The sequence below is a fragment of the Solanum dulcamara genome, chromosome 7 (genome assembly GCF_947179165.1).
Source record: "Solanum dulcamara chromosome 7, daSolDulc1.2, whole genome shotgun sequence".
Classification (NCBI taxonomy): Eukaryota; Viridiplantae; Streptophyta; class Magnoliopsida; order Solanales; family Solanaceae; genus Solanum; species Solanum dulcamara.
The window spans coordinates 18,598,559-18,720,344 of NC_077243.1; the positions used below are offsets into that span (position 1 = coordinate 18,598,559).

General features: G+C 34.3%; 9 protein-coding genes and 1 long non-coding RNA gene across 19 annotated transcripts; 4 read left to right on the forward strand and 6 right to left on the reverse strand.

Annotated features, from left to right (window-relative positions):
• The first annotated feature begins 4,663 nt into the window (after nucleotides 1-4,663).
• On the forward strand, nucleotides 4,664-7,640 carry LOC129895188 (uncharacterized). Its single transcript, XR_008767725.1, has 2 exons — nucleotides 4,664-5,013; nucleotides 7,260-7,640. It is a non-coding gene; the product is annotated as an uncharacterized LOC129895188 (long non-coding RNA).
• Nucleotides 7,641-15,843: 8,203 nt separating this feature from the next.
• On the forward strand, nucleotides 15,844-17,423 carry LOC129895877 (gibberellin 20-oxidase-like protein). The gene is made up of 2 exons (XM_055971656.1): nucleotides 15,844-16,406; nucleotides 16,776-17,423. Exons 1-2 carry the CDS (start codon nucleotides 16,048-16,050, stop codon nucleotides 17,371-17,373), a joined length of 957 nt encoding a protein of 318 aa, XP_055827631.1. The 5' UTR covers nucleotides 15,844-16,047; the 3' UTR covers nucleotides 17,374-17,423.
• Nucleotides 17,424-18,292: 869 nt separating this feature from the next.
• On the reverse strand, nucleotides 18,293-22,705 carry LOC129896542 (probable prolyl 4-hydroxylase 12). 2 transcript variants are annotated; one of them, XM_055972472.1, is made up of 7 exons: nucleotides 22,571-22,705; nucleotides 21,607-21,726; nucleotides 21,303-21,360; nucleotides 21,126-21,212; nucleotides 19,103-19,160; nucleotides 18,808-18,980; nucleotides 18,293-18,727 (listed from the first exon to the last, which is right to left on the reverse strand). In XM_055972472.1, the coding sequence occupies exons 1-7, from the start codon at nucleotides 22,639-22,641 to the stop codon at nucleotides 18,377-18,379; spliced, it is 918 nt and encodes a 305-aa protein (XP_055828447.1). In that variant the 5' UTR covers nucleotides 22,642-22,705; the 3' UTR covers nucleotides 18,293-18,376. The 2 variants fall into 2 exon arrangements, with proteins under 2 accessions (XP_055828447.1, XP_055828448.1); XM_055972473.1 differs by lacking the exon at nucleotides 22,571-22,705 and having other exon boundaries at nucleotides 21,602-21,726.
• Nucleotides 22,706-28,836: 6,131 nt separating this feature from the next.
• LOC129895022 (uncharacterized) lies at nucleotides 28,837-34,106 on the reverse strand. 3 transcript variants are annotated; one of them, XM_055970647.1, is made up of 6 exons: nucleotides 33,911-34,106; nucleotides 32,396-33,177; nucleotides 31,924-31,982; nucleotides 31,004-31,132; nucleotides 30,383-30,518; nucleotides 28,837-29,345 (listed from the first exon to the last, which is right to left on the reverse strand). In XM_055970647.1, exons 2-6 carry the CDS (start codon nucleotides 33,101-33,103, stop codon nucleotides 29,019-29,021), a joined length of 1,359 nt encoding a protein of 452 aa, XP_055826622.1. In that variant the 5' UTR covers nucleotides 33,104-33,177; nucleotides 33,911-34,106; the 3' UTR covers nucleotides 28,837-29,018. The 3 variants fall into 3 exon arrangements, with proteins under 3 accessions (XP_055826622.1, XP_055826624.1, XP_055826623.1); XM_055970649.1 differs by lacking the exon at nucleotides 33,911-34,106 and adding an exon at nucleotides 33,820-33,904; XM_055970648.1 differs by lacking the exon at nucleotides 33,911-34,106 and adding an exon at nucleotides 33,714-33,813.
• A 15,889-nt stretch (nucleotides 34,107-49,995) lies between these two features.
• LOC129896724 (60S ribosomal protein L36-2-like) lies at nucleotides 49,996-51,863 on the forward strand. 2 transcript variants are annotated; one of them, XM_055972679.1, is made up of 4 exons: nucleotides 49,996-50,103; nucleotides 50,229-50,327; nucleotides 51,368-51,567; nucleotides 51,685-51,863. In XM_055972679.1, the coding sequence occupies exons 2-4, from the start codon at nucleotides 50,232-50,234 to the stop codon at nucleotides 51,713-51,715; spliced, it is 327 nt and encodes a 108-aa protein (XP_055828654.1). In that variant the 5' UTR covers nucleotides 49,996-50,103; nucleotides 50,229-50,231; the 3' UTR covers nucleotides 51,716-51,863. The 2 variants fall into 2 exon arrangements, with proteins under 2 accessions (XP_055828654.1, XP_055828655.1); XM_055972680.1 differs by having other exon boundaries at nucleotides 50,045-50,103; nucleotides 50,226-50,327.
• Nucleotides 51,864-53,090: 1,227 nt separating this feature from the next.
• Nucleotides 53,091-60,070, reverse strand: LOC129893803 (uncharacterized). Of its 3 annotated transcripts, none has more exons than XM_055969203.1 (10): nucleotides 59,609-60,070; nucleotides 59,087-59,173; nucleotides 57,596-58,590; nucleotides 56,327-56,415; nucleotides 56,105-56,208; nucleotides 55,923-56,022; nucleotides 55,437-55,512; nucleotides 55,225-55,330; nucleotides 54,608-55,139; nucleotides 53,091-53,809 (listed from the first exon to the last, which is right to left on the reverse strand). In XM_055969203.1, exons 1-10 carry the CDS (start codon nucleotides 59,892-59,894, stop codon nucleotides 53,320-53,322), a joined length of 2,865 nt encoding a protein of 954 aa, XP_055825178.1. In that variant the 5' UTR covers nucleotides 59,895-60,070; the 3' UTR covers nucleotides 53,091-53,319. The 3 variants fall into 3 exon arrangements, with proteins under 3 accessions (XP_055825178.1, XP_055825177.1, XP_055825179.1); XM_055969202.1 differs by having other exon boundaries at nucleotides 55,225-55,339; XM_055969204.1 differs by having other exon boundaries at nucleotides 55,225-55,339; nucleotides 59,087-59,184; nucleotides 59,609-59,697.
• Nucleotides 60,071-61,516: 1,446 nt separating this feature from the next.
• LOC129894989 (cleavage and polyadenylation specificity factor subunit 2) lies at nucleotides 61,517-91,290 on the reverse strand. Its single transcript, XM_055970597.1, has 18 exons — nucleotides 91,008-91,290; nucleotides 90,619-90,787; nucleotides 89,450-89,546; nucleotides 89,068-89,194; nucleotides 88,865-88,980; nucleotides 77,883-77,977; nucleotides 77,646-77,797; nucleotides 74,500-74,554; nucleotides 74,318-74,425; nucleotides 73,636-73,888; nucleotides 70,621-70,805; nucleotides 68,584-68,676; nucleotides 67,297-67,395; nucleotides 62,915-63,046; nucleotides 62,772-62,816; nucleotides 62,135-62,302; nucleotides 61,954-62,028; nucleotides 61,517-61,848 (listed from the first exon to the last, which is right to left on the reverse strand). Exons 1-18 carry the CDS (start codon nucleotides 91,154-91,156, stop codon nucleotides 61,747-61,749), a joined length of 2,220 nt encoding a protein of 739 aa, XP_055826572.1. The 5' UTR covers nucleotides 91,157-91,290; the 3' UTR covers nucleotides 61,517-61,746.
• Nucleotides 91,291-100,074: 8,784 nt separating this feature from the next.
• Nucleotides 100,075-107,596, reverse strand: LOC129894409 (signal peptide peptidase-like 1). The gene is made up of 4 exons (XM_055970094.1): nucleotides 107,404-107,596; nucleotides 106,047-107,053; nucleotides 103,690-103,908; nucleotides 100,075-100,410 (listed from the first exon to the last, which is right to left on the reverse strand). The coding sequence occupies exons 2-4, from the start codon at nucleotides 106,842-106,844 to the stop codon at nucleotides 100,294-100,296; spliced, it is 1,134 nt and encodes a 377-aa protein (XP_055826069.1). The 5' UTR covers nucleotides 106,845-107,053; nucleotides 107,404-107,596; the 3' UTR covers nucleotides 100,075-100,293.
• Nucleotides 107,597-110,835: 3,239 nt separating this feature from the next.
• Nucleotides 110,836-113,333, forward strand: LOC129896496 (dehydrodolichyl diphosphate synthase CPT3). Of its 2 annotated transcripts, none has more exons than XM_055972418.1 (2): nucleotides 110,836-110,978; nucleotides 112,003-113,333. In XM_055972418.1, the coding sequence occupies exon 2, from the start codon at nucleotides 112,126-112,128 to the stop codon at nucleotides 112,996-112,998; it is 873 nt and encodes a 290-aa protein (XP_055828393.1). In that variant the 5' UTR covers nucleotides 110,836-110,978; nucleotides 112,003-112,125; the 3' UTR covers nucleotides 112,999-113,333. The 2 variants fall into 2 exon arrangements, with proteins under 2 accessions (XP_055828393.1, XP_055828392.1); XM_055972417.1 differs by having other exon boundaries at nucleotides 110,838-110,978; nucleotides 112,084-113,333.
• Nucleotides 113,334-115,984: 2,651 nt separating this feature from the next.
• On the reverse strand, nucleotides 115,985-121,110 carry LOC129896477 (DNA-directed RNA polymerases II and IV subunit 5A-like). 3 transcript variants are annotated; one of them, XM_055972396.1, is made up of 5 exons: nucleotides 121,000-121,110; nucleotides 119,399-119,606; nucleotides 118,873-119,052; nucleotides 117,123-117,236; nucleotides 115,985-116,328 (listed from the first exon to the last, which is right to left on the reverse strand). In XM_055972396.1, exons 2-5 carry the CDS (start codon nucleotides 119,597-119,599, stop codon nucleotides 116,203-116,205), a joined length of 621 nt encoding a protein of 206 aa, XP_055828371.1. In that variant the 5' UTR covers nucleotides 119,600-119,606; nucleotides 121,000-121,110; the 3' UTR covers nucleotides 115,985-116,202. The 3 variants fall into 3 exon arrangements, with proteins under 3 accessions (XP_055828371.1, XP_055828370.1, XP_055828372.1); XM_055972395.1 differs by having other exon boundaries at nucleotides 119,399-119,609; nucleotides 121,000-121,104; XM_055972397.1 differs by lacking the exon at nucleotides 115,985-116,328 and adding an exon at nucleotides 116,381-116,701 and having other exon boundaries at nucleotides 119,399-119,609; nucleotides 121,000-121,104.
• Nucleotides 121,111-121,786: the final 676 nt, after the last annotated feature.

Genomic DNA, 121,786 nt, shown 5'->3' on the forward strand with positions numbered 1-121,786 from the left:
AATTGCGTGTGGACATGGTATCTCATCTAGTTGAAATCTGTCATAATTACATATTTTTCTTTCAAGACACATAATGTATCTTATACCTGACTCATAAACAGAATAAAGATATTCTGATGAAGCAACAACCTGCAGTAAATAATTATCACAGATATGTATCAGAACTGATGTATCAGAACTAGGGGTGCTCACGGTTCGGTTTGGATCGGTTTTTATTTAAAAAATAACCAAACCAATTGAGTCGGTTATTCAAATTGTCAAACCAAACCAAACCAAACTATATCGGTTTTTACTATTCGGTTTTTGTCGGTTTTTATCGGTTTTTTCGGTTTTTGTCGGTTTTTAAATCACCTTGTAGACACTAGTCACTATTTGAATTTAAACTTATTTGAAATAGTATTGCCAAGAATAGTCACTCCTAAAACTAAACTCAGGATCATAATTATTCTTAGCAATGATGATATGAAGTCCACATTTTGTTTACTTTTACTTTGGGTCCAACCATGCAAGATGGACTCATTTCATTAGAAGTCCATCAAAATATTTTGACCCAATCTAGTATAATTCAAAAGCATGGCCAAGATCAAAAATATAAAAATTCAATATAAATTGTATTTTTTTCATAAAAAAATTAAAATACACACACATATATATACAAATTTAATTTTTAAAATATGTATATATAAAGTTGGTTTGGTTCGGTTTTTTCGGTTTTTTTTAGACTTGAAACCAAAACCAAACCAAATATAGTCGGTTTTTAAATTTAAAAATCAAACCAAATCAAACCAAATAAATGTCGGGTTTTTTTTCCGGTTTGGTTTGGTTATCAATTTGGTTCGATTTTTCGATTTTTCGTGTTCAGCCCTAATCAGAACTGATGTATCAATAAATAATGATCACAGAAAATACAGAACTGATGTATCATATAGCTATGTATCAAGCAACTATGTATCAAGTAGATATCTACTTTAAAAAAATAACTGGTGTGTACCTTCATTCTCGAATACTTCATTGAGTTTGATACTAGGATATCTTCAAATTTCCTACCCAAAGTATAATTTGTATAAGCTGTTATTTCCCTATTTTTGTCATTTCAAGCACCAAATAACATTCTCGTTTGCTCCAAAAAGTCAATTATAGGCAGCTTTCGTGCTTCAACAAGACATCCATTGATACATTCTGCGATGTTAGAAGTCATCATTCTCCCCCTGTTGACAGTTGAATAAACTCTCGACCACTTTTCGTACCTCGCATTTTTCAAATATTGTGTCACCTGGTGATCAATTTTTTCAACTTTTGCCATTAATTTTTCGAATTCGTCTTTTCGGTATGCCTTGGCCATCGAGTAGAAGAGGTCACTTAGTACAGCTTTGCTCCTCCTGTAATTAGTACACACATTTTTCCATATATGCCATATGCATGCAAAGTGAGGGACATTGAGAAATACCATGTTTACACTCTTGATTATGCTTTCATTCCTATCTGATACAACACATATATTATCCCTCTCACCAAATGCATTTTTAAAGTTCTAAAAAAACCATGTCCATGATGAATCATTTTCTGTATCAAAAATACCATACGCCAATGGCAATATGCAACCTAAAAAAATATTAACAGCGATAACATATTTATTAGAATTCATCAGATTCACAGCAAATATGTCAAATTAGATGATATAATGGTATTCAATATATAACAGTAACAAAAAATAAGACCTGCCACATCAAGTGTGCTAGCTGATACAAATGTCCCTTTATAAGGTCCATCAAGATGAGCACCGTCAACAACTATAAGTCGACAAAATTGAAACCCCCTCATCAATGGCTTTAACTCTATGAATAGATACATGAGCTCATCAATTGGTGACTTGTGCATACTTATGTACGAATTTGGATATATGATTTTTAGCATATGTATGTATACAGGCAATTGTCCATATCCATCAGCAGGTTTCTCCCTTAACATCTCCAAAGCATGTTCTTTTGCACGCCATGCTTATTGATAGGTAATATCAATTCCATACGCTGCTTTAATATCCTCTCATATATAATTAGGGGTATGAATTCTTTTATGATTAACCAAATTAGGTGTCGTGAATGCACTTAAAAAAGCCTTTGTAGCATGAACTTTGTTGAAAATCTTATCTCTTAATGCACATGAATGTTCACTATTGAAATATCTCACTTTGAATATATCGGATATTTTCCAACAAAATGCTTTCATTCTCCAACAATAGTCATCTGAATAGCATATTAACACATAACTACATAATTTTAGAAAAAAAAAGTTAACATGTATCAGATATACTTACTATGTATTAGTATGTATCGTGAATATAAACAACAAAATTAACTTTACAAAATCAAAAGTACATTTGGGAAAAATATTGAACTGAGTTATATACATAATATTATGATGTATCATGACAGGTAAAATAAAATAAATATTAAAATGTATCAGATGCACAGAGATTCTTATGTATATGATACATTCTTACAACAGTTTTTTTAACTATCGTACTTGATACATAATACTTAGTATGTATCAGTATGTATCGTGAATATTAACAACAAAATTAACTTTACAAAATCAATAGTACATCTGGGAAAAGTATTGAACTGAGTTATACACATAATGTTATGATGTATCATGACAGGTAAAATAAAAAAAATATTAATTTGTATCAGATACACAGAGATTCTTATGTATCTGATACATTCTTACAACAGTTTTTTTAACTGTCGTACTTGATACATAATACTTAGTATGTATCAGTATGTATCGTGAATATAAATAATAAAATTAACTCTACAAAATCAACAGTACATCTGGAAAAAGTATTGAACTGAGTTATATACATAATGTTATGATGTATCATGACAGGTAAAATTAAAAAAATATTAACCTGTATCAGATACACAGAGATTCTTATGTATCTGATACATTCTTACAGTAATTTTTTTAACTGTTGTACTTGATACATAATACTTAGTATGTATCAGTATGTATCATGAATATTAAACAACGAAAATTAACTCTACAAAATCATATTTTCAAATTCAGCAAATGCACATACATTTTACTATCAGATCTTTTAACTTTGAAATTGAATTCATTATCAATTTTGTATTTGACCATTAGATCAACTAGTATTACTTTGTCCTTATACAATTGATTCTCCTTCACTTCCGCACGATTTGTATCAGTTATGTAGTTCGTCACATCAAATTCTGATATATAACAAACTGCAGCATTATCAGATTCCACTAAACCAAAAATTTGTGACTCATTCGTGTTTGGTTCGGCACAAACAATTGCTCCAGATGTAGCGTCGAATGTTTGTAACTCACGTCTCTTTTTATCAGATGTTGTTATGCATAGGGGATACTTTACGAATCCCGACTCGTTCTTTTTCAACTCTATGTAAAGATAAACACCCATATCATTATGAATAATCATTGGAGACACGTTACCTTGGACTATGTATTGAATTTCAATATTTTTACTGATTCATCTATGGTCAATTCAACAGCTATTGCTGCTTTTAGAGACGAGTACGATACATTGTCGCCCACTACGATTCCATCACTTTTGTATAGTTCATAACTCACCTCGGATTGCCAAACTCCAGAATGTCTCAGTAGTATCGCGATATTCATCTTGATTCGCTTGATGAAACTCGAAATTTGGATTGAATTTTTTGTTAGAACTTATGCTCTGTTTTTGAGTTTTCCTTCATAGTCAGAACTGTTTCTTTTTTTAAAAGATTCTTTGCCTTAATTAGCACGGTAATTGATTGAAACAACCAATCATAACTTGAATTACGTTACTACCCATAAATAACCCAACAACATTAATTGTTTTACACTCAAAACCTGATGTATCAGCATAGTAAGTAATGTATCGGAAATTTGAAAAAAAAGGGAAAATCAAATAATTTAAGAAAAATGAGGGATGCATTGTAATTTGGTCTTTTCACTATGGGATTTAGGTAAAGTTTACTTAATCTTAAGTAGCATTTTCCCATAATATTTTGTTTTCCATAGTAATCATTATTCGCATGTTGTGTCCGTTGGGTACATTATAGATACGCAATTATTGTAATGGATTCTAATTTTTTTTTGCAGCTACTTGATTTGTGATCGTATCATATTCGATCATGGAAGATTTATCAGACACTTGACTATGGAAAGAAGTTGTTTCAAATAGGAGCAACAAATTTAGGTTAATCTCAAAGTGAATTCAGGCTGATTGATTGAATGCTAAACATGGGTAAATTATTTAGATTAAACTCAAAGTGAGTTCAAAGTTGGCTGATCGAATGCTCCTTTGACTCTTGGTCAAAATCACCCTAGCTTACTTGGATTTGATCAAACTTGCATTGCCACTTGACATTCTCTAATTCGTCCACATATTAAATTCATATTTAACCAACACATTTCACTTTTAATATTAATTTCGATTAAAGTCCCTTCTAAAGAGCTACAAATACATACCTTATTCTTTATACATAACGAAATCAACCAAAATCTAAACTACGATGATAAATAGTAAACTATTTTTGATATACCAAAATAGATTACGAAATTACATTTTGAAAATGGATATATTTCATAATAAATGATAATATGTCATTTTTTGTATTTCAAAACAATCAAAATATTGTGAAGGTCATTTTGATTAAGTTGATAAATTAATTGATGGAATGGTATATATCCGTAACTTACTATACCCAAACATAGAACACCATTTTGTTATTTTTTGGGCTGGTTCGGGTTCCAGTCCGGTCCAAAGTGTTCATCCTTGTTCTGTGGGTTGTGAGAAAAATGGAGGGGAAAACGGAGAAGGAAAGCAAGAGTGTGAAGAAGACGGCGTGTGATGTTGAGGCTCTGAAGAAGTGTTTGGAAGAAAATAAAGGCGACTATTTGAAATGCCAGTCTCATGTTGAAGCCTTTAGGTCATCTTGCTCTATCAAGAACACTAATTCTTCTTCACCAAAGCTCAAATCCGGTGCGGATTCTGATCCTGTCATCACAAAATCCTGAAACTTTATACTGTCAACTTTGAGTTTTTTTCTTTTTTACTTGCAATAAGGTTGTTATTGTCGTAATCGTTACAGATGCACTATTGGAGGTTATTCTTTGTCATTGATACAGTTTCGAACTTGAATGCTAAAAGATTTGGTTTCTATGAAAATATTGAGCTTTTCTAATTGTATTGGACAACTGGTGAAATGGGTTTTGTTTACTGTGAAAGAAGGGTCTTTCAAGTCAAATTGCTGCTTTGATTAGTATTTGTGCCCATGGATGGAGCTGACGTGAAAGCATCTGTTCTTGTAGACATAACAACAATAGCATACCTAGTATCCCACAAGTTTGGTTTGGGGAGACTAGGTTGCATGCAGACCTTACCCTACCTTTGTGGGGGTCTTTATGGGGGTAGAGACTAGAGAGGCTGTTTATGGTAGACATAATAGTCAGTTTGTTTCGTACAGATCGATGCCTCAGGTTTATACTTGGGGGAAAAAAAAGACTTTTTTTGTGTTTTGTGGATGTTTCGAACCGAGTCTAGTTGTAATCCCTGGCTTTGCCAACAATGGTGCAGCCAGGAATTCTCAAAAGAGGATTCAAAAGAATGCAAACTTGCACATTGGGTGAATGCATTTAGCCTTTTTGGTTGAAATTTATATACTGTATATAACACGAGTATATACAAAAGAATTTGTTTTTACCCTATTTGCTAAGTGTAATCTTTAAAGGGGTTTCAATTGAACCCCCTTCAGCACACTTGTCTATACCATTGTCTGCCAACAGATATTAGTCTATGACTTGAACGATTTTATAAGGCTCTACCGCTCTAGTATGAGTTTCTTTCAAGCCTTTCGGAAAGAAAACAAAAACAAGATTTTCAGAGGGTTGATAAGTATTGCTCAAGGGGTAAAATAACATTGTTGGTAAGTAGGTTCAGCAAAACCTTCTCAGTTGCTGATTAGTCATTAATGATTCATAAATTCTAACTGATTTAGAAATTAGGGATTGTAGTGGAAACAAAAGTGAAGGGATACAATTTATTTGTTTGCTCATAGATACTCTCAAGGACTAGGTGTTACATTACCACGCTGATGTATTGGCTTATCTGAGAACCATTGTGTTCCCAATACCTGGATTCCTGGTTTATAAGCTAAAATTATGGTGGTACAGTGAATGAAAAGCAAGTGAAAAGAATTGTACTGGAAAAGTTAGATTTGAGGGGTGTGAGGTTTACAAAGTAATGCTTGCTCGATCCTTGAACACCATAGGTAATTCGATCAATGTCTTTTGTATGCTCACATTTTATGTGAAGGGAACTTTCACACAAGCTACTACTTAGACTAGTGACTTAGAAATTGAAACCACTTGTTAGTTATCTAATGTCTAGGTATCCAAATAATATTACTTTAACAGATAGTGGTTTAGATGCATTCGTAATTTGCCAACTTGAGTGTGGAGTTCCTAATGGCTGTCAGATAACTTCAATTATTGCTGCAGGTCTGGTCTTTGATGCTTTTCAATTTTGTTCCTTATAAATTATAGTCACTGTTCTGTATCACATGGACTTGGTATGAGATGCATGCATCTTTGTTGGATTTATGGATATTTAATGGCGAATTTGGGGACAGCAAATTTTGCTTACTTTTTAACTTTCAAGTTGAGACATTGCTGAGGACCTGAACAAATAATATCCCTTCGCAACACTTTGAGCTTTTAGATGAAGCGGTTAACGCAAATATGGTGTTGGATCAAAATAACTCCTGAGCTCTAGTCTTACCACCACCCATTCACAAAATACTTCACATGATTGTTTGCTACTTCAGCTCACTTGCTGCTAAAAGTTAATTTTTAGCTAGCTTTGTTATGTCCAGTAGCAATCAATCTTTCTGGACGTTCAGCTGCCAGGGTTTAGTGTTCTCTTTGACGTTGTGGTTTTTCTTTATTTCATTTTGGATTGCTGCCTATGTGTCATTAAAGCTATGATTTAGGAATGTTTGTGTATTTGTATGTGAGTTTCTCAAAATGAGAGTATACTTAAATCTCACTTCACATTGCAACTGATTTGAGTTTATCCCTTATATGCTGAAAAATTGATCATTTACTTGTTAAAAAGATACGCACGCAGAAATACAATAACATGAAATTGACAAGTGACCAAGCATGTTTAAGAAAATGATTTTCATATATTAGAGTACTAGGTAAGTTACTTTAACCTTCGGTTTGCAGTTGTAGAGGACCTCTAGTAAGCAATTTGAACGAAGATTGGAAGACTGAAATCCGTGTCTTTTGCTGCTAGCAGTAATAAAACCACAAAGAAGATTCAAGTATAAGTCACGGCGTTGTTTGTAACATTCCTCAATTAAGGATATAGTTTTCTTATCTTTGCTATTTCTTCAGCTTTAACCTCTTTTCAGATACTCTCAGTGATCCCAGAAATTTGTAGTTTGTGAAAAGTAGCAAGAGGGAACTAATGAAGAAAACAAAGTGTTGGTGGATAGGCAGTTGAAGATTATATTGGCTGCTTTTAGCTTGTACATGCAATTATTTCCTGTCACAATATGAAGAACTGAGTAATTTAAAGTTCCAGTGGCAAATTTAGTGACAAAAGGCTGGCTGGTCATGGCTTGTTTTTTTCCAATGAGAAATCATCTTATATAAAACTGATTCCAAATAAATGAAGAAACTGGAGTTAAAGGGCAATGCCAGAGCAAGAAGACAGTGTTATGCTGCTTATTGGATTTTGGATCAAGCTGCCGACAAATTGTGTTTTTTTTTTGGGGGTGGGGTGGCGGGGTGGGGGGGGGGGGGTAAGCTTCTCAAAAAGAAGCAACTACGTTTCCCCTTCAAATGCCCTAGAAATCGAACTTATGCCTAGCAGGGGATAAGTTCTTTAAAAGCGCAGGACATAACTTGTGGAATATTATGAAGTAAAAATATAAATTTATGCCTTTACAAAAAAAAAAAAGCTAAAAGTGATTTTCGTTCTAGCGTATCTTCTTTCAAAAATGATATAAAGTCATTCATCGATGACAATATTTTCACGTGCTTGACCAAGGAGGGAAATAGGAATAATTTGAGACCTTGATCCTGAAACCTTTGATGTATTTTTCTAACTCTATTTGTATGCGGAATTTGCTGTTGATGAATCTAGCCCAATGTACACCCTCTTTCCCTCGCGGACTAAAATAATTAGTCATTTGTTTATATTTATATGACATCGTTTATCTAGACACAAAGTCTAAAAAAAAGGGAATGAAAACTTTTGGAGCTTATAGTCTAAGCCAAGCCTTAGACATATTTGAACAACTGAGACATAAAGATAGAGTATAAAAGAAAAAAAAACCTATTTACACATATTATAATACCATATTTACTAATATTCCCTACCATATGAAAAAATATCAAAAATCTCTCTTTTTTTTTAACTCTCTCCTATCTCACAGATGCATCACATTTAACTTATATCAAATATCCTAAATTCACGCCTAATCTATAGCTTCGTCCTCGACAGTTTTTTTTTCCAATTTCAGTCCATCTATTACTCAATTTCAAGCTTCTAAGTAAGATATATTCAAGTTTTTCCTTATCTGGAATCTCACTTTATTCTCACCTCCTTCGATTTCCTCTGTTTTCTTCTGTAACTTTTTATTTTTTTTACTTATGTTGTTCACTGATATATATGGAATCCACTCCATCTTTTAGTGTTGATCTCACACAGTTAAATAAAAATCAAAAAATTCTTGTTTCACCAAAAATGATGCAGGGGTAAGAGAAAACTGACATTGGGTACAACAATCTAATCATATTCAATATCATCAATTAGTGGCTGATTCGAAAGGGTCTTATTTCCAGTGTTTGTCATGAACTGCGGTTGTGGGGACGAGCTCGCCGCCATCTTATTAGCCTCAGCAAAAATCCTCTGTTACAAAATACTTTATTCAACAATGGATCGGGTTCTGATTCATCTTGGGAAGGTTACGACGAGGTTAGATCTAAACATCGTAATGATCCAGCAGTGATGGATAAGCTACGTGAGAAATTGAAGTCGAAATCTCTAGTTCAACATGCACCCAAAGAAACAGACAAGAAGATTGAAGGGGTTACAACACGCCCTAATCTCCCAAAGGTATGAGTTCATATAAGATATTTTTTTAAATGTCGTTTTTTCTGAAGATTCACTACTTCTGATACATCTAGTTTATGTATCAGATTCTTATATATCAAGCTTTAATGCTTCTGATACATCGTGTTTTTGTATCGGATTCTCATGTATCAAGCTTTACTGCTTCTGATACATCTTGTTTATGTATCAGATTCTCATGTATCAAGTTTTAATGCTTCTGATACATCCTGTTTATCTTTCAAGTTCAAGTTGTATTTAAATCATTAATATGCCAATTTTATTTTTTTAAAAGTTGTGTATTTCTTTTTTTGCAGGGATTGTGGTGTTTTCCTGGCTATTTTTGCTGAATATCTTAGTGATGAAATTTTTATTCCAACTACTGTACTACATCCGAATTCTTCCATTCAAGATATGCCGCACTATTGTGGAATTCTGGTTGTCGGAAGGCCAAGGATGGTTATGTTAGCGAAAACGACGATCCAAAAAAATCTAAGAGAGATTTCATCTCTCCTAGTCAAGGAGAACCGATGGACGTTGAGTAATTTTTTTTTTGAATTTTGTAGTAGTAGAATGTACAATTATGTTTTTGCACCAATAGTAAATACTTTTTTTGGCTATTCAACAATTTAGCAGATTTTTAAGTTTTTCTCATGTATCAAACTCGAATATAGTATGAAAGTCTATGTATCATATTCTCATATATCAAACTTGACTGCTTCTGATATATCTTGTTTATGTATCAGATTCTCATTTATCAAGCATTACTGCTTCTGATACATCTTGTTTTTGTATCATATTCGCACGTATTAAACTTGTTTGCTTTTGATACATCTTGTTTTATGTATCAGATTCTCATGTATCATTCTTTAATGTTTCTGATACATATTGTTTATGTATCAGAATCTCATGTATCAAGCTTTAGTGCTTCTGATACATCTTTTTTATGTATCAGATTCTCATGTATCAAGCTTTAGTGCTTCTGACACATCTTGTTTATGTATCAGATTCTCATGTATCAAGATGTAATGATTCTGATACATTTTATTTTTGTAACAAATTCTCATGTATCAAGCTTTAATTTTTCTGATACATCTTGTTTATGTATCAGATTCTCATGTATCAAGCTTTTGTGCTTCTGATACATCTTGTTTATGTATCAGATTCTCATATATCAATCTTTACTGCTTTTGACACGTAAACAAGATGTATGTCAAAACAGCACATGAAAAAACAGGAAGTTAGTTATCCAATCAAAATTTCTTCTCAATTAATGATAAGCTAACTCTGCAGCTCAACTGCTAGTGGATCTGTAACACCCCGAAATTTTTTTTCGCTAAGACTCGAACCATTCTTTATGTGTGTGTAGGATCAAACTCGGTGACTTCGAGTTATGTATATGAGTTAGGATCAATTCCTAAGTATTTGAAGAGTATTATATGTGGTTTAGGGTCATAAGGAATCTCTAACACCAAGTCGATTCTAAAAAATTTCTATCGGCTAAGTTTTCCGATGAGTCCGTATAAGAGTCAACTTCAAACGACCATATCTCCTAAATTATATATAATTGGATGGACCATGTCCTATCAAATTAAAGGTGTTTGAGTCTTCTTTCCAACTCCACCAATTTTTCCTCATTTGGAGTTTGGAGTAAAAAGTTATGACTATTTTACTAGAGACGCTCTATCCTGGCAGAAGTCCGCGATGGATCCGCGACGCGGAGAGGACACGAACTCCACTGCCTAAGACGAACGACGCCTCCTTTGTTTTTTAGAGTATTTTTTTCCTATAACCCTTTGGGGAGTTATTCTAATATCCCTAAAGTTGTAGAAAATAGTTTTCTTCATTAAAATCCCTCTCATTCATTCCTAAACATCAACGCTCAAGAATTTTCAAGAAAGCATCAAGTTAGGGTTCTTTTTCAAGATTCTTCAACAAGGAAATTCCTTCATAGATTTCAATATTTCCAAACCAAACTTCTTCATCTATTCATGAATCGCTAAAAGAAATCTGAAATTCTAACCATAGGGTTTTCAAGAAAACAAATCCAAGAATTTCAAGAAAGGGTCTCTTGATTGTTCTTCTTCAAGTTAAGATTTTTCATCAAGACTATGGAGCTTTTAAGGTATGTAAGGCTAACCTAAATTATGGATTGAGTTCTTCCATATGCCCCATAGATGTGTTGGATAGAAATTGTGAAAGACTTAAACCCTCTATGAACGTTTTTTTGAATTTTTCTAAAACCCTAGAATATCTTCACATACTATTAATTGACTGATGATTTTCATGGCTTGAATTCTTGAATAATTTTCTTTCATATTTATTTCACAAACCGTAATTACATATTGACTACAATGATTTTTGTATATAAATTCATATGTATTGATGGTGTTCTCGAGTTGAGTTTTGTTGAGAGTATGGATTCATGTATTCATTCACATGAACCCAAGATGAAACTTCTTTTTGTTATAATTTGTTTTGAGGTTGAGATTGATAGTTTTTATGTAAATATTACTTTTAGAGGAAGATGATGTATTTTTGTTAGTGAGTGTGAATAAAATTGAATATAGAGATAAATGAAAATTTTGGAGCAAGATGTTTGATGATGATGTGAATGATGGTTATCTTTAACATAGGTAGAATGATTGATGAAGAGGTATGTTGATGATGATGTTTGAGATGACATGGATTTGAGTCTAATGTGACTGCATGATATGTGATTTGCATAATTTGATTTGATTGGAGTCATATGAGTATAAATGATTGTTTGAGAAGGAGTTTTAAATAAATGATTTGTGAACATTTTTGCATAAACTATTTATACACTATTTTGAGTTTAAAGAATGATTATTTTCATCTTTGATTTAAAAAGAGTTTAAGCATGAGTTGAGTTTGAGAAGTCTCTAAATTATTATTTTTTTAACATGAGTATTTTGAGTATAAACGAGTTGAGCATTTTTACATAAAAAAAATATCTATTTTGAGTTTGAGTTGAGGAGTTGAAATTATGTTTTAAATGCATCTAATATTTTCTGCATTCATTGAGTTGAGATGCTATCAAATTCAAAAAAGAAGAGTTTGATGATTGAGATGAGTTGATTGTGAATGAAGGTCTAATGAGACCAGATTGATTGAGTTTTGAAAAGGGTCCAATGAGACTAAATGAGTTTATTTGAAACTAAGTCCTAAGAGACTAAATAATTATTTTGAGTATTTTACTCACTTGATAGATATGAGCATGTTGAGTCTTGGGAGGAGTATTGAGCATCGAATTGGGTAGGAGTATAGTCCATACTCGAACCAATAACTACATCGCCAAACGTAGGAGAGGATTGGACCGTTAAAGTTGGATGTTTCCCCAAATTACTGTCCTAACATGATAGGACTTGATTGGTTATGGATCTATGATTGTTGATTCGTTCTTACCCTGGCAAGGTATGAACGGACGTGGCAACAACGTCGGCTTGTTGTACTATCACTGGCTCATAGGTGATAGTTGTCGGTTAGAGAAACTCCCAATTTGAGTGCATTGTGCATGATATGATTGGTTGATTGAGATTGTTAATGATTGAGTTCGATTGTAAAACATTGCTAAATTCTAATTTGCATATCTATTGAGTTGAGTCCTCTGACTTTATTGTTGGTTTGATTGTATATGATTGGATTGGATTGGATTGGATTGAATATGATTGGATTGGATCGGATTGTATATGATTGGATTGGATCGGATGGTATACGATTGGATTGGATCAGATTGTATATGATTGGATTGGATTGTATACGGTTGGATTGGATCAGATTGTATATGATTGGATTGGATCGGATTGTATACGATTGGATTAGATCGGATTGTATATGATTGGATTGGATCGGATTGTATATGATTGGATTGGATTGAATTGTAAATGATTGGATTGGATTGTATATGATTGGATTGGATTGTATATGATTGTTTTCTCTCTAAACTGTGTTCTTACTTTAGACTTATGACACCTTGATTGAGTCTCTCTTATCTTTATGACTAGAGATATTTGAACCAGTATTGTTCTATCTTGACACATGTTTTATTCTGTCATATTACATACTCGTACAATCCATGTACTGACATCCATTTAGACTTGCATCGTTTCATGATGCAGAGACAGGTTTAAGAGATCATCAATAGGCGCACCATTGAGGATCTATTCACACTCAGCTTATTGGTGAGTCCTCCCCTACATTTGGAGGAGACCACTTATGTTATTCTTGCGTCGAGTTTAGCCTTTCCATTCCGATTTGAGGTAGCCATGAACCTGTCATTGGCACCAATTAGATAGTAGTGATAGAGGCTTCATAGACTAGATAGTGATTGGTCGATTGAGTATTTTATATTCTTGAATTATTCTTGTCAGACTATTTTAATGACATAGAGGGAGGTTTGATTTGTTGTCTCTTGGCCTTTATTTATTGAGTTAGATTGATGATTTGAGTTGTCCACTAAATTATTCCTTTATTTTAAGCCTTCCGCTGATTGATTGAATGAACGGATGTGTGATTTGACCAAGTGGTTCGCTTGGGGACCAGCAATGGTCTTCTAGTGCCGGCCACGTCTAGGGTACCCTCCCGGGGCGTGACAGGATCCTGGATGACTTAATCATCAGACCTAAGAACATCCTACATCTATGCTTTTGTGGGATCAGTTACATTTTTTTGCCACTGCAAAATGAATCAATTTCTTCTCAAAACATGTAAAGCTGATGCCATCTAGCCCAACGTCCTAAATGGATCCTTGAAGACTTGACTATGACCTCTGTGCATTTGTGTCTGTCAGATAAGTTACTGATGTTTGAATAGACAATAAGAAAGGCATAATACTTGGTGAGGAAATGGTGTTGTGAGAAAATTTCGATGAATTGTATAGTGTCAGTAGAAGCCTATGTATCTTGTATAGTGTCAGTAGATTCTCATGTATCAATCGATTCGCTTGATAAAAATCGAATTTTGGATTGAATTTTTTGTTCGCATTTATGCTCTATTTTTTGAGTTTTTCTTCCTCTTCATAACTGTTACGATTTTTTTAAGGATTATTTCTCTTAATTAGCACGGTAATTGATTGAAACAACCAATCCTAACTTAAATTACGTTATTATTCATAAATAACTCAACAACATTAATTATTCTACACCCAAAACCTGATGTATCAGCAAAATAAGTAAAGTATCAGAAATATGGAAAAAAAAAGGAAAATCGGATAATTTAAAAAAAATAAGGGATATATTATAATTGAGTTTTTCACTATGGGATTTAGGTAAAGTTTACTAAAATAAATACGTTTTTTTTTACAGTTTTAAATGAGATATTATAATGTCATTTACAAAAGCATATTATCAAGTGCCTCTGTTTCTTGAGAAGTTGGCATAAAAAAATATGTTCTTAATTTTCTTGTAGAAGATACAGAAACTTTGATTTTAATCAAATGAACTCAAACGCAGGTAAATTGATCCTTGTGTAACTTTTTGTGCTATACTGACCCCTTTGGGTCAAGACTGGCCACCGGCCAATCATCCTTGTACTTATGCCTAGTTAATAATATTTATCTTTCTTGATTAAAAAAAAAAGATTGATCCTTGAAAAAATATATCCCCACTCACCATAGTCTATCATGTATTTATGTTTCACTTCTAATTGATTCTTCCTTGCTTAGAGTAAAGTGAAAGAATTTTTTTTTTCTCATTCGGTGTCCGGTATATATATTGGAGTCCGACTAAATTCAAATTTGCGCCGGAAAGTCCCACATTTGAGAAGTAAAGAGCTTCCTAACAAAGGTGATTCTGTATTCGAGAAAACTCAAATCCAAGACTTCTAATTAAGGATAAATAAGTACTTACCACTCCACTATAATTTTTATCGATAAATAGAAGAAAATATAAAATATGCCATCAGGGGTCAATGAGACCAGCTCTTTTGTTTTTTCCTTCTTCTCTTTCACGTCTTTTAAATAAGATAGATTAAAAAAAATGGCACAATGTCCTCGATTGCATATAAAATATATGTGTTTTGCTTAATTGTCGTGTTTGCTCGAAAGAGTAATGAATCACGAGTAAGCCAAGTCAAACTTGACATTAAAAAGAACCAAAAACACCTCACTAATTTTGACTAGCAAAAAATTATATGCACTCGATATTTGATATCAAATAAATAAATACACAACGTTTTTCTTGCTCATAATTTAGCTATAGTTAGGTGATATGTATTGTTTTTCATTTTTAAGTAGTAATTATGATAATTAATTGTTTAGTTCGATGTAAATAATTTTGCTGGCATATTTTCCCGTTTTGACAAGCACTCTTCCATCAATTGTGCTTGTTGCCTCCTATCTGCTTACAACGTCTTAAATTCATTGACCTTATTTTTTTCTTAAAAAAAGGAGAGCTGTGGGGGTGGGGGTGGGGGGTTGAAGAGTCGGCAAGCTCTAAATAAAAATTGTCAAACCTTAATAAATTGCAAAATGTCATAGTATTATACTTACTAGTAGCTTGCAAAATATTATTTTCAAGTACAAGTTACATGTTTTATATTCTGCAATAATGATTTATTCTCATTTCTCTGGAAGGCTACTTGTTTTCACATCTGTCTTGTCCACATCTTGAGATTCTTGTGTGTCATTTATCACATAAGTTATTAAGAGACAAATTCATAGAATTTAGAGTCAATAAGTTCAGAATGAATGCAATCAAGTCTCATAGTTTATTAAGAGACAAATTTATAGGATTTAGAGTTAGTGAGTTAACCAAACCCGCGCATCACCTACGAGTTTATACATAGTTAACTGAAGGATACTCTTTCCAAGATATAGGCTGCCCTTCTATTTAAGTACCTAAACACAACAGAAGAAACTAAGCTTAGCTGCTGAGCATGTCTGAATCTCAGACTTCTGTAAAACTTCCCATTTTCGACATTTCAAGGCCATTGAGTTCATCAAATTCCCTCAAGTCCCTTTCTTTAGCTTGTAAAGATTGGGGCTTTTTTCACATCAGTAACCATGGGATTCCCAGAGATTTATGCAAACAACTACATTTCCTTTCTAATCAGATATTCAATCTCCCTTGTGATGTAAAGCTCAATGCTGGACCTTTATCAAATATTAGAACCTATACTCCCCACTTCATTGCTTCCCCTTTCTTTGAGAGCCTCAGAGTGTCTGGACCTAACTTCTTTGCTTCTGCACAGAGCACTTCCCAAGCCTTGATCAACCAGCCAATTCCAGAATTCAGGTAAAATCAAAAAAACCTTAAACACTACATTCAGCCCGCATGCACCTCAACTATTCATCTAGGTACCTGTTAGTTGTTACCTCCTAGAACGAGCACCATGTTCAGGTAACTTTGTCCATCAAAGCTTTGACAGATGATTTTTGTCTCGGTTGGGATTTGAACCTTGGTTTCGCAAGTTTCATTGATTCCTAGACCACACCTTTGAATGCACTTAACACAACACTTTTTGTTTTTTTGTTTTCATCATTGATGAAATACTCTGCTTTTCTTGCATACATCATAAACATTAGTTTTAAGATTGCTTGATCACATGACTTGTCACTCTGGTAAGAATTTAGCATTTTAATGTTTTTCTTATGTCTCATGTAGTCATGCAATGGAGGTGTATGGGAGCAAAATGGAAGAAGTGTCCAAAAGCATTGTTGAGGTCATACTGATGAGCTTAGGTCCTGAATTTGAGCAAAAATTTGCATCAGAATTCAAGAACTGTCATGGCTATCTCAGAGTAAACAACTATACTCCACCTGAAAGCACGGAAAATGTACAAGAAAAAGTTGAAGGGCTAGGGATGCACACTGATATGAGCTGTATAACAATAGTATATCAAGATGAAGTTGGTGGACTTCAAGTGAGATCCAAAGAAGGCAAGTGGATGGACATTGATCCTTGCCAAGACACACTTGTTGTGAATATTGGAGACCTCTTGCAGGCTTGGAGTAATGGGAAATTGAGGTCATCTGAACACAGAGTAGTCCTGAAAGAGCCTGTGAGTCGATTTTCCATCGCTTTCTTTTGGTGCTTTGAAGATGAGAAACTGATTGTTGCACCACAAGAGATTGTAGGGAAGGAAAATTTGAAGGTCTATAAGCCTTTTGTTTGTGCTGATTATTTGAAGTTTAGAGAAAGCAATGAAAAAGGCAAGTTTGAGAAAGTAGGTTTTACTGTCAAACATTTTGCAGCTAAATAAGAATCTTGGTTACTTGATTTATAGCATTTATTTTTTTTGTACAAGTGAGGTTAAAAGAATTATACTATTTTGGTAATGGAAGTTGTTTGTTCTTCTCTTTCAAAGTCCTAAATTATGAATTCTGTACATAGATACTTCTTTTCTTGAGTTTTAAGTTCTATGTTACTAACCCTGTAAAGTAATTTTATACCATCAGATCAAATTATCTGCAATAACAAGCACAAATGATACATATACAAAAAAATAAAATAATCAACTTGTTGAACATGTTGAGTTGCAAAGCTAGTTCAAATTCCTTGGACAGTTGGTATATTATAACATATAAACCCTTTCTTTTTTTCCCAATTTGACGGCACATGAGTTTGCTTCCACTTAATTGGTGGCAACCCAGTTATGTTTGACCTTTTGCAGCTTCTAGAGGTCACCAGACACATTCTTGAATGAGGTTTAGTTATACAACACCACCATACTCATGAAGAGAGTACGCAGACAACAAATTTTAACTCTACTTCATGGAGGTAGAAAGACTGTTTCCGAAAGACCCTCAACTCAAGTAACGCATATCGAAGCAGAAAATACAAAAGTAGCAGAAAATACAAAAGTAAAGAAGACATAGTAAATGATAAAATAGACCTTCTCAACCTAGCTGGAAATGAAGCATCTAAACCTGGAAGAAGAAAAAACCTACCAGACCACCAAATGTTTGGGAATATAATTAGTCAACCAAGGGAATTTAGGAAAAGTTCTTTAATTGGCAGACAAAGGACTTTGTTTAATCAGTTCACTGGCCGGTAAGGGACTTAATATTAGAAAAGTAATGTCACTGATTATTCCAGGGGAAAGGCCAAGTCTTCAGCAGCTAATAGCCAACAGTCTATTTGTATGCCACACATGCACAATAAGGTTGACAGAAGAAAAAAAAGAATAATTCCTGACTATATTAATCAGAAGATTTTGTCACAAACAATGCCAGTAAAGGTAGATGTAATCGTTACATAAAGAATCAACATGCATTACAACTTTTCCTACATGTACCATAATAATCAGGAGAACCAACCATAAAAACAGGATTCCTTTCACACTCTCCAGTAGCAGCCCATCGAGTACAGTTCTCATCTTCATCGGTACAATTGGTATCATCATCTGATTGTAGTGGATCCTTTTGTACAGTAATACTTCTGAGATAAAAGAATTTGATGGCATACCACATTTCACCATCAACAATAGGGCATCTTGCATGGGAGCTACTCCTGTCAGGGGATGCATCGAGGTGGACATTGAAAAACACAATTGCGTTTCCTTTAGTTGGTCTCAAGGTGTCACTACTCTTCGTACAGTCGGACAAGATCTTATTCTACACCAGGAGTTCGAATTAATTAGAATAAAACCACAAAAAGCAAACGAAATTAAGTACAACAAAGCACTCTCTTTTACCTCCGACTCAGGGAAGAGGATCTGACCACCCTGCGTCACATTTGATAGATACAAAATGACGGTCGCCATTAATGGTTCGTTGGACTTGAGTGCGGAATCCCTCTCAAAATAACTATAATTCCCCTTTAAACTCTCACTCCCAGAATGCAGAACATGCAATGGCTTGCTGTTTCCTGAAGGCAAGGATGATAGCGGTCAGTCATACAACACTGAAAAGGTAGACCCAAAACCTTCAGTTGGGAGGGTACCTAGAAAGAAACAAATGGAACTCAACATATCTGGCAATAAAAACTACCTTTAGGCAGAAAGGTCCAAGCTGAGATCCTTTCTTCGATCCTTGAGGAAGTAGGATCCTAGAATTTAAAGAACAGTACCAAAAAAACATGTATAAGTACTGAGTACGGAGTTTTATCAACATGAACTGCTTTCTCTGCCAGCATATTTAGTGAGCAAGGAATTCACTGTCATGGTAAGTAAAGATAGAGCCTTAATGCACAATTACTAATATGGAAAAGAGCCTAAAATACCCTTAAACTATGGCTTTTGATACAATAATACCCTTCGTTAACCTTTCACGCCAAAAATGCCCCCAACGTCAATCTTTTGGTTCTAAACTACCCTTATTTTTAATGGCCCTCTCCGAAAATACAATTATGGAATTCATTTATTAAGTGGCACAATACTATTGGTTGGTTTTAAAATAAAGTAATTAATTAAATTCCCAACCCACAATCCGAATCCACCTAATAACTCATACCCGCCCCACCTAAAAGCCCCATTAAAAAGAAGAAGAAGAACCTTCACTCTTCAACTGATGCATTTGTTTAAGAGCGCATTACATAGAAAAATAGCATAATTTTTTATTTTGGTGTACTGATTAAGTAATTAATTTCTCAATTACAAATAGACAAACTTTTTCTTTTTCAGAATTCAAAAGTTGTAATCTGGTTTACTACTTTCTTCTTCTTTCCTCCTTCAACAAAAGCTGAATGAGTGAAATTGCTATTAAGCAATTGGATTCTTCTCAGAGCATTCGTTAATGGCAAATGTCCTTCTGGTGTTTCGTCGTTCAATTCCAAATGAACTTTGTAGTTGTTGTGTTGTACTGATAACTTTGGTGATTTAAAGTTTCTTCATCCACACAATTTTGATGAAGAAATTGGTGAAATCTTTGTTCACTTTGCTCCATATCTTCTTCTGAACATTGTACCTGAATTTGTTGTCGCTGTATGTTCTCCATAGATAATCCATTGCTTTGAGGTCGGATTCAAGAATGAATTTAACCTCGGAGAAGAAAATGTATCCTCGATTAATTTCTGCTTCACCGACTAAAACTATGATTAGCCCACGAGTTTAATAGGGCTTTTAGGTGGGGTGGGTATGGATTATTAGGTGGATTTGGGTCGTGGGTTGGGTATTTAATTAATTAGTTTATTTTAAAACCAACTAATAGCATTTTGCCACGTAATAAATGAATTCCGTAATTGTATTTTCGGAGAGGGCCGTTAAAAATAAGGGTCGTTTAGAGCCAAAAGTTTAACGTCGGGGCCATTTTCGGCTTGAAAGGTTCACGAAGGGTATTATTGTACCAAAAGCTATAGTTAAGGGTATTTTAGGTCATTTTCCATTACTAATATGGAAAAAGTATTGGGGAGAGGTGATTAAACAGGACATGGCACAGTTACAGCTTACGGAGGACATGACCTTAGATAGGAGGGTGTGGAGGACCCACATTAGGGTAGAATGCTAGTTCATAGTCTCGTTATTCTTCTCTATTCATAGGCGTAGTAGTGCATTACGATCTCTTGCGCTGTGAATTCTGATTTCTGTTATTTATGTTATTATTTATTACTTTCTATGCTTTGATTACTCTTTTGAACCTGTGACGCTATCATTATTTATTTAATCGTTATTTGTTATTTGTATTTATTTATTTGTATTTATTTGTTATCTATTCGTTATTTGTTTGTTGTTTTTCTCATAAAGCTTTTAATTTCCTATTCTTATCTAACATTTTTTTATGCATTTATGCTTTTACTGAGCCGAGGGTCTCCAGGAAACAGCCATCCTACCTTGGTAGGAGTAAGGTCTGCGTACATTCTACCCTCCCCAGACCCCATGTTGTGGGATTTCACTGGGTTGTTGTTGTTGTTGTTATTTCCATTACTAATATCTTCAATTTACAAGGTTAAACACTATCTACATAAAGTAATGTATTTTAGCTGTTAAAAGATGGTCTAACACAAATGCTTGGTCACATCTATGCTCTGAAGAAGCATTAGCCCATATAAAGCACCATGTAGATAACAAGAACTTACATTTGCATCTAAAGGAATACCCGGGGGAAACTTCACTGCATCCACTGAAGCATTATCAACTGTGGAGCTATTTCTCTTGTCATGCACCTATAAAAATGCATTCATACGAAGACACATTTTAGAAAACTTTCTAAGCCAAATAAGTAGAGCAGTACAAGTAGCGAGACACCGATTTACCAAAGAGATTAAGTGATCAGTCTCTTCTTCTGACAGGAAGTCTCTATACAAGAAAACCCTATTTCAAGAAAAAAATGTTCATTATTCCTCCATACAGAGAATTATTCAAGTAATCTCATCAAGAAAGCCAGGAAGCCAAACAAGCATGCCTTCAATACACCAATGTAACAAAGAAAAAAAAATTCTTCTTTTTTTTTTTTGGGTGAACTCACTTAAACGCAGAATTTTGCGATTTTGAAATTTCTTTGCATGCCACAACATATTGAAGAAGTAACAAGGTTAATGATTGAATAGACTACCTGACCTTGGTCGCCATGAGAGTTGAACGACGTGTGAGGGATCAAATCTATTAGAGCGTACGGGATGGCCCAACTGTATAATGCCATCCCCATTCACCTCCTCAGCCCTCAATTCTTTTCGGCTTCTGAAACAAATTGTTGTAATCATGTAAAGCACCATTTATTCAAATCACTCCAAAATTAATGGTTATCATTGCTCTTCTTACATATAATCATTTGCAGCTTATATCTTGTTGAGTAATACATCTTCTACAGTACAGTCGAAAAATAACTCTCTCAAAAACCACAAGTACAGGCCAACATGATAAATCAGGTTCTTTTCCAAACTACCAATACTAAAAATCAACATTTTTGACAGACTCATAGAAGCTGCAAACTTCTAAGCTCAAAGACGGAAACTTTGAGAGGGGGAATAAAACAGAAAAGGGTAAGTTATACTACTAACTCCATTCCAATTTGTTTGTCTTACTTTTTCTTTAGTTCATTTCAAAAAAAAAAAATATTGAAAACTCTTTAATTCTAGCTTTACACATGAACATGTTTAATACCATAAAATTAAAGGGTATTTTGGTACAATTCGACATATCTTTAATTCATAAGACTACAATATTCAAAAGTTCATTAATTTTCTTATACTCCATGTCAAGTCAAAAGTCAAAATCAGACAAAAAATAGAAACGGAGGGAGTACTAGTTTCTGCATGGCGCAAAAAATCCCCTATTTTTAATTAAGTAAATCTACCTGGATTACAAGAAGATCTTTATGATTACCTCAATCATACTGCTAACTGCTAAGTAACCTTAAAAACTATAAATACCCAAATAAAAATAAATCAAGAGATGTTTGAATTCAAAATTCATGAACAAGGTAGCAATTATTATGGATTATTAGGGAACCAATTACCGAAAGAGCAAGAGAAATCAAAGATTATTAGTATAAGATAATAAAATTGCAGGGAGTTTTACTAACTTTTGGGCGAAAAGAACCTCGGAATAGATCCCCAAAGCCACGAAGATGAAAACCCAAAGAAAGCTCGCCATTGTTGAAACAGAGCAAAATTGGGAAAGTGAGGGATTTCCTTTTCGGGGAAATGCAGAGTTTTACTGACACGGTTGTTCGAATTTCCAAAGGGATCTGTGAGGAGGACCATGGAACTTCATGCTCCTGCAGTACGTGGCACAATAACATGCTGCCATCTGTTTTCACTTTTTGCCCTTTTTGAATAAAAAACAATAATTTCTTCCCTGTTTTCAAATATGGGTTGATATTGATATTTTATCCCTCGTAATAAAAGTCTTATAAAAATAGATTTTATAAGAGGTAGCGTTAATCTTTTGGGTCAGCCAAACAAATTTTGTCCATAAGGTAGATGTTTTAAATTTTACTCGGAAAAAGGCATAAATTTTCTTTTGAAATTGTATCAAAAAGTCAGTTAAATACTTAAACTATCATGGCGAACTATTACATACCTAAATTATCTAAAAGTGAAACTACTACACACCTAAACGCATAACACAACTCTCATAGTATGTGGTGTATTACACTCGCTGTCACGTGGCGCCACGTCAGTGCCACATCATCGCAACGTCAGAAATTATAATTTTTTTTCTTTTCTGTTTTTTTTTATTAATTAACTTTTCTTTTATTAACTATATTTTACACTAAGTAACTCTTAATTAATTATTAACTATCCATTCGATTTTTTATATTCTTTTTTTTATTATTAATTAAATTTTCTTTTATTAACTATATTTTACACTAATTAGCTCATAATTAATCATTAACCACTCATCCGATTTTTTATATTTCTTTTCTTTATTAATTAACTTCTCTTTTATTAATTATATTTTATACTAATTAAATTCTAATTAATTATTAACTACCCATCAATTATTAACCACCCATCTGATTTTTTATATTTTTTTTCTTTTCTTTATTAATTAACTTTTTTTTATTAACTATAGTTTATACTACAACAATAGCAACAACAACAAACCCAATATAATCCCACCATGTGGGGTCTAGGGAGGGTAGAGTGTACGCAGACCTAACCCCCACCTTGGAAGGTAGGGCGGTTGTTTCTGAAAGACCCTCGGCTCAAAAGAGGAAAACAAGATAAAAGGTCAGATAGGGACAAGCATATCGAAAATAAGATGAAAACAAGGAATAACAAAAGTGAGAAAGTCATCATAGAATAGTACGGAAACAAAGAGGCAGTAACTACTATAAATAAATAAGATAATCAAAGTACAACGGCCCCACACCTATAAACAGCAATACAATGTAGAAATCAAATGACAATAAACAATGAGCAGAACTACAACTAGTATGGTGTAAGGATAAGTCACCTAGCCTTTTATCCTAATTTGAGTCCTTCACAAAAATAATTATAGTGCGCTAATGCGCCTACTAATAGGGAAGAATAACGAGACTATGTACTAGCCTTCTACCCTAATATGGGTCCTCCACACCCTCTTATCTAAGGTCATGTCCTCGGTAAGCTGTAACTGCGTCATGTCTTGTCTAATCATCTCTCCTCAATATTTCTTCGGCCTACCCCTACCTCTTCTGAAACCATCCATGGCCAACCTCTCACACCTCCTCACTGGGGCATCTGTGTCTCTTCTCTTCACATATCCAAACCATCTCAGTCGTATTTTTCGTATCTTGTCTTCCACCGAGGCCACTCCTGCCTTGTCCTGAATAGCCTCATTTTTAATCATGTCGCTCCTGGTATACCCACACATCCATCTCAACACTCTCATCTCAGCTACTTTCATCTTTTGAACGTGAGAGACCTTAACTGGCCAACACTCCGCCCCATAAACATAGCTGGTCTAACCACCACTTTGTAGAACTTGCCCTTAAGTTATGGTGGCACCTTCTTGTCACATAGCACACCGGAAACAATCCTCCATTTCATCCACCCTACCCCAATACGATGTGTGACATCATCGTCAGTCTCCCCGCTGCCTTGCATGATAAACCCAAGGTACTTGAAACTACTTTTCTTTTGGATGGCCTGGTCATCAAGCCTAACTTCCGCGCCAACCTCCTGAGGTGTCTCACTAAACTTGCACTCTAGGTACTCTGTCTTGGTCCTACTCAGCTTAAACCCTTTAGACTCCAAGGTATGCCTCCAATCCTCCAGCTTAGCGTTAAATCTGCTACGAGTCTCATCAATCAGGACTATGTCGTCCGCAAAAAGCATACACCATGGCACCTCACCTTGAATTTATCGCGTCAATCCATCCATCACCAAGACAAATAAAAATGAACTAAGGGTTGATCCTTGATGCAACCCCATCACAACTGGAAAGTGCTCTGAGTCCCCTCCTACTGTCCTTACCCTGGTTTTGGCACCCTCATACATATCCTTGATCACCCTAATGTACGCCACATGTACATCTTTAGTCTCCAAACATCTCCATAGTATCTCTCGTGGAACTTTATCGTAAGCCTTTTATAGATCGATGAAGACCATATGCAAATCCCTTTTCCTCTCCCTATACTGCTCTATCAGTCTTCTCATAAGATGGATGACTTCTGTAGTTGAGCGTCCCGGCATAAATCTGAATTGGTTCTCTGAAATAGATCCGTCTCTCCTAATCCTCATCCCCACCGCTCTTTCCCACACTTTCATAGTATGGCTTAGAAGCTTGATACCTCTATAGTTGTTGCAGCTCTGGATATCCCCCTTGGTTTTGTATAGAGGGATTATTATGCTCGACCTTCATTCTTCGGGCATCGTTGTTGTTCTAAAGATGACATTAAATAACCTAGTCAACCACTCCAAACCTACCAAGCTCGCGCTCTTCCAAAATTCTCCAAGAATCTCGTCAGGTCTGGTTGCTCTTTCCCAGCGCATTCTACGCACAACACCCTTAACCTCTTCGATCGAAATACTATTGCAACACCCAAAATCATGAAGCATCCCTGTATGTACCAAATCTCCCAACAGAATCTCTTTGTCCCCTTCTTCGTTCAAAAGTTTATGGAAGTACGATTGTCATCTCTCTTTAATGAGGGTCTCCTCTACCAATACTTTTTCATGCTCATCCTTAATTCACTTGAATTTATCCACATCGCGTGCCCTTCGCTTCAACACCCTGGCTAGCTTGAATAATTTTTTATCCCCGCCTTTCTCTTCTAGTTCAGCATAAAGGCGTTCAAAAGCTGTCATTTTTGCCGTCAAAACCGCTGACTTTGCCTTCTTCCTCGCTATCTTATAAATTTACCTATTCGTCCACTTCTCCACCTCATCCTTTCTTTCTATCAGCTTCGTGTACGCTATCTTCTTTGCTTCCACCTTCCCTTGCACTTCTCCATTCCACCACCAGTCCCCTCGATGTCGGCCACGGCTACCTGTCGAGACTCCCAACACTTCATTTGCTACAACCCTAATACAACTAGTCGTTCTATCTCACATAGTGTTCGCATCCCCACTACTATCCCAGGCCCCCATATCCTTCAATTTCTCTCCCATCTCCAGGGCATTAGCCGTGGTCAAAATCCCCCATCTGATCCTAGGTCGGTCATCTCCGACCCTCTTCTTCCTTGTCATCTTGATCCCTAGATCCATCACCAAGAGCTTATGTCGGATCGTAAGGTTGTCGATCGGGATGACCTTACAGTCTTTGCACAGACCTTTATCATTCTTCCTAAGGAGTAAAAAATTTATCTGAGTCTTAGCCACCGCACTCCGGAAGGTTATCAAGTGGTCCTTCATTTTTGGAAAACTCAAATTCGCTATCACAACCCAAAAGCTCTTGCGAAATCCAAAAGTAAGACTCCTCCTCCATTTCTGTCCCCGAAGCTAAAGCCTCCATGCACATCATCATATCCTCCCGAAATAGATTCGACTTGCCCATTGAAATCCCCTCCCACAAAAAGTTTCTCAGTAGGCGGTATGCCTCCCACTAACTCGTCCAAATCCTCCCAAAAATGCCTTTTATCCTCCTCGCTTAAGCCCGCTTGCGATGCATAAGCATTAATAATGTTTAATGCGATCCCTTTAACGACCACCTTAATCAACATCATCCTATCAGTGACTTTCCTAACCTCCACCACCTGATCCTTTAAATTACTGTCTACTAAAATACCTACCCCATTCCTATACTTCGATCTACTAGAGAACCAGAGCTTATACCCATCTACCTCCTTAGCTTTAGAATCTACCCATTTGGTCTCTTGTACACAACCTATATTAATCTTTTTCTTCTTTAGAATTTTAACTATCTCTATGGATTTTTCCGTCAACGTCTCAATGTTCCAAGAACCTACTCTCAGTCTAGACGCTCATTTAACCCACTTACCCCTCCTAACTCTAGTCCCCGTCCCCTTCCTCGTCATCGTCCCCATCCCGGTCCCTGAGTGAGAACATGACCCTATTCTACCATTACTATCCAAAGCCACGAAAATGCGTATGAACTAATAAATTATTCAAAGGTTTAAAGTCAGCAAAATGTAACTACAATTGTATGAGCAAGGAATAGATAGGGAAAGATATGGAAATCGGAGGTACCAACTCTAGTTGAAATAAACCTGGTTGCCGCCGAAAAATACTATTCACTTTGGAGTTACTGTACACGTCAAAGTTATTGTCCACGTCGGCTTGCCAATGTGCTGTTCACAACGACCTTTGGGTTGTGTGGATAGCAGATCTAAGCAAGATTACGAATCTGAATTACTCACTCAAATCGTCTGATTCCCCTAGTGATCAGTCAACCCCAAGTCACTGCGACTATAGCAACGAAGACTATGAGATCTGAAATGCTTGACTGTCTCCTAATTAACTTCTAATTAAATATTAACTACCCATCCGATTTTTTATATTTTTTTCTTTTCTTTTCTTTATTAATTAACTATATTTTATACTAATTAACTCCTAATTAATTATTAACCACCCATCCGACTCCCCTCCCCCCAAACCCCAATCGTCTTCTCCACCAAAATGGGGAGAAGAATTCTTCTTCTTCTTAATGGGTTTTGAAAGAAAAAAAAATAAGATTCAAAGTGGGGAGTAAATAGAGGTGGGTGTAAAGAAGAAGAGGGTAGGTGGGTGTGAAGAAGAAAGAACGTGGGGTGGGTGATTTTATTTTACTTTAATGGATTTTGAAAGAAAAAAAATTAAGATTTAAAATGAGAGTAAATGGAGGTAGGCGTGAAGAAGAAGAGGGTAGTTGGGTGTGAAGAAGAAAGGATGTAGGGGTGGGTGATTTTGTTTTTTTAATTATTTTTTTTGCTTTAAAGAATCTGACGCCCTGCTTTTTTTTTTTGCCACGTCAGTTGTAGGGAGTAATAGTTTCACTTTTAGATAGTTCAGGTGTGTAATAGGTCGTCATGATAGTTTAAGTGTGTAACTAACTTTCGATACAATTTTAGGAGGGAATTTATGCCTTTTCCCAATTTTACTCATAAGACACGCGTTGAGGACATTTTAAAATAGTGAGTTTGTACAATTGATTAGAAATTATGTGTTTATGGGTAAAGTTAGAACTTAGCTATGTTGTCAAGTTCTAACTTTTTCATTTAAGAGTTTGTTTGGATTGACTTATTTAAAGTGTTTATAAAAAAATAAGTTATAAGCACTTTTAGAGTGTTTGGGTAAATTTTAAAAAAAACTATAAGCACTTAGTTTTAAGTTAAAATGATAAAAATAAATCAAAAGTCATAAGTTAGAATTTCTAACTTTTGACTTATAAGTCAAAAGCCAAAAGTCAATCTAATCAGACTCTAAAAGTTAAGATTTTATAATATAGTGTAAATTATTGCCCTTGAGCCATATGTTATTTTTTTTTAAGCTCATGAGCTACGTTTGCAAAAGTGTAAATTGTTGTCCAAGGCATAAGTTAGTTTTTGAAAGCTCCTCTAATAGTTATAGAGCATCTCATAAGTGAGAATTTCAGTGATAGTAGTTTTAGTGAAGATTGCCTTTATACTTTGGGTTGGAAAATAATACATCTTCATATTTTGAATGGAACAATAAACCTCCTTAGATCTTAAATCAATGGCTAAAAGTTAGTAAGATTATTATATATAATTTTAAAATGTCAAAAAAACACCTTCAATTAATACATATTTGTCTATAACAAGTTTAATAATGAACTGCAACAGTGACATTCATCCTATGGTAAAGAGAAATGTTTTCAGCAGTTAAATAAACATCTTATGCTCTACTACTTAGCAGCTGCCCGTGAAAAGAATCTTCACATATATTAATCTTACAAAAAAAAAAGGACTAATAAATACATCTATTTTAGCATATGTTCTGAAAGTTTCAATAAATATACTGATACAAGCCAATACTGGCTGACACACCAAAAATGAAAATGTCGATCAAAATGAAATTAAAAGAAATATGTTTAAATTAAAGAATAATGCCCCTACATATGATACTTGTTAACAACATTGTGTATCACTGGGATCTTGATCTTTTCAATATCATATGACCTGATTCATCCTTCTCATATAGACGCTCAATCAGTTCATCCCAGTTATCCTTGGTCTTGCTTCTAGTTGACGACCCTGGGGATGAATCCCGGACTGATGTATCAGATTGTTCTTCCTCTTGTTCAGCAAAAGTTCCGTAATGAGAAGGTGAAAAAGCATGCGGAACAGCCAAGGTGACAGCCCTCTGTAGAGCAGCTTTATGCTCCTCGTTGTGCTCTCTAGTTAATGTCTGTTGTCGCTCCATCTTTTGCTTTGCTGGAATTTCCATCACATGATCTCTCTCTTGCATCAACTGGATGCACAAAACAAATATGAATGTGAAGAACTGTCGAAACCAATTTAAGCTTGAACACCTACCGTAGTAACCCAAATACAAACAAGAGCTCTTTTGGAGCACATAATAAAATAGAGTAGGAAAGTCATTTTACAATTCAATTCAAATCACAAGATACTAGCGGTTCATTAAAAGTATATTCAAACCAAATCACTCTCATATTTCGAGTCCTAACTACAACCACAAGTGAATGCGACAATATTTGCGTAAGAAAAATGAATGATTACCAAAGCTTCCCGTAAATATGTAAAGATCTTATAAATCTATTAATAAGCTATGCATCAATACCAAGCCAGTCAAAGCTGGCTATATAAAATCCTCTTTATTATTTCCAAAGAGCTTATAAGTGCTAAAATTCTTCAACGCCTCTACAGTCACAAGTACTACATATTACAAGAACGCAACAATCGACAGGTTAAAGGAACCAATAGATGCAACCATGGTTGCTGCTTTAAGTTTCACAACTTAATGCTGAAACAAATAATAAGGTGAAAGGCATGGAGCCATGGACCACATGTGCGGGAAAAAAAGTTTACCCAATCTTTATCAAGACGCAAGAGAGCTGCAACTTGTATTGAACCACCCTTAAGAGTGATGAGCTTGTGCCAAGAAGGATTGCACTGATAAACTATCTTAACTGATGATGGAAGTAGATCACAAGTTCACTACGAGGGTGGTTTGGGTACAGATAATACCACCGATAAGATAAGGTGGAGAGCACATGATGTGGATTCCTGAACATATTGGTGCTAGTTTGAACTTTGAACCATCTCAATTCAAAGTTAGTGCAGCAGTAAAATTTCTGTTTTGCGTCTATTGAAGAATGCAGCAGGCATACGCAAAACCATGAATTTATGGAATATCTATTCCAGATATCCTACAGCCAAGCTCGCACATCTTTAGAAGTAAAACTAAGGCTATGACCGTGTAAAGTACAAAGACAATTTGTTTGGAATTACAAGCCATCAGTTGTCAAAGAAGTGCAGACAACTTACTTCCAGGGCCCTTCGTGCTTCTCTCTCTATCCAGATAATTGCATGATCAGAAGTAGCATTACAAGAGAGAACTATGTGCTCAAATCTCCCATCCACTGGAACTGCAGTCTTCACAACAGGTGGAAATCGTCCACATCTGTTTTAATGGACAAACATGGTAGTATAGGAATCAGAGGTTGCAATCATGTACCTAATAGTAGCCCACAAAACATTGCAGTGTAAAATGGTGTCATTATTGGTTATATTATACTATGCAAACCATTATGGTGGTCTTTATGCCGAACCTGCTGGAATAGATGATTTTACTCAAAACGGAAACATGATAGTATTGAACTATAAAGTACAATAAATGGTTCCGATTCCCGCGAAGGCAAAAAACACAAGGTGATTTCCATTTATTCAAGCCTTGGTGGGCAGAGTTACCTAGTACCTTGTGTTCGTGGACATAACAGGTACCCGGTAGAATATTCGAAGTATGCAAGCTGGCCCAAACACCACTTCATAAAAAAAGACTATTCTACACACCATCATAGAACTTGTTTTCCACATACATAGGCAGGTCATATTACATAAAAAACTTAAGACAATTTCATGTAGCACATCCTATAAGTCTGATAATACCTAAAAGGTTTCCTCTCAACAATGTGGTAGAGGCGACCTGGGGCGTAAAGTCTGCGTGGATCCTTGAGCATCTTCTCTTCTGAGATGCATGTATCTCTCATGCACCTTAGGCATAAGATGCATGGTAAACTGCAAAAATAAATATGCGAATGAATATAAATGAGGTAACTCATGAAGAGTAAACATTAGCATGTAAAAAGGGATCTAAAATATTGGACCCTCCACTTAATGACTGCTATACTAAGGGCAGTTCAGTGCACTAAAGCTCCCGCTATGTCCAGGGTCCGAGGAAGGGCCGGACCACAAGGGTCTATTGTACACAGCCTTCCCAGCATTTCTGCAAGAGGTTTTTTCCACGGCTGTAGGTACAATCACACTTTACAAAAACCTGGAAGTAGAAACAAAAAGAGGACTCAAGTTTCCAAGTTGATGGGACACCGACCTATCCAGTGCCTCTTAAGATAGTAACTAAATGAGGAATCAGATTCCAAATGAGCGATGTTGTTTTCAAAGGTGCGGTTAAGCCGTGAAGCAAGGTGGCAAAAAACATTTTGAGTGCTTTGCCTCGCTTAGGGGGTGCTTCAGTGTCTTCATCAAGGCTCTAATCCACAATTTTCCTTGACAATGACCATAATCCTGAAGAGGCGACACCAAATAATTGATATTTCCCTTTATCATAATCTTTTTTCAGTTTCTTTGACCATATATTTGTTATTCATGTTTATAATAATAGTCTTGGACTACACATACAAATTAGTATTTATTTTTCTCCATTGTGTCTTTCTTCATTAAACCCCACTTTACTTGCATTTAAAGCCTAGTGGACCTTAGAGGTTTTTTTGTGTTTTTTGCCTTCGATAACACTGTGAGGTAATGGACTCTTGAAAACAAGTACAATATCAAATTCAACTATGTTTTACCAGAATAGTGACTTGAATATATCTTCCAAGGGGGTTGCTGTCCGTGGCAAGAAATCGTCCTATTAAAGAAAGAGAAGATGGAGTTAGATTGAAAAAAAATTGCAGCACGCACAATGGGAGAAAAAATCCAAAGGCAGACTAAACGACTAGTAGACATGGTTAAGACATAAAAATAGAGATCAAAAGATAATGCAAACATTTGCAACCATTATATACATTAAATGAAGCTCCTTGCTTCCTAAGTACAGATTCAAAAGCCAATAAATCGACCTCCCATTGTAAGAAAGACGGAAAGTACACAGGCAGAATAAAGGACACGATCTGCTTATTCATGCAGAGCGGATGAGACTTGAGAGTTAGCTAAATTGACAAGGCCTTGCAACTATAAAATGTAGAAAGCTACATGCTTCCACACCAAGAGTATCCATCTAGAGTGATTAAGAATGTTCAAAGTGATGCATGTAGAACTTGCCTGAAGTACAATGGAGTTGATGACATCTGCATATCTCACTGCCAGATTCAGTGACATACATCTAGCTGGTGCAATAGCAAAGCACCTGATTCTTTTCCTATCAATATTGCCCAGCTTATCAAGATTTTGTGCTACCACCATTGTCAATAACGCTGCTACACCTGACCCAAGTGAATGTCCGGTAATTGTCAAGGTATAGTTTGGATGTTTCTCCAGCAATTGCTTTAAGATCTCACATTCTGCATTTAACACCAATCCAGCTGCTTTTAACAAGCCGTTGTGAACATACCCGCCATCAAATTTCCGTTTGCCCAGCTTATTGTCCAACAAGACTGCATAATCACTCTCCTTCGCCAAATTAAGACCTCTAATAGCAAGAACTATGTCAGCATGATCATGATCCAGATATAAGAGATAAGGGGGTGCTCGACCACCGGTATCTGGATAGTTTTTCTTCACAACTAAACAATCTGGATTAATTCCATATCCTTCAGGTGGTTCCCACTGAGGTTGTCTAATATCATTTTCGTATACAGCCAATATGTATCGGCATAGCCTAGGGACAGGTTCAAATTCTTCAGCCGTGGCAACGCTCCAATTTTCGCTGTCATGTCCTGCACTATGGAGGCACCGCTTCCATGCCCAGCGGGCACATCCTACACAGTATACACATTCAAGGAGAGGGGGTAAACCACAGAGAACCGACATAATTGCCTAAGGGCCTAACTGTTAGACCGTTGATAAAGAATGTCCTTGAGACTAACTAGCAGCATAGTCAAAGTCTGCAAGATCAACATAGCAGATTATAAGTTCAAAGACAAAGATGTCTTGATATAAAAGCCACAATACCCACAACTTAAATGAGTAGTTCCCAATCATTCAAACAAATATCAATGATCAGTCAATCAACTACGCCACAATCCCAAACTAGTTGAGGTTAGCTATATGAATCTTCAATATCCACTCTGATCCAATTGAGCTCATTTCATTCCAAACTTATCAGTTTTTTTCTTAGAAGTAATTAAACAAGGATTTCTTTGAGACTAGAGAATCTCAGCAATCTTACACAAAACTGAAAGTACAAATCTCTAAACAGACAGAAGACATTCATCTGACGAATCATTTAAATACATGAATCTTGAAAATCTCATACTAAGAGAATCTAATTTTGAGCAAGAAAAAAGTTCTAGAGGCATCAAGAAAGAGACTTTCTTCTAACATTTAAAATTTTGATTGATACCCAATAACATAAACTATGATTAGGGGAAAATATCAGAACAAAGATAACACCTTTAGCTCTTCACCATTGAAACATTACCTAAATTGGGTCATTGACCTTAGGGCTACTGAAGAAGAATTAGCATAAAAATTGAGAAACCCAAGTAGCAGATGAGAAATCTGGGGTCAAAGCAGTGGATTCTCACCTCTCAGCAATAGCAACCATAAATTAAAATAATGAAAGAAATCAGGACACCAATTATTGCTGAGTTGTAGTATGTACTGGAATTGAGCTACCTGAAAGTCAACTTGACTCGGCCAAGGGAGTGAGTATTTTAAAGTCCATGATAAATTTGCTCCTTCATTACATGTTCGGTCATTGGTGTTTTTATTGTCCTTTTCTTCTCCCGTTTCTCCTTAATCTCCAACACTCTAGTGGGTTTTAAGGGAGACTCACAAATCTGAAGAGAAATTTGGAAAAGGAGAAAAGGGACAAAATTCCCATGTGTTATATTTTTTTATATAATTTCCACTCCTCATTTTCAATTTACTTCTCAAGTATTTTAGAAGAAGATGAAAACATAAAGGAAAACGTTTCATATATTATGAAATAAATTAACTTAGCAAAATAAGAAGGAAAGCATAAATTAGAAAGAAAGGTACACAGAGATAATTGTATTTTTTTAATTTGTGTTATGAATTGCACACAGACGTTGGCTATTTATAGCCAAACTAAAGTAGGAAAAGTTGAGTAAAATATGTTAGTGGAAAACGATGGAGGTGGGCAAAAAGTTTTATAATGACATCCACTCATTATTCTCACAACACTCCCCCTTAGATGTTCATATAAAGAAAAACAAATATATTGCGTTATTTTCAATACGCATTGATTGTTGACTCATTAAAAACCTTGTTAGGAAAATCAGTAGGACAAATCTAGACTAAGAAAAAAAGAGTGCAGTGCGTATTATACTCTCCCTGATGAAGACATCATTTAATATCTCGAAGATGACGCATTTCAATCTTGTATCTCAATTTCTTAAAGGTTGAAGTTGATAATGCTTTGGTGAACATATCTACTAAATTATCACTTGAACAAACTTGTTGAACATCTATTTCACCTTTCTTTTGAAGATCATGGGTAAAGAGGAATTTTGGTGAAATATATTTTGTTCTGTCTCCTTTGATGTATTCTCCCTTTAATTGAGCTATACATGTAGCATTGTCTTCATACAATATTGTTGGAGCGTCTATTGTCAAAGAAAGGTCACATGTTTCTTGAATGTGTTGAATTATTGATCTTAACCAAACGCATTCTCAACTTGCTTCACGAATGGCTATTATCTCTGCATGATTTGAAGAAGTGGCAATCATAGTTTTCTTTGTTGAACGCCTGATATAGTTGTACCACCACATGTAAATAAGTAGCATGTCTGCGATCGACCTTTATAAGGATCAGACAAATATCCTGCATTTGCATAACTAATCAATTCTGACGTGAATTCATTTGAGTAAAACAATCTCATATCGGTGGTCCCTCGGAGGTATCTGAATATATGCTTAATTCTATTCCAGCGTCTTCGCGTTGAGGAAGAACTAAATCTTGTTAACAAGTTTACAGAAAAAGCTATATCTAGTCTAGAATTATTGGCAAGATACATTAATGCACCAATTGCACCAATTGCACTAAGATATGGTATTTCAGCACCAACAAGCTCTTCATCATTTTCATGAGGTCGAAATGAATCTTTATTAATATCAAGAGATCTTACAACCATTGGGGTACTCAGTGGGTGATCTTTATTCATGTAAAATCTCTTTAAAATATTTTATGTATATGTTGATAGATGGACAAATATCATATTTGCAAAATGTTCAATTTGTAGACCAAGACAAAATTTATCTTTCTGAGGTCTTTCATTTCAAATTCCTTTTTGAGATATTTTACTGTCTTTGAAAGTTCTTCAGGAGTTCCGATAATATTCAAATCATCAACATATACGGCTATTATGACAAATTCAGATTCAAACCTTTTTATAAAGACACAAGGACAAATTAGATTATTTTTATATCCTTCTTTTAGCAAATATTCGCTAAGACGATTATACCACATTCGCCCTAATTGTTTCAACCCAAATAAAGATTTTTGAAGTTTTATTGAATAAGTTTCCAGAGAATCTTTATATATTTCAAGCATTTTAAATCATTCAGAAATTTTCATAAAAATATCACTATCCAGAGAGCCATATAAATAGGCTGTAACGACATCCATCAGATACATCCAAGATTTTCATGAACTGCCAAATTTATAAGATACTTAAAAATGATTGCATCGACCACAGGAGAATATGTTTCCATATAATCAATGTCAGGTTTTTGCGAAAATTTTTGTGCCACAAGTCATGCTTTATATCTTACGACCTCATTTTTCTCATTTCATTTTCGTACAAAGACTCATTTGTACTCCACTGATTTTATACCTTCAGGTGTTTGGACTATCAGTTTGAAAAACTTGGCGTTTTTCAAGCGAAGCTAATTCAACTTGAATTGTATCTTTCCATTTTGGCCAATCATACCTCTGTCTACATTCATCGACAGATTTTGGTTCAAGATCCTCATTTTGTTGCATTATTTCAATTGCAACATTATAAGTAAAACACTTATTTGGGTTGCTTTCGATACTTGCTTTTCCATATTACTTTAAACTTCTTATTCTTCTCTAACTTCTTTTTTGATTTTACTGAGCCGAGGGTCTTTCGGAAATAGTCGTCCTACCTTGGTAGGAGTCAGGTCTGCCTACACTTTACCCTCTCCAGACCTCACGTTGTGGGATTTCACTGGGTCGTTGTTGTTGTTGTTGTAACATTATAAGCAAAACTATTGTCGATAATAACATTATTTCAATTTTATATTTTTCATGATGAGACATAATTTATTGAAATTTCTTCATCATTTTCAAGCACCTTAACCTCTTTCAAGGTTTTATCAATTGTTATGTCTCCTCACTCTTCTTGAGCAGGTTCTTTCATATCATGACCATCTTGATTGTTTGCTTTTTTTCTTTTTCGAGGATTTTTATCTTTGGAACCGATTAGTCTACCACATTTTAAATATGGTTTAGACTCATTTGCATTAATTAATTATCCTACTGGGACTCAACTCAAATTGGAGCATTAGCAGCTGGAATATGAGATTTAGTAACTCTTGATAGGTCAGTGAATGCATCTGGCAGTTGATTTGCAATATTTTGCAAATGAATTATCTTTTGAACTTCCAGTTCACATGTATTTGTACAAAATGAGATAATGATAATGTATTCTAATCTATTTCCTTTTTCAACTGTTTATTTTCTCCCCCTAATGTTGGGTATACTAATTCATCAAAATGACAATCAATAAATCTTACAGTAAATAAATCTCCAGTCATAGGTTCTAAATATTTTATGATAAAAGGAGATTTATACCCAATATATATCCACAATCTTCTTTGGGGTCCCATTTTTGTGCGTTGTGGTGGAGCAATTAGACCATATATTGCACATCTAAATATTCTAAGATGGAAAATGCTCGGCTCCTGACCAAAAGTCAATTGTAATGGGGAGACTTTATGATAATTGTGGGTCTGATCCGCACAAGACTTGTTGCATGCAAAATAACATGACCCCATAATGAAATGAGAAGTTTTGTTCTCATAAATATTGGTCTAGCAATTAATTGGAGACGCTTAATCAATGATTCCGCTAGACCAGTTTAAGTATGAACATGAGCAACCGGATGCTCGACTGTTATCCTAGTAGACAAACAATAATCATTAAATGCCTGAAATTGGTTAGTTTAACTAACAATCAAAATAAATATCATATTTAAACTAACAACACAATATAATAGGTAATTGTATTGGGCAAGAGCAATTTGTGTATGTGGCAGAATAAAGGGTGGATACGTGGCACCAATAAAGGATGCTCAAGGAAATTGGTTAGTTGGAACGACTATTTCAAATAAATGTTCGATGAAAATCAACCTCAATTTGTTACCGAGTTCACAAAATCATCATCACGGCAAAAACGTGAACTCGTAGCCCAAATATAAGTAAGACTCGTGTTTCAATGATCTAGAGAAAAGGACAAATGGACAGATACGCTAGATATGTTCGTATGATATTATGCCTACGATAGAGGATTATTAGCTGACACGGCTAACAATATTTTCACGTGGAAGTTAGCCATTGGTCATGGTACTTTATGGCTCGAATGGAGCTTTCCTATTGGTTGATGTATCATCATTGTAATCTATAAATATAGTTTTAACACAATGATAAGGGATCAAATTCTAAACGATACTAAAGCAATATATTGATATTCTTGTGGTCTAAGTTCTCTACATTTTACATAGTCTTTATTTCACAGTTCTTACTCATTGAAATGGTCCCGGATCTGAGACTAATATCCAGAAACGTCATTAGATTCAGTGCAAATACTCATCCATTGGAGCTCAATTGCTTCATACAACTTTCTTTATTATCTCCTATATTCTCGTTTAAAGATTTCTACTTATTCATGGGCATATTTAATTATTAATAATCGAGCCTACCGAATTAAATCGAGATGTGTATTTTTGACCTCATTACAAAATTAATTGGACCATTTTTTCGATAAATAGTTTGCGCCCATCGTGTGTCACGACCCCCGACCCGCCGTGACTAGCACCCACTTTAACTCTCCGATGGGAGAATCATTCTAATAGCCCAACAACAATAATCACAATGTGTACACAAGCTTAAAAATATGGAAGAAGCTTTTAAATCGAAGATAAGTGCTGAGTTCCCATAAACTCAGAAAACTAACTAATTATAACCTCAAATGTGCAGAATTAAACATCCCTAGGAACTGAAAGTCATTGTACCAAAACTCTAAAACTAACAAGTCTAGAACAGGAGTACAATCCCGAATAGAAACCAATAATAAATAGAAACATTGTCTATACACCTAAGTCATGGAAAAGAAAGGACTAGAACAACGATAGAATCCACGGCAGCCTGAATGAACAGCTCACCCTTGAATTCGAAAACATGATCACTCCTCTAGACGAGGTCTCTCTACTACTAGCTGAATATGTCATGTACTCAATAAAAAGGCAGAGCAAGAGTAGTATTAGTACATAAAACCACGATGTACTGGTAAGATCATGTGGTTAGCTAGTAAGCGGATCATAGACAAGTAAATTTCAACACAATAGGCACATACATATACAAAATAAGTCAACCACATCTCAATATGACAGTTCAAAGTCTTTCACGTGCTATAATCTCACACAGTGGTTCTCTCAAGGGACTTACAAACAATCAATTTTCTGTTGGAATATGACACCCGATCCAAATATGTGTTGGAATATGACACCAGATCCAAGTACGTGTCGGAATGTGACACCCGATCTATGTACGTATCGGAAAGTGACAACCGATCCTAAAATATCACAATTATAAGAACATATAATGTTTACAACATTATACCACCAAAAATGGGGTCATTAATATTACAGGCCAACAAGTGATCATTTCACTTATAGTCTAGCACGTTTCCCTATTCATATACATACATGCATATAATGAAGCAATTTAACAAGTATATGAAACACATACAAAAAATTAGGCCATCACCTACCTCAAATTCAAGCTTTCAGAACTTCACAACGTAATAACCTTCCCTTTCCAGGTTCATTCTTCTCATTCTTGGTCTAGAAATATTAAATATATATCAAGAATCAATATAATGGACTAACTATTAAGAAATATAACACAATTTCATTTTCTAGGCCAAACCCATGATCCTAACCTTACCCTAGGGCTATTTTCCACCTTGGATCAGTCCAAACCCTCCCCCAATAATTATCACCTATACTTCTAGTTCTTAAAAATCAAAATATGAATCTAGGGAGTAAAAACCTTACCTTAAATGTGGAAATCCGTGGAAAATCACTCGAAATCACCTTAGGTCGCCTCTTGGGGTTTTAGAAACTGAACTTGCAGAAAAAGATCATTTTTGGTCTTTTTCACAACTTAAGTCCCGACTGTCCCGCTCTGGCGAGAATAATCCCGCCCTGGTGGGATAGGCGAAAATAGAAAGCTCAGATTTTGTGCTCCAAGCTCCCCTTTCACAACACCCCCCCTTCAAGGATGTATTAAAATATACTCCTTACACAAATTTCAATTTTGGGAGTTTTACTCGCCCAAATGTAATTTTTTGAAGCCGTAAATGCTTCGTATCGCCTTGGCTATTAGCCTGTCTAATCAATTTATAAATCTGACCTCCCATCATTCACATGATCACCCTAGACTTCACCTGACTCAGAATTCGTCCAAGTTTGGCCTAAGCTCAATTTTTCTGAAATTACTACCCGAAGTTTTTTGGTCCGAAATCCTTCCCATTTGCCTAATCCTAACGACGGGAGTAGGTCGTTACACCGTGGGGCCATCACAATTATGTGTTAGTTTAGCTCACTACTGTACCTTTTTAATAGGGTGTATACAATTTGTTTTATGTGAACCATTCATGGCAAAGGTGAACCAAAATAACAAAAATGATGCATGGCTCCTCAGTAGGGTTTCGAGTCTTCAGGAGGGGCATGCTTCCGCTACCAATGGAACTGAGTCTGATCTAGAAAACATGTTTTGCTCACATGAAAACATAGACTTATTGTATAATACTCATTTTTATTTTAATTTGTTTGGTCTATTTTGACTTGGCAATAAGTTTAAGAAAATAAGGAAGACTTTTGAATCTTGTGATCTTAAATTAAAAATATGTCAAATGTACTAAAATATTCTTTAATCTTGGGATCATAATATGTCATGTGGAAAGTTGAAATGAACAATTGACTAAAAAAGAGAAGAGTCATTCTTTTTGAAACAGATTAAAAAGAAAATTAAGCCAAACAAATAAATATGTCAATTAACTACTCATTCATATTCTTTAATGTGAAACTTAGTGGTCTTTATTTTCATTACTCCCACAATTTTTTTATCATCATAACACCTAAAATAATTAATAGTCATATTCGTAACATTATTTGGTATTCTATAAGTAGAGACATTGTAAAACTTTGTAGAAATAATCACATTAGCATTTAAGTTATTATATTTTTGGTGCTTATTATATTCATGTTTAGTTTGACTTGAAGAATAAGATAAAGACTATTGAATGATGACCGGCTTGTAGGAGTGAACGTCAACAAGCAGTGGTGGAGCCAAGATTTTTGTTAAGGGGTTCAAAGTATAAAGAAAAACTCAGGTAGTAGTGCAAGTGCGGAGTACGTGTAGTAGTCCCTCGGCATGCTCTTTGTATAAGCAACCATATGTATTTCATTGGTTCAAAAAAATAAACATCAAACTAATCAAAGATGCTAAGAACAAAGATACACTGATCAAAAGAGTTATAGTGAATCGGTTGTATTACATAAGTTAATTTCTAAATATGTGAAAACTAAAGGATGAAAAAGGAAACAAGACGAGGAAGAAATATACTTATTTTAACCCGTTAATTTAACTTATTTTATCATACCGCATTAAGCATTTCTTCCTACTTTTACCTTGCTTTATCGAGCATTCTTAAATTTTTTTGTGTTTTTTATTATTTTATTTTGTAATATTTTGATTTATTTTGCACTTCTTTAAAATATTAAATTATTATTCATTCAATCATATATTACAATGAATCGTCAAGATTCTCTAAAAATGTATAAGAATAGAGTTACTACTATTATAATACATATTCAGAAGATAAATAAATGACATCGTCAATTTTTTTAATTCATATAGAGTTTAATTTACTAGGTTAATCATCATTTGTGAAAAAAGACATAATGAATAAATCAAATATGTTTAGTTTTCATCTCTCTAAAATAGAATTAAAAAAATCAAAAAGAAATTCCATGAATTCTATTAAATTGATATTGTTAAAAGGATATTGACGATTTTTAAGTTTCATCATTCAATTACATCTAATTTACCTTAATTTTTTGGCGGAATGACCTGGGAGACCCTTGTACTTGGCTCCGTTTGTCACCTGAACCCTTGTACTCACGACTTTGCTAAATGAACACTTAAAGTTATTAAAACTGTTCTTTTAAACTCCTCTGACTATTGACCAAACTTATGTGTCGTTTATTTGCTGAATCGGATGAAATGCATGATTGCACACATTTAAAAGCATGTGAAGACAAAGTTTTAATTAAAAAAATATTAAAATTAAAAAGAAAAATATAATATTTAATAAAAAGAAAAGAGAAAAGTTCCCAATCTTCCCATTCCCATTTACTGTTCCTCTTCTTCTTCTTCCTCATTGCTAGCGCGGCCATTTCCGCCCACCCTCCGCCCTCCCCCACTTCTTCTTCAATTTTTATCTTTCTCCATCCTTTTTTTTATCATCTACTTGTTTCTCTATTTTTCTCTTCTAACAAAAAAGATTTACAAGAGAAAAAAAGGAAAAAGAAACAAAGAAGAGAGAAAACAAGATTTAAATAGCAAATAGATGAAAAGGTTTAGAAGAGAAAAAAAAAAGGAAGTGTGGAAAGGTTAAAATTTATTCTAGTTAATTAAAGAAATCAAGAAAGAAAAGAAAGATAAACTTTTACTTCAATTCAGTTTCAACTAAACAATTTGTCGGCGGTGACTAAGTTTGAATTAAGCAACCGGAGAGACATTTTTCCGGTGAATCAGTTTCAAAAGGTTAATTTTGGAGATGAATTTGAGATTTGTTTTTTAGAAAATAATATTTGTAATGATAAAAATGATGTGGCAATTTTTATCCATGTGACAATTTTTTTCTAATGTGGATAGTGATGTGTTATCCACATCAGCGCGATTGAAAGACATTCATGGTCAGAAGGGTTTGAAAGAACGTATTTTAAAAACTTTAAGTGGTAACTTGGAAAAGTCGTGAGTAGAAGGGTTCAGGTGACAAATGGAGCCAAGTACAAGAGTCTTCCAGGTCATTCCGCTTTTTTATAAAAAAAAATATATTCTATCTCAATTTCAAGTTTAATATAATTTATCATTTTTTAAAGAGTTTATTCAAGTTAGTACATGAAAAAAGAGTTACGTTGAAATAAAATGAATAATAGATATAAGAAGAATAAAAAATGTGTCTAATAAATTAAACAAAGACAAATTAGAAAGAAAAAATATACAAAAGAGAAAAAATAATTAAAAAGGAGAATGAGCCCAACTAAGGCTTCATTTGTTTCTATTAAGATTTAGACGTCTGAATCTCAATAAGCATCTGAATATTAAGATGTGCATTAAGATCTAGATGTCTAGATCTGAATACACATCTGAATATTAAGATATGATTTCTAAATCTGAACAGTGAATGATTAAGATTGTTTGTTTTCTATATCTAAATATATACATATGAAATTAAAGTTAGTCTTTTTAGTTATTGGCAACCAAGCTTGATATAATCATAACGATTCTTTATCTGTGTTTGAGTAACAATAAAGCCATGAGAGGTTTCCAGAACTATTTTTGTAACACCCCAATTTTTTTTCACCAAGACTCGAACCATTCTTCATGTGCGTGTAGGATCGAACTCGGTGACTTCTAGTTGTATATATGAGTTAGGATCAATTCCTAAGTATTTTAAGTGTATTAGATGTGTTTTAGGGTCATAAGGAATCTCTAACACCAAGCCGAGTCCAAAGAATTTCTATCGACTAAGTTTTCATATGAGTTCGTATAAGGGTCAACTTCAAACGACCATATCTCCGAGAATATAATGAATTGGGTGGTATATGACCTATTAAATTAAAAGTCTTTGAGTCTTCTTTCTAACGCAATCAAGATTGTATTTTTTTGGAGTTTAGAGTAAAAAGTTATGCCCAGTCGACCAGAGAGGTGCACGACAAGTCTGCGACGCAGACCTGTCATGGACTTGGCCAGTTTTTCCAATTTTTAGTAAGGACAACTTGGAACATTTCCTATTATATATATACGATCTTGGATGTATTTTTAGGGCTAAATTCTGCCCCCATATCCGTTTCTACGGAGTTTTCTCTCAAAGAACATTGAGAGCAAAAATTGAAGAAGAGAAGAAGAGTTAGGATTCAAGTTCTTCAAGTAAGGACATCAAATCCTTCATTTGTTCTTCAAGTCAGGTATGTAAGGCTAACTTAAAATATGGATTGAGTTCTTCCATATGCCCCATAGATGTGTTAGATGGAAATTGTGAAAGACTTGAACCTTCTATGAATTTTTTCTTGAATTTTTTCTAAACTCTAGAATATTTTTACATACTATTAATTGATTGATGATTTTCATGACTTGAATTCTTGAATAATTACTTTTCATATTTTATTTCATAAATCGTAGCTACATATTGACTGCAAATGATTATGTACATGTATTGATTGGAATGAAAAAAAGGAATTGGGATAGCTATTAATGTGAATGGCATAAATAGGAATGAAACCTTGGTGGAGCTAGAATGTCCTCCGTGTCTCTATAAATTGAACATAGAATTAAATAAGGATTTTGGAGCAAGATGTTTGATGATGATGTAAATGATGTTTAGTTTTAAAAAGGTAAAATGATTGATGAAGAGGTAATGTTGATGATGATGTTTTGAGATGAAATGAATTGAAGTCTAATGTGACTACATGATATGATTTGCATAATTTGATTTGATTGGAGTTATATGAGAATCTTGAGTATAAATGATTGTTTGAGAAGGAGTTTTAAAAATAATTTGTGAACATTTTTGAATAAATTATTTATGCACTATTTTTGAGTTTAAAAAATAATTAATTTCATCATTGATTTAGAAAGACTTTAAGCATAATTTGAGATTGAGAAGTCTCTTAATTATCATTTTGAGCATGAGTATTTTGAATATAAATGAGTTGAGCATTTTTACATTAAAATGTCTATTTTGAATTGAGTTGAGGCGTGAAAATTATGTTTTAAACACATTTAATATTTACTGCATGATTTAGTTGAAAGCGTGTATTAAATGAAAATATTAATGATTGTTGATTTGGAGTCCTGATGAGTCATGAATGAGTTTTGAAAGGATTGTCTAATTGAATGAAGTGACGATTGAAATTGATTGAGTTTTGAAAGAAGGTCCAATGAGACCAGATTGATTGAGTTTTGAAAAGAGTCCAATGAGACCAGATGAGTTGATTTGAAACTAAGTCCAAACAGACTTAATGAGTATTTTGAATATTTTACTAATGATAGATATGAGCATATTGAGTCTTGGGAGGAGTATTGAGCACTGAATTAGGTAAGAGTATAGTCCATATTCGAATCCCATGAACTATGTAGCCAACGTAGGAAGGGATTGGACCATTAAAATCGGATGTTTTCCTAGTTCATTGTCCTGAAATGATAGGACTTGACTGATTGATGGATCCATGATTGGTTGATTCGTTCATACCCTGGCAAAGTATGGACGGACGTGGCAACAACGTCGGCTTGTTGTACATCACTGGCTCATATGTGATGTTTGTCGGTTAGAGAAACTCCCAAATTGAGTGGATTGTGCATGATATGATTGGTTTGGTTTTGATTGTAGATGATTGAGTCGAATTGTAAAACATTGTTAAATTCTAATTTGCATATCTATTGAGTTGAGTCCGTTGACTTTATTGTTGAATTAATTGTATATGATTGGATTAGATTGGATTGGATTGAATCAGATTGTATATGATTGGATTGGATCGGATTGTATATGATTGGATTGCACATGATTGGATTGGATTTTATATAATTGGATTGGATTGGATGGTATGTGATTGGATTGTATACGATTGGATTGGATCGGATTGTATATGATTGGATTGGATCAAATTGTAAATGATTGGATTGAATTGGATTGTACATGATTGGATTGGATTGTATATAATTGGTCTCTGTCTAAACTGTATTCTTACTTTAGACTTATGACACCTTGATTGAGTATCTCTTATCTTTCTGACTTGAGATAATTGAACTGATATTATTCTATCTTGACACATGTTTCATTCTGCCATTTTACATACTCGTACATTCTATGTACTGACGCCATTTGTCCTGCATCATTTCATAATGCAAAGACAGGTTTAAGAGATCATCAATAGGCGCACCATTGAAGATCTGTTCACACTCAGCTTATTGGTGAATCCTCCCCTACATTCGAAGGATACTACTTGTGTTATTCTGGCGATGCGTTTAGTCTTTTCATTCTGATTTGAGGTAGTCATGAACCTGTCATTGGCACCAATTAGATAGTAGTGATAGAGACTTCATAGATTAGATAATGATGGGTCGATTGAGTATTTTATTTTCTTGAATTGTTCTTGTCAAACTATTTAATGACAAAGATTGGAGTTAGACTTGTTGGCCCATGGCTTTTCTTACTCTTTATTTTAATTTTTCCGCTGATTGAATGAATGAACGGATGTGTGATCAGGTCAAGTGGTTCGCTTGGGATCCAGTAATGGTTTCTGAGTGCCGGCTACGTCTAGGGTACCCCCCGGGGCATGACAATATTAACCTTATTTAATGAGTTTGGCTTCAAACTACTTCCAAGTCTCCCGTTTAAGGATATTTCTCGAATATAATTTTCTAAAAAAGTCTTATCTACCTCTAAATTCTTTCAAATCACTCTTGAATTTTCACTAGATTGATCCATATCTAAAATATAAAATATACTAAAAATAACATATGAACAGATACAAAAAATAATAATTAAACAAAGACAATCGAGATGATTAGAAGATAAAAAACGAAGAAAAAATCTTCATATTTAGAATATAGAAACAAAAACTAATTTAGTTGTAGTATATTATGATATTTCTTCTTTTTACTACTCTCGGATTCACAAGTATTGGAAGATTAAAATACAATAATAATAATAATAATAATAATAATAATAATAATAATAATATATCTAGTGTAATCTCACAAGTGAGTTTGATCATACCAGCGAGTTTGAGAGTTTAAGATCAAAGAGTCTCAATAAAATTAGTGGTCTAAAATAAAATTCTAATAAAAGGCCAAGTCTATACATAGTTCAATAATCATAATATATTTAGTGTAATCTCGTAGAGGGTTTGATCATACAAAGTGTCAATAAAATTAGTGGTCTAAAATAAATTTTTAATAAAGCACCTCAAGTATGTACACAATTCAACAACGATAATATATCTAATGTAATCTCACGAGTAAATTTGATGATCAAAGAGTCTCACTAAAATTAATGACCTAAGACCAAATCCTAATAAGAACCTCAAATATGTATATATAGTTATTATTTTTAATCATAGCTAGTATTAATGCAATAAGAGTTTTTGACAAACATCAATATATTTCATAAAAATTGTTAATATTAAAAAAATACTTGTAAAGATTATGAAAACTTACCAGTTCAAGCCAAAAAAATTGGTGTTTGATTGAGAAAAGAGAGGAAGAAAGTTTGTAGCAGTGAGAGCAAAGTCGTGCAAAGAGAGAGAAAGACGAGGCGGTGCGTTATTTTTTTATAGCTGAATGTTGTTAAGACTCTCCTACAGATCTGATTCGTTCAGATCTTTTCAGATCCAATAAGATGCTTTTTTTAAGAGGAAACAAATGGATTTAATGGGCCGAATCGTAATGATTAAGATTCAGACCTCCATTAAGTGCAAACAAATGAGGCCTAAGCCTTTACTATGAGACTTTCCATTTTCCAAAGCATTTAAAAGGGAAAAAACTTGTTGTGTGTGAGACGAGACTTAAACCTATGATCTAGGAGCAATTCTTGAACCCATTATCCAATAAGCTAAGCTTCTCACTTGTTTTCTAGGGGTTTATTTTAATATATATATATATATGTACTCATAAAATCAGAATTTGACGTTGTATATATAGTGTAATTTGGGCTCCACCTAAATCCTGTCGACAAGAGCTCAAAAGATTGTGCATTGATTTCATATTTTTTGCTTCTATTTTGTATGACTAAAGTCGTAAGAACAGTGTTGCATCATTGTTTTTTCAATTGTTCTCACTTTGATTTTTCTTTATTTTTTTAATTTCTATATGAATTTTGATTGTTGTAAGTTATAATTTCTTTTGGTTCAAAATAGTAATTTATGACTATGCTGGTTATAATTATATATTTTTTCCTCCTATTTTTGGCCTTTACTTCCTTAAAAATGTCTAAATATAAATCTTTTTCATGAATTTTCAATAATAAATCCTTCATTGCAAGCTTTAAATAACACTAAAATCTACACAATAATATCTTGAGTCTCTTGAGTTTTCCATTTTTATTATAATTTTTGACTAAGAATTTTATTTATATAATTCTCCTACTTCTCTTTTTTTTTTTTTAAAAAAAAATTATTATAATACTAAGCATGTTAATTAACCACTCATTCATATTCTTTAATGTTGAAAGCAAAATCGATATAACTCCTAAACCGACACATAATGAAACAAAAAAAAACCAAACTCTCACTATGTATTACTCCCTCTGTTCCATATTAGTTGTCATATTTACTAAAAATATTTATCCCAAAATAGTTGTCAATTTAAACAATTAAGAGATAATTAATTATCTTTTTCCAACTTTGCCCTTAATATTAATTATTCTATATTAAGAGACACGTAAGTAGATAATTATTAAAGAATTAATAAGGGATATATTAGTCAAATAACACTCCTAATTAATATTTTCTTAAGAATTGTGTAAAATCTTATCATGACAACTAAAATGAGACGGAGGGGGTATAATTTTTAAACTCTCGCTATTTTAAATAAATACTTGGTATATTTCCTCCGTTCGATAATTTTTTTTAAGATAAATGGCCCATTTACATAAATAATATATTATATTACATTAATTACGAATTATGACATAAGATATACTGTTATCAAAATAGCATTAATTTTGTTACCCGAAATAGCAAAAGATAATGAATACACATTTTTCTTTTATTTCTCTCTCTTTTTTTCCCAATCATTTTCTCTCTCTCCTTCTTCTCTTTCTTCTGTCTGCTCTCTCTCTCTCTCTCTTCCTCTTTCTTTTTTCTCTCTCTCCTTCTTCTCTTTTCCCCCCTTTTTCCTCCTTTTTTTGCTATTCATTTTCTTTCTTTCTCCTTCTCTCTCTTTTAAAAACAATAATTAATTATTCTAATTTAAAACTTAATTTTAAATTAAATATAACAGAAATAATTCTTTTATTATTTTTTAAATTAAATATTTTTTTTATATAAATACATATATAGTGTATTTTTAACACAATAAAAGAAATAAATATAAATGATAAGTGTAATACATTTTGAATTCAATATATTATACATATTATAAGCATGTTTCAATGCACGTGGTGAATATATAATAAAAATATTTTTAATACAAATGTATTATAAGTATTATGTGAATTTCAAACATTCTAGTGCTATTTAAATTAATTTACGCTGCTAGAAATGTATTATATTTGTTGAAATAATAATAATTGAATTCATAACAATGTATAACGTTGAATTGAATTATAATACATTTTGAATTCAGTATATTATACATATTATAGAGATGTTTCAATGCACGGTGAATATATGACTAAAATATTTTTAATAAAATATATATTCCGTTAATAAGAGAAAAAAATATAATAGATTTTGAATTCAATATATTATAGGCATGTTTCAATGCACGTGGTGAATATATAACTAAAATATTTTTAATACAATAATATATTTCGTTAATAAGAGAAAAAAATAAAAAATAATTATAATAGATTTTGAATTCAATATATTATAAGCATGTTTCAATGCATGTGGTGAATATATAACTAAAATATTTATAATACAATAATATATTTTAGCACTATTAATAAGAGAAAAAATAAACAATAATTATAATACATTTGAAAATCAATTTATGATGCATATTATAGGCATCTTTCAATAAATGCGGTGAATATATAATTAAAATATTTTTAATACATATATATTATAAGTATTATATGTGAATTTCAAATATTTTGATACTATTTAAATTAGGATAATTAATTATTATTTAAAAAAAAGGAGAAAGAGAAAGAGAAAAAATAGATAGAAAAAAAAGAAGAAGAAACACGCAGAAGGAGGGAAGTGGGAGGGAGGGGTAATGGAGTAATTTTAGTTATTAATTAAAATAAATATGCTATATATCATAATAAAATAAAAATACCCTAAAAAAATAATTATTAATCAAAAAAAGTTCAAAAAATTCCAAGATAAATATCAGCTCAAAAAACATCCGGTGAGATTTTGGTGAGAACGGCCCTACAACTTATTGGGCTTTATTTCCAATTGCAACAGTGGTGACCAATAAAGGTCGAAGTCCAAACAGCCCAAACCCTAAGTCCACGACAAATCTTTTCAATTACCATTTTACCCTCATAATCTTTGTCTCGTATATAATTCACCCACAAACCCTAGTTTCAGCTTATCACCCGCCTCAAGACTCTTCAGCAGATCGAGCAAACATCAAAGGTGAGTTTTCACTCTTTCTTTGTGCTTAAAGCTGTGATATGATGTGGAAACCAAGAGCAATTTGTTAACCATTTGCAGAAAAAGAAATTTGAAATTGATTTTTTGTTGAATGACTGTTTAAGCAGGGGATGGCGCCGCCGAACACAGGATTAGCCGTGGGATTAAACAAAGGACACATTGTAACCAAGAAGGAGCTAGCTCCACGCCCTTCTGACAGGAAAGGGGTAATTTTTCATTCATTTATGAGCTTATAGCTTGTTGATTACTCTACTGGATTCGGCATATAATGTTTTAGATTTGCATATCTGGTGCACCCTTTTTGAATTTAGGTTTATTGTATTTGAATCACGAATAATAACTCAGCGGCTGTATCAGTATAAATTAATTGTGCAAGTAGACTGGATTAAGCAATATATCGAGGTTTTGTTTTTGTCTGTAACATTAATTTTACGCCAATCATAGATAAAAGATACATATGAAACATCAAACTTTAGAGTTTGTGTATTCAGTTCATTCCAGAGGAGGTTAAGGTGTGGTGTACAATGTGGCACATTCTTGGAAAATTCATTGTTTAGATTTGTCATTTGACAGTATGGGCCTAAATGTTTGTATGCCTAAAACATTATTGTTGTAGAGGTTTGTGTATAGATAGCATTTCTCTAAGTTTTCAGGCAGTAAAAAATTATGATGGTGAAAAGAGAGTACTGTCTGGGATAAACCACAATTTGCTATTTTACTACCCAACACTCTTAACTCTCCTTTTCTATCTGTATACAGATATTACTCATGTGAGAGTAAAATGAGTTTGTAGTATCTGATATTACCTATGTTGCTCAGACTGTTCAAAGATATTGATGGGTGCGTCTCGGATACTCCAAAGATAATGTATTATTGAAGAATCCGCACCCGTGCGGCAATATTTTTGGAGTCCTAGCATTATATGATATTTGCTTGGTAAAAAGTTAAAACAATCACTGGCTTCTATGGCCTATTTTTTTCGGGTTTTGTGTTAGGTTCCTGTTTGCGCTCTTGTATTCATTGCATCTTCTTGATACCAGTAATATAACTTAATTCATTCATAAAAAAAGGTAATTAACCAGTGTCTACAACAACATTGTGTGATTTGTGTAACTAGGCTCTTCCTGTAGCTCTTTTTCCTTTTTTATAGAAAGTTTTCAATTGTGAAATGATGCCATGCTTTTCTTGCATGAATATTTATTGAACTGACATTTGATTCGGTTTCCTTATTGCTATATTAATTCAGAAAACAAGCAAAAGAATCCACTTCGTCAGGAACCTCATCAGAGAAGTCGCTGGATTTGCTCCATATGAGAAGAGGATTACTGAGCTTCTTAAAGTTGGCAAGGACAAGCGTGCATTGAAGGTAGCCAAGAGGAAGTTGGGTACTCACAAGAGGGCAAAGAAGAAGAGAGAGGAGATGTCTAGCGTTCTCCGTAAGATGAGGTGATGTCTTGTGATTATTGGGTTTCTTGGGAGTAAAGTCATATTATTATTCCCCTATCTCTGAAGAAGAATGTTCTATTCCCAGACTAATATTTCTCTCTGTTTCTCCTTGTGCAGGGCCACCGGAGGTGGTGAAAAGAAGAAGTGAAACCTTTATCCTTATTTTGACAATTGAGGAATTGAGTTTATTAGTTATTATACATTATCTTTTTGAATTAGCTATGAAATTCTCTAGACTCTCTGTGACAGCTACTTATGGCTTTGAATTTTCATTAAGATTGTGACATTTTGCTCAACTTCAAGTTTCAATTCTGCATTTTAGTTTTGTATTTATATTTTCGGTAAAACGTGTTACTCCAGGCTCCTTATGGTGGTAGCTTGTACTTTGCTCACTTCCCTGTGAAGTTGACCTAGGTTTTCCCTATACTTGAGAACAAACTCATACCTTGTTTTGTTTTCCTCCATCCAAAGGCCTCAAAAAAGTATGGATCTTTCTAAGTGCAATCTCAAGTGAGTAATAACACACCAATCCTATAATTCTTTACTCATATCGAAAGCTTGAAGACTTTTTAATATTTGTTTAAGCTTGTGTGAGTGGTCAGAATTTTTGAATTTTTCGAAACGGAGTACTATACTTGTGTTAATAATAATACTCCCTTTGTTTCTGCTTACTTTCTAAAAATTTCTAATTTGATTTTTTAATTGTCAAATTTGACAAATCAAGAAAGTATAATTTTTTTTACCTATTATATCCTCAATTTATTGATAGAGTTAATATTTTTGGAATATGTAGAATTTTTTGAAATTCTAAATGATCAATTCATCTGGACGAAGAATACCAAAATATTTTGGATTATGACTTTAGTGATTAATGAGGGTAAAATAGTAAAGTCATTATATCAATCATTGATTTCTTAATAAGTGTCATTTTAATAGATGTGTCAAGTCAAAATTTGACTAGTAAAAGAGAGCAAAGGGAGTAGTAGTGTCGCTGCAAGACATTCTATCAGGCTAAGACTCTAAATTCATAGAAGTTAGTTTTAGTGGTAGGAATAAAACAATCAAGACTAAGCTCTCCTTACATTGGAAAAGAATATGTAAAATCTTTTTTTGTTGATGTAATTTCAAAGGATCTTTGTACTTTGCAAGGAGGACAATTTGAATTATTCTTTTCTTTTTTTTTTTTGAGATTTTGGAAGGATACAACACTTGTATTTTCCGATTACTCGTATTGATACTTGTATTTAGCTCTTTAATTAGGTACACTATTATCCCTTGCAATTATCAAGTATTGCACATTCTCACTATTATAACCAAGTAAACGTATGTAGTTTTTGCTCAAGTTTAGTTACATGTACTCAATATTGATCGAGTTGTTGTGAAATGACTAGACGTAGCACTAGTTAAACTCTCTCCTTTAAAATGAAACATTGAATTCGTTAGCTTTTGTAGTCAATCTCTCTTTTCTTTGCGTGTTGTCCAGATCTTCTTTCATCATTCTTTTGTTAAGAGGACACATACAGTACAATAAGAAGTTTAGTACTAACACATATATATAGTACAATTAAGAAGCTAAAATAATCAATGTGCTAATGGAAGGTATAGATACTTGGCAGAGTTATCTTTTATTCCCCTCTTCTGGTGGAAGTCAATGTCCACCAGCTTATATGGGCCAAAATTGACAGGAAAAATCAGAGAACTTATTGACCAAAATGGCAAAAAAGGATACAAGAGGTCCATATAACACGTTTTTCATGTCTTGAATTTCTGTGAGATTTTCTCAACTCCGCCCCTGCAATCATCGGCGAAGCGCTTAACACCATCCTTGAAAGCCAAGCCAGCTTCAGCTGAGCTTTGCTGCAATCCTTGTACTGAGTTGCCCATCTTCGACAAGGCAGCATCCTTTAACTCCACTGTTTCCCTGCCTGCCTTTAGTGCCCACTCCTTAAGCATAGTGATCAGCAACATTATTTTTTCAATAATCATATGAATTGTCTCTCTTGATTTCCCTCTCACTGTATCAGCCATTTCCTTGAGCTTGTCCACTAATGTTTCAGCTCTATTAACAGTCGACTCAACAGACTGATTTCCAGCATTCTGCCATGTAACTCCAGCATTAGCTTCTTCTTGCAGGTCATTGTCAACTACCACTTTGATGCCTTGTTTCTGCCAGCGGTCTCTAGCCTCTTCCAAGGCTTTTGCTTGCTCTCTAGCTTTTTTAGCCTCATCTTCTGCCCAAGTCCTAGTTGCAATATTGAAATAAATATCAATCAACAGTAGATAAAAAGAACGAAGGGGTAAAAGAAGAAACTATTGCAGCAAATAAAGATTATATGCTAAATGTTTCAACATGTAGTCCTGTACTGATGGAAGTTCCTTAATATTTGTCATTTTGCAATTAGGAGGGCCCTGCGTGACTGGAGCAACAGACCAACAGTTACTGTCAATATCAAAGATGCTAGAGTTACCTATGGTACATACAGTGAAATATGAATGGCGGTAGTTTCACATAAAACCTATTCGTCAGAAAATGCAGCTTTTTATGATACTAAAGCAACCAGAAGTTGAGAAAAAATACCAGACTTACAAGGACAACAAAGGTGACAGTTTAAACACGGGACCAAGAGATATTGTAATCCATCACTTCAACTCCTCTGTCTAATTGGCAATGATGACTAGTGAGTTTGAACAAAATATCAGTGTAGGCCAGACAAGGAACACACGTCAAAATTATCGAAAGAAGAAAACGGGATAGGTTTCCTTAGTCCCTTCACAGAGAAAAGGAATTACTTGAGCCAGAGTAGCACTAGTAACCAACTCTAATGATGCATGATATTGTCACAGCTTCCCCAAAATACTCAAATTTCAATATATTATTGAACTAATCTTCAGCCAGTGATAACAAACGACTAGTGAACTGTGGGATTGTCAGTAATTAGTAGGCAGGTTAAATCCTCCTTGGTGAGCCATTTGAATGTGGGTAATCAACACGGTAATTAAGATCCAACTAGAAAAACATTTAAGATGATACATTTCTTACCTAGCCAAGGATAATGCTTTTCTCTCGACCTCCAGCTCATACTGCAAACGTGCTATCTCTTGGGTTTCAAATTCTGCATCTTTCCTAAGCTTTTCAATCCTCTCTTTATCATAGGAGATCTCTAATTTGTCGCTCATAAGGGTCTGTAATTGCTCCTCTACACCGCGTCTTAATCTGGAAAGAATTTCCATTTCTGAATCAACAGCAGCACGTTCCTTCATTAATGCTAAATTCTCTTCCTCCCGCTGAGCTCTCAAACTCTCCAATTCTCTCCTTGCTTCCTCAGCCAACTTCTCCACTGCATCAATCTTTTCCCTTTCCAATAAGAGTTCCTTCTCAAAACTTGCATTCACATCTTTTTCAACTTCAGCTACCAGAGCATTATGGGCTGAAACAGCTTTTTCAGCCATTGACTCAGCCTCAATGCGCGCAAGTTCCTCACCAACGATGTCAGAAGCTTCACCGGTTGCTAGGGCAATAGCAGCTTGGGCTTTGGTCACAGGTTTATCTGGCTGGAAGAGTCTTGTGTACCCTGTATTGACAGGTTAGTGATAGCATAACTTACCCTTTCCCAGATCCAACATAATTCCTCATCAGACACAATTAATAGTACTCACCGAATGCAAGGGCCACTATTCCCTGTTCACCTGATGATAAGTCAGCTACCAGCGCAGGCCATGCATCTGGATGAATCTTGTCAACATCTATGAACCCAGAGACTCTCTGCATGGACTTTCAAGGAAAAGAGATTGTACCAAATTAGTGAATAGTCACTTACTATGCGTAATAAACAAGATAGAAACCACCCATTCTTCAATTTGTATGCAACCTTTTGGTCAACAATTGGTAGCTGTCTTTTCTCTATGGCCATCTTCCAGCTGACAAGATCTTGACGTGATAAAGGGCTGCAATGCAGAACTTTAATGCATCAAGAAGGAAATGACTAGGAAATGTTAGTTGGCATCATCATACATTAGCAATGTCATTAAATTATTAGTAATAACACTGGGAGTGATATCATTCTTTTATCGCTAGTACATCAGGGGGAACATTGATCAGCAACTTAAACAAATATAAGATCCAAGAAAAATATAAGAAACCATAACCCGTACTAACATACAAAGTCGAAAGGAGATACGTTTTTGAATTCATCAGGGAAAGGGAAGTAGTATATGAGGTAGGCAGAGAATCTATCTGTGGAAATTCAAAACACTCATCAGCTTAGTCTCCACCAGTAAATACTGATGAATTATCGATTCTTGAGAAGTGATCACCTAAAAGAAGTCCAACATTACATTTGTGAGCAGTATTATACCTTTCAGGACAGAAGAAGACAGAACTTTGGTCATCATCCAAAGATGACTGCATGTCACGTCTTGAGAGTTTGCTGGAAAGTAACCCTGCTTCGGCTAAACCTAAAAAGGTTCACATTCAGAAGACTGTAGCTCCAATGTCAAGCAGAACTTAACAAAGAAAATTGATGATTCGAAGTTCTACCTTGTATAGACGGGAAGTCTGGATCCTCAGGAGTAATATCATCGAAGGCAAGATCAGTAACATTCTCAATATACATTGCAGGGTAGACCTTTGAGACGGTGGTTCTGTGGTGATCAAAAGCACCCTTACTTCCTCAATAGGTATGTCACTTAACTTTTCAGTGTTGCAAATGTAAAACAAAAGACTACCAGTTATGTTGGGGAATATACGAGACATGTATACCTTGATAGAGCACTACTAGCAGAGACCAACCAACGAGCATATTCACGCCGAGTGCAAAGATCTCCAGGTTGAACATCAGACTCAATAACCTAAAACTTAAAGATTCAAAACCAGATGCAAAACACATATTGGAACAACTGCGAGTAACACAGGATCGAACACTTTTCCCCTTGACCTTATCTACCATATATATATTTCTTCAACTAAAGGAGGACCGACCAAATATTCTTACCAACACATGTTTGACTTTTCATCTTTAAAGACGTCAAGAGGAGGTATATGAATACTCTTTATGGTGACTGGAAGGCCGGGGAAGGTAGAAGTCGAATTCATAGTCTGCAACATCACCTCTTTTTTATTAACGATGGTGTTCAGGCCAACTTGGGCACAACTTGATTATTCCACCACGTACTTGGTACTTCCCACCAGCACACGTAATGGTAACCTTGCCTACCAAGGCATAGCATATGGGAATAAATCACCTCAGTTCTCTTTTTATCCCAACAACATCATACCCAGTGTAATCTCACAAGTGGGGTCTGGGGAGGGTAGTGTATATGCAGACCATACCCCTACCTTGGGAGGTAGAGAGGCTATTCCATATAGATCCTCAGCTCAAGAAGAACACAACAAAGCAGTTCGGCAAAAGAACTAAGGTGGTTTCTTCCCATTGCCATATTACTGCAATCTGGAACTTGGAGATGCCTAGATATCCAACAAATGTGCAAGGCACTAGCATACTAGATTTAATTTGCTACTTACGGTGCTTCTCAAATTAGAGTTCTAATTACGAGCTCACACAATTGACCAGTCCTCTGATTATATAAGTTCTGATTTCTGCAGTCTCATTTAAGATATACCAGGCAGTCAACTTATTCTCCCTTCTCAGACCTGATCTAAGAGAAAGATAAGAGGGACTATGGACAAAGACTAACATGATGGTAAAGATAGTTGACAGAAACAACAATAACAACCCTGTCGTCAAAGGGAAGAGACATTCTGATGATGAACATTTATAATAGGAAATAATTCAAGAAGGATATTTCCTTATCAATTATTTTTTCTGGTTTTACATAATACTTTTGCTAACATCTCTCATCAGTTTCTCCCAGAGAAACAATTACCATGAAGAAAGGGAAGAGCTTATATACCAGAGTTATCTAAGTGGAAAATATCAACACGAAGTAACTTGAGCAATAAGATTATATACCATGAAACAAAAAACTCTTTCCAGGAAAGACTGAACTCGATGAAGTAATTATCTAATACCTTCAAAGCTTGTAATGCTGAGAGCGCCTGACCTTGGACTTGATCAAAGGAAGCAGGAACCAAAACCCTTCCTGGAGGTGCCTGCAGAGCTGGAGAAATAGTAGATGGAGCAGGAATACCAGCAGAAGTAAAGACATCACCAGGATCCGTTGAGTAAAATGATGATCTGCTTGCATTCATAGCCTTAAAATCGTTTCCAAGATGGTCATAAGCTGTTGTTGAAACCAAAGTTGTACCAGGCACTTCGTCTCTGTTTGACTTATGCACTTCAAAAGGTGACTTATCTCCATCACTTGGAACCTCCAGCATTTCACTCGGGTCAACATTGTTGGTGGAAAATGAGCTTTGAGTCTCTACATACACTTCATGTGTAATCATGGGTTCCAGAAGTGCTGCTGATTGTGGATTAACAGTAGAGTTGAGGTTAGAAGGCTCAGTACGAGGGGAGTCCAATGAAGTTTCGGAGTGTCCTGGTCCTTCCAAAATAGATGCTCCCACCTGATTATCAATTTCATATGTTGAATTTGGATTTATAACTGATGCAGCAGCAACTTCGTCATCATTATAGTTCCTCTGTTCTGGTTCAGTTGTTGGTTCTGGTTTTCCAGCACCAAGACTATCTTCCTCACTTTCATAGCTTGATGTCACAAAGGTTGCTTCAGGGGATTCAGATATGGCTTCACTAGCAACTACTGCATCATCACTAGCTTTCCTGTCATCCAAATCATGCTGACTATGGGTCTCATCAACGAAGACACCAACACTGGATGGATTGCCATCATCAGTATCCCCACTAATTCTACTGTCAATAGCTCCAACATTTTCTGTATATAAAGATGGATCCTTGCTTTTACCTGCCTGGAACTCTTCCCCGCTATTATCTTTGAATTCATTATCATCTAAAACTTTCTCCTCTTGAACTGTGTCATTGTGATTGTCAGAATCGATTGACATTTCTTGCTGTGCTGTTAAGGGCTCCATCTGCTGTTTAATTCCTGTGTACATGAACTTGCAAATTATGAACCTAACTAGCAATAAACTCCCAAAGGAAAATATCACTTCTGAACAGGATATGCATTTTCTAAAGTCACGAACAGCATAATTATGGATCCAAACACACATTATAAATCATATACATATTCTTCAACAGATTAGTTTACTCTATTGATTATTGGGCAGTATCCCAAATATTAAGCTTCAGTGTAACAACCCTCCCCAAACATCCTAGACTAATGATATCAATCTTTCAAAAGCGAAACGGGACTTGAGTGGGTTCCATAACTGCCAGGTCCCACATACTTTGTGCAAGAAACCTCTTAATGTGCACATGTCAAACTTAGGACATCTCAAATTGTTCACATTGTCTACTTATCATACACATGATATTTTACAAATGTAATCAGGTTTCCAGTCATCATTACTTTAAGAAACATTCCAACTTTTGACAGAAATCACTTGGTCATCATAATTAGTAGAAAATACTAAACTCACTTGTTGAACTCCGTCTGCTTATTGACAATGCAGCAAAGGTAAGGCCAGACACAAGGATGATACCAGCTACTCCTGCTCCCACAATCCCTGAAAATAAGCTACTTCAAAAGTGTTATCAGTCTGCAAAAGAACCAAAGAAAAATCTGCTGTTTAAAAATTGTTATACATTCTGCTGTCATCGCACCTACTTCCCAATCTTCGATGCAAAGCTGGAAAACTAAACAGATTCCATTCGAAAATCACTATATGTCATGAGCAATAAAGAATGCTTTCAGATATATGAGCTGTATCATATATGGATTCTCAATATCCATTTTGCAAATTTGAACCCCTTTATTCCAATACTCAATATTTTATCTTAACAACAAATCAGATATCCCCCCAACACTATTTCTACATTTTCTACTGGCATATAAACCCCTAATACAAACTAAAAACCCTGAAATTTTTGTAAATGTGCCATTACCAACTGACTAAGTCTCAATTCAAATTAATTAATATCGCCTAGTATAACGCACTCACCAGCTATGGACTGCTTCCCCTGTGAGTCACTGGGTTTCTCAGCACCATCAGCTCCAGACCATCCAGCGAAATCATCTGCTGAAGAAGTCGAATTTACGCCTCCTGCATTTTTTTTTTCCACTCCACCATTTGACACACTATTCATAGTAATCGAAACCAAACGAACCCCACGATAATCCAGCTTCCCGAAACGCATTCTTGCAAAAACTGCCGAAGGCTTTTTGCTGCTGAATGCTAACCGAAGCTGAAAAGAGTTTGGACACCATGTTGTAGTCAAAGAACTCATCTTTTTTGAAATTTCAACAAAAACCCCAATTGATAATTAGGGTTTATAATAGCGATTAAGCTTTCTCAGTTCAAATGATGCAAAAACTGAATAAGTTACAGTAACAACTTTGGAAGTGAGAAAATCTAGGGTTTTTGTTGTCACTATTATTTTATTTTTATGGAGAAACAAAGTAGAAGATAATACATCCCTTTGTTTTATCTTATCTTATTATACCATGTTTTTTAACTAATATCTTTTTCGTAGGCTAACGGAATTACCCGTTACTGGTTATACGCTTTTTATTGCTTGACCATTTTCTGCGTACATAATTTATTATCATCCCCGAAAATATAAATACTTCCTCTTCCCTCCCAAATTAATACTCAAATATTAAAATAGTGCAAAATAAAAGCTAAAAGTAATTATCTGATATGAAACAAAAGAAATGTAGATAGAGAGAACCTTCTTCCACCAATATTCAAGTGTGTTTCATGTCACATTACATGCCTCTGTTTATATTGTTACATAAAGATAAAATTACAAACATTAATCAATGACATCATGAGGAAAGATGGGTGTGGAAAATTATGAAGGAGGTCATGAAGGTGCGGTATGATTTACGGGATAGTGGATATCTACACTAATTGATAAATTTCATAACATAAAAATACTTATTACTTCATCCATCCTCTTTTACTTATCCACTATATTGAAAGTAAATTTTCATATTTATTTGTCCAGTTTAAAAAGTCAAAAGATAATTTATTCACTTTTATTATGAAGTACTAATTATTTCCAATTCATTTCACAATGATATAATAATTAAGGGCGATATAATAAAATTATCATTTTATTTATTGCTTCTTAAGGATATGCCAAGTCAAACATGAATAAAAAGAGTATTTCACAAAATTAAAATGAAATTAAAGGATTGCATATTAATTAGATTAAGGAAGTTAAGATGAATTGTACTAATTTGGATGGGATAAGTTTGATTCACGAGATAGAGGTCTCAAGGTAACAATTTTGATCAAGATTTTAAAATCTTTTTCGCAGAGTATATCAAGTTAAAGGAATGGTTTGAGAGAGACATGTAGGTCATGACAAAGGTAGGCAACAAAAAATGATTATTTCCTTTGGAAGGGAATGATGCCAACAGATTTGGATTTATAGTACCTGAATGAGTTTTGAGTTATAATCGTGTCAATTTTACATCGTCACGTCACCTTTACATGTTACAAATAATTTAGATAGCAAAAAATTCTTTGCATCAAAGTCTATAGAACTGAAACTCTATATGAAATTAGTATTGGGATAGTCCTTGGGTTGTTAATCAAATTAGGCTTAATCATTTATGCGCTGCCCCATCTTACCTAATGTTTGCTTCAGCCAACGAATACTTTGATTTTTATGTAATAGACCTATTTGATTATAAAATTCCTGTTACATGGAAATTGACCCAAAACTCTGCAGGAAACATGTATACTTGTCCCTATACTCAAAAAATTAAAAGAAACAATAAAGTTCTCAATTAGAGATGTTTTTTTTTTCAGTAGCTTGGTCAAAATTTCGTAATTCAGCTCTGTTTTTCCATTCTGAAATACCTCCAGACTCGCGATTCATCATTTGCAAGCAGTGAGTAATTCTAAGGTTTTGCTAATTGCCATTAGCTTAAATTCAACAGCCTACATTGCCTGCAGGAAATTCTAACAATTGTGACCTTTTCGAAACTAAAGAGGAGATTTACAAACTACTAGGAAAACAGCCAAAGTCGAGACTTGAGAGAAAGAAAAGAGGGACAAGAGGGAAAAAGGAAAACTGCATTATGGGTACTAGACTACTAGTACATAAAGTTAATCTGCTTTTCAGATTAGAGGGAATAAAAATGTGAATATAGGTACTCTCGAATTTTATAGTACTCTTCAGATAATGGACCTTCAAGCACAATCTGCTGAATAGCAGCACCTCCAACCTACAAGAAATTTTCCAACATAGGTTTCAATGAAGTAGGTCAAGAAAAAGGCTTCATTATGCTAGTAATATGAAGAACACTTGAGGTATTATCAAAAGTGGCCACCTTTTGACTAGCATCTCCAACTTTGCGAATGGTCACATACTCCCCGCAACGTAAAGCCCCACCACCAAATTCTACCTGAAAATGAAATTAGTTGGTCTTAACATTTTGCTAACCTAAAGCCAAATCATGATTAGTAGTAGAAAATATAACATAAAGGAAAAGAGAAGAAAAGTGAAAAGACCTGAATGCCCTTGCTGGCAAGAAACTGCTTGAAATCAGACATTTTTATATCTCCGACGAGAACTGTTTTATGGGGTGGAGCAGGTCCGGAAAGAGGAAGTAAAGAGAACATGTCATTTTCCGTCTTCCCCACTTCAGCATCAACCCATGCAATTTCATAGTCTCCAAGCTACAATTACAAATGTAAACACAATTAAGGACAACGGGAAAACACAGACCACAATAATGATAAAGTAAGATTAGTCTTTGTACGCAGCTTCCTGATCACATGGGGCATAACGTCTTACACACCCAAGACTTTAGTACAAACACTTGAAATATCTATACCCATTGTAGTGTATGGAGTGTACAGAGCCCCAGTATTCGAGAACAAAAAGATAGCTACTGAACTGCTAGTGTACAAATCTTTTAAGAAAGAGTACAGTGATAAAAACTCCAGCAATCCATTAATACAACACATGAAAGGTGATAGACACAATTGTGCTTAGGTCACTTTTTGTTTTAATTGGATGTGCATAAATTACTAACTTCAGCTGCTTCTATAAATGCATCAAGATAGTTCTTAGTTCACGTAAAATGGCAGAAAATTTGTAAAGGAATAATTTATTGATGTCGTAACCATAATATATTCAGCTCACCTTCTTAAAAAGCACTTGGCTCATTAACTTCTCAGAAAGTTGGACCTATCATGGAAGCAAACATAGACAAAGGATGTTATACTAGTATTTTCGTTTACAAAGGTACAAACCACAAAAGGCACGTATAAAGAAAGTAGGCTAACCTTATAAGCACACAAATCTGAAGTCACATCAATTGTTTCTTCCAATTGGGGAGCATATACATGTGGACAAACATGTTTCAGACAATGTTGCTTCAAATGTTCAGTGGCTTCAGCTGATCCATGCACCAAGACCTATAAAAAAGAATAGTTATTACAACAAGTCAACTAGTTGAAATTGCAAGAACTAATTGTTTCACTGTTGAAGAAGAAAAGTAGGACATGGATAGAATAATTTATAGGAAAATAGGCAGAAAGTTCAGGTATTGAATATTATATAGGTGTGTCAAAAGCAGAAAGATATAAACATGAGTATCCAAATGACCATTTAACTGCTATTTAAACTACTAATAAAAAATTACCAACTTCAATTAGGAAATATTGAACCAGGAGAAGTTGTGGTCAGCATGAACTAACTGATCCTTGATATTGAAGGATACAAGTCATTACTCTATTGAGCATTGTGAACACTGAACAACATAGCAATCACCAAATATAGACCTCTATCATAATTCGATGCATCACTTTTTTCCAATATTCTTTTTTTTTTCCAAATGGAGGGCGGAATGGATTCAATTAGCCCTTGCAGACGCTATTACCATTGCTTCCACAACTGTAACCTTCATTTCCAGTAAGTTTCAGACTAAGGATACTTAATCAGTCATCAATTCAGCTTTAAAAGTGAAAATAAAAAAACTAAAATCAAAATCTTTGCAGGAAATTTAAATCAATTATGTGGGACTTTCAAAGACTTAGACTCAAATTGTTTGCAATACAACGTTGGTGAAAAAGATATTGCTGGTTTTTTAATAAAGAAATTAAGAAAATAACAGAGAAAGACTTTGAGAGAAAATTACTGCAATGAGGCCAAAGAAAATTATTTTATTTTGCTTTCTTGGACTCTACATTTATAAGAACAAAAACAATAAAAATGTAATGGTAAACTAGCCTAGAATATCTCTGCAAAATATATCTTAATAAACTAATTACTAATAAATAGGAAAAACTTGCTAACCAACTAATAACTTGGATTTATTCAAAAAACTAAGCAGTAAAATAAAGTTACTGCAGTTCAAAAGCATAATTCTAACAGTCCTACTTGCTTGAGGAACTGCAGATTCTAGACTTGACTGAAATTGACCTTATGAACAAATCTGCCAATTCATCTTTTTGTCTTGCAAGGCTTGTGTGCATCTTCTGTTGGATTAAATGAGAAGCTTTTATCTCTCATTTCAACTTGTAAAATCTCTTGCTTAGTGAAATCAAAGATCCGACAATATTTGTCCCCAAATAATAATTTAAATCCTTTTTCCATTAACTGACCAACACTCAACAAACTTTTATCCATATCAGGCACATAAAGAAAATCTTCAATTATTTTTGTACCTGAACTTGAATTGATTGCAACAGACCCTTTTTCCTTTTGCAGGAATATAGTTACCATTTTCAATTCTGACTTTCGTATTTTCCATAGACACAAACTCTTTAAAAAGATTTCTGTCATATGTCATATGGTTTGTACAACCACTATCAATCATCCAAAAATCAGATTTTTTGGTAGAAAAATAGATTGCCACAAATAAGTGGTCTTCATCTTCTTCTTCAGTGGTGACTTGGGAAACTGCTTCATCTTTTTTAAATTTGCTTTTGCAAATTGCAGCTCCATGACCAAGTTGTTTGCAGATCTTGCATTGTGCATCTAGTCTCTTCCAACATTTATATGGAGGATACCCATTTTTGCCACAGTACTGACAAGGAGGGTAATTTTTCAAGAAGTTACCCTTGCTTTGAGTTTTGTGGCTGACTGCTAATGCTTCTTCAATAATGTCATCTTGCCTCATAAACCTCCTTTGTTCCTGTGCCTACAAAGAATTTAACAATTCTGCCAAGGTAATTTTGGATAGATCTTGTGTGTTTTCCAAAGTAGTTATACATGCTTCATATCTTTCGGGCACTATTGCAAGCATTTTTTCAACAATTCTTGAATCTTTAAATTCAGTGCCTAGCAGTCTTACCTTGTTAACAATACCAAGCAATTTGTCAAAGTATTCCTTGACTGTTTCTGACTCTTTCATTCTCACTAATTAGAATTCTCTCATTAAATTTAATACCTTCATTCCTCGTATTCTTTCATCTCCAGCATATCCTTTCTTCACATAGTCCCAAATTTCTTTTGGTGATGCAAGAGTCATGATTCTCGTGAAAATAGTTGTTGAAATAGCAGCAACAAAGTTGCTTTTGCCTTGTACTTTATGATTTTCTTTTCCTTGTGACTCTTGATTTGGGCCACGGTGGGATTATTAGGCAGCGGATTAACTTCAGAATCCTCTTCCACGGCTTCCCAAAGATCAAGAGCCTCCAAGTAGGCTTCCATCCATTCTCACAGCCCATAGTTGATAGTTCTCACCATCAAAAATAGGAGGAGCAATTCGTGAAAAGCTATTTTCGAAATCCATTTTTTCACTCACAGATCCCTTAAGAAAAAAAAGCTCTGATACCAATTGTTGGTTTTTTAATAACGAAATTAAGAAAATAACAGAGAAAGACTTTGAGAGAAAAATATTGCAATGAGCCAAAAAGAATTATTTTATTTTGCTTTCTTGGACTCTACATTTATAAGAACAAAAACAGTAAAAAAGTAATGGTAAATAGGAAAAACTTGCTAACCAACTATTAACTTGGATTTATTCAAAAACTAAGCAGTAAAATAAAGTTACTACAGTTCAAAAGCATAATTCTAACAGATATCCTTTGCTTCTTTAAGTAAAAAGGTGAGTGGCACTGAGGTGGAAATTAATAACAAACAAGCAGTTCTCATTTTACCATAAAAATTACAATTTTTAAGACATGATATAGAACCAGTGAAGCACATCTAGTGTGGGAAAAAGGATAATAGCTTGGTCAATAGCAATGAACACTTAATATATGTGAGCTATAAGTCTTCTTTCTTTTTGCTTCCCACTTCCCTCAGCAGATAGAGAACAAAGGGCAGCAAGGTCAGTTGACTCACTGGGAAAGGTTGGATAGAAATGCTTTTCTTTTTCCTCTTAAGGTGGCAAAGCGGGGGTTGGAGGAAACAAACATAATTTTCTTCTGAAGTAGTTCAATAATGTCCAACAAAATCCTCTGCCAAAGTATAACAGTGTTCCACAAGTCTTTTGGCTAAAAAATAAAAATTTAACTTATTAGGATGAAGCTATACTGCAGAGAACTAGCTGTCCTCCACCTTATGGAAGTGTTAGATCAGAAGAATAGAGTCCCCATTTTACTAAAAACAAGGAATTCTCCAGAGTCCGGTCTCACAGCTATAAAGATGCAATATCCTCTTATTTTTAAGAAAAAACTATAGAATCACCAAAATATTTCGGGAGGAAGATTGGCCATGGAAGATGATCCGGAAATCAAAAGTTCCTTATAAAGTGAACTGTTTTACTTGGCTTCTGGTTAAGGAAGCAGTATTGACACATGAGAACTTGAATAAGAGAGACTTTCAACTATGCTCTATATTTTTTCTCTGTGGGGAACAAGCTCAGACGACAATCAACCATCTGTTTTTACATTGTATGTGGACAGACTATAGTTGTGGAAGATGTACATCTGTCTGAGGAAGATTAGGTGGGTGAAGCCAGGGAACATAAAAGGAGTGCTAAGCTGCTGGAACAAGGATGACAAGGCAGCAAAAAACGAAGAAAGATGAAAAAATTGTCCCTGCATGTATTTGGTGGACAGTATGTTAAAAAAGAACAGTGATGTTTTGAGGACAAGCAGAGCAACTTGCAGAAGTTTAAAATGAATTGTTTAGCTCTGTTTTATTTTTGGTGTAAACAGAAACTATTAGCTCAAACAGAAGATATCTTTAATGTTGTAGACTATTTATAGGAAAACAATAGATAGGTGTTGTAAATTGTAGTAATACTTTTGAAGGGGGACTACATATTTTGATGTAGTATACCTGTGGATATATAGATTAACTGTTACCATTATAGGAAACAAGTATCAGATCACTTTACTGGAGATTCTTCCTTCAGGCTAGAAGAAATCCTATTATCCAACAATGCCAAGAATATATTCAGTGCATGCATGAGGAATCTATTTTTTCCTTTGAATACTTGTTGATTAAGAAAAGACTGAAAGCGTGTGAATATATGTCGTAGATGCAAATTTATTAACTAAATAGTAAATACCACAGAAAAATGAGAGGCACGTCATACAAGAGATGGAACTGTCAAGTGTCAACACCTTGTAAAACACACAAGAATGATTGTGTTATTACTGCTAATAGCTACTTATGAAAAGATGGTATAAGTGCATGAAAGAAAATGTGATTCCCTTTTCTATTAAGTCCACATATTTAGTAATATCAGTTAAGGAAAGAACTTCCATACAAGCTTTAAGGGCGCAACATGAGCAAGAATTGATTTGATTGAACGACCATCAGAACGACCTTCGAAGTCCATGTATAACAAGGAACACTTGACTTGGACCTGTGAAAGGAGAAAAAGGAGCAAGGACATTGAAAGGAAAACATATTATAAGGATGCTAATCAGAATATTCAGTAATTAACATCTTGAATGTTTGCTGATGAGCAAGTGCAATCAGAAAAAAAATATATAAAAAAGAACGAAAAAATAGCAGCACACCATCTGAATTGAAGCTATAGCATGGGTACTATAATCAATGTGATGTTGGTCTAATGCTGAGGGTTAACTAGACAATTAAACCACGAACTGCACCAATTTTTTTGAGATAGGTGGTGACTGGTGAGGCAGTTTGTCTAAATAGGACTTCTTTCTAATATTAATGAATAGTGGGTGTAACTGTATCTTTGTGACACCACAAAGGATGGATCATCAAAACAAGAGCTTCAGAATATATGGAACACAGTCAAAATGACTTCCAGCTAGAACTAATCATATACCCCTGCGTCCCATTACGTCAAAAAGAATGTGAGGGATTGAAGTATGAGTGCCAATCTATCTAAGCTCCAGTGTGAATTAGGATATCGATTTCTCAAAGTCATTGAAATAAAATTATACCCACATAAAAGTACTGTAACTCGCAATTTTCATAGTGATAGAATTTTTAAAACAATTAAAAAATCGTAGTCAGAAAAAACCATGTGATTCTCCAAGCAGTACTAGAGCCCAAACATTTGGGACAAGGAGTAACTAAATGCTCAATAAGATATTCCAGAAATAACATAATTTTTTGCTTCTCATCTCGAAACCATCACAGGCCTGAAGTAATTTCTGGAAAGTGCAATAACAGAGCATCAAGGTCATTAAACTTTGATAAGAAAATAACGGGTGTATTCTAGCACGGCACAGAATTTGGTTGCTCTATTCTATTGTCATTTGTTCATTTTGAAGGGACTATTTAGTCCCTGCATTGGAACTCAGAATTCTACACTCAGATAGAAAGTGGTTTTGACTTTGATAAGAAGGAAATAAAAAAGCAAAATAACAGGCCTGCTCTAGCATAATACCAAAAATTGGATGAATCTATTCTAATGTCGATTGTTTATTTTGAAGAGACTGTTTAGTCACTGCATTGTAATTAAGATTCCACACTCTGTTACGTTAAAGCGGCTTTCAAGTAAATTTCAGCTTCAAGCCTTTAGCTAGAGTCTGATGAGGGTCAAAAATAAATCAAGAAGCAAACTGAGACTTACTGTTAACTCTGAAGATACAACTTTAGAGGGTGTTGTATCAAGGATGAGGTTAGCTGATCCTTCATCAAGTTTTCCATTTAAATCTCCATCAACCTAGCAGAAGATTACAAAGACATCAAATAATTATCCATTAAAGTCAAGGGACTAACAAAACAATTCGCCATAAAACTTTAATTAGTTGGATGGAGGAAAAAGGTAACAGCAAGGTACTCACGATGTGGCAGAGGTGAAAATTTACCAATCTAATAAGGAACATGTCCGTGAATTCTTGAGGTTTCAGCCCATGCTAGTAAGTTTCAATTAACTTTTTTTATCAAGTAATAAAATTTTGTGAACATTGGGGATAAAAAATACCATTATACAAGGAGTATACCAAAAGGTAGAAAACTTCACAAAAAGGATATGGCTTTCTATAAACGACATCCAATCTTCTATACCTATCGGTACCTCATCGGTGCACCAAGGGAAATAAGGGATACGAGATTATTCCTCAAGTGCACAAAATTCTTCTCTATTCCATCAAAAACTCTCTTATTTCTCTCTCTCCATAAGGTACACATAAGTGTTAGTGGAGAAACATCCCGCGCCACGCATCTTCTCCTCCTAGTGGAGCAACACCCCACACCACGCATCTTCTCCTCCCTCTTCTAACAGACCTTCATTCTTCTTTACAAGCCAGAAAGTAATTACTTGGATTTGTTTTTATGCTATTAGCTATTCTATTGATTCTTCTCCAAACAGGAAAACCCGATTATAGATCTGATTCCTAGAGTATGTATTCTATTTCTTCCTAGAACTCTCTACTTATCAACAACAACTACACCTCAGTCCCAAACAAGTAGAGTCGATTGTGTGAATCCTCCTGATCATATTTCCCCATTTAAATTTATCTCAGGCCGACATTCTACAAAATAAAAATAAAATGTACTAGTTCTCTATATTTTCTATTAGCATAAAAACCTCAGATAGGGCAAAGCTCCTATAAGGCATACGAACTAAAATAAATGTACTAACATGACTAAAATATATTCCTGACTAATTGAAATGATAGAGAAAATCCATTGTGTCATATTGTTTGCTAGTAATCTCCACTTATCACATGACATAAATATACACGTGGAGATAGCCAGTGTTATGAATTAAATAGCAGGAAAAAGTTGTAAATCCTGAAATGTGATAGGGATATGGCTCCTTTTTTTGGAATAGGTAGGGACAAGGCTCCTTTTTACCATGGATTTCCAATATCCATCATATATAGTCTTGAAGACGTGTAAACTTTCAAAAGAGTGAGCTTTACAGAAACCATTTGGATGCAAAAGAAAATCTTTTACATGTAAATTACTCTACTACAAGCTTCATGCCCAAGTAGCATAATGATTGACAGGCAAATCACTCTTTCTTCCCATAAGAAACTTAGGGGTGGTTTGGTTCACATGCTATATGCGGGAATTGCAATGGAGAGATCGTTTATGCGGTGAATAATAGGGATTGTTAAAATATGATTAATCATTTAAAGATTTTTAGGCAAGGATCACCTACTTTAAGGGCATATTTGTCTTCAACATACTAAAATACACGTATTCTTATTCCATATTTAATCGCACATAAGATAATACATAGATTCCTCAATAACTCATGGGTATTATTTAATACTGCCAACCAAACACAGCATAAAACAATGCAAGAACTACTTTTTATAAACCCTCTAACCAAATGACCCCTTGCGACATATTTCAGACTGTAAGTTACACTTGTTAACCTCAAATTTGATTTTAAGCCATATGGAAATAATAGTAGCACCCTTCATAAGCTATGACATAAATAAAAGTTCAGGAATAGGAGAATATCAGATACTCTGACGATGTGCATGATTAGATTTGAACAATCTTCAGAAAAATGACATAAAGTTCTCTTTTCTTGACTCAGAATGGACCAGTTAAATTATCTGCACTGAACAACCAAACATACAAAGGGGATACTGAAACAAGCAGATAACTATGCCTCAATTGAAGGCACATAAGACCAACTTTAACTCACATGCATTGACGACTGCTCCATGTTGTCATCTTTGACCACATAATCATCTGGATTGATGACTTCGCCAAAGTCATCCCACTCAGAGGTGTTATCATAGAAAGGGAACATTGGGGCTACGCTAGATGATGGTGTAACAAATCCATCAATCAGCACATCCTTGAAAGCACCACTATGCAGACCAGCAGCTGCAAATATGTTGAGACCTCTGATTAGCTTAAACATCAAAACGTTCAAAAAAGAAGTCTGTGCATGGATACTAAAGAGTCAATATGTTGTGTGCTTACTTGTTTATATTGTGGTAGCCGATTCTCTTTTCTTAGAAAGAACATATTTAGATTCTCTCTCCAATATAAAGTTGTAGATAAGTGTGCCTGTTATTTGTTTAGCGTGCTTATTATAGACCATTATTCTGATTATGCCCACACCTTTCAAGTACTTCCTTATAAGCAGTACAACACCAGAGAGGGACTATTTCATAAATCTCACTTCAATATTCAGGTGAACCTTGTTAGAATAGGAACAAGAGTGGTATATACAATCTTACTCTGAATAGTAATAGTAATAGTAATAGTATATAGAATCCTACTTGGAAAAGGATTATAATGTAGTGTCCTAGTTGGAAAAGGAGTCTAATATAGTGTCTATTTGTCTCAATGTAATAACGTAGATACACAATTCAATAATATTTTTTTCCTATATTTTTCACATGGTATCAGAGCTTCTACGATACCGGTAGAGAATCAAAGAGCTTCCGTTGTCGGCGGGCGGCTATGACCCTTATATGTCGCCTGTCTGGCCAATGGTTATGTTAACAAAAGTAGGGCCAATTATATATGTATGAACTCTATATCCAGGGAAAGAAAACTCAATCAGCCAAGTCACCGTACATATTTTCGGTGACTACTTTCTCATAACTGCTTTATGTAACACCGTGCCATCTTTCCGTTGACTACTTTCTCATATCTGATTTGTGTAGTATCGTGTCATTTTTTCGATGACTATTTTCTCATATCCGATTTGTGCAGCACCGTGCATCTTTATGGTGACTACTTTCTCATATCTAATTTGTGTGGCACAGTGCTATCTTTCCCATAACTACTTTCTCATATCCGATTTGCGTAGCATCGTGTCTTTCCGGCGACTAATTTATCATATTCGATTTGTGTAGCACCATGCATTTTTCTGATGACTATTTTCTCATATCTAATTTATGACATCTTTCCAGCGACTACTTTCTCATATCCAATTTGCGTAGCAACGTGCCATCTTTTCAGTGATTATTTTCTCATATATGATTTTGTAACACCGTTCATCTTTCTATACTACTTTCTCATATTTGAGTTGCATAGCACAGGTGACTCCTCAGATCTGATTGGCGTAGTTCCATGCATTTTTTCGGTGACTCCTCTTATATGACTTACGTAGTTTCAATTTTTGTCAATGTTGCGCAAAATCCGACAACACCTCAAGGTCCAACAACATCCTATGACCAAACTCAACCAGCATCGCCGATTGCAAATCCCTCATGCACGGCTAGATCTAGGGTTCCAACGACTGCGTCGGTGCACGAGCCTGCCCGACCAGTTTTCCAGCAAATTTCTTGTTCAATATCGACTAGTCTCTTGATTTCGAGACGATCCATCTATTTTATACCATATTTTTGAGCACTTTCCAACGACCGTTGCATTGTTTCTAGCAGATCTGAGTTTTCCAGCAATGTTTTCTCTCTGTTTCAGATTTACTTATTGCAAAAAATAGGTATACTCAAATATTTGGGTTGGATTACAGTGAAACATTCTCTCCGTGGCTAAAATAGCATTTGTCTTCCTTTTTCAATCTATAGTTGTCGTTCGCCGTCAGCCTTTTAATCAGTTGGATATTAAGAATGGTTTTTCAACGATGATCTCGAGGAGGAAGTCTATATGTAGCAACCACCTAGTTTTGTTGTTCATAGGGAGTCTCGTAGCCTTGTATGTCGATTGCGCAGGTCACTATGGTCTGTAATAGTCTTCTCGAGCTTGATTTGAAAAGTTCAACACGATAATTCAGGAGTTTGGCATGACTTGTAGTGGAGCTGATCATTCTATGTTTTATCAACATTCTGCATCAAATCCAATATTTCATGAGAGGACTAAGCACAATGAGATTGACTATCACTTTGTCAGTAAGAAGATACTCTCGGGAGATATTGGTACAAAATTTGTGAAGTCGAGTGATCAGCTTACAAATATCTTCACCAAGTCCCTCACCACTCCACGTATTTATTTCATCTGTAACAACCTAGGTACATATGACTTGTATGCACCAGCTTGATGGGGAGTGTTAGAATAGGAACAAGAAAAGTACATACAATCCTACTTAGAATAGGAACAGGAATGGTACATAAAATCCTACTTGGAAAAGGATGATAATGTAACGTCCTAGTTAAAAAAGGAGTCTAATGTAGTGTCTATAAATAGGGTTTCAATGTAATAATGTAGATACACAATTCAATAATGTTTTTCTTTTATATTTATCACAAACCTTAACCAGAAATATACTGCCAAATTCAAAAGTGATACACAACCAGCAGTAATCAGCTATAAATATTTTGTTTATCCACATTGGTAGTAAGTCGAGGTTCAGAAGAGCATTCAGCTAGAGGATGTGGACCGAATGCTGAAGTAGAAAAGGCTGGCACTACATAAAGTAGGAGAAAGGACCCCACGGAAGGGATTCAAAAGCGCACACAGAGACAGACAGACAGAGGAACTGAAGTTTAGGATAAGCAATTTGTAGAGAGACCTGAAAGGGAAGATAAGTGTGAAGAGGTTCAAACCTGTTAATGATAAGATTGTATAATCAAAAAATAAGGAACCCCAATGATGCATTCAGTCTGTTTGCTTTCACACTTCTGTTGGGTTTTTTTCGGGGGGGGGGGGGGGGGGGGCTATATTCTCTCAAGTATGATGAGTCAATGTACTTGGTGCCAGATGTAGGATATTTTCATTCACATATCAGCAAATTGTACTATACCATTGGAGGAAGGATGTGTGACATTGGTGTCAATGACCATGGAGTCACTTGTGACTACTTCGGCACCAACAGAAGCTTTTGATTCCTCCTCTTTAACAAGAGTAGCTTTGAGAGCTTCTTCCCTTTTTATCCTGTTCTGCTCCTCCTCATAAGCAGCCAACTCCTCACCAACCAAGGGAATTCTCCTTGACATGGTAACTTTAACAGCTTTAGGAGGTGGATCTGACTGAAGTATACGTGCCAATGTGCCAAACTACATTCAAGCAAAGGCATCAGTAAAAACATAAGCATACATAAATTGAAAATATAAACAGAAGCAAGATACAATTTCCACAAACCAAGAAGTTTTGAATGAAGATAATTAAAATGTTTTCTTTATTTCATGCAAGTTGAACAAAAGCAGGGAAAGGTGTAACCAATTTCCAACAATGAAATGAGCTGTCACTAGTCACTACAAAACAAATTATTAATATCTCAACAAAACGTGTCTCAGTGAAATCCACCTAAATTACACATAGGAAAATACATGCATCAACAAGTAATAAAGATATTCTAACAGACGAGTATCTTAGGACCTCAGAAGGGGTGAAAGCGGCATGTCTTACTCTAAATTAGCATAAAATAGTACTGGTTGCAATCCCAAATCTTGAAATAGGATTAATTAATTGGAATACAAGCACACCTGCCCTCTCTCGGTGAACATAACAAGATTCTTTGGATCAGCTGCCCATTCAACAAAGAGATCATGCGAAAATCCAGCTTCTAAACTAGCCATGGACGCCATCACAACCTACATATAGTATACAGATCAACTGAGAACACATAAAGATGACTCCTCATTTACTAAAGATGAGTGAAGTGAACCTTCGGCCCAGGAGCTTCTTCAAGAGCACTCTTATTGATCACGAGCTTGATTTTCCTGCATGTTATAAAACCTTCATTAGACTTCTAATCAGTACTATTCTAAAAGAGGGAAGTTACAAATCAAAATATTGAAAGCCTAAATAGCCCTATAAAATTGAGTGACTTTAATACCCTTCAATTGATAAATAAATTATCCTTCATAAACCAGTAGGTTAACAACTTTCTCTTCTTTGCAGTAAAAAATTTTGGAGAATTTGAGGAGTTGCATTGAGTGATTCAGTATAGACTAAATACAATTGACTGATTTAATAATTTGAAGAATTGTATGATTCCAAAAGAATTAAGAGTTAGCAATAATGTTTAATTTGTCTCAGGTGCAACAAAGGATGGAAGTAGCGTTCACTTCTTTTATTGCACTACCAATGCATATGCAACTGGTAAAAGGAAGTGTAGAAAGATTCATGATGAAAATACTTCGAAGAAAGAACATGTCCGCTAGCACAAGACTAGAAAGTCCAAGGTTTTGATGGAGATTTGGACTCCAAAACGGATGTAAGAAGGTCATGGATCATTTGGGCACTGATAAGAAGGTGAATGCGTGGTTTTTAAAAAAAATTACCAGCTGCAGAAGAAATCATTCCCTCTCCCCTGCCCAGGTAGTATGTAATTTGATGATGCAGTTGCATCTTCCTTATTATCTTATCCCTGTCTATTCTGTACATTGTTTACAAAATGCAAATACTTTCAATGCACGAATACATGTACTTCAACTAATTGTATCTACCTATGAGCTGATTTTCCATATACTGATACTTATTTCTGCTGTTTAGAAAATGAAGTTGCCAAAGAACCTGTGCAGACTTATGATGTTAAAACTAAGTGCGGAAATGGAGTACCCCACATGCTTGGCTGGAGAATCACAAGCAGCTGATGCAAATAACGTTGATAATGTTCTGTCGTGTAATGAATTTATTGGTTCTTATTCACTTCTTTATAGTTTTTAAAACAACCTTGGCCCTTCTTCTGAATATACTCGTAATACTTGCCATTTACCACAAGGAAGTGCTAACACAACCACCGGAATTTCGAAGCTGGATAACTTGATATTGGATAGTCCTCCAGATACCAACTTGCTGTAAAGTTTAATCCTCCCAGGTGCTAATTATCTTTATTTTATATGTGTAGCATCTGTGGTTGACATTGATATTGTGATCTACTCAGGATTTGCAGTTAGGTTATCACGGCAGTATCTTTAAATAGATGTATAAGTCAAATAAAACATTTTATTCTAAACATTACATAAAAGAGTTGTTGTCCCACTCACCGCTCTAGCAAAAAAATTGTGCATCTAATCTTATCTTTATGCTACAAATAGCATGTGTCCCCTTCCCCAAGAATTCAATTCTTCCCAACAGAAAATGAAGAACATCATTTTCATTTCATCTAAAAACAAAATCCATATATTTGTCTTTTGCAGCAATTAATAATAAATAGAGCATACAAAGAAACAATCTATGGTGATGGATTGCATTTGCCGGATTATGATTCACACACGAGCAACTATATGTTTCACTATAAAAGGATATCAATGTGGGGCAACAAGAATTTTGACCATGGACAACAATAAAGAGGATGCATGCTAAAAATATCATATATAGGCTACTAACGCAATATCAGCTGAGATAAGGCCAGGCAACATGTTTGTACTTATTTGAAAAGTAGTGTAATTATTACAAAGGCTTTATACACAGATTGAAAGTCAAACTTGCACATGTTTGTAAAGTCGACCTTCTTGTCCTAATTTAGCACACCTGCTTGTTTTATCCCACATAATTAATCCAACCAGGTGCGATACTTTTAAGGGTATTTATTCATCCTAATCATGTGCTTATTACATATTATTATGTCACATTCTTTCTGGTATAGGACATTATACAGATCACTATAGAAAAGTTATGCGATTCTTATCTATATGGAAAACAAAAATGACAACTAAAACTAATCAGTGATCCAGAATTGATACGGACATTATTTTAATTTGAAACTAAATTACCCTAAACATATAACAATGATTGTTTGATTTTAACAAGGTTGACTCGGTGGGCCATAAAAATTTATGTGTCACTTTATATCAACATTTTATTTTGGAGCTTCATAATCTAACAAGAGATGCACATGCAACACTCGTGTCCAGAAACTAGTAAGCTTATAAATATAGAAAGAAATACATTGAGTAACGCAATTCGTGCCGACCATTGCAGATGTGAGTTAGAAGATGTCGAAGGAAGAAGGAAAAGGCGATAACAATTATTCGAGTATATTGCACTACTTTCCATCTTGTTGAGCAATATTAGACGGATAAAAGTAACAAAAATTGGCTATAGTTTCATATGTGACAGCAAGACAATCAATAAAAGGTTATTATGACGCCAGATTCACCTTCCAAAATGGAGCATGTTATCCAGAGTTGTAAACCCACTCCAACAACGAAAAGAAGAATCAGAAAAATAAAAGAAAAGGCATGTCTTCAACCTTAAGGAGGGCTATCCTGACACAACTAGATATTCTCAACATTTTCCATTACCCATTTAATGGATGATTCCCCAAAAAAAAAAATTAAAAAATCATCCTAATTCCCCAAGAACCAAATGTAATATTTGAAAAAATATCCAAATGAAATGGACAGATAAGGGAGAAAAACTTAGGAGGGTACTAGATTCAGTTTAAATCTTTGCATCAACTTTCATTGATTATGTCTGCTTGTAATCTGATAGAAGGGTGATCCCTTGAATTTATTTTTATTTTTCTTCTTTTTTAAGACAAGTAGAAGGGTGATCCCTTGAATTTCAGTTGATATTAGCTTTTAACAAAGGTATGAATAGTTTGAGAGCTGAGGTTCTTAAAGCATAGGTATACATAAGTTTCTTGCTAACTAACGACAAGCACCTTAAATGATATCTTACCCTCAGGGATCAGTAGCCTCCAAGAATGATAGACAACTGAAAGTAAACCCTAAGAATGATAGACAACTGAGAGTAAACTCTATCCTTGGGATCAATAGACTCAGAGAATCATCATTGAAGCAAGCCATTTCTTAAACTAAAATCTCTTTGAGTTTGAAAACATGTGAAGTATACTAGCCTTACCTTAAAAGAAAAGCATTATCACGAGTGTGCTCAAAAGATTTTGCAATTGAATCGCTCATCCACTCAAGGAAGCTCTTTACATAGTCAATAGTACTTGAGGATACATATGATAGAAAGTAGATGGGAGTGGACAACTGTTTTTGTGTCCAATGCTGCAATTTTCACCAAAACCAGAAATCAGAATAACTAGTTGATAAGTTGCAGACAGAAAAAGATGAAATATTCTCATGTATGAACCTGTTCCAATGTCAGGATGAGCTCCAAAACTCGACCAGCAGTATCAACAGGTAGTAAAACATTTCCCCCAACATTTACAGTTTTCTCTATGGCATCTGTAGAGAAAAAGACAAACACATTAGACAAGAACCAAGAACCTAAACAAAATTATGACCTGCAGCAACGTAAGGGAAGATATAAGAATCTTTTTTCATTTGTTTTTTGAGAAAGTAAACTGGTATTATAAACAGAGATGTACACCAATACTGTACTCCTGTAGTAATGACATCAAAAGTATAGAGGACTGTCAAGAAAAATCTAATCACCTATCTCCCTCAAAAACCATCTAGAAATAGGGTGATGTCCCCCGGGTCCAAAGGTACAGTATGGATACACCAAAAGTAAAGGTCACTAAACAGTTCATTTTAATGCTTTGGAAGGGAATGCTCTTGTTCTCGAAACATCTCTAATTTCTCTCCCTCCATATTATCCACCAGATGCAGGCAGAGACAATCTTCCATCTCTCCTTGCGTCCTGGCTTATTTCCATCTCTATTCCAACATGCTAGAACTTCTGCAATATTCCTAGGCATGGTCCATCTAATACCACTCATGCAAATGAAACACTGCCATAGTTTCTCAGTCACTTTACAATGCAAAAAAAGATGGTTTATTGCCTATGTCTCAGATTCACAAAAAAAGCATAAAAAAGATGGTTAATTGCCTATGTCTCAGATTCACAAAAAAAGCATCTGGAGCATAACTTTCTTCCCCTTCTCATTAAGTTGTCAAGAGTCAAAAAAGCTTGTCTTGGAACAAGCCATGTGAAGCAAGCCACCTTATGTTGTATCTTCCCTTTCCAGATCATCTTCCAAGACCACAATTCCTTGGTTTGACTTGAGATGTCCAGTAACTTGTAGGATGATTTCACCTTGAACTTGTCATCTTTATCCCGATTCCATATCAATTTGTCTTCCTCACATGTGAGGTTCTTGGCTGGTTCCAAGGTGTTGAGTCATTCTCTCCACTTCCCATCCATTGAGGAACCTTCTGAAGCTCAGGTTCCGGCCCTGTTCATTTATGACTTCTAGAATTGTAGGTATTTTCTGCTGACTGAGAAGGTAAATGTCTGGGAACTGTTAGTCTCAAAGGGTTTGTCCCACTCATATATCATTCCAGAACAAGGTCTTTCTCCTATTTCCAACATTGATAATTGAATTACTCCACATTCTTGGCCACTGATTTCTAATAGTTCTCCATAGACCCACACCATAAGGAATATTAACATCCTTAGTAGTCCCATGGTCCTTCCTTTCCATATCTTGCATTGACAATTTCCTTCCACAAGCTCGGATCATCTGTTGCTAGTCTCCAATCTCCATAGCCATTTAACTAGAAGGCTCTTATTGTGGGCTTTCAAATTCTTAATTCCCAAACCTCCCTCTCTTTTGTTGGTTGTAATAGCATCACACTTAACCAAATGATATTTCTTTTCCACTTCTTATTACCTTGCTAGAGGAAATTTCTTTTGATAGCATCCAGCTTTTTAATGATCTTCCCCGGCATTGGAAAGAGGGATACCATATAGATTGGCATCAGTTGCGGAGACAGAATTTTGACTAAGGGAGTTCAAAATCTGAAGAAATAGACACATGAACTAGTCGAAGGGGGTTCAACATCTACTATATATACATAAAACATTATTTTAACCATGTATAAATAGAATAATTTTCTGCCGAAGGCGGTTCGGATGAACCCCCTAACCACAAGGTGGCTCCGACACTGGTTGGCATGGCCTCAAGAACATGGTTGATCAGTGAAACTCTACCACCCAAGAATAAGTATTGACTTCTCCAAGTAACCAACTTCTTTGCACATTTTACCACCACAGAATTCCAGATGCTCAAGGATTAACTCTTAGCTTCCAAAGGCATGCCAAGATAGATGGTGGGAAGCTCCCCTATATTGCCACCTAGAATGTTGGCCAGGGTCCTGAGCTTGGTACTTTATTCACCAGGTAAATAAGGATCTTTTTTCTTTTGAATCGGGATAAGAGAATTTCCTTCAGTTTAGGACTCTTTGTTATTCTTTTTTTTATATTTATTTTGTACTTATAAACTTCCTTATCTTTAAGATTGTTTTCACATAGGTTTCTCCGTTACCTGGATTTTCTCTAAGTTGTGATATTTGCTCAGCTTTGTATGTACTACACTGGCTATATAAAAGGCATTACATTGATCAACAAAACTTAAGTTTCATCTGCTACCATTATTTTTTACTCTTTATGGTATCAAGAGCTCTATTGCTTAAACAAGCTTGACCCTTTTTTTCTCCCAGCCCACCCACCTCGCACACAAATTGCCCCCAATCCAAGCATCGTCAATGCCGACAACACCTCCGGGCTCAAAGACTGTTGTCCAATTCAATCCGGTTACTCAACTCCCCATCAAACTTGCAGTTAGCCATAATTTCTCGTTGTGGAAGGCTTAGGTGCATGCTTATGAGTGGACACAGCCTCTTTGGTCACCTTGATAGATCGAGATCAACCCCCTACCCGACTATATTTGAAAACAACTGAGAAGTTCCCAATCCTGATTTTGTTGCTTGGTTTCAACAAAGATCAACAACATCATACTAAGTATAGTCCAACAAGTAGGGATTGGAGAGGGTGGGTGTACACAAACTTTACCCCTACCTTTGAGGGTTAGTGATGTTGTTTCCAATAGACCATCGGCTCAAGAAAATTATTTTTCATAACATGGTTTGAAAGGAATGCGAGTAAAGAATTATGATGAGAATATTGAAGAAAGAAAAGCACTGAGAGTAAAAATATTAGAGATAAACCAAAGTAAAAGATACAACAATAGTAATAAAACTGAAAAACAAGGTAATGCTAGTGAAATAATATTATTGGTAAGGGAACAAGTTTGTGCTCTAGACTAGAACCCTAGACTACCAATGGAGAAAACGCTCGACTACCTACTAATTGTCTATCATGCTCTACTATCTAGGGTAATGTCCTTGGTGAGCTGAAAATATGTCATGTCCTATCTAATCACCCCTCTCTAATTTTTTCTCGGTCTTTCTCTACCTCTTCTTAGGTCCATCACTACCAGCCTCTCGTACCTCTTGATTGGCCATTTCTGTTCTTCTTTACATGTCCAAACCATCTCAGTCTTACTTTCCTTATCTTGTCCACCACGAAGACTACTCCCACTTTATTTCGTATATCTTCGTTCTCTTGTCTCTCATGGTATGCCCACACATCCATCTTATTTTTGATATATTCATCTTCTAAACGTATGAATTCTTGACAGGCCAACACTCCATCCTGTACAACATAGTTAGTTTAACAATCACTCTATAAAACTTACTTTTAAGTCTCGATGACACATTGTTATCACATAGGACACCATATGCGAGCCTCTTTTTCATTCACCCTGCTCTAATACGGTGTGCAACATCCACGACAATCTCCCCATTTTCTTAGATTATAGACATAAGATACTTGAAGCTTCCCCTCTCGCAAATAACTTGTGTATCAATCCTCACTTCCCCTTCGGTGTCCTAAGATGCAACACTGATTTTGCACTCAATGTACTTTGTTTGTGTTGCTCAATCTGAAGTATTAAGACTCGTAGGCATGTCTTGAAATTTCCAACCTATCATTAGCTCGACCGTGTGTCTCGTTGATCAATACTATGTCTTATGTAAATAACATGCACCATGGTACTTTTTCTTGAATATGTCGTATCAATCATCCATCACCAAGGCAAATAAAAACGTACTGAGAGTTGATCCTTGGTGCAGCCCCATCTTGACTAGGAAGAGTTCCAAGTCTTCTCCCACTGTCCTCACTTGGACCTCGGCTCCATCGTATATGTCCTTAATCACTCTAATGTATGTCACAGATACACATCTAGACTCAAAGCATCTCCATCAAATCTCGAGAGAGACTTTGTCGTATGCCTCTTTTAGATCGATGAACACCATATATGAGTCTCTTTTCTTCTCCCTATACTGCTCCAACAATCTCCTTAAAAGATGAATGGGTTCCGTTCTCGATCAAATAGCTTAAAGGGTTTATTGGCTGATTAAGGTGGGATGGCAATACGAAAGGAGGTGAGCGTGGATGACACATGGACACAACAAGGCTGGAACATTATTTCAGAAGGAACTTCAATGACTTGGAAATTGATTCGGTCATTGAGTTCTTCAGAATGTTGGAAGAGTTTAGAGGTACTAGTGAAGAAGAAGACAGACTTCGATGGAAGTTAGCTAGCAAATGTATATTCAATGAACTCTGGATACAAGTGTTCGAACCAAGGAAATCAACAAACACAACATTGGTCATGGAAGCATACATGGAAGATCAAAATTCCCTTCAAAGTTGTCTATTTTACTTGGTTATTGGCAAAAGAGGTTGTTTTGACATGAGAACCTCAAGAAGAGGAAATTCTCCTTATGTTCTAGATGTTACCTTTGTGGTGAAGAGGTTGAGACAATTAGCCATTTGTTTCTACAGTGCTGGATAACTACACAGTAGTGGCGAATTATTGTTAGCCTTAGGGGTAGTGGTCATGCCTAACAAAATAACTCATTTGTTATATAGTTGGGAGGAAGCATGAGTAGGAGCTGCAGACAGAGACAATGGAAGATTGTTCCATCTAGTATCTGGTGGAAAATATGGAAGGAAAGGAATTCAAGATGGTTTGAGAGCTAAAATTGTGATCTACATATGATCAAACTAAATTGTATTAGACTTTTTTATTTGTGGTGTAAACAAATATACTTAGAGGACACTGACTCAACTATAGACATCCACAAGGATCTTGTTACAACTTAAGTCAGCTATATGTCTTTTTGATTTTGCTGTAAATATGGGTTCAGTGCAACCCATGTACTGACTTGTCAATATACACAAATGTTACTGTTAGAATAGAAATAGGAACAAGAATAATATATACAATCCTACTTAGAATAAGAATACGAATAGTATATAAAATCCTACTTGAAAAAGGATTATAATGTAGTGCTAGTTGGAAAAGGAGTCTAATGTAATGTCTATTAATAGGGTCTCAATGTAATAATGTAAAGACACAATTTAATAACATTCTTCTTCAATATTTTCCATATGGTATCAGAGCTTATATGATCTTGGTAGGGAATCAAAGAGCTTCCGCTGTCGGAGGGCGTCTATTACCCATATATGCCGCATGTTTGGCCAATGATTATGGTAGCAAAAGTTGGGTCACCGTGTATCTTTCCGGTGACTATTTTCTCATATCTAATTTATGTAGCATCGTGCTATATTTCAGTGACTGTTTTCTCATATTCGATTTGTATAGCACCGTGCCAACTTTCCGGTGACTACTTTCTCATATCCAATTTGCGTAGCACCATGTCATCTTTCTGGTGACTATTTTCTTATATCTGATTTGCGTAGCACCGTGCATCTCTCCGAACTACTTCTCATATTTAATTTGCGTAGTATAGTGGATTTTTTCAAACTACTTTCTCATATCTGAGTTGAATAGCACCTTGTGTCTTCTCGGTGACTCCTCAGATTTGATTTGAGTAGTTCCATGTGTCAATCCGATGACTCCTCAAATCTGATTTGCATAGGGTCGTGTCATCATGCCGACCATACCCATATAATTTCTCTTTTTTAGTAGGGTCAATTCGACCCTAGTTTTGTTTCTCATCATTCCAACCCTATCCATAAAATTCTCTTTCTCAGTATGGTCGTGTCATCATTCCGACCCTACACATATAATTTTATTTGTCAGATTGTGACCACTTTCAGCCATCAAATCTAATAATTTGGCGCATGAGCATGTTCCGACCAATTTTACTTTGACTTTCTTGTTTAAGATCTACTCATATCTTGATTTCGAGACTATCCATATATTTTATACCATATTTCGAGCACTTTCAGCAAACCATTGCATTGTTTTCGACAGACCTGAGTTTTCCTGTAGTGTTGTCTTTTTTTCAGATTTACTTTTGCCAAAAAAAAGGTATACTCAGATATTTGGGTTGGATTACAGTGATATTTTCTCTCCCGTGGCTCAAATAGCATATGTCCACTTTTTTCTATCTATGATTATCGTTTTCCATTGGCCGTTTAATCAGTTGGACATTAAGAATGTTTTTCTCCACGGTGATCTCAAGGAAGAAGTCTATATGGAGCAACCACCTAATTTTGTTGCTCAGGAGGAGTCTGGTAGCCTTGTATGTCAATTGTGTAAGTCATTCTCTACAGTCTGAAACAATCTTTTCAAGCTTGGTTTGGGAAGTTCAACACTGGAATTCAGGAATTTATCACTCGGTGTTATATCGACATTATGCATCAAATCCAATATTTCATGAAAAGACCAAGCACATTGAGATTGTGTGTCAATTTTGTGAAGTCGAGTGATCAGCTGCCTAGGCATCTCAAAGGAATGTCCTAGGTACCCATATGAGTTAGGGAGCCCTATGGGCGACTATGGCTCGGTAGCAAGCGTTGGGCGGCCCGACACGGCTAGAGGATTACTGTATGGAACGATAGGCCCTTCGGGCCAACCCTTTGGTGGGTCAAGACCTCTTAGCTGATTGAGCAATCGAGGGACTCACTCATGAGCCTCGTGAGCTAACTTGTGAGCTTGGCAATGGTTCAACTAAGCGAGTAAGAGTCTGTTGGCCTAGACGTGCAGTTGTGGGGAGGCGCTGCACTGTGGGACTTGAATGCATGATGCGTGGGCTACGTTGGGCTATGCCCTAAGGCAAATAAAGGTACGGTATGGAAGGCGCACATGACTAAGGCCAAGGACTGAAAGTTGCCCTACTCGAGTGATGCAATAGTCAAGTACTTATGCACGAGGCGACTGACAAGCTTGATGATTGAATTGTGCACACGGCAGCAATGCTCAAGTCCAGGCAAGGGACGGACGTACCCTTAGCCAAACCCCGGGGTGCATATAAACGTGATCCAACCTACAAGGATGCGCCACAAGAGTCGAATGCATGTCACAGCATAGCTAGACATCCGACAGGCGGCACCATGAGGCGAGCCTTTAGGGAGAACCTCCCTACAGGTACAAGGATCGTACTGAGGAACCTAGGAAAAGACAGAGGTTGGCCCTAAGCTATGGGGAGCTTGGGGTGCCGCACGGACAAATTGTGTGTCGCTGACGCAGTTGAAAATATGAGTCAATGACAGACACAATTCAATAATATTCTTCTTCAATATTACTCATAGTTACCTTCTCAAAAAAATACTCTAGCTTATTTTAAAAAATTATCCACTAATTAGATTCTATCGAAGAAAATTAGAAGAAAAAGGCAAAAGAAAATAGACAAATTTAAAAATTCACCTATCAAAAAGATAAGTCGGTGAAAAAACATAGCTCATTTTAGATAAATTTGTTATTAGACCAAATGGGTTAATCTTTTTATTTGTATTACAATGTAGAAGCATTAAGATTAATTAATAAATATCCAAAGGCACAATAGAAAGTCATCACAATTTTGGATTCACAAGTAAATAAGAACAAATAAATGCACATTAACTATTAAAATTATTAAAAACTATGAACAAATTCAATTTATCGACTTCTACTTTAAAATAAGGCTAAAGAGGAGTTGCTATCATAAAATAGTAAAAGAACTCAAAAGGTAAAAATGAAAAAGAAAAGGTTGGTAGAGCAAAAACCAATGTAAAAATATAGAAGAACAAATGCAAGGAAAAGAAAGAAGAGAAGTAAAACGGAAACAAAGGTTGATAAGAGGAGGTATGCTAGTAGCATGAAAATAAAAGTGTTGTTGCCCTTCAAGGAGATTCGAACCTGGGTGAAATTCCGAAAGGACTTAGAAAGGGTCTTCTCTACAGAACCTTTAAGGGTCTTCTCTCCATCAATGCACCAACACTTGCTTTGTGCAAAAGGGGAACACTATTAATATATGTTAGGTTCTTTAAAGACATTTAGTTACATAGACGGAGTTTCTGTCAAAGTTTCCCGGTGTTGGTGCCCCCTTGACGTACAACATAGGTCTGCGTCTGGTTATCCTCCTACATTTGATTTTGTTTTATCATACGAGCACTATTCCACGGTATTCACATCCTTTTTTGTCACTGCATCTTTCCATGATGCAGGTTTGAATCTCAAAATGATGTGGTCATTCATTAGGTATACCTCTCTTATCTCCCGTAGCTATACTGAGCCCGCTATAGTCTAGTGGTTATTTTCGAGTTTAGTGTGTGTATTAAGAGCTCAACGTCCTCAAAGCTCTGTGTATATTGTGGGTCATGTATTTAAGATTATAGCCTTTCCATTGTAATGAGGAAGATATGTATATTGTCTTGAAATGACTTTTGGGTCAATGAACCAAATGTAATGATTTAATTTTCATTCAAATTTATTTATATCAAAGTATGCATAGTTTGAGTCTAGGAGAGAGGATATGTTGGTTCACTCGGCCACAATTTTAAGGCATCGGATGTCATCACCCGCTCTCCAAGGTTGGGGCATGACAAACAACCTCTATTGCCAACTCTGTGATGGTAGAGGTCATGTTGCTCGTGTATGTCAGACACAATCTCATAACCATCTTCAAGCGCGTGATAATTATGCTGCATGCTTCCAGATTAAGCCAACTCTGTGGATCGTTGACTGTGATTCAACCCACCATATTGCCTCAGACACACAGTCTAGCCTCCACGAAAGACGGCCACAATTCGGAGGATATCGTCATGGGAAATGGCAATAACATTCCAATTTTCCATACTGGTAATTTGAACACTAATGCATCAAATCACCAATTCCATCTCCACCATATCAGCATAGCCTTTGCTCTCCAGCTATTAAAAATAAGAGTTTAACTAATATACACTGACCGTGTAAGATTTTCTTTATAGTTACATATAAGTTATGTATTGTCAATTTTTTTATTTATAATTTTGAAATAAGAAAATTAGCACTATAATTAAGGCAATTTGAAGACTATATTTATTCTACCAAAACTTATTAAAATTATGATCCTGTTTACTAAAAATTCCACCATTCCTAATGTCTCTTCTTTGTTTTTGTCATAGTGTCAGAGTTTCTTCGTCTTTTTTAACACTCTTGGAACAATAACAATCACCACTGCGACGATATGCCTCAGTTCACTTACATATTCTCCTTGATAATTTTTAGAAAAAGTTATAGAATTATGACCAACTATTCATGTTGAATAACTAGTATTGTGATTTCTCTACAATACAAAACAATGAGATTGAGTTAAAATTATCATATGTGTGAAAAGGGATAGATCGGATACCAATACGAGAAAGCCTACTATCCCGAGATTATTCTACCTTAGAGTGTTGAATATTTGAGATGCACATCAATCAGCATAAAAGAAATTGGGAAAAAAATATACTCTTATATAAGTTCAACTTTACACACAAAGAAAAGAAGCCTGACAAAAAGCTTCAATCCCAAGATGGTCTCAATTAAAAAAGAATGATAGAAAAAAGAGTTTAAATGTGACTACACTTGAATTGGAACTACAATTACAGTTCTGTTCCATGAAATTAGTCATAAAAGAAAGGACTCTGCTTTGAAGGATCTAAACCAACAGATCTAAATAAAACCTTCCAAAACTCCAATATAAATTATTTCAACGAATTCAAATGATTGGTTTATGAATACTTTGATGAAGTTCGAGGATGATGGAAGCCATAGATGAGGAGAGAGAATGATATAAAAGGAGATCTGAGAAGTTAGAAGGGGAAGAGAGAGAGAGAGAGCGATTACAGAGGCCTGGTCAAGAAAAGAAAAAACAAAAAACTGAAAATTAGATTGGTTTGGTAACCTGTTATTGCTAGTGAAAATTACCTTAACATGTAAAAAAAACTTTACACTGGCTGCAGATATTAGTTAAACTCTAAAAATAATCTAATATCTGTCTCTAAGTTTTGTCAAGATAATAACAACTCTATGGAATTTTTTCTTCGTTTGGTTAGGGGATGGAGTAAAAACGGGTTGTATGAGTGGCAACCTGGCGATGTTGATGGTCCTCCCAAATGCAATGTCATTGTTTCATACCACCTGTGGCATCAACGATTAGGTCACCCTAATCGTCGTGTTCTAAATAAATTTCTACATGATTTTCAGTTCCAGTTTCTGACTTCAAAACTAGTACTATTTGTAATTTATATTATAAAGAAATGGATCTTGGGCCTAAATCAATCCCAAAAGCTAGCTCCAAAGAGGAGGATTGTCCAAACTAATATTAAGAGTCCAAGGAATCCATCTATCTCCGATGTGGGATTTCATCCATCACCCCACCCCTCTGCAAACCCAAACATTGTCCGGTACTAGATGCGTGAACAATCTATCAACATCACGAAACCCATCCCCACCCCTCTGCAAACCTAGACATTGTCTGGTACTAGATGTGTGAACAATCTATCAACATCAGGAAACAAGAATTGAGATAAGTCCTACTATGATAACATGTTTATTATGTACTTATCCCCTTCCTTATCTTTATGATTGTTTTCACGTAGGTTTCTCCGTTGCCTAGATTTTCTCTAAGCTATAATTTTTACTACACTGGCCATACAAAAGCCAATAAAACTCAAGTTCATCTGCTACCATTATTTTTTACTCTTTAAAGGGAAGATGATTTGACAATCTAAAAGTCCTCCAAATACACTAATTTAATAATTATAAAACCTAAACAATGTGTTGTGTGTATTTGTCACTTTCCCTAACCCAATGAAATCTGAAGCACAAAACATTTTGAAATTCAAAGTTCTTCAATTTAAAACTAACGATCTTTTTTCTTTTGAATGGGGATAGGGGAAGACCGAATGATAATCTGAAAGTCCTCTAAATATGCAAGTTAATTATTGTAGAATTTATACAACGTGTGGTGTGTATTCTGTAATTCCCCTAGACCAATGAAGTCTGAAGGACAAGCAGTTCTGAAATCCCAAAAGAAAAAATGAAAATGAAAAGGAGCAATAATTACCCAGAAACTCTTGGTCCCTTTGGCGCCTAGAAGGTTGATTGTTTAAAGCATTAAAAGCATCTGTTATTAGAACAGCTGGACGGACAAAAGATTCTAAAACAGTTCCGTTCAAATGCCTGAAAGGAAAAGAGAGAGAGATCAGAATATTAGGATCACAATAGAGTAGAATCCTTTAACTGGATAACAAGACTGTCTAATTTTACCTTTCTTTACGGTGATTGAAGTCAACAGCATATATGACATCCTCCCCATCTTTTGTTATCCTCCAGGTGGTACCTCCTAACAGATGACCAGCTACCAGTGGAGCAATCACGATTCCTTCTCCTTTTCCTATAATAAAAACAGCAGTTCCATTTAGTAATTAGGAGATGTTGTAACTACTTCAAAATGAGTTGGTAGTCAAGACTTGCAACCAAACGAACTATTAAGAAGCAGTTGAATTTTTACTCATCAATGTCATGGGCAACTTTACCTCCTTGACAATATGAAGAATGATACTAGATTATACTTGATAAAATAAACCACAATACAAAACGGACATGAGTTGAACTCGATAAAAGTGGGGCTAAAAGAAAAGAGACCTACCAGAAATGTAATGATTTTGAGAGTAGGTTAATCTGGTCACATTTTGGAATGCAGAATCAATGTCATCCAACGTGAATAAATCAAACTCTGAAACTTGCTGCACAGGAGGAGAGTGTCAATGGACTTACTTCTACACGATCACACACTCAAAATAACAAATACATATGATCTTGTCAGACACTGAACGTTTAGTTTCTCAGCAGCCAAATATTTTTCTATAGATCCCGGAATCCCAATAGAGGCGTCGTTCTATTACTTCCTCTCTCTTTTTTCCTTCAAAAATTCTGAACCCTATTATTAGAAGTAAAAAAATATGAAATTAAGTGACACTCAAGTTAGTATATTTGTGACTGATAATGGTTAGTCACATTTTCCAGAGTTCTTACTTCTTCTCTAATTTGAAAGGGTTATCTAGCAACGGCGGACACGTTATACCAAGTAGATAGTTACTGAATCAGTACTATGCATTCCTAGTTTACTATGCAAATAAGTAAGGAGAGTGAAACTTAATTAATCATTTTTGTCATTTGAGTAAAAAAATATGAAATTAAATGACACTCAATTTAGTATATTTGTGACTGATAATGGTTAGTCACATTTTCCAGAGTTCTTACTTCTTCTCTAATTTGAAAGGGTTGTCTAGCATCAGAGGACACATTATACCAAGTAGATAGTTACTGAATCAGTAATATGCATTCCTAGTTTACTATGCAAATAAGTAAGGAGAGTGAAACTTAATTAATCATTTTTGTCATTGAGTAGGGAAGGACTCGTGATATAATCATCCCTATAACACATATTCCAAATGTCAAACATTGTTTTATTCTTTCTTTGTCTTTTCCTTGTTCTAATGAAGACAGTTTGAAATGTACAAACAGGAGCCTCAAACTCTAGCTGGCAAACTTGTGTATTTTGCCTCCTTTAAACTCTCTGTAGGGCATACATAAATCTTTAAACATGTTGAAATCTATAGCTTGACATAATTCATTGCAAAGCTAAAAATTTATACACGACATCAATATCAAGGAAAGATGCTCAACATACAGGTAAAATGCTAAATTATAAAGCCTATAAGCTAAAACACCCGAGACTTTATAAACTAAGAAGTATCAACAGATAATAACAAGCGCATTGAATGATTCATAGGTAACACCAGAGTAAAGCTTCACCTTCCGTGAGAGATACTGATCATACATAGTTAGTAACCCTAGCCTGTACACTGGTTCTGTAGCATAAATAGGAGCAGAAATACCAAGTTGTTTCATGGCATAGGGCAAAGCACCAAGATGAAATGTATCAGAGTGTGAAAGCAATACAGCATCCACCGTTGAAGCCACCCTGAACATCAATACAAGATATATTGTTTCAGCACAGAATAGTTGAAAAGACAATCTACAGATGAAGAATCTATCCAATAATAAACTATCTGTTGTCAAATGCACAAGGCAGCAAACGAGTTTACAATGTAAAATACATGTTTTGCACTGAGAATTAGCAAATTTATATACATTGAAGTGGAATGATAATGAATATGATACTGCATTTGTTTGTGGAGGACCTGGAAAGGGGTTGAAGAAGAGAAGTATCAAAGTGGTCATTCCAACCACAATCGATAAGGAAATTGAAGCCGTCGATGGAGACGAGGTAAGAGAGTGGGTTCTCATTGTACACTCCACACAGTGGCGTCACCTGAACCGACGTTCCCATGCCGCCTCCTTCGCTCTCCTCCTCTCTTTGCTTAATTCCACGCTGACTCGCCGGACTCGGTGAAGACGGGGATGTAGCAGGGGTTTTTCTTTTTCTCCCACCCTTTTTTCGGCTTTTACTGAGGTCTTGGAGGAAAAATCTCAAATGAGAAATAATAATAATAATGCATATATCATTTATATTTTAGTTGATAATAAAGAAATTACAAATATATAAGGGATAATTATAGAAAACTATTTACCATTGAATAACCCATTACTGTCATGTCTTTTTTTTAATTATCTCGCGCATTTGATACCATGAGAATGTATAATATACTCTCATAGTATTCATTTATATTTTAGTTAATAATAAAGAAATTACAAATATATAAGGGATAATTATAGAAAGCTATTTACCATTAAATACCCCATTACTGTCATATTTTTTTTTAATTATCTCACGCATTTGATACCATGAGAATATATAATATACTTTGATGGTATCAAACAGTTTCACTGAAGCACTGTTTCTTCCTTCTTTATACAATCAGAGTATAATATATTCTGATACTATCAATAAGAAACTGTTTAATAAATTGTTTGATGTCATCAAAGTATAATATATTCTGATGGTATCAAAAAAGAACAAAGGAAGGGGGCACTGGTGGAAATACACGTTTGATACCATGAGAATATATATATATATACTCTGATTGTATCAAAAAAGAAGAGACGGTGCTTTAACGAATCTGCTTGATACCGTCAGAGTATATTATACTCTGATGGTATTAAAAAGGAGCAGTGATGCTGACGTCAGCACAACGTCATGCGTGAAATTAAAGGCGAGAAAGTGGGTAAGATGGTAAATAGTTTGGATCATGAGTCTATTAAGGGTAAATAGTTTGGGTTTGATCTAATCTGGATAAATAGTTTCATAATAGGTCTATTTTGTGTAGTTTATGTAGAAATTTACCTTTGGTATATATGAATTATTTGATACTTACTTTTAAAGCACTTTTTTTTAATCTTCCAATGGTTTAATTCTCAAAATAATAATATATGTAATATTATTTACAATATATTTTATTTTATATATAATAATATATGTAATATTATTTACAATATATTTTATTTTATATAAAATAATAAATAAATTCATGTAATAAAATAATAAATAAATTCATGTATTTTAATGTGAAAATTATTTACTATTAACGTAATTAATATCAATAACCAAAAATTGCTTACGGATATTAATTACGTTAATACAACTAACCAAACGACCCCTTTCATGTTTTTTTTTAAAAAAAAAATTAAACGCAACTCCCACTATTTATGCACTTAGGGGTCGTTTGGCAAGAAGTATTAGGAGAAATAATCTATGTATTATTATGGTATTATTTAGTACTATATTTGGTAGGAATTTTGGGCCTAAGTATAACTAATTAATGAATTAGTTACACACACTACATGATATTAACTATATATCTTTTATTTGGTGGTATTAGTAATACATAGGTTTAATATCATGGAATTAAGCTATTTAGAGACAAAAAACACCCCTCAAATTCTTTTAATCATTTATTTATTTTCTTGACTTTATGTTTTATATTTGTACTAGTAAATTTATTTAAATAAATTAGCTTACAAATTTTATAATTTAGAGAGAGTTGTTTGTTGCTAAATAAATCAAATACAAATCAATACAATATTAGAAATATAAGTTTAACATTTACTAATTGAAAAAATAAATATATCACCATATGACGTTTGTGATTTTAATTGAATGTATTATTTGTTGATATATATGTGGTTTTCTAATTATTTGTATTTTGAACAACTATAAAATTGCGTACATAGCGGGAGCTTAACTGCACCGGATTGTCCTTTTTTATAAAATTGCGTACATATTAAAACTACAATTTGCAATTTTTATGTGTAAACGTCGATGGTTTATTTGATTTTACAACTGTTTACCGCTTTTTCAGTTTTAAAAGTAAACGGTGTATCTTTTTAAAATTGAAAATTCATGATTTATCAGTGATCAATTTATTAAGATGACAATTATTTACCCTCAAATAATTCGAGTGAAAAAATAGCAAACATGACAACAAAAATTTTCTTCACCTAGCTGGTTAGAAGAACACCAAAAATAATAATCTAATCTGGCATTTATCTATCTTGACTCAATTACATAAAATAGAAAATCTCAGAATAATACAAGGGCATTATTGGAAAGAAGCTTTTTGTAGAGTTTTAATCCTAACACAAGATTAGGTGTGCAACAATGAACCAAACACTTGATAAAAAATAATTTTTGCATTACTAATCTCTGCATTACTAATCCATGCATTACTAATCTATGCATTACTAATTCCTGGGTTATTAATCTTTGTAAGGATGTGTTTGGTATGAAGATGTTTTTTCATTTTGCTTTGTTTAGTTGATTAAATATTTTTCAAGAACCTCAAGGAAAATAACCTATCTCGAGGAAATAGGAAAAACAAGTTTCATAATTAACATTTCAATATTATTATTTCCTCCCCACCAGCCTTGTACCGCTCCTTGATTAGGTACCCATGCCATTCCGACATCCATCTCACACCTCACCTCCCATCTGTAATGTTTTCCTAAATTACATCAACTACTTTTGAAATAATAATTTTTATTTATTTATCAAACACAAAAAAATTCACTTATTATTTCAAAAAATATCTTTTTAGAGAATTATTTTCCTACATTCCAAACACACTCTTATTAAGATGAAAAAGATGTTCATAAGTCACGGAACATCTTCCCCTCACAAATGATTGCATTCAAAATGATATGTCTCGTGTGACTAATTGTCACGATCCAATTCACCGAACCACGTGGGCACCCACTATACACCCTAAGTGGAAGAACCCACTATATTTAATCTGGCTTATACAAGGTTATACAAAAAAAAACCAAGGATGCGGGTCAAAACAAGCTGCTAAGAGTAGAAATAAAATAAAGACCAATGACCCAACTTCCACCAAGAGAAGGAAAAAATAGAAGCTGCTGGAGGATCGTCTTCGTCTTCACCTAAGAGACATAACTGACCCTGCAATCTGACTATACCAAGTGGCATAGCAAGAGTAGTATCAGTACAAACAACATTACTGGTAGGCATCATCGTTCAATCTGCTACCCACCGCATAATATATGAACAGAAAAATAAGAAATCATAATAATTAAACTTTATCATATTGTTCATCCCAACCAAATAAGTACACTCCTTACTTCCACCTTAAGGTGTTTTCCACTCTAAATTTCAGAGTTCCACAGCCATTCTAATTATAATTTAATAACCGTGGGTTTAAGCCCACCATACCACTATTCATTTTCCATAATAGTTCCCACCTAACAACCTTAACCACTCAATGATTTCACCACCCATCACTAGTCCTAGTCCAACTGTCTTACAGCATAAAGCATATCCTTCTCACAACCACACTCTTCCAACTCACCTGAGTTATAGGTAGCCACGATTCCTACCCCAGTTATTCATGGACATCACACTGGTAAAACTCTTTGGCAACTAGAAATCACAACTTCTACATGTATAAATATAGAATACGACTATACCATATAGATCACATCCAGGCCTAACAGGGCCCATTCTTTTATCCACAAATCAGTTTGTTTCAATATCATCAATACCCCTCAACTCAAGTTTCGTTTACACGTCCTTAGTTCAGGGCTCATTTACCACAAAGCTTATTAGTTCATAGAGGTACAGATATTACCAAGTCCAACCACATTCAGCAATATCACAACTCAATAGTTTCCACATGTTATAGCTCCACACAAGGGTCCTCTCACGAGACCTACAAACAATCAACTTTGTGTTGAAACGTGTCACCCAATTCAATTATGTATTAGAACATGATACCCGATTCAAATACGTGTCGGAACGTGACACTCGATCCAAGCATACCACAATCATAATCACATTCAGTATTTACAACATTTATATCACCAAGAATAGGTTCATCACCAAAAACAGACCAGCAAGTGATTATTTCATACATAATCTAGCATGTTTCCCTATTCATATACACATATACATATCATTAGCATGAAATAATTTAACAAGTATATAAAACACATACAGTGAACTAGACCATCACCTACACTACCGAACCTTTAGGGTTTATCAACAATCTCTACTTAGTTTATAGTCTTGCATACAACAATATGCCCATTATCAAATAACCATCTATATGCAATAATGTCACCACTAGAAACACTTTCCCAAATCATTACAACATCTTTTTACTCGGTCACATTCGAATCAGACACCCACACGATCAAATTTTTATCCATGACCCGTGATCCACAGCTTAGTTATATAAGTTTTCATTAAATTCCTTTCTACACTATGCAGTAGGTATAAACTTACTACTCAAAAAAGAGAAGCCTAGCCTACTTGAGCGCCAAGCAATCCGTGGAGAGATAATGTTGTTGAAACCATTGATCCTCAACGTCCTACGGTAAGATCAGATTAAATTCCATGGGTTGAAGCCTTCCGATTGTGGAGATTCCCTTCCCTCTTCTCCCCAGGTCAGGAGCAGCCTTTTTGGAGGTTTTTGCAAAAACTCTTGCCTTTAACCTCCACTTGGAAGAAGTGGAGAAAATAAGAAAATTTGTGACTTAAAGTTTTGTTCCATGACTTTCCGCTCTGGCGGCCTTATTTCCGCTTTAGCGGCGTCGCCCTGGCGGGACCATCCTGCTGTGGCGGGGTGGTGAGACCCAGTCAGGTTAAATTCTTGCGAATTTCTTTCATGATTAACGAAGGCTCAGGTCGTTACCCTAATTGCTTGATTATTTCAACGAAATTTGTACGTGGTTGTTATATTTTATATAGTTACTATTGGGAAATTAACCTACAAATAGTTGTATTCAAAATTACATGTCTCGTCTGACTATTTGTTTGATTATTTCAACATAAATTGTATGTGATTGTTGCATTTTATTTAGTTACTATTAGGAAATTAATGTGTTCAAGCTACCAAAAAGTTACTCAAGAAGTACAGTCTAAAAAATACTACCCCTTTTTACTATTTCGGAAAATTATTATAAAAACATTCATTAAATATGTACGTTATATATATTTGTGGCGCATAATTCATATGCATTAGTTTAAATATATACAATAAAATAATAAGGCTACAATAAATATAGTCATATTTTATTTATTTACATAAAAAATAGTCAAAAGTCACAGAAAGTATACACACACTATATATTATGATACACTCAAAAAACTGAACATAGCTTATTTGCACATGAGTTATACACTGACTATATATTATGATACACTCAAAAAATTAAACATAACTTATTTATACATGAGTTATATGTTGACTATACATTATGATACATTCAAAAACCTGAATATAGTTCAACTTTACATTATGTATACATTGACTATACATAATGATCCTTTATCAAAAGTATAAACAACACAAATTCCACTAGTTTAGTAGCTAATTACCTCATTTTTCGTGAGTTTGTGATATTAAGAATACTATCATTATTTGCACCTCGAATACATGTGTCTGGAGCATCCAAATACATGTATCTCGAATACATGTTAGCCAAATACATATAATTAAGTGTATTTAAATAAAGAATGTAACTGAAAGGCATGATTTAAGGAGAAAATCACCTGTGTAACAACTTTGGAGTATCTCGTGGTATCACAACTCCTAAAAAAAATCAAAACATTTGAAATCCTTCCAAAAAATTTCTTAGAGAATCAGCAAATTTTACAATTATTCTTCTCCATATTTTTTCTCCAATAATTTTGAGTTTTTTTAGTTCAACAGTGGCAAATATCACTGTATTGTTAAGAATCATGTATCTGGAATTTAATGGCAGATAAATATACATGTTCAGATACCCCATTACTTAGAAGGTACAACCTAGATCTTAATTAATATTGCTACTTACTGAATACACATGTATATAATAATTAATCTTCTATCAAACAAAATTAGATACAAAACTTAATTAACATTGCTATTTATTGGATACACATCTACCTGATAATAATTTTTTTGTCAAACAAAATTAGATACAAGAAATGAAAAATAACATTATCATATACACACCATTATATCGGATACAAAACAAGATTCAAACTTCGAGGCTGAAAGATACAAAACATTATATTCAGATATATATAGAGAGAGATTTTTCACAATCACGTTTAATTCATCTAATATTTTTTAAAAATGGCATCTTCTAAATCGTCTATGATGATATCGAGATGTACAGAGGCTTCATCCTCTTCGGAGTTATTTTGGCTAGTGTTGAAAGAAAGTTGATTGGTGTTGAATCCTACTGACGTATGAGAATCAGAAATCGAGATTAGATGGTGGATTTTCTTTTTTGTGATCGGAGGATGATGGAGACTCCGCTAGACGGCGGCTAGCACTGTCGTCATTGAATTCTTCGCTTTCAATAATGTATAACTATTGAAAATTAGAAGAAAATATCAATTGAAAACTATAAGAAATAAAATACATGACTTAAATAATTGTTGAATCAATTACAAACCTCAACAATCAGATTGTATTACTCCATTTTCGATTCACTTTTTGATGATTTAGTGAAGAAGATCGTGTGAGGGAGAAGGAAGAGAGAGAATAGAGAGACGAACATGGAATAGGAGATTGAGGAGAGAGAGTGTGTTGATAAGACTTTTTGACATTTCTGCAGCATTTGAACTGTCCAAGTCACTTTCATCTCCTTCACTAGGTGCTAATAGCATATGAGGTGGTGGTGAGAGTTTGTTGGATAACCAGAGTTTGTTAGTGAGGCTTGGTGGTGGTGAAGTGTTAGGAGCGGAATTAAGGGAAAGTTTTAAAGGGGTTTTGGTAAATTCAAAATTCTCAGAATGAGAAGTGATATCAAGGAGCTTATTGGTGGTGGGGCGGCAGAGGCTGGTGGAGGTGGTGGGTTTTTGGAGGGAGTCGGAGGATGATTTTGAGGGAGGATGGAGGTGGAGGTGGTGGAGGGGTAGTGTTTTCCAACGAGAATGGAGGCGGTGAAGGCTGGCGAAGATGGAGAGTAGTGTGCGATGGAGGAGAGGGAGAAGATCTAAATAACCACTTTATATAATAAATAACTTATTTTTGTAAGTGAGCTATTTTTTGTGTAAAAAATTTAATCTAGGGTCTGTTTAAAAAGTCACTTGTAATTGAAATTGATATAATTATTAGGGTAGTAATTATTAGCCTAGTAATTACACAATCTAGTAATTACGATGACCTTTTTGTTTGCCACAGTGTAATTACAATTGTTCTGTTTGGTTGCACAAGTGTAATTACAAGGTTATATTAAATTTTTTAAAAATAAAAGTTAATTTTCTAAATTTAAAATTTATACTAGACAAATAAGGATCTTTATAAATGATATTAAATTAAATATTAATTAATAAACACATGTTCTTAACTAATACTCCCCTATTTCATATTAATTGAATTTCTAAGGTAATACACAAATATTAAAAAAAGCATTCAAGGACAAAATTTAAACCATATTTTTCTCTATTACCTTTTTGTTTAATCACATCACAAATATGATTAAATGTAAAATCATAAATACAAGTAATTCTTTATTGGAGTATAACTTTATAAGTAGTGTAATTTACTCCTAGGTAATTACAAAACTTCATTAATAAAAAGGGCAAACATGGAAAAAATTTCAACATTCCTCTTGAACTTTGAACAATTCAACTGTTTTGAACAATGAAAAAAACTTTAGAAATTCAGTTAATATGAAATAGAAGGAGTATTATAAAAAAATAATTTATTTATATTTTTTAAATTAGTATATTTTAAATAATTTAATCAAATAAACTAAAAGTATAAGATTTTTATGAACATCATGAAATATATGTTTGACAAAAAATGTTAATATTATAAATATAATGTTATAAAAAAATCAAAAAATTTGACAAAAAAAATAATCTATCAAGTTTAACTAAAAAATAAATATTTTGCAATGTGAAATATCAAGTCAATAGTACTAAAACAAATGGAATTGAAAATATGACATAAATCCTAAATTCAAAACAAAAAATTTAACATAATGCTCTTATATCAAATTTTAACACAACGTACATAAATATGATTTTAAAAATTAGAATACTAACAAAATTATTTTTTTTTAAAATAGAATCATAAATAAATAAATAAATAATATGAAAAATTACATGAAATGAAAAAGTCAAGGTTGAGAATGAAATAAAATATAAATAAAAAAAATAAAAAATATATATTTAGAAAATATTAGAATAATAAAAATATTTTTAAAAAAAATAGTAGAAATAAAAAATAAATTAAAATGAAAAAATATAAATACAAATAAAAGATGAATTTTAAAAAGCTTCATGTAATTACACCAATTCCTTACCCTCCCTTGGGAATTGAAGAATATAATTACTCCCCTTCAATTACACCTAATTCCTCTCTTACCAAATAATTATTTGATCTACCAAACATGCCAAAGAGTGTAATTAAAACATGCTCCTAATGGACATTTTGTCTAATTTGGCCCATCTTAATTGCATGCCCTTCAGGGTTACAATCATATGTATTGTGTACTCCGAAAGTTTTAACTTCGGCAGGGTAATCATGTAAAAGTCTTTCCTTTTTTTAATTGTAGACCTAAAAAAGTCATTTACAGAATGTGGAAATCATGAATCTCCTCCTTTTCTGTAAAAGGTTATTCCCATAGCTTAACCGTAACCTCCTAGTCACATGACAACAACGGGCCAATACCTGTTGAAATTCATATGAACCATACAGGAAGAGAAGAAAATGGTGGTCTATAGTCTCCACCTCTACCTCCAAAATAGTACTACCAGTTTTCCCTAGAAATCACTGGGGAAAGGGGAGAATGAAGACAATGCAACTCCAGTAATAGAAATATTAGCGTTTGTAATTGCAACACAACTCTGAGGCTCATTGCTGTCTCAAGACTGGCAGCCTTGTAAATATAAGACTTATAGGGCCAACAAAAATTGTAAATATCCAACAGATGGGGCTGAATTATACCAAGTAAATTTACAGGTTTGGATGTGCCTTCCCTAGATGTAGTTCATGCGAAGAATGCAAGGGCTCAGACTTCGGTAAATCGAGTTTTCTCATTTATGTTTGATGGTGATCCTTCCCACAGCTCCGCTAGCTCCTTTCTCATCCATGAAATGACAATTATCGGCCCCAAAGTTGATGGTACCTATTTTAGCCAAATATAGGAAGTAAATGAGCTAAAGACCAAATTGGATCATGCTTGCTATGGAAACAGAACTCTTCTTAAACCACCATAAGAGAATAATCTCAAGAAGTATTTTTTTTTTTTTGACATGAAAGTCTCAAGAAGTTTTTACAAAACAGCATTAAACTACTAAAATATTGATACAAGTTCTAGTCGAATTTAGTTATTTTTTCATTATTGGAGTTCCTAGAGTAAAAACTAGTCTCCGGCTAGTAAAATTAATACATGAAAAATGAACTGAGTTTACAAACGTTTTAAAAATAGGGTGTGAATTGATGTAGGAAATTCACAGCAGATTAATTTGCTCATGCAAGCATGAAATATCACTCAGGTTTTAGCATGGCTCATGCACATCCTAAATAACTAGCACTCCCTGAACTTTAAACATCAACCCAGTATCTTTAGGATATCATACGCGCAATGCAAACTCTTCTTTTAGAATTCATGAGACCAAATCTTAGGCAGCATGTAAGAGTCCCACATTCACACCGGTTGGACACCACCTCAATGTTTTTGGATTTGATAAGGAAAAAAACAAAATTTGCAAAGATATGGATACATTGATCTAAATGCACATTTAGGTAGACCTCCAAATGCACCATCTTAAAAACTTACTAGCATCCAATGTTTAAACCCAAGCTCAGCAGTTAAAAATAAGTAAGAATACACATCACTTAACCACAGTTAAGTGATAAATGTGTGTCTTAAAGACACGTGTCTTGCATTTATTAGTTTGGGGTAAACACCAGATGCAGGTAAGTTTTTACCCATATATACAAACACTATGAGATTGAAGATTAAAAAAGAAGATAAGCTAAGCCTCTAAACTTATACAGAGGGAAGTTGTCACTAAAACACCTATAGAATGCATAGAAAGTATAGAGACTTGGATAAAAACAATACATAATAGAAACCTAGGAATCCAGGATCCATATAAGAGATGGTCCTAATTTGTTAAGAACAAGGTTTGGTTGTTACATCTATGTTAAGTCCTGTGTATGCTAGTGGTCTTTTTAGTTTGGTTAGAGATTTGTAAGATTGTGTCCCCCTTTCTTCTTAGTGGTGGATCAATTACATCGATCTTGTGTAGTTGACTTGGTAGTACAGGACACGTGGGTAGACTTAATTATTCTGGATATGTTAGACTTCAACATCATATTGGGTATGAATTGGTTTTCTTCCTATTATGTAGTTCTATACAGTTGACAGTTATTTTAATTTTTCAAACTTATTGCGTATTCGTAAATGCTCTTGTACTGGTATTACCAGGTCTTGGAGTAGTTTTGATTTTGACTTATTGATTCCACTTTGATAAGAATTAGGTGTTTATTTTATATAAATTCAACATTAGTTAACTTGTTAATTGGTTAATAAAGAAATACGGTTTGCCTACCGGGATAGTGGGTGCCCTCACGGCCTAATGGGATTTTTGGGTCGTGACAGCACTGCGTTTTGAAGAATATCCAGTTTTAGAGAAACCTAATATGTCTTTAAAAAAATATCATTCTGTATCTGGACGACATGACCAAATTTGAGTCGAACAGATATCAAGGATTCATATAACCAACCCAAACTAGTTAGATATAGCTACTGCATGTATACCTTGACCCAATGTATACCAAATGACCAACACATCTTTACCAGGAATTTGAAGGATGGACATATGGGTAGGTATACCGACGATTTTGACCGAGGAGGAATGTCTTTTAAAAAAGTAAGCAAATATTAATTTATGATTTAGCTTTGCCGTACACCTAATTTTTATAAATAAAAAGAAGTAATCATACATTTAAGAGTAAACCTAATCATAACAAAATAGACTTCAAACTTTACCTAAAAGTCACCAACGTATAAGCATGGGACTTTGATGCCAACATAGATATCACATTAAAGGAAATGACAACTTGCATTAATAAAGGACTATGTGTCTAAAGAACTAGGACCTCGACCAAAAGTAATACAGGAAGTTACCAACAACATAAGAAGGTGAAGCATTTGAAGAGTATCAAAAAAATTAGAAGGCCACGAAAACAATTGGTAAAACCCAAGTTAAGGCTTAGACCCATTAGAGACCCAGGAATGAGAGAGGGAAATATATCAACTAGCAGAGACAGAGGAGTTGAACAACTGAACTGAGTATATTAAACACAATGTCTAACAAGTTCTAATGGGAGATAGTAAGATCAAAAGGAATTTAAGATGCTACTCAATAAATCGTTCATCACAAAGAGAATAATTTTATAGATCTTAATATATCAGTGGTAGATGGAAATCTCATATAACATAAGCAGTTAGGTTTAATAGAGTAAAAGATGTCATTAGAATATGAGAGTAAGAAAACCTATGGTCCATGATATCCCTATAGAGATGTGGAAGTAATTGTAAAAGTTGGAGCAATATGACTATACAAACTATTCAAAGTTATATAAATAGTGAAAAGATGCTAAATAAGTAGAGAAAGAATACCTTAGTTCTAATATATCAGAACAAAGAAAATAATTAAAAATGTGCAAAACTCAATGAACTTAAGGGGTCGTTTGGTAGGATGCATTAAAAAAAATAAAGCATGCATTAGCTTTGTATACTACTAGATGTTCTGGCATATAGTTAGGCAATATTAGAAATGGCCACATCCGAAAAAGGGTGTAGGTGGTACATGTATAGGATAAAATAAGAGAAAGGCCTACATTATCAACAAAAAAAAAAGAAGAAGAAAAAGGCATTGAGATAAATTGGTATGTTCCACATAGACCTCCCGATGAATCACTCAGTAGATGCGACAATATGATGACTGAAGTAATTCAAAGAAAGGGATGGATACCTAATACAGATGGAGAGAATTTGTCTTGATATACCTATACTATCCCGGAATCAATGCGGACATAGCTAAAAACATAATAAGGTGGAAGAAAAGGTCCCATCTAGGTGATACCAACTAGTTTGGATAAGCCTTTGTTATTGCTTATACTCATATCGGCTTGACGAGTGTTGGGAGTCTTCTTATTTTGATCAGATTAATGTAGGGTCATTTACTTTTAAGTATGAAACTTAGAAAACCTCTAGTGTTAAAAGAATTACTTCATATCCAAAACGGTGTCCCGTTATGTATCAGTCCAACACTACCACAACCGTAGGGACCGTGGTTGTGTTACTTAGCAGAATCTTGAAAACCAACAAAATAAAGAAGACTTGCAGCAGTGATTGGGAGGGGGTGTTGAGCTTCACACAAAAATAACATACCAAGTATAGAAGTGCTGGTTGTGGCGAGTTAGTCAAAATACCAGCTGCTAAGGCAGTAACCAGTCCAAGTGAATATCCTGCTAGCGCATACCATATGTAAAATCCCTTTGGAGATGATATATCCTCCTTTGGAAGTGGCATATCAATGATGGTTTCAGAGTCCCTGCTCTTTCTATGGTCAAAACAGAGAACCAATGCTAAAAGCATAGAAGGAATAGCCTGAAAACACAAAACAAATGAAAGCTTGGTCCATGACAAACTATTTGGCGGATTTATGGAAGTACGCATTGTGAAGGACTAATCACAAACAAGAGAATCAGTGGAGATCTTTATTGTATTCACTTAACACTTAATAATGGAAACACATATCACGTGTATATGCAGTCAGCCATAGATACTTAACATTGAATGTTAGAGACTTATCTTTGGAACAATTGCCGACAGAATCACACAAAATTCCAAGAATTGGGAAAAAGAAAAGTTTTTAAGAATTTTTCCATGCTAAGCATGGTTCACTTTGTGATCACTGTCAGTATAAAGTATCTTTGCACAAACACAACTATTACCAGACAAACCTGCAATATGTGTTTGGTGGTGAAGGTTTCATGGACAAAGTAGGATTAGGGAGAAAAATTTGTATTGATCTTATCCAAACTCCTAAGTTATATGACAGAATTTTCATTTGGGGGTGATAATACCATATAACTTTCACAATTTAAAAATTAATTACTTGCTCAGATTCAAAACTTTCATATGACATACTCTCTTCTAGATCAAATTTACAAACTTCTACTTTCATACTTTTCATTGCTAGAAAATGTAACATATAAGCCTAATTAATCGATCAAACTATGTCAACACTAAATGTATACATATACTATGGGAAAAAGTGAGTATTTGCTTTTTTGATACATCTTTCTTCTATATCTTTTTAAAACCCTTCCGGGCACATGTGAAATAACATATAACGCATTTGCATATATTACCCAATCAAAAAATACATTTGCATAATTAAAACAGTAAAAACTGTCCCGAGGTTCTTTATTGATCTACTAATTAAGTAGTGACAGTAAACTTTTGAAACCCCCACACCCTCCTCTTCCACCAACCCAAAATAATAAATTGAAAAGCAAAAGTAGGGAAGAGTACAGAAATTATATTTACTAATTACTAATAACCAAGAAAACAAGAAAAGATAGAGACTATGAGGAAGAAGGTAACTATAACCAACAACATTAAGAAACGAGAGTCCAAATTTTCCACCTCAAAGCCATTATGAAAGCCCTGCCAGAAACGCAGATCATCAATCATGATCTCTTGTTTACACCCAAAAGATTCACTTAACTAACAGAAAAATATATGAAATTCCCAGTGCCTAAACAGCTACCACTCATATGCATCCCACTTCCTTGATAAACTTTTGGGTAAGCACTATACTCCCATCGCTTACCCTAACATGAAAAAGGTCCATCTGTTCATCATACAAGCCAACACATCTAGAATTTCTGTATCTTTCTTGAGAGAGTGAAAGAAGAGCTATTACAGTCAGAATATGAAACTTAGTGCCTGAATATGGTTCAATTACACACAATTGCTGATATCTTTTAACATAAATCTTACAGGAATTCCAAACATCAATATGCAAATCTCTTTTTAACTAGGTTTGTCTAACAGCAGTTTGTTAAAAAAAAAAAGTTGTGGTGCAGCAGTTGGGTCCTGATGCTTATGTTGCATGTGAGAAGAGGTAATACTTGAGCTAGCAGGAAAGGGACAAGAGAAGATGCACTTATTATACTCGAATTAGTAACAGATGGTAGAGAATTGATTGTATTCAAGAAGGAGCTTGTTAGCTTTCTATTCATTGAGATAAGGGATTCTTGGTCACAGAATCACAATAAAGGAATCATCCTACCCTATATTAGAAAATTCATTATTAGACCATATTAGGTTCAGTACTCCTTTGTCCAAAAGAACTACTAATCAGATCAGACAAACAAAAAGTGCATACCTTATTGTGAAAGTTATTCAAGAAAGACAGGAACATCAACAGATTATGGCAAAGTCAGCTGCTGAGACTAGAAAAAAACTAAAGTCACCTGTCAACTCTTTCTTTTTGTTCCCTTTTTTATCATTTCTTTTTTGTTAGAGGTGGGCCCAAGAAGGGGTGAGCAGGGTCCCCTGAACAACCAAGAATGAAGGAAAACTTCATCACATTGAGAAAAATTGAAATGTCCCATGTTGTGTCTCACCCTCTATATATTTTTATGCGGACAAAATTAAGATGCAAACAAGAAGAGTATAAAGGGAGACATTCTTTGACCCTTTTACTTATTTCAAAAATAGGAAAATGTATTTACCATGTCACCAAGACCCAGCATCATGAAATCAATAGCAGCATATCCAGGCACAACACCACCCAATAAATTTCTGGGGAACACAATCTTGACAGGCAACTCGAGTTTTTTGGTTATCATCTGCAATCCAGGAAGGCTCAATCTATTCGCCACTATGTGTACAGGATTGGATGATTGCTGGGTTGCTACAGACACCATGACATTTGCGCCAAAGAATCTCTCGGAATAGAAAACCCAGAATATGTCATATACAAACAAGCAGCCAAGGAGCATTGCACAAACCTTAATGTTAGGAAGGCGAACATGGCTCACAAAAGCAATACAAAGAGAGATGCCCAACAAATTATTCAGTATCCAATGCCCAGAGACAAGCCACGTTATTACCGTGCCAATGCATAGCAACATCAAAAGGCCTTGGATCCTAGTAAATGTCTTCGAACAACATCGAGATACAAAAGGGTCAGCTAAGCCAAACCGAGACTTGATTTGGGCAATATAAGGGAATAGGCAAAAATAAAGAGATGATGCTGAGGCAACTGCAGTAAACACAGTGAGGATCTGTGAGACAGAAGAGAACAAATAGAACATCATAAGCAAGCTGCAAGAGCTCACTATCGGGATCATAAGAGCTTGAGACCTATCTAACGTGATTGATGCTTCAGACCAATCACGATTTCTCTCCATTTCTTTGCCATAGTTTAAAGCCCGGAACGCAGATGCATATGACACAGCTATGGCAGTCAGAATAAGAGCTACAGGTGCTGGTTCAAGCAAATACATTAACTTCCATAAAGACTCCATTCTTAACAAAGTTGTACACTTTTCCTAGCTGCCTATAAACACTTCCTTTCAGCCGTAATAAAGTTAAAAATCAAACAATTTCCTTATTTCATGAACTCCCAGATATTGCTTTTTTGGAAAGATGCTTAAGATTTCCTCTACTTCCTTTTCTTCCACTATATAGAAGTTGCTCCTTTACCTTGATCAGTCGTCGTTGTAATTCAAATAACCTGAAAGAACAAAGAACTAGACTGATGAAATTTTTTCCGGGTAGTAATAATTCACACATATCCTTTACCTTGATCAATCATCCTCTGAATTTTTTTATTTTTTTTATAAAAATGCTCAACAAGATGATATGAACTTTATCTGATAACAAGCAATCGGTACCGACAACTACACTTTTCCGTTACATCAATAAAGCCGTATTCTACACAATCAACTAAAGGCAAAGAAGATTCAACAACAAACGATCTTAATGATGATAATTGTGAAAATGAATGAATTATCACACAAAAATATGCAAATTGGGGTTTGTTTAAACAGTGAATTTATGAGATCTTTTTAATGTTGGACTTACCTTGGACTTGAAGAATTTGACCGAACTCTGTCTTTATCCTACGCCTCAGCGATCCAGACCGAAGAGGGCTTCTTTATTGAAGGTTTCAACAGAGAAGAGAAGACATTTCTGATTTCTGAAGATTCAGTGTATCAGTGTGACTTGTAGTAGTGAATGAACGAGAATATCGCCCCCACTTTGTGTTGGTAACAAATACTGTCATGTTACCGTGTTAATGACTAATAACATTCTATCTTTATTCTTTTTAAAATTAAAAAAAATATTAATTTAATAAAATTTACATACATCTCAAAATATCCTCATGTATCACCTAAAATAATGTATTTGATTGATACATCGCATAAATATATCTGATCGATATATTACATAAAATAATATATCCGACCAATATATCGCGTAAAGTGATGTATCCGAGAATAAGAAAGAATATAAATTTTTGTAATCTTTTAAAATGATAGAAAATCTTAGAAAATATGATAAAATAAATTGTGTATTTATGTAAGTTTTTCAAATAACTTTGGTAAGTGGAACTTTTTTGCTTTTTCTTTTGGAGTTTAATTTTGGAAAATATGTTTGTTTCCATGAAATTTTAGAAAATTTTATTTTATTTTTTTGAAGAATTTTTAATTTTTTAAAACAATAAAAAATTGTTTTTTCCTCCAAATTATAATTATAACGTATTTCATAGTCAAACATAATTATAATTTTGAAATATTATTTTTCACTTTGAAAATAAAAATTATATTTTCTATTTTCACAATTAAACATAATCAAACGCCTTTTAAATTTATATTTTTATATCATATTAATTTTAAAATTAGATTATTAAAAGGTAACAATAAAAACTCGATTTATTTGAAGGATAACACTTTAAAATATAGATTATTGAATAACAAAAAATGGCAAAACAAGGATTTTCATTAAGAAAATTTTAAATAATAAAAAAGTACACACAATAAGGGAAAGAAATTCACATGTCTAAAATTTCAGCTCATTCTTATACATAGGTTAGTTATGTATGTATGACTAAAGTGAAGAGTCGAAAAAATTAAAAGGGTGTTAAATGTGTTTGTTAGATTTATTGTGTTTAGTAAATTGATGATTGTATTTTATTTTTTTATAATATATGAAATTTATATTTCAAATTTAGTTTATTTAGAGTATATTTGAGTATTGAATTGTGTGGTAAATCGTTGAAATTCGAATAACGATTTTTTTTTGTTCAAACACATATATCGCAAATTTTAGTTTGTTTTATATGTATTTCAGTCATGTATGAATGAGATGCAAACATATATAAAAAGATTCAGACATATATAATTAAAAGTTAGTAAAGAATATTCGAATTTTTACCGTTTGCAAGTCATATTAAATATTAGATGAAAATATATGATGTTTGACTTTCACAAAGCCACAATTTTACATCATCAGACTTAAGTATTTGAAATTATCGAATTTCAAACGCGATTACTTAATCCTTTTTTTTCAAATCAGTTTTGTATTTAAGGGTGCATAATTAAATATATTGTCCTTCTTTAAGTATATACATATATATTATATTACATATTTTTTTCCCAAGTTAACTGGTGCACCTCATGTCTCACACTCACTAACATGGTCCCTTCTCTATCATATCAATTATTGTTTCATTTCATTTAAGTTCCTCTCTTCGTTTCTGTTAAGTTGTAACAATTTTTTTCTTGGGAGTCAAATAATATTAATTTTGATTAGTATTTTATAATATATATTTTGATCATATTAATTTGAAAAAAATTATAATTTATAGTATTTTTTCATATAATTTTTGAATATCTAAATTTTTATATGAAACATCAAATTAATGTAATTTAATTTATTTTTTAAAATTTAGTCATATTGATTCTCGAGGTGTCCGGAGCTTATAGAGTCCCGATTAAATTCGGATCGCGCACAGGGAGTGACTCTTCCAACATGATTTTTTCCATACCAAGCCTCGAACTCAAGACCTCTAGTTAAGGGTGTAGTAATCTCACTACTGCACTACAACCCATGTTGTTAACTAAGTATGGCTTATCCCTAGAAAAATATCAAAAGGCAGGGTAAAAATAATAATATTAGCATATCATGTCTCAAAATAAATAGGGAAAAGGCATAAATTCCCCCCTTGAAATTGTACCGAAAAATCAGTTACACACTTAAACTATCATGGCGATCTATTACACACCTAAACTACCTAAAAGTTAATTTATTACCTCCTTAAAACTGACGTGGCAAAAAAATAAAAAAAATATAGCACGTCAAAAGTAAAAAAAAAAATTAAAAAAAAAAACAAAATCACCCCATCTCCCACATCTTTTCTTCTTCAACCCACTCACGCTTTTCTTCTTCACACCCCACCCATTATCCTCTTCTTCTTCACTCTTCATTTTTCATCACAACCTCAAAATGTGAGAACATGAAATAACATTGAAAAATCTCCCTCCTGCCACCGCCGCCGTCGCCGGTGAATGTTCAAGTGTCTTTGGAGCCTACCTGCCCCACCTTTGCTTCCCTCCATTTATTCTCCATTTTGAATCTTGATTTTTTTTCTTTCAAAACCACTAAGAAGAAGAAGAATTCTAGCTAAAAACCTATAAGTCAAACTTTTTTTTTTCCCACTTTAGATATGGAATAAAAATTATCTTTCACACAAGTTGTTCAGATTCAAGCAAATTAAATTTAAAAGCAAGAACATTTAATATATTTTGACTAAAAAAAATAGAGAGTGTTTGGGTATGGTTGAGAAGACGAAGGAGGGTGAATTTGATTTTGGTGGAAAAGACGATTGGATTGGGGAGGGAGGGGTTGGATGGGTGGTGTTACGAGAGTTTTAATAATTAATTAGGAGTTCATTAGTATAAAATATAATTAATAAAAGAAAAAATAATTGATAAAGAAAAGAAAAAAATATAAAAAATTATAATTTCTGACATGGAGCTGATGTGACAACGAGTGTAATACATCACATATTGTGAAACTGGTGTTATACGTTTCAGAGAGTAAATTCACTTTTAGGTAATTTAGGTGTGTAATAGATCGCCATGATAATTTAAGTATGTAATTGATTTTTCGGTACCACTTTAGGGGAATTTATACATTTTCCCAAAACAAATATTGTCTCCAAAAAAATCAAGTTATAGGATTTTGAATAAAATCATAGATAAATGAGTTTAATTACACACATCTTCTTCTTTTCTTTTTAATTATAATTACGTACATATATACTACTATATTATTTTTGTTAAAAAAAATTAGTAACTTAATTAATTGACTAAATTCCCCTCATTATAATCTCTTTCCCCACCCCCCTTAAACCCTACTCCATTTTATTGTTTTTTAAAAAAACACTTTATCATTAACTTATACGCCCACTTGATGTAATAAGCTAATCAATGAAGAAACCACTTAATTATATTTTTATGAAAAGACATATTTTAAACCCTTAATTTTGCTCTCTTTGCTTTGTTGTCAAAGGAGAGATCTATCTGAGACGGAAAGGGTCTGCCGCCGACCATCAGCCGCTACGGGGCTCTCTGTTTTCTGATCACAATTCAAAGGTGCACTGCTCTTTACTTTAAATGCTCTGCAAATGGTTATTCTATCACTAAAATTCTGTCTAAATTAGGTGCTATTGAAGTCTGCCAATGCACAAGTAGCAGGGTGTTTGCCATTTGTCATGCCTGATCCATCATTATTTTGGTTTCATCGAAATCTAGGCTCACTGAATATCATTGTTTTAGTTGGTCTTATTAGTTTGGGGTTTGCATTTGGCTTCTGTGTTGACCGACTCTTTTAAAGATCTGAATTTATATTATGAAAACGTATAGCAGTATTTCGTGTTTATTTTCTATCCTTTTTGTTGAAATGTTATTTGTGTCTATTGTACTGAATTAAGTTATTGCACTTTATGTGTGTATGTCATAAAAATAAACTCGGTTCTTAGTCAAGAGTAGTTTTGAGTTACTATAGTTTTAATAAGTTCTACCGATACTGTCACCTCCCACCAGCAATAAACAGTAACACAAACTCTGTCCATGAAGACTAGCATAGATGAGAAGAAATCACCTAGTATTTTTGTCTCTATTGGAATTTGAACCTGAGACCTCATTCTTCTCAAACCACATCCATACGCCTACTGCCATTTCTTGAAAAATTTGACAAAATTTTTATGAGCACAATCAATTTAAGCAAATGCTTACAGCATTTTCAGACAAAGTGAAACTCCAAGCTGCAAGAAAATGTTTGTTGTAAAAGAGAATCTTTCCATAAATGAATTAGAAGATAGTGCCCTTTTTCTATTGTTAAAAGATAGTTCCTTTTTTGGGCAACTGATAGAAAGTTCCAAACCCATTTCTAGATATAGGAGGAAATTAAGAAATTCCAAAGAATTTTATTAAGACATGAAAAATGAATAGACCTTATGAAACACAGAAACTTCATGGTGTCATTATATAAAACTTAAAGAGTATAGTGCATGACCCAAAGTAGCTCGTTGTGCTAATTTTATTTAGTATTTATTGTGATGTCAACTTACCTCTGTGATGTTTTCTCTTGTTCTGCATTGTTTTTCTTTAATGGCAGAAAAAAGCTGATTTTATCCTGCTCTGGCCTCATGCTATCATGGGCGGTTAATTGAGACTAAATTCCCTAATGTTTGATTAGGTTGATCTTGGTGCATGATCAAGCATTAGTTCGAGGGTTGATATGGAAGGTGTGAACGGTAAAAAAGTGGGACATCTATTTGAAAACATTAGCAGCTTTGTTCGCCAATGTATATTTTCTGTACTTAATGTGGGTCCTGTTCCTAGTCACATTGCTTTCATTATGGACGGAAACCGTAGATACTCTAAGAAACAGAACTTGCTTGATGGGGATGGACATAGGGCTGGATTTTCAGCTCTTATCAATATGCTAAGATATTGTTACGAGCTTGGTGTAAAATACGTGACGGTTTATGCCTTCAGCATTGATAACTTCAAGCGAAGGCCTGAAGAAGTTGCATCGCTTATGAAACTGATGCAGGAAAAGATTGATGAATTAACTAAAGAGGAGAGCATTGTAAACCGCCTTGGGATTAGGATTTACTTTCAAGGAAACCTTAAACTTCTGAGTGACTGTGTCAGGGCAGCAGCTGAGAGGGCTATGGTAAAGACATCAGGTAATTCAAAAGCTGTATTGTCTATTTGTGTTGCTTACTCATCAACAGATGAGATTGTGTTTGCTGTTCAAGAATCTTGTGAAGAAAAATGGGATGAGATTAGAAAGCGAGATGCAAATAATGATGGAGGCAATTTAATTGGACTTGAAGAAAATGTGAAGGACAAGGATGAGCACCGTATTGGTGTGACAAATGTTGACAGACATATGTACATGTCAGTTTGTCCTGATCCAGACATTATTATACGGACTTCCGGAGCAAATCGGTTAAGCAATTTTCTTTTGTGGCAAAGTGCACATTGTCTCCTTTATTCTCCCACTGCACTATGGCCTGAGATTGGTTTAAGGCATTTGATTTGGGTAATTTTAGACTTTCAGAGAAACTACTCGTATTTGAAGGAGAAAAAGAAGCAGTCATGAAGTATACGTAAAAGTTGTTTAGCAACTTTTAATCCTGCTGTGATTTTGTCTTGCAGCTCCATTTGTTTAATGCAGTACTCATCTACTGAATATGTATGCATTGATTAGGACTGTTTATTAGTGTTCTTCTCCTGTAGATATATACAGTAAATTATCAACTGGTGGTAGAAAATCAAATAAGTAGTGGAAGGCTGAATGAGCTATATTGGATTCTCCTTGATAGCAAGGAATGAATGTATTGTACACTAAGATCTGGCCTTGGAAATTGTTGTATCAGTGAGAAGTTAATTATCAAGAATCAAAAGTATAAATATCATCCCTTCTAACTACTTAAATGCTCTCTTTTGTAAGTTTCGTTCTATCAACTTTATACATAACTCATTACCCTAAGCACTTGTAAGTATCAGCCCCTATCAATATCCAACGTCCAACTCTAACCTCAGACTTTGACATCCGCTGGAAGTGTTTCTAAATGACATTGTGAATTTGTGATCCTCTAGGTAGAACCACTGAGAATGATTGAAGGCAAATGGGACATGAAAATCAATTGTGATTCTTGCTTCTATCTCAAGCAAACTGTTCAGATAACACTAAGAGGTTTTTGTTCAATTGCATCACTATTTTTTTTAACTAATTGAGGGGATACCTTGGTTATCAGTGTTTTGTGAATGGAATTGTTTCTTTCATTTGTCATCTTAAATAGGCTTCTAAGTCTGTTGGTTACTAATGGTTGGTGAATTCTACCAAGACGTTCACTGATTGCATTTACCTGTCAAGTTGATCGGTTTGTTAGCAAAAATCACAAATTATCAAATGAGAAAAGTCTGCTGTTTTGATCAAGCCATTTCCAGTGTCAGCAATCATTTGACTTCAAATCAGAAGGGCAACAAGATAGCTTACTTGGTCATATGTATGTTAAATTTTCATGGGCTCATCTGTGTATTTTTCTAGTGGTCTCTTTTGATTTACTTTTTTGTTTCTTATAAAATTTTGGCTCCAATTCCCTACAGTTTTGAGACAACATTTTTGCAATCTGTCTAGTTGATGTGCTAGCTTTGCTTTTGGAAGAAATCACTTTTACATAATGTGGTATTTCTGCTTCTGGATTGCTATTTTGCATGGTCTGTGTTACTCATGAAAGCTGTAGAACCTTGTTTCTGTTACCCATTTGTTTTATATTGTGAAAAAATTAGAGTTAAGTATTAGAACCTGGACATGTTTTCTCATTGATGCTTGAAATAAGAAGCTAAATATAAGCCTCATTTTACCGCCTATGCGCCTCTAAGAAGGGTATGTTTGGAAAGCCGCCTGTTAATTGAAATTGTTGTAATTACTAGGTAGTAATCATCAACTTAGTAATTACACAACTTAATAATCACGATAACCTGTTTGTTTGTCATAATGTAATTACAGTGTAATTATAAGTGTATTATTTGGTTGTAGAAGTGCAATCATAAGGTTATATTAAATTTTAAAAATAAAAGTTAATTATCTAAAATAATTTTTTTTTATATTAGACAAATGAGGATCTTTATAAATGATATTAAATTAAATATTTAAGATATATTCTGTCTTTTGAAAATCGATGCATGAAAAAACAATAGCGCTCCAATAATGGAAATATACGTTTTGACTATTGAATTGAATGTAAGAAAGTAATATTAGAATTTAGTTATTAGTACGCACAATTAATAATTGAGGAGTTTGATAATACATAGGTCCATTTTTTCCAATAATTATTTGTTTCAATCTTTTCAGAACGTTATTAAAAAAAAACCTTTTTAGAACATGGTCAATTTAATCAATTCATTTTATGTTTATTGGTAGGATATATCTTGTAAATCAAAATCATGCACGACATTCGACGAAAACTATAAAAATTTGAAGAATACAACGACGACACAATAACTTATTACAAAATCAAAATCCAGAAGGATAAATAGTATAGCATTCTCTAAATAGTACAAAATCCAACTATTCTTGTTTTGCCTAAGATCAATTTTGTTTTAAATATGTGTAGAGTTTAATATTTAGTTGACAATTTTTAGTTGGTGCATGTTTCTAGTTCGAGGCCTCCTACATGTATTGTATTCATACGATATTAACAGTTCTTCATTATAACAACATATTGTTCATTATACACAATTGGCAAAATAAGCTGTGTAATTAATACATCATGTTCTTTAAATATTGTTAATTTTAACTTAATTAAATAATTTTACTATTTTAAAAAAAAAATAATAACCACGGTTGCTTATGTCAAATACATTGGGTCAAATGCAAAAAGTTAAGGGCAAATTACACCGAGTTGCTATTTGGCCAAAGTAATTACCAAAATAATGACAATTCGTTGTATATACTTGTATGATTAGTATTTATTTTATGTATAGTCAAGCTATATTCAGTTTTTGAATGTATCATAATGTATATTCAGTGTATAGCTCATGTATAAATAATTTATATTATATATTCAATTTATAGTCACTATATATTTCCTATGATTTTGGTTATTTTTTATGTAAATAAAATATGACTATACTTATTGTAATTAATTAGTTTATTGTATATATTCAAAATTGTCTCAAAAATTAAACCGATGGAATCCATAGTAGACAATAAACAAAAAATCTCAAATAAATATAAGATAGTTATTAACTATCATATTAGTATTTTTTTCAGACGAAGCAGTGTCACGCGACACACCCTGACCCCCCCGATCCTTCCTCGATCCGCCCCTGAATATTACAAATTCATAATACCATAAAATTTCGTGCCCCGATGAATTTATCATGTTTAAACTCTTTTTATAATGTGTCAAATGATAGAACATGATATAAGTTTGGTACATACATTTACCAGTTTCAAAAAAATAAATAAGTTTGGTATGACTATATAAATCGGGGATGATTTGACGAAGGGTTTGGTGTTTCTGTGGCATCAAAGAGGGAGAGAATTTCATCACAACATTAGCAATCAGGAAGCAGTATACAGAAAGAAAAAAAAAGGCTAAGTTAATGAAAGACGTTTATCAGTTCAAGAGCGTAAATCGACCCTGTTTTTACATGGTTAGACGGGTTAGAAAAAACTCGGACAATTTTTATCGCTCTTTTTAGGGGGAAAAAGGAACAACAAATAACAAACTACATTACTTGAGTCAACTGTCCCCTTCTTACCTTTCAACTGGTGAAAACATCAAAAACAAGTTCAGACCACATATCGGTAAGTAACATAACGGCCTGCAGTCTCACTAGGTCTAATAATTTTTACAACTTGGCCACGTTTTAGACCGTAATATCTAGCAATTGGGTCGGTGATCTGAATCCGAGGAAGCTGTTTTAGCAGAAGAAAATATGAGACATTCAATTAGATAGAAAGTTGACTATAGTAATCAATCACACCTATCTATATAGCATAATTCAAAACAATGGCAAGGGAATCAAGATGATAGATAGGGACAAAACAATCAGACAAAAGGAAGAAGCAGAAGATAAAAAGGCCATGACTGTGATGATCAACAATGCATGCAGGTAGTTTCTCCATCAAAGCTATTCACAATTAATATTAGGTTCATCAAAGCCCCCTTCAGCTGATCCAATTGGAAACTGAATAGTTCTGTCGATATATCTGTGCAAGCCTCTCAACTGGACACTAGTTCCTTGTAAAATTCCCCTCAGCCAAACCCCAATTCATATTAGAAACCAAGCTGTAGAGATGTATTTACATAGGCAAATAGCTATTTGATACAAGGTTTCGATGATCTTTCACATAAAATAAAACGACGCAAAGAAAAAAATACTTAAAGTTTTCTATACTACTAAGGGAACAACACAGTTTCGGCTTTAACACTATCATCAAGCATGCTGTTTTATCTTCTTTTTTCTATCTCCAATTATACCCCTTCCAACAAACTCATTTCCAGTGGGTTGAAAGGGAATACAAAGCCATTGAATTAATTATTAAATTAGTTATTTCTCGTTTACTCCATTCTTTCACTCTTGACCATCAGTACCTCTACAAAAATGCCTTCAACATTATGATTTATGCATGCAACACGTGTCTCCTGGTCTTTAGTGTATTATATGAGGTAAAACTTTAGCAAGTGAAATAATATTACAAAGACGAACCTGTGTTTCTTTCACAGTATATCTTTCCAACAAAGTCTTCTTTTCTTCAGGAGTAAGTGGCTGGTGCTCAGGAATTAGAACATGGTTTTTTATGTTTACCAACATCTCTGCCTCCTGAAACATTAATCATTTATCTTGATGATTAAGAAGATTAAGCATTCTAAGACAAAATATAACTATCAATCACATAAAGTAAACGTCTAAATGTGCATATTAGAAGCCAAATGAGCTCCCTGATTTTCCAAATCAAACAAATAACAGACGTGTCAACCCTAGAGGAATACCAAATAACCCTTTATATGAGTGAAAATGCTAGCAGAATCATTCTGTATCAAAACCCATACCAGCTTCGAATAACATAAAATTGCAGAATCATTCACAACAGATAAATTTTTCAAACAAGTAAAGTCACTATGAGCGGGAACGTCAATTTGTCCATATGATGTACAATAGTCTTAAGCCATTCTTTTGTGGATTATGAATTAAAGTACATGTTATCTAAGCTGTGTTAACCCATAATGGCATATTAACTAGTTTATTAACTCATATACTTGAAAAAGAGCTTTGGATTCTATTATCATTTTACTTTGAGTTAGAATTCGCTAAATGAGGCACTCTCATCCCTGAACTACCTCTCCTTTTGCTTTATGGCCGTGGCGGGGACTTGGCAACCCCATATGGCTGCTAGGCATTTTGGATATGCCCGCACATAGTAGGAAGTAGGTTCTTACACTTGACAATTGTTTTTGGCTTTTTGCACTTTATTCTAATTCTACAGAGAATTTGAACATATATCCTTCTGAAGCTTGAAAATGTCACCAATGGAAAGGACCAGTAACCTTATCTTTTAAAAAAATATCCGAGAAATCTGCTGTTTTCAGCTTTGAAGCTTGGAGGTATAGACACCAATCCCCCTCCACACTTTTGAAAAATTACATTTATTTGATCCATTGGTCCTAAGCAATATCTCGCAAGTGATTAGACAAATTCTATTAGGAACTAGTCACAAAAGACTCTAACATAGATCTTGATCTGTTGAAACTCTGGATATCAATGTTTGGAAGAAGTGTATCTTAGATATAAAATTTTCCATGTTAGGACACACATTGAAGACTTTCTTTTGAGAGTGCATCGACAATATGCAATTCAGAATTATATAACATAATCTGATTCCTATATTTTAATCATATTAACCATTCACAGTCTCAACTCTCAATCATATCTTTTTTGATAACAAGCTGTCACCACTTTTAGCATACCACACCACAGATTTCTATCCAGTAGCATTAGCCATGCAGCACAACAGCAAATTGGAAGCCCAATGAATTTCAAACACTTTTCCAATGAAACAAATAACTGAAGTGCCTCCACCTAAAGAACAAGAACGACACTAATTACGAGAAATCCCAGAGAACATGTTTCTCGCTCCAAACACATATCTAGGGTAACGTGAAGTGGCATCCTCATCATGCCATTTTGATACAAAGATAGTCCACTTTCAAAATGCAAATGGTATAGTAACAACACTCTCTCTCTGATTTTGGTGGTCCTACTACTTGAGTAGTGTCAGGTGCTCAAATGAATGGTAGTCAGACCAAAATCAAAGAAATCAAATAACAAAGGTAACAAAAAATAAAATGATCACAAACCTAGGAGTAAACTAAGCTCCTCAGTTATTTCATAACAATTTCAATCCTTCATTCAAGTAGTAAGAACAAACTAAATATAGTAGAAATAGTACAGTAGTCACCTGGAAAACCTCCAAGTGGAACTTTGTAGATATTTCACTTATGCAGGTACGAGCAAAGGGAGTCAAATTTTGTTGTACAATCAGGATTGCTTGGAAGACATCTTCTTTTTTCATGCGCTCTGTATAAGTTTTCATGGTCTTAACACCAACCTTTGGCTCCTCCGGAAAGAACACATATATCTGGAATCAAACAGAAATGGCTGAGACATGGGTAGCAAATAATTATGAAATCCTCAGGTATACAATGAAGAAATTATGAAATCCTCAGGTATACAATGAAGAGACATACTGTACTAACATACTAGTAGAAAGGGAGTAACTTAAGCCACAAAACCACGAAAAAATCAAATTTGTTGCCGGAGAACTAAAACAGACACAGATTATTTCATCAATTGAAGGAAATAATTTTTTTTTGCCGGTCATCAAATTAAGGAAACATTAAAATCCTTAGACAAGAAAGCAGTGCACTTAAACTGACAGTAACCATAATTACAATTATGCAAGAAAGGAAATTGAAAGAGCACACCTGATCAGAACTGTTGTTACGTTTGGCTTTCTGAAGTACAAGGTCTTCTCTCTTCATGTTCTCACCATATTTCTGAAGGAACTCATATTTTGACATATTTATCTCAAAATCTCCAACAAGGTAGCCCCTATCAGACAACATTTCCATCAGTGTCTTACGAACTCTGAAAAGTCTTGAGAGCTCCTCCTCTGATAAAGCCATCTTTGTGCTACTAAATTCAAGAGAGAGAGAATTATTATGGTAAAGAAATTGGTAGAACTCCTAGTTACAGCTAATACTCTGAACACTGAGTGCATCAGAAGGATTGCAGTATGTCATCTTTGTAACAAGAAACTTTTCCCAACTTCCTTATCTAAAGGTCAGACTCCTCCAGCACGGTGGTTAACATTTTTTTTACTATTATCAGTACATCATGCATGGACAAGACAGACAGAAAAACTACATTGAAGACGCACAAAAAACTTCTCTAACGAAAACTGTTTTTTTACTTTTAATAGCTTCTGTTGCAAATAAAATCACTGATGCAAAAAAAAAGAAGACAAATTCAACGGCAATGGTGTATAAGTTGTTAAATTATATAGCATATGTGATACTACATATTTCTTTCTTGAAACACTCTATTTAAACCCAATATTGAGAGAGACTGATTTTTCATCATAGAAAATTGAAAGCAATGTTCATTTTGTGGTCACTAGATCAAATCATGAAAATGTAAAAAAATCCCATAGGAAAGGGATACAAATTTCTTACAATCCCACAGGAAAGGGATGTAAATTTCCTATCTTTTCTTTTCTGATCAGTAACAATCGTATCAGTCTATCAGTTCGCACATGAATAACAGCTACAGAACAGTTAGAACATGTTTTCTAATATGGAAACATAGGTCCAAACACGAAGATGTGAAACTAGCACTTGAAATGATCATGTGTGAGGGGAAGGTCCAAGAGATTGCATTCTCAACTTCAATCAACATACTAACTTCGGATGCATTGTACACAACATGGGAGAAAGCACACGGAATAAGAGAAACAAAGACTAACTGAAACAATCCTGATGATTTCACATTCTTTATCTCCTTAGTTGTCATCCTCCTCTTAATAATCCATCATTATCTTCTCCATCATAATAAACCTCGCCATAGTTTTCACAATCAATCGAATCACATCAATGTATTTAGTTGCATGAGACAACAAGGGATACAACCATATCGTTTTTTGAAATGGAACATGATCATACCCTTTTTCTGTTTCCTACTCTAATTTCACATCAAACTAAGCATTATTTTGAATCTTTTCTAATTTCAACAGGCACTTGAGTGTGAAATTCTTTATTTATTAATGACTAAGTCAGGCTAGCTTGCTCACACCTCAACTAATTCTTTTTTTTTTGCCTCAGCTAGAATTTGATCGGTACATTCAAATCATTCTTTTGGTAACTAAAAGCCAAACGATATAACACAAAAAGAAGGTATATATAGAAACAAAGAGAACGAAGATACACAAAGAAATGATAAATTTTACACAGAAAAAATAAATGCACAGAGAAACTGAAACTGTTTCAGAAGAAAAATAAGGGAAATATATTTAAAATAAAAAGTTTACCTGGATAGGACGTATGAAGGTCTTGAAGAACCCTAATTTTAGAGAGCATTCGCGTGTTTAACTTGAATATGAAGCTTGGAGGAGAAAAGGCCTAAAATAGTTCAAAGTTATCATTGAATTTTCACATATAGAACTAATAGTTCTCATATTTGTAATATTGGTGCACTTTTGATCCTCCCCAAACTTTTGCCTATTTTTTAAAATTAATTTTGTCCACAATTTTATGTATAAAATGTTCAATCATCTTTTTATATATATTTAGTAGTAATAGTAACTCCGAGAGAAGGTAAGAACAAGAACGCCTTATCATATTCAGAAGAAATATTATTATAGCTAGACTAAGAAAACATTAACATATGACGTTGCAAGAAAAGAAAATTTTATACTATTGCACGTGAAATCGACGTGATAAACCTCTCGAATTATAGTTGTAATAATATTTCTACTAAACATAACTAGGTATTTTCTTCTCACCTTCTCTCACATTAAATTACTGTTTCTACTAAATATATAAAAAGATAATTGAACATTTTATACATGAAATTGTGAACAAAATCAATATTAAAAGATAGACAAAAGTTTGGGGAAAGACCAAAAGTGCATCAATATTGTAAAATGAAAAACTATTAATGCTCCATGTGAAAATTCAAAAATGACTTTAAGTCTTAATCCAAAGACAAGGGACTATTTTGAGCTTTTTCGCAAGCTTGGAGGCTAAAAACTTTTTTTCCTTTTTAATTTGACGTGTTTTAAGGAGCAGCAAAAATAACTTTTCAACTACTATTTC

Excerpts from the sequence above, each read along its gene's own strand:
- LOC129895877 (XM_055971656.1), top strand. The coding sequence starts at position 16,048 with ATGTCTGAATCTCAGACTTCTGTAAAACTTCCCATTTTCGACATTTCA. Across the intron at positions 16,407-16,775 it reads CAGCCAATTCCAGAATTCAG|TCATGCAATGGAGGTGTATG; the intron begins GTAAAATCAAAA and ends TGTCTCATGTAG.
- LOC129896542 (XM_055972472.1), bottom strand. The coding sequence starts at position 22,641 with ATGGCGAGCTTTCTTTGGGTTTTCATCTTCGTGGCTTTGGGGATCTAT. Across the intron at positions 19,161-21,125 it reads GTATTCCTTTAGATGCAAAT|GATCCTACTTCCTCAAGGAT; the intron begins GTAAGTTCTTGT and ends TTTAAATTCTAG. Across the intron at positions 18,728-18,807 it reads TCCTCTTCCCTGAGTCGGAG|AATAAGATCTTGTCCGACTG; the intron begins GTAAAAGAGAGT and ends CTCCTGGTGTAG.
- LOC129895022 (XM_055970647.1), bottom strand. The coding sequence starts at position 33,103 with ATGTCGGTTCTCTGTGGTTTACCCCCTCTCCTTGAATGTGTATACTGT. Across the intron at positions 31,983-32,395 it reads TCAACTCCATTGTACTTCAG|GACGATTTCTTGCCACGGAC; the intron begins GCAAGTTCTACA and ends TTTCTTTAATAG. Across the intron at positions 30,519-31,003 it reads GTTGAGAGGAAACCTTTTAG|ATGTGGACGATTTCCACCTG; the intron begins GTATTATCAGAC and ends CCATTAAAACAG.
- LOC129896724 (XM_055972679.1), top strand. The coding sequence starts at position 50,232 with ATGGCGCCGCCGAACACAGGATTAGCCGTGGGATTAAACAAAGGACAC. Across the intron at positions 50,328-51,367 it reads GCCCTTCTGACAGGAAAGGG|AAAACAAGCAAAAGAATCCA; the intron begins GTAATTTTTCAT and ends ATATTAATTCAG. Across the intron at positions 51,568-51,684 it reads AGCGTTCTCCGTAAGATGAG|GGCCACCGGAGGTGGTGAAA; the intron begins GTGATGTCTTGT and ends CTCCTTGTGCAG.
- LOC129893803 (XM_055969202.1), bottom strand. The coding sequence starts at position 59,894 with ATGAGTTCTTTGACTACAACATGGTGTCCAAACTCTTTTCAGCTTCGG. Across the intron at positions 56,416-57,595 it reads CAGCATTACAAGCTTTGAAG|GTTATTGAGTCTGATGTTCA; the intron begins GTATTAGATAAT and ends TTTAAGTTTTAG. Across the intron at positions 55,513-55,922 it reads GTCTTCTTCTGTCCTGAAAG|CCCTTTATCACGTCAAGATC; the intron begins GTATAATACTGC and ends TCTGCATTGCAG.
- LOC129894989 (XM_055970597.1), bottom strand. The coding sequence starts at position 91,156 with ATGGGAACGTCGGTTCAGGTGACGCCACTGTGTGGAGTGTACAATGAG. Across the intron at positions 88,981-89,067 it reads TTCAATCACCGTAAAGAAAG|GCATTTGAACGGAACTGTTT; the intron begins GTAAAATTAGAC and ends TTTTCCTTTCAG. Across the intron at positions 77,798-77,882 it reads TCATCCTGACATTGGAACAG|CATTGGACACAAAAACAGTT; the intron begins GTTCATACATGA and ends TGAAAATTGCAG.
- LOC129894409 (XM_055970094.1), bottom strand. The coding sequence starts at position 106,844 with ATGGAGTCTTTATGGAAGTTAATGTATTTGCTTGAACCAGCACCTGTA. Across the intron at positions 103,909-106,046 it reads TGCTGGGTCTTGGTGACATG|GCTATTCCTTCTATGCTTTT; the intron begins GTAAATACATTT and ends TTGTGTTTTCAG. Across the intron at positions 100,411-103,689 it reads AACCAGCACTTCTATACTTG|GTACCATCAACTTTGGGGCC; the intron begins GTATGTTATTTT and ends TGGCTAAAATAG.
- LOC129896496 (XM_055972418.1), top strand. The coding sequence starts at position 112,126 with ATGGAAGGTGTGAACGGTAAAAAAGTGGGACATCTATTTGAAAACATT.
- LOC129896477 (XM_055972396.1), bottom strand. The coding sequence starts at position 119,599 with ATGGCTTTATCAGAGGAGGAGCTCTCAAGACTTTTCAGAGTTCGTAAG. Across the intron at positions 119,053-119,398 it reads GTAACAACAGTTCTGATCAG|ATATATGTGTTCTTTCCGGA; the intron begins GTGTGCTCTTTC and ends GTTTGATTCCAG. Across the intron at positions 117,237-118,872 it reads TCCACTTGGAGGTTTTCCAG|GAGGCAGAGATGTTGGTAAA; the intron begins GTGACTACTGTA and ends TTAATGTTTCAG.